Source organism: Schistocerca gregaria, chromosome 1, assembly GCF_023897955.1.
Source record: "Schistocerca gregaria isolate iqSchGreg1 chromosome 1, iqSchGreg1.2, whole genome shotgun sequence".
Taxonomy (NCBI): Eukaryota; Metazoa; Arthropoda; class Insecta; order Orthoptera; family Acrididae; genus Schistocerca; species Schistocerca gregaria.
The window spans coordinates 46,025,165-46,169,343 of NC_064920.1; positions in this window are offsets into that span (position 1 = coordinate 46,025,165).

The window sequence follows — 144,179 nt, forward strand, 5'->3', positions numbered from 1 at the left end:
TGCATCGCGAATGAATACAACAGTCAACATGCGCAGTTTCCTCCATGGGAGTAATGTCTCAAACAGTCTACGCTTTGATCATTCCCTGGAAGACCAGTAGTAGTTTCAATTGCACATCTGGAGGCATTCTGTAATCTGTGGACTATCAGAGTGTTGATGAAACACAGAAATTGCATCGGGATTGAATACAAAAGTCACCATGCGCACTTTCCACCATGGGAGTTATGTCTCTAACAGTCTACGCTTTGATCGTTCCCTGGAAGACCAGTAGTAGTTTGCGATGCACATCTGGAGGCTTTCCGTCATCTGTGGACTATTAGAGTGTTGATGAAACACAGAAATTGCATCGGGATTGAATACAACAGTCACCATGCGCACTTCCCTACATGGGAGTAATGTGCCAAACAGACTATGCATTGATCGTTCCCTGGAAGACGAGTAGTAGTTTCCGATGAACATCTGGAGGCATTCTGTAATCTGTGGACTATCAGAGGGTTGATGAAACACAAAAACTGCATCGGGATTGAGTACAACAGTCACCATGCGCACTTTCCTCCATGGGAGTAATCTCTCAAACTGTCTACGATTTGATCGTTCCCTGAAAGGCCAGCAGTATTCCGATGCACATCTGGTGGCATTCTATAATCTGTGGACTATCAGAGTGTTGATGAAACACAGAAATTGCAATTGGATTGAATACTACAGTCAAAATGCGCACTTTCCTATATGGGAGTAATGTCTCTAACAGTCTACGCTTTGATCGTTGGCTGGAGGACCAGTAGTAGTTTCCGATGCACATCTTGAAACATTCTGTAATCTGTGGACTATCAGAGTGTTGATGAAACACAGAAATTTCATCGGGATTCAATACAGCAGTCAACATGCGCACTTTCCTCCACGTGAGTAATGTCTCAAACAATCTACGCTTTTGATCGTTCCCTGGAAGACCAGTAGTAGTTTGCGATGCACATCTGGTGGCATTCTGTAATGTGTAGACTGTCAGAGTGTTGATGAAACACAGTAATTGCATCGGGATTGAATACAACAGTCAGCATGCGCACTTTTCTATATGGGAGTAATGTCTTTAACAGTCTACGCTTTGATCGTTTCCTGGAAGACCAGTAGGAGTTTCCGGTGCACATCTGGAGGCATTCTGTAATCTGTGGACTATCTGAGTGTTGATGAAACACAGAAATTGCATCGGGATTGAATACAACAGTCTCCATGCGCAGTTTCCTCCATGGGAGTAATGTCTCAAACAGTCTACGCTTTGATCGTTCCCTGGAAGACCAGTAGTAGTTTCAATTGCACATCTGGAGGCATTCTGTAATCCGTGGACTATCAGAGTGTTGATGAAACACAGAAACTGCATCGGGTTTGAATACAACAGTCACCATACGCACTTTCCTCCATGGGAGTAATGTCTCTAACAGTCTACGCTTTGATCGTTCTCTGGAAGACCAGTAGTAGTTTCCGATGCATATCTGGAGGCTTTGCGTCATCTGTGGACTATCAGAGTGTTGATGAAACACAGAAATTGCATCGGGATTGACTACAACAGTCACCATGCGCACTTTCCTCCATGGGAGTAATGTGCCAAACAGTCTATGCATTGATCGTTCCCTGGAAGACGAGTAGTAGTTTCCGATGAACATCTGGAGGCATTCTGTAATCTGTGGACTATCAGTGGGTTGATGAAACACAAAAACGGCATCGGGATTGAATACAACAGTGACCATGCGCACTTTCCTCCATGGGAGTAATCTCTCAGAACCGTCTACGATTTGATCGATCCCTGAAAGACCAGCAGTAGTTTCCGATGCACATCTGGTGGCATTCTGTAATCAGTGGACTATCAGGGTGTTGATGAAACACAGAAATTGCATCGGGATTGAATACAACAGTCACCATGCGCTCTTTCCTCCATGGGAGTAATGTCCCTAACAGTCTATGCTTTGATCGTTCCCTGGAAGACCAGTAGTAGTTTCCGATGCACATCTGGTGGCATTCTGTAATCTGTGGACTATCAGAGTGTTGATGAAACACAGAAATTGCATCGGGAATGAATACAACAGTCAACATGCGCACTTTCCTCCACGGGAGGTATGTCTCTAACAGTCTACGCTTTGATCGTTCCCTGGAAGACCAGTAGTAGTTTCCGATGTACATCTGGAGGCATTCTGTGATCTGTGGACTATCAGAGTGTTGATGAAACACAGAAATTGCATCGGGACTGACTACAAAAGTCACCATGCGCACTTTCCACCATGGGAGTAACCTCTCTAACAGTCTACGCTTTGATCGTTCCCTGGAAGACCAGTAGTAGTTTCCGATGCACATCTGGAGGCTTTCCGTCATCTGTGGACTATTAGAGTGTTGATGAAACACAGAAATTGCATCGGGATTGAATACAACAGTCAGCATGCGCACCTCCCTCCATGGGAGTAATGTGCCAAACAGACTATGCATTGATCGTTCCCTGGAAGACGAGTAGTAGTTTCCGATGAACATCTGGAGGCATTCTGTAATCTGTGGACTATCAGAGGGTTGATGAAACACAAAAACTGCATCGGTATTGAGTACAACAGTCACCATGCGCACTTTCCACCATGGGAGTAACCTCTCTAACAGTGTACGCTTTGATCGTTCCCTGGAAGACCAGTAGTAGTTTCCGATGCACATCTGGAGGCTTTCCGTCATCTGTGGACTATTAGAGTGTTGATGAAACACAGAAATTGCATCGGGATTGAATACAACAGCCAGCATGCGCACCTTCCTCCATGGGAGTAATGTGCCAAACAGACTATGCATTGATCGTTCCCTGGAAGACGAGTAGTAGTTTCCGATGCACATCTGGTGGCATTCTATAATCTGTGGACTATCAGAGTGTTGATGAAACACAGAAATTGCATCGGGATTGAATACAACAGTCACCTTGCGCACTTTCCTTCATGGGAGTAATGTCCCTAACAGTCTACGCTCTGATCGTTCCCTGGAAGACCAGTAGTAGTTTCCGATGCACATCTGGTGGCATTCTGTAATCTGTGGACCAACAGAGTGTTGATGAAACACAGAAATTGCATCGGGATTGAACACAACAGTCACCATCCGCACTTTCCTCCATGGGAGTAATGTCTGAAACAGTCTACGTTTCGATCGTTCCCTGGAAGACCAGTAGTAGTTTCCGATGCACATCTCGTGGCATTCTGTAATCTGCTTACTATCAGAGTGTTGATGAAACACAGAAAATGCATCGGGATTGAATACAACAGTCACCATGCGCACTTTCCTCCATGGGAGTAATGTCTCTAACAGTCTACGATTTGATCGTTCCCTGGAAGACCAGTAGTAGTTTCCGATGCTCGTCTGGGGGCATTCTGTAATCTGTGGACTATCAGAGTGTTGATGAAACACAGAAATTGCATCGGGATTGAATACAACCGTCACCATGCGCACATTCCTCCATAAAAGTAATGTCTCAAAGAGTCCACGCTTTGATTGTTCCCTGGAAGACCAGTAGTAGTCTCCGATGAACATCTTGAGGCATTCTGTAATCTGTGGACTATCAGAGTGTTGATGAAACACAGAAATTGCAATTGGATTGAATACTACAGTCAAAATGCGCACTTTCCTATATGGGAGTAATGTCTCTAACAGTCTACGCTTTGATCGTTAGCTGGAAGACCAGTAGTAGTTTCCGATGCACATCTTGAAACATTCTGTAATCTGTGGACTATCACAGTGTTGATGAAAGACAGAAATTGCATCGGGATTGAATACAACAGTCAACATGCGCACTTTCCTCCACGGGAGTAATGTCTCAAACAATCTACGCTTTTGATCGTTCCCTGGAAGACCAGTAGTAGTTTGCGATGCACATCTAGTGGCATTCTGTAATGTGTAGACTATCAGAGGGTTGATGAAACAAAGTAATTGCATCGGGATTGAATACAACAGTCAGCATGCTCACTTTTCTCCATGGGAGTAATGTCTCCAACAGTCTACGCTTTGATCGTTCCCTGGAAGACCAGTAGTAGTTTCCGGTGCACATCTGGAGGCTTTCTGTAATCTGTGGACTATCAGAGTGTTGATGATACACAAAAATTGCATCGGGATTGAATACAACAGTCTCCATGCGCAGTTTCCTCCATGGGAGTAATGTCTCAAACAGTCTACGCTTTGATCGTTCCCTGGAAGGCCAGTAGTAGTTTCAATTGCACATCTGGAGGCATTCTGTAATCCGTTGACTATCAGAGTGTTGATGAAACACAGAAATTGCATCGGGTTTGAATGCAACAGTCACCATACGCACTTTCCTCCATGGGCGTAATGTCTCTAACAGTCTACGCTTTGATCGTTCCCTGGAAGACCAGTAGTAGTTTCCGATGCACATCTGGAGGCTTTCCGTCATCTGTGGACTATCAGAGTGTTGATGAAACACAGAAATTGCATCGGGATTGACTACAACTGTCACCATGCGCACATTCCTCCATGGGAGTTATGTGCCAAACAGACTATGCATTGATCGTTCCCTGGAAGACGAGTAGTAGTTTCCGATGAACATCTGGAGGCATTCTGTAATCTGTGGACTATCAGAGGGTTGATGAAACACAATAACTGCATCGGGATTGAATATAACAGTCACCATGCCCACTTTCCTCCATGGGAGTAATCTCTCAAACAGTCTACGCTTTGATCGTTCCCTGAAAGACCAGCAGTAGTTTCCGATGCACATCTGGTGGCATTCTGTAATCTGTGGACTATCACAGTGTTGATGAAACACACAAATTGCATCGGGATTGAATACAACAGTCACTATGCGCACTTTCCTCCATGGGAGTAATGTTCCAAACAGTCTATGCATTGATCGTTCCCTGCAAGACGAGTAGTAGTTTCCGATGAACATCTGGAGGCATTCTGTAATCTGTGGACTATCAGAGGGTTGATGAAACACAAAAACTGAATCGGGATTGAATACAACAGTCACCATGCGCACTTTCCTCATGGGAGTAATCTCTCAAACAGTCTACGCTTTGATCGTTCCCTTAAAGACCAGCAGTAGTTTCCGATGCACGCCTGGTGGCATTGTATAATCTGTGGACTATCAGAGTGTAGATGAAACACAGAAACTGCATCGGGATTGAATACAACAGTCACCATGCGCACTTTCCTCCATGGGACTAATATCCCTAACAGTCTACGCTTTGATCGTTCCCTGGAAGACCAGTAGTAGTTTCCGATGCACATCTGGTGGCATTCTGTAATCTGTGGACTATCAGAGTGTTGATGAAACACAGAAATTGCATCGGGAATGAATACGACAGTCAACATGCGCAGTTTCCTCCATGGGAGTAATGTCTCAAACAGTCTACGCTTTGATCGTTCCCTGGAAGACCAGTAGTAGTTTCCGATGCACATCTGGAGTCATTCTGTATGCTGTGGACTATCAGAGTGTTGATGAAACACAGAAATTGCATCGGGATTAAATACAACAGTCACCATGCGCTCTCTCCTCCATGGGAGAAATGTCTCTAACAGTCTACGATTTGATCGTTCCCTGGAAGACCAGTAGAAGTTTCCGATGCTCATCTGGAGGCATTCTGTAATCTGTGGACTATCAGAGTGTTCATGAAACACAGAAATTGCATCGGGTTTGAATACAACCGTCACCATGCGCACATTCCTCCATAAAAGTAATGTCTCAAAGAGTCCACGCTTTAAACGTTCCCTGGAAGACCAGTAGTAGTTTCCGATGAACATCTTGAAACATTCTGTAATCTGTGGACTATCAGAGTGTTGATGAAACACAGAAATTGCATCGGGATTGAATACAACAGTCAACATGCGCACTTTCCTCCACGGGAGTAATGTCTCAAACAATCTACGCTTTTGATCGTTCCCTGGAAGACCAGTAGTAGTTTGCGATGCACATCTGGTGGCATTCTGTAATGTGTAGACTATCAGAGTGTTGATGATACACAGTAATTGCATCGGGATTGAATACAACAGTCAGCATGCGCACTTTTCTCCATGGGAGTAATGTCTCTAACAGTCTACGCTTTGACCGTTCCCTGGAAGACCAGTAGCAGCTTCCGGTGCACATCTGGAGGCTTTCTGTAATCTGTGGACTATCAGAGTGTTGATGAAACACAGAAATTGCATCGGGATTGAATACAACAGTCTCCATGCGCAGTTTCCTCCATGGGAGTAATGTCTCAAACAGTCTACGCTTTGATCGTTCCCTGGAAGACCAGTAGTAGTTTCAATTGCACATCTGGAGGCATTCTGTAATCCGTGGACTATCAGAGTGTTGATGAAACACAGAAATTGCATCGGGTTTGAATACAACAGTCACCATACGCACTTTCCTCCATGGGAGTAATGTCTCTAACAGTCTACGCTTTGATCGTTCCCTGGAAGACCAGTAGTAGTTTCCGTTGCACATCTGGAGGCTTTCCGTCATCTGTGGACTATCAGAGTGTTGATGAAACACAGAAATTGCATCGGGATTGACTACAACAGTCACCATGCGCACTTTCCTCCATGGGAGTAATGTGCCAAACAGTCTATGCATTGATCGTTCCCTGGAAGACCAGTAGTAGTTTCCGATGAACATCTGGAGGCATTCTGTAATCTGTGGACTATCAGAGGGTTGATGAAACACAAAAACTGCATCGGGATTGAATACAACAGTCACTATGCGCACTTTCCTCCATGGGTAGTAATCTCTCAAACAGTCTACGCTTTGATCGTTCCCTGAAAGACCAGCATAAGTTTCCTATTCACATCTGGTGGCATTCTGTAATCTGTGGACTATCAGAGTGTTGATGAAACACAGAAATTGCATCGGGATTGAATACAACAGTCACCATGCGCACTTTCCTCCATGGGAGTAATGTCCCTAAGAGTCTACGCTTTGATCGTTGCCTGGAAGACCAGTAGTAGTTTCCGATGCACATCTGGTGGCATCCTGTAATCTGTGGACTATCAGAGTGTTGATGAAACACAGAAATTGCATCGGGAATGAATACAACAGTCAACATGCGCACTTTCCTCCACGGGAGGTATGTCTCCAACAGTCTACGCTTTGATCGTTCCCTGGAAGACCAGTGGTAGTTTCCGATGTACATCTGGAGGCTTTCTGTGATCTGTGGACTATCAGAGTGTTGATGAAACACAGAAATTGCACCGGGATTGAATACAACAGTCAACATGCGCAGTTTCCTCCATGGGAGTAATGTCTCAAACAGCCTACGCTTTGATCTTTCCCTGGAATACCAGTAGTAGGTTCAATTGCACATCTGGAGGCATTCTGTATTCTGTGGACTATCAGAGTGTTGATGAAACACAGAAATTGCATCGGGATTGAATACAACAGTCACCATGCGCACTTTCCTTTATGGAGTAATGTCTCTAACAGTCTACGCTTTAATCGCTCCCTGGAAGACCAGTAGTAGTTTCCGAGCCTCATCTGGAGGCTTTCCGTCATCTGCGGACTATCAGAGTGTTGATGAAACACAGAAATTGCATCGGGATTGAATACAACAGTCAAAATGCACACTTTCCTCAATGGGAGTAAAGTCCCTAACAGTCTACGCTTTGATCGTTCCCTGGAAGACCAGTAGTAGTTTCCGATGAACATCTGGAGGCATTCTGTAATCTGTGGACTATCAGAGTGTTGATGAAACACAGAAATTGCATCGGGATTAAATACAACAGTCACCATGCGCACTTTCCTCCATGGGAGTAATTCTCAAACAGTCTATGCTTTGATCGTTCCCTGGAAGACCAGTAGTAGGTTGCGATGCACATCTGGTGGCATTCTGTAATGTGTAGACTATCAGAGTGTTGATGAAACACAGTAATTGCATCGGGATTGAATACAACAGTCAGCATGCTCACTTTTCTCCATGGGAGTAATGTCTCAAACAGTCTACGCTTTGATCGTTCCCTGGAAGACCAGTAGTAGTTTCCGATGCACATGTGGATCCTTTGCGTCATCTGTGGACTATCAGAGTGTTGATGAAACACAGAAATTGCATCGGGATTGACTACAACAGTCACCATGCGCACTTTCCTCCATGGGAGTAATGTGCCAAACAGTCTATGCATTGATCGTTCCCTGGAAGACGTGTAGTACTTTCCGATGAACATCTGGAGGCATTCTGTAATCTGTGGACTATCAGAGGGTTGATGAAACACAAACACTGCATCGAGATCGAATACAAGAGTCACCATGCGCACTTTACTCCATGGGAGTAATCTCTCAAACAGTCTACGCTTTGATCGTTCCCTGAAAGACCAGTAGTAGTTTCCGATGCACATCTGGTGGCATTCTGTAATCTGTGGACTATCACAGTGTTGATGAAACACAGAAATTGCATCGGGATTGAATACAACAGTCACCATGCGCACTTTCCTCCATGGGAGTAATGTCCCTAACAGTCTACGCTTTGATCGTTCCCTGGAAGACCAGTAGTAGTTTCCGATGCACATATGGTGGCATTCTGTAATCTGTGGACTATCATAGTGTTGATGAAACACAGAAATTGCATCGGGAATGAATACAACAGTCAACATGCGCACTTTCCTCCACGGGAGGAATGTCTCTAACAGTCTACGCTTTGATCGTTCCCTGGAAGACCAGTAGTAGTTTCCGATGTACATCTGGAGGCTTTCTGTGATCTGTGGACTATCAGAGTGTTGATGAAACACAGAAATTGCATCGGGATTGAATACAACAGTCACCATGCGCACTTTCCTCCATGGGAGTAAAGTCCCTAACAGTCTACGCTTTGATCGTTCCCTGGAAGACCAGTAGTAGTTTCCGATGAACATCTGGAGGCATTCTGTAATCTGTGGACTATCAGAGGGTTGATGAAACACAAAACCTGCATCGGGATTGAATACAACATTCAACATCCGCACTTCCCTCCATGGGAGTAATCTCTCAAACAGTCTACGATTTGATCGTTCCCTGGAAGACCAGCAGTAGCTTCCGATGCACATCTGGTGGCATTCTGTAATCTGTGGACTATCAGAGTGTTGATGAAACACAGAAATTGCATCGGGATTGAATACAAAAGTCACCATGCGCACATTACTCCATGGGAGTAATGTCTCAAACAGTCAACTATTTGATCGTTCCCTGGAAGACCAGTAGTAGTTTCCGATGCACATCTGGAGGCATTCTGTAATCCGAGGACTATCAGAGTGTTGATGAAACACAGAAATTGCATCGAAATTGAATACAACAGTCACCATGCGCACTTTCTTCCATGGGAGTAATGTCTGAAACAGTCTATGCTTTGATCGGTCCCTGGAAGACCATAGTAGTTTCCGATGCACATCTAAAGGCATTCTGTAATCTTTGGACTATCAGAGTGTTGATGAAACACAGAAATTGCATCGGGATTAAATACAACAGCCACCATGCGCACTTTCCTCCATGGGAGTAATTCTCAAACAGTCTATGCTTTGATCGTTCCCTGGAAGACCATAGTAGTTTCCGATGCACATCTCGTGGCATTCTGTAATCTGTGGATTATCAGAGTGTTGATGAAACACAGAAAATGCATCGGGATTGAATACAACAGTCACCATGCGCACTTTCCTCCATGGGAGTTATGTCTCAAAGAGTTCACGCTTTGATCGTTTTCTGGAAGACCAGTAGTAGTTTACGATGCACATCTGGAGGCATTCTGTAATCTGTGGACTATTAGAGTGTTGATGAAACACAGAAATTGCATCGGGATTGAATACAACAGTCGCCATGCGCACATTCCTCCATAAAAGTAAAGTCTCAAAGAGTCCACGCTTTGATCGTTCCCTGGAAGACCAGTAGTAGTTTCCGATGAACATCTTGAGGCATTCTGTAATCTGTGGACTATCAGAGTGTTGATGAAACACAGAAATTGCAATTGGATTGAATACTACTGTCAATATGCAGACTTTCCTATATGGGAGTAATGTCTCTAACAGTCTACGCTTTGATCGTTAGCTGGAAGACCAGTAGTAGTTTCCGATGCACATCTTGAAACATTCTGTAATCTGTGGACGATCAGAGTGTTGATGAAACACAGAAATTGCATCGGGATTTAATACAACAGTCAACATGCGCACTTTCCTAAACGGGAGTAATGTCTCAAACAATCTACGCTTTTGATCGTTCCCTGGACGACCAGTAGTAGTTTGCGATGCACATCTGGTGGCATTCTTTAATGTGTAGACTATCAGAGTGTTGATGAAACACAGTAATTGCATCGTTATTGAATACAACAGTTACAATGCGCACTATTCTCCATGGGAGTAATGTCTCTAACAGTCTACGCTTTGATCGTTCCCTGGAAGACCAGTAGTAGTTTCCGGTGCACATCTGGAGGCTTTCTGTAATCTGTGGACTATCAGAGTGTTGATGAAACACAGAAATTGCATCGGGATTGAATACAACAGTCTCCATGCGCAGTTTTCTCCATGGGAGTTGTGTCTCAAACAGTCTACGCTTTGATCGTTAACTGGAAGACCAGTAGTAGTTTCAATTGCACATCTGGAGGCATTTTGTCATCCGTGGACTATCAGAGTATTGATGAAACACAGAAATTGTATCGGGTTTGAATACAACAGTCACCATGCGCACTTTCCTCCATGGGAGTAATGTCTCTAACAGTCTACACTTTAATCGTTCCCTGGAAGACCAGTAGTAGTTTCCGATGCACATCTGGAGGCTTTCCGTCATCTGTGGACTATCAGAGTGTTAATGAAACACAGAAATTGCTTCGGGATTGACTACAACTGTCACCATGCGCACTTTCCGCTATGAGAGTAATGTGTCAAACAGTCTATGCATTGATCGTTCCCTGGAAGACGAGTAGTAGTTTCTGATGAACATCTGGAAGCATTCTGTGATCTGTGGACTATCAGAGGGTTGATGAAACACAAAAACTGCATCGGGATTGAATACAACAGTCACCGTGCGCACTTTCCTCCATGGGAGTAATGTCTCTAACAGTCTACGCTTTGATCGTTCCCTGAAAGACCAGCAGTAGTTTCCGATGCACATCTGGTGGCATTCTGTAATCTGTGGACTATCAGAGTGTTGATGAAACACAGAAATTGCATCGGGATTGAATACAACAGTCACCATGCGCACATCCTCCATAAAACTAATGTCTCAAAGAGTCCACGCTTTGATCGTTCCCTGGAAGAACAGTAGTAGTTTCCGATGAACATCTTGAGGCATTCTGTAATCTGTGGACTATCAGAGTGTTGATGAAACACAGAAATTGCAATTGGATTGAATACTACAGTCAAAATGTGCACTTTCCTATATGGGTGTAATGTCTCTAACAGTCTACTCTTTGATCGTTAGCTGGAAGACCAGTAGTAGTTTCCGATGCACATCTGGTGGCATTCTGTAATCTGTGGACTATCAGAGTGTTGATGAAACACAGAAATTGCATCGGGATTTAACACAACAGTCACCATCTGCACTTTCCTCCATGGGAGTAGTGTCTGAAACAGTCTACGATTTGATCGTTCCTGGAAGACCAGTAGTAGTTTCCGATGCACATCTCGTGGCATTCTGTAATCTGTGGACTATCAGAGTGTTGATGAAACACAGAAAATGCATCGGGATTGAATACAACAGTCACCATGCGCACTTTCCTCCATTGGAGGAATGTCTCAAAGAGTTTACGCTTTGATCGTATTCTGGAAGACCAGTAGTAGTTTACGATGCACATCTGGATGCATTCTGTAATCTGTGGACTATTAGAGTGTTGATGAAACACAGAAATTGCATCGGGATTGAATACAACAGTCACCATGCGCACATTCCTCCATAAAAGTTATGTCTCAAAGAGTCCACGCTTTGATCGTTCCCTGGAAGACCAGTCGTAGTTTCCGATGAACATCTTGAAGCATTCTGTAATCTGTGGACTATCAGAGTGTTGAAGAAACACAGAAATTGCAATTGGATTGAATACTGCAGTCAAAATGTGCACTTTCCTATATGGGTGTAATGTCTTTAGCAGTCTACGCTTTGATCGTTAGCTGGAAGACCAGTAGTAGTTTCCGATGCACATCTGGTGGCATTCTGTAATATCTGGACTATCAGAGTGTTGATGAAACACAGAAATTGCATCGGGATTGAATACAACAGTCAACATGCGCACTTTCCTCCACGGGAGTAATGTCTCAAACAATCTACGCTTTTGATCGTTCCCTGGAAGAACAGTAGTAGTTTGCGATGCACATCTGGTGGCATTCTGTAATGTGTAGACTATCAGAGTGTTGATGAAACACAGTAATTGCATCGGGATTGAATACAACAGTCAACATGCGCACTTTCCTCCACGGGAGGTATGTCTCTAACAGTCTACGCTTTGATCGTTCCCTGCAGGACCAGTAGTAGTTTCCGATGCACATCTCGTGGCATTCTGTAATCTGTGGGCTATCAGAGTGTTGATGAAACACAGAAAATGCATCGGGATTGAATAAAACAGTCACCATCCGCACTTTCCTCCATAGGAGGAATGTCTCAAAGAGTTTACGCTTTGATCGTTTTCTGGAAGACCAGTAGAAGTTTACGATGCACATCTGGAGGCATTCTGTAATCTGTGGACTATTAGAGTGTTGATGAAACACAGAAATTGCATCGGGATTGAATACAACAGTCACCATGCGCACATTCCTCCATAAAAGTAATGTCTCAAAGAGTCCACGATTTGATCGTTCCCTGGAAGACCAGTAGTAGTTTCCGATGCACATCTGGAGGCATTCTGTAATCTGTGGACTATCAGAGTGTAGATGAAACACAGAAATTGCATCGGGATTGAATACAACAGTTACCATGCGCAATTTCCTCCATCGGAGTAATGTCTCTAACAGTCTACGCTTTGATCATTCCGTGGAAGACCAGTAGTAGTTTCCAATGCACATCTGGAGGCTTTCTGTAATCCTTGGACTATCAGAGTGTTGATGAAACACAGAAATTGCATCGGGATTGAATACAACAGTCACCATGCGCACTTTCCTCCATGGGAGTAATTCTCAAACAGTCTACGCTTTGATTGTTCCCTGGAAGACCAGTAGTAGTTTCCGATGCACATCTGGTGGCATTCTGTAATCTGTGGACTATCAGAGTGTTGATGAAACACAGAAATTGCATCGGGATTGAATACAACAGTCACCATCCGCACTTTCCTGCATGGGAGTAATGTCTGAAACAGTCTACGCTTTGATCGTTCCCGGGAAGACCAGTAGTAGTTTCCGATGCACATCTGGAGGCATTCAGCAATCTGTGGACTATCAGAGTGTTGATGAAACACAGAAAATGCAACGGGATTGAATACAACAGTTACCATGCGCACTTTTCTCCATGGGAGTAATTTCTCAAAGAGTTTACGCTTTGATCGTTCCCTGAAAGACCAGTAGTAGTTTCCGATGTACATCTGGAGGCTTTCTGTAATCTGTGGACTATCAGAGTGTTGATGAAACACAGAAATTGCATCGGGATTGAATACAATAGTCACCATGCGCACATTCCACCATAAAAGTAATATCTCTAACAGTCTACGATTTGATCGTTAGCTGGAAGACCTGTAGTATTTTCCGATGCACATTTTGAAACATTCTGTGATCTGTTGACGATCAGAGTGTTGATGAAACACAGAAATTGCATCGGGATTGAATACAACAGTCAACATGCGCACTTTCCTCCACGGGAGTAATGTCTCAAACAATCTACGCTTTTGATCGTTCCCTGGAAGACCAGTAGTAGTTTGCGATGCACATCTTGTGGCATTCTGTAATGTGTAGACTATCAGAGTGTTGATGAAAAACAGTAATTGCATCGGGATTGAATACAAGTCACCTTGGGCTCTATTCTCCATGGGAGTAATGTCTCTAAAAGTCTACGCTTTGATCGTTCCCTAGAAGACCAGTAGTAGTTTCCGGTGCACATCTGGAGGCTTTCTGTAATCTATGGACTATCGGAGTGTTGATGAAACACAGAAATTGCATCGGGATTGAATACAACAGTCTCCATGCGCAGTTTTCTCCATGGGAGTAATGTCTCAAACAGTCTACGCTTTGATCGTTAACTGGAAGACCAGTAGTAGTTTCAATTGCACATCTGGAGGCATTCTGTAATCTGTGGACTATCAGAGTGTTGATGAAACACAGAAATTGCATCGTGATTGAATACAACAGTCCCCATGCGCACATTCCTCCATAAAAGTAATGTCTCAAAGAGTCCACGATTTGATCGTTCCCTGGAAGACCAGTAGTAGTTTCCAATGAACATCTTGAGGCATTCTGTAATCTGTGGACTATCAGAGTGTTGATAAAACACAGAAATTGCAATTGGAATGAATACTACAGTCAAAATGTTCACTTTCCCATATGGGTGTAATGTCTCTAACAGTCTACGCTTTGATCGTTAGCTGGAAGACCAGTAGTAGTTTCCGATGCACATCTTGAAACATTCTGTAATCTGTGGACTATCAGAGTGTTGATGAAACACAGATATTGCATCGGGGTTGAATACAACAGACAACATGCGCACTTTCCTCCACGGGAGTAATGTCTCAAACAATCTACGCTTTTGATCGTTCCCTGGAAGTCCAGTAGTAGTTTGCGATGCACGTCTGGTGGCATTCTGTAATGTGTAGACTATCAGAGTGTTGATGAAACACAGTAATTGCATCGGGATTGAATACAACTGTCACCATGCGCACATTTCTCCATGGGAGTAACGTCTCTAACAGTCTACGCTTTGATCGTTCCCTGGAAGACCAGTAGTAGTTTCCGGTGCACATCTGGGGGCTTTCTGTAATCTGTGGACTATCAGAGTGTTGATGAAACACAGAAATTGCATCGGGATTGAATACAACAGTCTCCATGCGCAGTTTCCTCCATGGGAGTAATGTCTCAAACAGTCTACGCTTTGATCGTTCCCTGGAAGACCGGTAGTAATTTCAATTGCACATCTGGAGGCATTCTGTAATCCGTGGACTATCAGAGTGTTGATGAAACAAAGAAATTGCATCGGGATTGACTACAACTGTCACCATGCGCACTTTCCTCCATGGGAGTAATGTGCCAAACAGTTTATGCATTGATCGTTCCCTGGATGACGAGTAGTAGTTTCCAATGAACATCTGGAGGCATTCTGTAATCTGTGGACTATCTGAGTGTTGATGAAACACAAAAACTGCATCGGGATTGAATACAACAGTCACCATGCGCACTTTCCTCCATGGGAGTAATCTCTCAAACAGTCTACGATTTGATCGTTCCCTGAAAGACCAGCAGTAGTTTCCGGTGCACATCTGGTGGCATTCTGTAATCTGTGGACTATCAGAGTGTTGATGAAACACAGAAATTGCATCGAGATTTAATACAACAGTCACCATGCGCTCTTTCCTCCATGGGACTAATGTCCCTAACAGTCTACGATTTGATCGTTCTCTGGAAGACCAGTAGTAGTTTCCGATGCACATCTGATGGCATTCTGTAATCTGTGGACTATCAGATTGTTGGTGAAACACAGAAATTGCATCGGGAATGAATACAACAGTCAACATGCGCACTTTCCTCCACGGCAGTAATGTCTCAAACAGTCTATGTTTTGATCGTGCCCTGGAAGACGAGTAGTAGTTTCCGATGAATATCTGGAGGCATTCTGTAATCTGTGGAAGATCAGAGTGTTGATGAAACACAGAAATTGCATCGGGATTGAATACAACAGTCACCATGCGCACATTCCTTCACGGGAGTAATGTCTCAAACAGTCTACGCTTTGATCGTTCCCTGGAAGACCAGAAGTAGTTTCCGATGCACATCTGGTGGCATTCTTTAATCTGTAGACTATAAGAGTGTACATGAACCACAGAATTTGTATCGGAAATGAATTCAACAGTCAACATGCGCACTTTGCTCCACGGGAGGTATGTCTGTAACAGTCTACGCTTTGATCGTTAACTGCAGGACCAGTAGTAGTTTCCGATGCACATCTGGTGGGATTCTGCAATCTGTGGACTATCAGAGTGTTGATGAAACACAGAAATTGCATCGGGATTGAACGCAACAGTCACCATCCGCACTTTCCTCCATGGGAGTAAAGTCTGAAACAGTCTACGCTTTGATCGTTCCCTGGAAGACCACGCTTTGATCGTTCCCTGCAGGACCAGTAATAGTTTCCGATGCACATCTGGTGGCATTCTGTAATCTGTGGACTATCAGAGTGTTGATGAAACACAGAAATTGCAATTGGATTGAATACTACAGTCAAAATGCGCACTTTCCTATATGGGAGTAATGTCTCTAACAGTCTACGCTTTGATCGTTAGCTGATAGAGCAGTAGTAGTTTCCGATGCACATCTTGAAACATTCTGTAATCTGTGGACTATCAGAGTGTTGATGAAACACAGAAATTGCATCGTTATTGAATACAACAGTCAACATGCGCACTTTCCTCCACGGGAGTAATGTCCCAAACAGTCTATGCTTTGATCGTTCCCTGGAAGACGAGTAGTAGTTTCCGATGAACATCTGGAGGCATTCTGTAATCTGTGGACTATCAGAGGGTTGATGAAACACAAAAACTGCATCGGGATTGAATACAACATTCACCATGCGCACTTTCCTCCATAGGAGTAATCTCTCAACAGTCGACGCTTTGATCGTTCCCTGAAAGACCAGCAGTAGCTTCCGATGCACATCTGGTGGCATTCTGTAATCTGTGGACTATCAGAGTGTTGATGAAACACAGAAACTGCATCGGGATTGAATACAACAGTCACCATGCGCACTTTCTTCCATGGGAGTAATGTCTCAAACAGTCTACTCTTTGATCGTTCCCTGGAAGACCAGTAGTAGTTTCCGATGCACATCTGGAGGCATTCTGTAACCCGTGGACTATCAGAGTGTTGACGAAACACAGAAATTGCATCGAAATTGAATACACCAGTCACCATGCGCACTTTCTTCCATGGGAGTAATGTCTGATACAGTCTACGCTTGGATCGTTCCCAGGAAGACCAGTAGTAGTTTCCGATGCACATCTCGCGGCATTCTGTAATCTGTGGACTATCAGAGTGTTGATGAAACACAGAAATTGCATCGGGATTGAACACAACAGTCACTATCCGCACTTTCCACCATGTGAGTTATGTCTGAAACAGTCTACGCTTTGATCGTTCCCTGGAAGACCAGTAGTAGTATCTGATGCACAACTGGAGTCGTTCTGTAATCTGTGGACTATCAGAGTGTTGATGGAACACAGAAATTGCATCGAAATTGAATACAACAGTCACCATGCGCACTTTCCTCCATGGGGGTAATTCTCAAACAGTCTATGCTTTGATCGTTCCCTGCAGGACCAGTAGTAGTTTCCGATGCACATCTGGTGGCATTCTGTAATCTGTGGACTATCAGAGTGTTGATGAAATACAGATATGCATCGGGATTGAACTCAAAAGTCACCATCCGCACTTTCCTCCATGGGAGTAATGTCTGAAACAGTCTACGCTTTGATCGTTCCCTGGAAGACCAGTAGTAGTTTCCGATGCACATCTCGTGGCATGCTGTAATCTGTGGACTATCAGAGTGTTGATGAAACACAGAAAATGCATCGGGATTGAATACAACAGTCACCATGCGCACATTCCTCCACGGGAGTAATGTCTCAAACAGTCTACGCTTTGATCGTTCCCTGGAAGACCAGTAGTAGATTCCGATGCACGTCTGGAGGCATTCTGTAATCTGTGGACTATCAGAGTGTTGACGAAACACAGAAATTGCATCGAAATTGAATGCAACAGTCACCATGCGCACTTTCTTCCATGGGAGTAATGTCTGAAACAGTCTACGCTTTGATCGTTTACTGTAAGACCAGTAGTAGTTTCCGATGCACATCTGGGGGCATTCTGTAATCTGTGGACTATCAGATTGTTGATGAAACACAGAAATTGCATCGAAATTGAGTACAACATTCACCATGCGCATTATCTTCCACGGGAGTAATGTCTGAAACAGTCTACGCTTTGATCGTTCCCTGCAGGACAAGTAGTAGTTTCCGATGCACATCTGGTGGCATTCTGTAATCTGTGGACTATCAGAGTGAGGATGAAACACAGAAAATGCATCGGGATTGAATACAACAGTCACCATGCGCACTTTCCTCCATGGGAGTAATGTCTGAAACAGTCTACGCTTTGATCGTTCCCTGGAAGACCAGTAGTAGTATCTGATGCATATCTGGAGTCGTTCTGTAATCTGTGGACTATCAGAGTGTTGATGGAACACAGAAATTGCATCGAAATTGAATACAACAGTCACCATGCGCACTTTCCTCCATGGGGGTAATTCTCAAACAGTCTATGCTTTGATCGTTCCCTGCAGGACCAGTAGTAGTTTCCGATGCACATCTGGTGGCATTCTGTAATCTGTGGACTATCAGAGTGTTGATGAAATACAGATATGCATCGGGATTGAACTCAAAAGTCACCATCCGCACTTTCCTCCATGGGAGTAATGTCTGAAACAGTCTACGCTTTGATCGTTCCCTGGAAGACCTGTAGTAGTTTCCGATGCACATCTCGTGGCATGCTGTAATCTGTGGACTATCAGAGTGTTGATGAAACACAGAAAATGCATCGGGATTGAATACAACAGTCACCATGCGCACATTCCTCCACGGGAGTAATGTCTCAAACAGTCTACACTTTGATCGTTCCCTGGAATACCAGTAGTAGTATCCGATGCACGTCTGGAGGCATTCTGTAATCTGTGGACCATCAGAGTGTTGACGAAACACAGAAATTGCATCGAAATTGAATGCAACAGTCACCATGCGCACTTTCTTCCATGGGAGTAATGTCTGAAACAGTCTACGCTTTGATCGTTTACTGTAAGACCAGTAGTAGTTTCCGATGCACATCTGGGGGCATTCTGTAATCTGTGGACTATCAGAGTGAGGATGAAACACAGAAAATGCATCGGGATTGAATACAACAGTCACCATGCGCACTTTCCTCCATGGGAGTAATGTCTCAAGGAGTTTACGCTTTGATCGTTCCCTGGAAGTCCAGTAGTAGTTTCTGATGCACATCTGGAGTCATTCTGTAATCCGTGGACTATCAGAGTGTTGATGAAACACAGAAATTGCATCGAAATTGAATACAACAGTCACCATACGCACTTTCCTCCATGGGAGTAATTCTCAAACAGTCTATGCTTTGATCGTTCCCTGGAAGACCAGTAGTAGTTTCCGATGCACATCTGGTGGCATTCTGTAATCTGTGGACTATCAGAGTGTTGATGAACCACAGAAATTGCATCGGGAATGACTACAACAGTCAACATGGGCACTTTCCTCCACGGGAGGTATGTCTCTAACAGTCTACGCTTTGATCGTTCCCTGCAGGACCAGTAGTAGTTTCCGATGCACATCTGGTGGCATTCTGTAATCTGTGCACTATCAGAGTGTTGATGAAACACAGAAATTGCATCGGGATTGAACACAACAGTCACCATCCGCACTTTACTCCATGGGAGTAATGTCTGAAACAGTCTACGCTTTGATCGCTCCCTGGAAGACCAGTAGTAGTTTCCGATGCACATCTCGTGGCATTCTGTAATCTGTGGACTATCAGAGTGTTGACGAAACACAGAAAATGCATCGGGATTGAATATAACAGTCACCATGCGCACTTTCCTCCATGGGAGTAATGTCTCAAAGAGTTTACGCTTTGATCGTTTTCTGGAAGACCAGTAGTAGTTTACGATGCACATCTGGAGGCATTCTGTAATCTGTGGACTATTAGAGTGTTGATGAAACACAGAAATTGCATCGGGATTGAATACAACAGTCACAATGCGCACATTCCTCCACGGGAGTAATGTCTCAAACAGTATACGCTTTGATCGGTCCCTGGAAGACCAGTAGTAGTTTCCGATGCACATCTGGAGGCATTCTGTAATCTGTGGACTATCAGAGTGTTGACGAAACACAGAAATAGCATCGAAATTGAATACAACAGTCACCATGCGCACTTTCTTCCATGGGAGTAATGTCTGAAACAGTCTACGCTTTGATCGTTTACTGGAAGACCAGTAGTAGTTTCCAATGCACATCAGGAGGCATTCTGTAATCTGTGGACTATCAGAGTGTTGATGAAACACAGAAATTGCATCGAAATTGAATATAACAGTCACCATGCGCACTTTCAACCACGGGACTAATGTCTGAAACAGTCTACGATTTGATCGTTCCCTGCAGGACAAGTAGTAGTTTCCGATGAACATCTGGAGGCATTCTGTAATCTGTGGACTATCAGAGTGTTGATGAAACACAGAAATTGCATCGGGATTGAATACAACAGTCACCATGCGCACTTTCCTCCATGGGAGTAATGTCTCTAACAGTTTTCGATTTTATCGTTGCCTGGAAGACCAGTAGTAGTTTCCGATGCACATCTGGAGGCTTTCTGTGATCTGTGGACTATCAGAGTGTTGATGAAACACAGAAATTGCATCGGGATAGAATACAACAGTCACCATTCGCACTTTCCTCCATGGGAGTAATTCTCAAACAGTCTATGCTTTGATCGTTCCCTGGAAGACCAGTAGTAGTTTCCGATGCACATATGGTGGCATTCTGTAATCTGTGGACTATCAGAGTGTTGACGAAAGACAGAAATTGCATCGGGAATGAATACAACAGTCAACATGCGCACTTTCCTCCACGGGAGTAATGTCTGAAACAGTCTACGCTTTGATCGTTCCCTGGAAGACCAGTAGTAGTTTCCGATGCACATCTCGTGGCATTCTGTAATCTGTGGACTATTAGAGTGTTGATGAAACACAGAAAATGCATCGGGATTGAATACAACAGTCACCATGCGCACGTTCCTCCATGGGAGTAATGTCTCAAAGAGTCTACGCTTTGATCGCTTTCTGGAAGACCAGTTGTAGTTTACGACGTACATCTGGCGGCATTCTGTAATCTGTGGACTATTAGAGTGTTGATGAAACACAGAAATTGCATCGGGATTGAATACAACAGACACCATTGGCACATTCGTCCATAAAAGTAATGTCTCAAAGTGTCCACGCTTTGATCGTTCCCTGGAAGACCAGTAGTAGTTTCCGATGAATATCTTGAGGCATTCTGTAATCTGTGGACTATCAGAGTGCTGATGAAACACAGAAATTGCAATTGGACTGAATACTACAGTCAAAATGTGCACTTTCCTATATGGGAGTAATGTCTCTAACAGTCTACGCTTTGATCGTTAGCTGGAAGACAAGTTGTAGTTTCCGATGCACATCTTGAAACATTCAGTAATCTGTGGACTATCAGAGTGTTGATGAAATACAGAAATTGCATCGGGATTGAATACAACAGTCAACATGCGCACATTCCTCCATGGGAGTAATGTCTCAAACAATATACTCCTTTGATCGTTCCCTGGAATACCAGTAGTAGTTTGCGATGCACATCTTGTGGCATTCTGTAATGTGTAGACTATCAGAGTGTTGATGAAACACAGAAATTGCATCGGGTTTGAATACAACAGTCACCATAAGCACTTCCCTCCATGGGAGTAATGTCTCTAACAGTCTACGCTTTGATCGTTCCCTGGAAGACCAGTAGTAGTTTGCGATGCACATCTGGTGGTATTCTGTAATGTGTAGACTATCAGAGTGTTGATGAAACACAGAAATTGCATCGGGTTTGAATACAACAGTCACCATGCGCACTTTCCTCCGTGGGAATAATGTCTCTAACAGTCTACGCTTTGATCGTTCCCTGGAAGACCAGTAGTAGTTTCCGATGCACATCTGGAGGCTTTCCGTCATCTGTGGACTATCAGAGTGTTGATGAAACACAGAAATTGCATCGGGATTGACTACAACAGTCACCATGCGCACTTTCCTCCATGGGAGTAATGTGCCAAACAGTCTATGCATTGCGCGTTCCCTGGAAGACGAGTAGTAGTTTCCGATGAACACCTGGAGGCATTCTGTAATCTGTGGACTATCAGAGGGTTGATGAAACACAAAAACTGCATCGGGATTGAATACAACAGTCACCATGCGCACTTTCCTCCATGGGAGTAATCTCTCAAACAGTCTACGCTTTGATCGTTCCCTGAAAGACCAGCAGTAGTTTCCGATGCACATCTGGTGGCAATCTGTAATCAGTGGACTATCAGAGTGTTGATGAAACACAGAAATTGCATCGGGATTGAATGCAACAGTCACCATGCGCACTTTCCTCCATGGGAGTAATGTATCAAACAGTCTACTCTTTGATCGTTCCCTGGAAGACCAGTAGTAGTTTCAGATGCACATCTGGAGGCATTCTGTAATCCGTGGACTATCAGAGTGTTGACGAAACACAGAAATTGCATCGAAATTGAATACAACAGTCACCATGCGCACTTTCTTCCATGGGAGTAATGTCTGAAACAGTGTACGCTTTGATCGTTCCCTGGAAGACCATAGTAGTTTCCGATGCACATCTGGAGGCATTCTGTAATCTGTGGACTATCAGAGTGTTGATGAAACACAGCAATTGCATCGAAATTGAATACAACAGTCACCATGAGCACTTTCTTCCATGGGAGTAATGTCTGAAAGAGTCTACGCTTGGCTCGTTCCCAGGAAGACCAGTAGTAGTTTCCGATGCACATCTCGTGGCATTCTGTAATCTGTGGACTATCTGAGTGTTGATGAAACACAGAAAATTCATCGGGATTGAACACAACAGTCACCATGCGCACTTTCCTTCATGGGAGTAATGTCTCAAGGAATTTACGCTTTGATCGTTCCCTGGAAGTCCAGTTGTAGTTTCTGATGCACATCTGGAGGCATTCTGTAATCTGTGGACTATCAGAGTTTTGATGAAACACAGAAATTGCATTGGGAATGAATACAACAGTCAGCATGGGTACTTTCCTCCATGGAAGGTATGTCTCTTACAGTCTACGCTTTGATCGTTCCCTGCAAGACCAGTAGTAGTTTCCGATGCACATCTGGCGGCATTCTGTAATCTGTGGACTATCAGAGTGTTGATGAAACACAGAAATTGCATCGGGATTGAACACAACAGTCACCATCCGCACTTTCCTCCATGGGAGTAATGTATCAAACAGTCTACGCTTTGATCATTCCCTGGAAGACCAGTAGTAGTTTCCGATGCACATCTCGTGGCATTCTGTAATCTGTGGACTATCAGAGTGTTGATGAAACACAGAAAATGCATCGGGATTGAATACAACAGTCACCATGCGCACTTTCCTCCATGGGAGTAATGTCTCAAAGAGTCTATGCTTTGATAGTTCCCTCGAAGGCGAGTAGTAGTTTCCGATGAACATCTGGAGGCATTCTGTAATCTGTGGACTATCTATCAGAGAGTTGATGAAACACAAAAACTGCATCGGGATTGAATGCAACATTCACCATGCGCACTTTTCTCCATGGGAGTAATCTCTCAAACAGTCTACGCTTTGATCGCTCCCTGGAAGACCAGTAGAAGTTTGGGATGCACATCTGGTGGCATTCTGTAATGTGTAGACTATCAGAGTGTTGATGAAACACAGTAATTGCATCGGGATTGAATACAACAGTCACCAAGCGCACTTTCCTCCATGGGAGAAATGTCTCTAACAGTCTACGCTTTGATCGTTCCCTGGAAGAGCAGTAGTAGTTTCCGATGCACATCTGGAGGCATTCTGTAATCTGTGGACTATCAGAGGGTTGATGAAACACAAAAACTGCATCGGGATTGAATACAACAGTCACCATGCGCACTTTCCTCCATGGGAGTAATCTCTCAAACAGTCTACGCTTTGATCGTTCCCTGAAAGACCAGCAATAGTTTCCGATGCACATCTGGTGGCATTCTGTAATCTGTGGACTATCAGAGTGTTGATGAAACACAGAAATTGCCTCGGGATTGAATACAACAATCACCATGCGCACTTTCCTCCATGGGACTAATGTCCCTAACAGTCTACGCTTTGATCGTTCCCTGGAAGACCAGTAGTAGTTTCCGATGCACATCTGGTGGCATTCTGTAATCTGTGGACTATCAGAGTGTTGATGAAACACAAATTGCATCGGGATTGAGCACAACAGTCACCATCCGCACTTTCCTCCACGGAAGTAATGTCTCAAACAATCTACGCTTTTGATCGTTCCCTGGAAGACCAGTAGTAGTGTGCGATGCACATCTGGTGGCATTCTGTAATGTGTAGACTATCAGAGTGTTGATGAAACACAGAAATTGCATCGGGTTTGAATACAACAGTCACCATGCGCACTTTCCTCCGTGGGAATAATGTCTCTAACAGTCTACGCTTTGATCGTTCCCTGGAAGACCAGTAGTAGTTTCCGATGAACATCTGGAGGCATTCTGTAATCTGTGGACTATCAGAGGGTTGATGAAACACAAAAACTGCATCGGGATTGAGCACAACAGTCACCATCCGCACTTTCCTCCATGGGAGTAATGTCTGAAACAGTCTACGCTTTGATCGTTCCCTGGAAGACCAGTAGTAGTTTCCGATGCACATCTCGTGGCATCCTGTAATCTGTGGACTATCAGAGTGTTGATGAAATACAGAAAATGCATCGGGATTGAATACAACAGTCACCATGCGCACTTTCCTCCATGGGAGTAATGTCTCAATGAGTTTACGCTTTGATCGTTTTCTGGAAGACCAATAGTAGTTTACGATGCGCATCTGGAGGCATTCTGTAATCTGTGGACTATTAGAGTGTTGATGAAACACAGAAATTGCATCGGGATTGAATACAACAGTCACCATGCGCACATTCCGCCATAAAAGTAATGTCTCAAAGAGTCCACGCTTTGATCGTTCCCTGGAAGACCAGTAGTAGTTTCCGATGAACATCTTGAATCATTCTGTAATCTGTGGACTGTCAGAGTGTTGATGAAACACAGAAATTGCAATTGGACTGAATACTACAGTCAAAATGCGCACTTTCCTATATGGGAGTAATGTCTCTAACAGTCTACGCTTTGATCGATAGCTGGAAGACTAGTAGTAGTTTCCGATGCACATCTGGAGGCTTTCCGTCATCTGTGGACTATCAGAGTGTTGATGAAATACAGAAATTGCATCGGGATTGACTACAACAGTCACCATGCGCACTTTCCTCCATGGGAGTAATGTGCCAAACAGTCTATGCATTGATCGTTCCCTGGAAGACGAGTAGTAGTTTCCGATGAACATCTGGAGGCATTCTGTAATCTGTGGACTATCAGAGGGTTGATGAAACACAAAAACTGCATCGGGATTGAATACAACAGTCACCATGCGCACTTTCCTCCATAGGAGTAATCTCTCAAACAGTCTACGCTTTGATCGTTCCCTGAAAGACCAGCAGTAGTTTCCGATGCACATCTGGTGGCATTCTGTAATCAGTGGACTATCAGGGTGTTGATGAAACACAGAAATTGCATCGGGATTGAATGCAACAGTCACCATGCGCACTTTCCTCCATGGGAGTAATTCTCAAACAGTCTATGCTTTGATCGTTCCCTGGAAGACCAGTAGTAGTTTCCGATGCACAGCTGGTTTCATTTTTTAATCTGTGGACTATCAGAGTGTTGATGAAACACAGAAATTGCATCGGGATTGACTACAACAGTCACCATGCGCACTTTCCTCCATGGGAGTAATTCTCAAACAGTCTATGCTTTGATCGCTCGCTGGAAGACCAGTAGTAGTTTCCGATGCACAGCTGGTGGCATTCTTTAATCAGTGGACTATCAGAGTGTTGATGAAACACAGAAATTGCATCGGGATTGACTAAAACAGTCACAATGCGCACTTTCCACCATGGGAGTAATGTGCCAAACAGTCTATGCATTGATCGTTCCCTGGAAGACGAGTAGTAGTTTCCGATGAACATCTGGAGGCATTCTGTAATCTGTGGACTATCAGAGGGTTGATGAAACACAAAAACTGCATCGGGGTTGAATACAACAGTCACCATGCGCACTTTTCTCCATGGGAGTAATCTCTCAAGCAGTCTACACTTTGATCGTTCCCTGAAAGACAAGCAGTAGTTTCCGATGCACATCTGGTGGCATTCTGTAATCAGTGGACTATCAGAGTGTTGACGAAACACAGAAATTGCATCGGGATTGAATGCAACAGTCACCATGTGCACTTTCCTCCAGGAGAGTAATGTCTCAAACAGTCTACTCTTTGATCGTTCCCTGGAAGACCAGTAGTAGTTTCAGATGCACATCTGGAGGCATTCTGTAATCCGTGGACTATCAGAGTGTTGACGAAACACAGAAATTGCATCGAAATTGAATACAACAGTCACCATGCGCACTTTCTTCCATGGGAGTAATGTCTGAAACAGTGTACGCTTTGATCGTTTCCTGGAAGACCATAGTAGTTTCCGATGCACATCTGGAGGCATTCTGTAATCTGTGGACTATCAGAGTGTTGATGAAACACAGAAATTTCATCGAAATTGAATACAACAGTCACCATGAGCACTTTCTTCCATGGGAGTAATGTCTGAAACAGTCTACGCTTGGCTCGTTCCCAGGAAGACCAGTAGTAGTTTCCGATGCACATCTCGTGGCATTCTGTAATCTGTGGACTATCAGAGTGTTGATGAAACACAGAAAATTCATCGGGATTGAATACAACAGTCACCATGCGCACTTTCCTTCATGGGAGTAATGTCTCAAGGAGTTTACGCTTTGATCGTTCCCTGGAAGTCCAGTGGTAGTTTCTGATGCACAGCTGGAGGCATTCTGTAATCTGTGGACTATCAGAGTGTTGATGAACCACAGAAATTGCATTGGGAATGAATACAACAGTCAACATGGGTACTTTCCTCCATGGGAGGTATGTCTCTAACAGTCTACGCTTTGATCGTTCCCTGCAGGACCAGTAGTAGTTTCCGATGCACATCTGGCGGCATTCTGTAATCTGTGGACTATCAGAGTGTTGATGAAACACAGAAATTGCATCGGGATTGAACACAACAGTCACCATCCGCACTTTCCTCCATGGGAGTAATGTCTGAAACAGTCTACGCTTTGATCGTTCCCTGGAACACCAGTAGTAGTTTCCGATGCACATCTGGTGGCATTCTGTAATCTGTGGACTATCAGAGTGTTGATGAAACACAGAAAATGCATCGGGATTGAATACAACAGTCACCATGCGCACTTTCCTCCATGGGAGTAATCTCTCAAACAGTCTACGCTTTGATCGTTCCCTGGAAGACCAGTAGAAGTTTGGGATGCACATCTGGTGGCATTCTGTAATGTGTAGACTATCAGAGTGTTGATGAAACACAGTAATTGCATCGGGATTGAATACAACAGTCACCAAGCGCACTTTCCTCCATGGGAGTAATGTCTCTAATAGTCTACGCTTTGATCGTTCCCTGGAAGACCAGTAGTAGTTTCCGATGCACATCTGGAGGCCTTCTGTAATCTGTGGACTATCAGAGTGTTGATGAAACACAGAAATTGCATCGGGATTGAATACAACAGTCTCCATGCGCAGTTTCCTCCTTGGGAGTAATGTCTCAAACAGTCTACGCTTTGATCTTTCCCTGGAAGACCAGTAGTAGTTTCAATTGCACATCTGGAGGCATTCTGTAATCTGTGGACTATCAGAGTGTTGATGAAACACAGAAATTGCATCGGGATTGAATACAACACTCACCATGCGCACTTTCCTCCATGGGAGTAATGTCTGTAACATTCTACGCTTTGATCGTTCCCTGGAAGACCAGTAGGAGTTTCCGATGCACATCTGGAGGCTTTCCGTCATCTGTGGACTATCAGAGTGTTGATGAAACACAGAAATTGCATCGGGATTGAATACAACAGTCACCATGCGCACTTTCCTCCATGGGAGTAATGTCCCAAACAGTCTATGTTTTGATCGTTCCCTGGAAGACGTGTAGTAGTTTCAAATGAACATCTGGAGGCATTCTGTAATCTGTGGACTATTAGAGTGTTGATGAAATACAGAAATTGCATCGGGATTGAATACAACAGTCACCATGCGCACATTCCTCCATAAAAGTAATGTCTCAAAGAGTCCACGCTTTGATCGTTCCCTGGAAGACCAGTAGTAGTTTCCGATGAACATCTGGAGGCATTCTGTAATCTGTGGACCATCAGAGTGTTGGTGAATCGCAGAAATTGCAAAGGGATTGAATACAACAGGCACCATGCGGTCTTTTCTATATGGGAGTAATGTCACAAACAGTCTACGCTTTGATCGTTCCCTGGAAGACCAGTAGTAGTTTCCAAGTCGCATCTGGAGGCATTCTGTAATCTGTTTACCATCAGTGCGTTGATGAAACACAGAAATTGCATCGGGATTGAACACAACAGGCATTATGCGGACTTTTCTCCATGGGAGTAATGTCTCAAACTGTATACGATTTGATCGTTCCCTGGAAGACCAGTAGTAATTTCCGAAGCATATCTGGAAGCATTCTGTAATCTGTGGACCTTCAGAGTGTTGGTGAAACACAGAAATTGCAAAGGGATTGAATACAACAGGAAAAATGCGGACTTTTCTCCATGGGAGTAATATCTCAAACTGCGTACGATTTGATAGATTCCTGGGGATTGAATACAACAGGAAAAATGCGGATTTTTCTCCATGGGAGTAATGTCTCAAACAGACTACGCTTAGATCGTTTCCTGGAAGACCAGTTGTACTATCCGAAGCACATCTGGAGGCATTCTGTAATCGGTGGACCTTCAGAGTGTAGATGAAACACAGGAATTGCATCGGGATTAAATACAGCAGATATCATGATGATCTTTCTCCATGGGAGAGATGTCTCAAACTGTCTACGAGTTTTGATCGATTCCTCGAAGACCAGTAGAAGTTTTCAAGCACATCTGGAGGCATTCTGTGATCTGTGGATCTTCAGAGTGTTGATGAAACACAGAAATTGCATCGGGACTGAATACAACAGATACCATGCGGGCTTTTCTCTATGTTAGTATTGTCTCAAACAGTCTATGCTTTGATCGTACCCTGGATGAACAGTATTAGTTTCCGAAGCACATTTGGAGGCATTCTGTAATCTGTGGACCTTCAGAGTGTTAATGAAACACAGAAATTGCATCGGGTTTGAATATAAGAGGCACCATGCGGACTTTTCTCCATTGGAGTAATGTCTCAAACTGTCTACGCTTTGATCGTAACCTGGAAGACCAGTAGTAGTTTCCGAAGAACATCTGGAGGCTTTCTGTAATCTGTGGAGCTTCAGAGTGTTGATGAAATAGAGAAATTGCAACGGGATTAAATACAACAGTCTCCATCCGGACTTTTCCCAATGATAGGAATGTTTAAAACTGTATACGCTTTGGTCGTTTCCTGGAAGACCAGTAGTATTTAAGAGGCACATCAGGAAGTATTCAGTAATCTGTGGACCTTTTGAGTGTACATAAAACACAGAAATTGCATCGGGATTTAATAGAACAGGCACCATACGGACTTTTCTCCATGTTAGTTATGTCTCAAACTGTGTACACTTTCATAGTTCTCTGGAATGGCAGTAGTAGTTTCCGAAGCACGTCTGGACGCATTCTGTAATCTGTGGACCTTCAGAGTTTTGATGAAACATAGAAATTGCTTCAGGATTGAATACAACAGGCACCATGCGGTCTTTTCGCCATGGGAGTTATGTCACAAACAGTCTACGCTTCGAACGTTCCCTGGAAGACCAGTAGTAGTTTCAAAGTCACATCTGGAGGCATTCTGTAATCAGTTCACATTCAGAGTCTTGATGGAACACAGAAATTGCATCGCGATCGAACAAAACACTCACCATGCGTACTTTTCCCCATGGGAGTAATGTCTCAAACTTTCTACGTTTGATCGTTAAATGGAAGACCAGTAGTAATTGCCAAAGCACATCTGGAGGCATTCTGTAATCTGTGGACCTTCAGAGTGTTGATGAAACACAGGAATTGCATCGGGATTGAGTACAAGACGCACCATGAGGACCTTTCGCCATGGGAGAAATGTCTCAAACAGTCTACGAATTTCGATCGATTCCTCGAAGACCAGTAGTAGTTTCCAAGCACATCTGGAGGAATTCTGTGATCTGTGGACCTTCAGAGTGTTGATGAAACACAGCAATTGCATCGGGATTGAATACAACAGGCACCATGCAGACTCTTCTCCATGGGAGTAATGTCTCAAACTGTGAACGATTTGATCGATTCCTGGAAGACCAGTAGTAGTTTGCGATCCACATCTGGAGGCTTTCTGTAATCTGTGGACCATCAGAGTGTTGGTGAAACGCAGAAATTGCAAAGGGATTGAATACAACAGGAAGCATGCGGACTTTTCTCCATAGGCGTAATGACTCAAATTGTCTACGATTTGATCGACTTCTGGGAGACCAGTAGGGGTTTTTGAAGCACATCTGTAGGCATTCTGTGATCTTTGGACCTTCAGAGTGTTGATGAAACACAGACATTGCATCGGGATTGAATACAACAGCCACCATGCGGACTTCTCTCCATGGGAGTAATGTCTCAAACTGTCTACGATTTGATCGTTCCCTGGAAGACCAGTAGTAATTTCCGAAGCATATCTGGAGGCATTGTGTAATCTGTGGACCTTCAGAGTGTTGGTGAAACACAGAAATTGTAAGGGGATTGAATACAACAGGAGAAATGCGGATTTTTCTCAATGGGAGTAATATCTCAAACTGTGTATGATATGATAGATTCCTGGAAGACCAGTAGTTGTTTGCGAAGCACATCTGGAGGCAATCTGTAATCTGTGCACTTTCAGAGTGTTGATGAAACAAAGATATTGCATCGGGATTGAATACAACAGGCTCCATAAGGACTTTTCTCCATGAGAGTAATGTCTCAAACTGTCTACGCTTTGATCGTTCCCTTTAAGACCAGTGGTAGTTTCCGAAGGGCATCTGGAGGCATTCTGCATTCTGTGGACACTCACAGTGTTGATGAAACACAGAAATGGCATCGGGATTGAATACCACAGGCACCATGCGTCCTTTTCTCCATAGGACTAATGTCTCAAACTGTCTACGTTTTGATCGATTCCTGGAAGACCAGTAGTAGATTCCGAAGCACATCTGGAGGCATTCTGTAATCTGTGGACCTTTAGAGTATTGGTGAAACACAGGAATTGCATCGGGATTAAATAGAACAGCCACCATGAGGACCTTACTCCATGGGAGAAATCTCTCAATCTGTCTACGAATTTTGATCGATTCCTCGAAGACCAGTAGTAGTTTCCGAAGCACATCAGGAGGCCTTCCGTAATCTGAGGACCTTCAGAGTGTTGATGAAACACAAAAATTGTATCTGGATTGAATACAACATGCACAATGCGGCCTTTTCTCCATGGGAGTAATGTCTCAAACAGACTACGCTTAGATCGTTTCCTGGAAGACCAGTTGTACTATCCGAAGCACATCTGGAGGCATTCTGTAATCGTTGGACCTTCAGAGTGTAGATGAAACACAGGAATTGCATCGTGATTAAATACAGCAGATACCATGATGATCTTTCTCCATGGGAGAGATGTCTCAAACTGTCTCCGAATTTTGATCGATTCCTCGAAGACCAGTAGTAGTTTTCAAGCACATCTGGAGGCATTCTGTGATCTGTGGACCTTCAGAGTGTTGATGATACACAGAAACTGCATCGGGATTCAATACAACCGGCGCCATGCTGGCTTTTCTCTATGTTAGTATTGTCTCAAACAGTCTATGCTTTGATCGTACCCTGGAAGAACAGTATTAGTTTCCTAAGAACATCGGGAGGCACTCTGTAATCTGTGGACCTTCTGAATGTTAATTAAATACAGAAATTGCATCTGGATTGAATAAAACAAACACCATGCGGACTTTTTTGAATGAGATTAATGTCTTAAAATCTATACGCTTTGATCGTTCCCTGAAAGACCAGTAGAAGTTTCCGAAGCACATCTGGAGGCATTCTGTAATCTGTTTACCTTCAGTGCCTTGATGAATAACAGAAATTGCATCGGGATTGAATACAACAGGCACCATGCGGACTTTTCTCCATGGGAGTAATGTCTCAAACTCTCTACATTTTGAGCGTTCCCTGGAAGACCAGTAGTAGTTTCCGAAGCACATCTGGCAGCATTCTGCAATCTGTGAACCTTCAGAGTGTTCATGAAACACAGAAATTGCATCGGGATTGAATAGAAAGGCACCATGCTAACTTTTCTCCATGTCAGTAATGTCTGAAACTGTCTACGCTTTAATTGTTCCCTGGAAGAACAGTAGTAGTTTCCGAAGCACATCTGGAGTCATTCTGTAATCTGTGTACCTTCAGAGTGTTGATGAAACACAGAAATTGCATCGGGAATGAATACAACAGGCAGCATGCGGACTTTTCTCCATGGGAGTAATGTCTCAAACTGTCTACCCTTTGGTCGCTCCCTGATAGACCAGTAGTAGTTTCCAAAGCACAACTGTAGGCATTCTGTATTCTGTGGACTTTCACAGTGTTGATGAAACACAGAACTTGCATCGGGTTTGAATATAAGAGGCACCATGCGGACTTTTCTCCATTGGAGTAATGTCTCAAACTGTCTACGCTTTAATCGTAACCTGGAAGACCAGTAGTAGTTTCCGAAGAACATCTGGAGGCTTTCTGTAATCTGTGGAGCTTCAGAGTGTTGATGAAACAGAGAAATTGCAACGGGATTAAATACAACAGTCTCCATGCGGACTTTTCCCAAAGATAGCAATGTTTAAAACTGTATACGCTTTGGTCGTTTCCTGGAAGACCAGTAGTATTTATGAAGCACATCAGGAAGTATTCAGTAATCTGTGGACCTTCAGAGTTTTGATGAAACATAGAAATTGCTTCAGGATTGAATACAACAGGCACCATACGGTCTTTTCGCCATGGGAGTAATGTCACAAACAGTCTACGCTTCGAACGTTACCTGGAAGACCAGTAGTAGTTTCAAAGTCACATCTGGAGGCATTCTGTAATCTGTTCACATTCAGAGTCTTGATGGAACACAGAAATTGCATCGCGATCGAACAAAACACTCACCATGCGTACTTTTCCCCATGGGAGTAATGTCTCAAACTTTCTACGTTTGATCGTTAAATGAAAGACCAGTAGTAATTGCCAAAGCACATCTGGAGGCATTCTGTAATCTGTGGACCTTCAGAGTGTTGATGAAACACAGGGATTGCATCGGGATTGAATACAAGAGGCACCATGAGGACCTTTCCCCATGGGAGAAATGTCTCAAACAGTCTACGAATTTCGATCGATTCCTCGAAGACCAGTAGTAGTTTCCAAGCACATCTGGAGGAATTGTGTGATCTGTGGACCTTCAGAGTGTTGATGAAACACAGAAATTGCATCGGGATTGAATACAACAGGCACCATGCAGACTTTTCTCTATGGGAGTCATGTCTCAAACTGTCTACACTTTCATAGTTCCCTGGAAGGGCAGTAGTTGTTTCCGAAGCACATCTGGAGGCATTGTGTAATCATTGGACCTTCAGAGTGTTAATGAAACACAGAAATTACATCGCGATTGAATTAAACAAGCTACATTCGGACATTATTGCATGAGAGAAATGTCCCAAACTTTCTACGCTTTGATCGTTCCCTAGAAGACCAGTAGTAGTTTATAAGGCACATCTGGAGGCATTCTGTAATCTGTGGGCCCTCAGAGTGTTGATGAAACACAAAAATTGCATCGGGATTGAATAAACCAGGCTCCATGCGGACTTTTCTCCATGAGAATAATGTCTCAAACTTTCTACGCTTTGATCGTTTCCTGGAATACCAGTAGTAATTTCCGAAGCACATCTGAAGTTATCCTGTAATCTGTGGACCTTCAGAGTGTTGATGAAACACAGGAATTGCATCGGGATTAAATACAACAGCCACCATGAGGACCTTACTCCATGGGAGAAATGTCTCAAACTGTGTACGAAATTTGATCGATTCGTCGAAGACCAGTAGTAGTTTCCAAGTAGATCTGGAGGCATCCTGTGATCTGTGGACCTTCAGGGTGTTGATGAAACACAGAAATTGCACCGTGATTGAATACAATAGGCACCATGCAGACTTTTCTCCATGGGAGTAATGTCTCAAACTGTGAACGATTTGATCGATTCCTGGAAGACCAGTAGGAGTTTTCGAAGCACATCCGGAGGCACTCCGTAATCTGTGGATCTTCAGAGTGTTGATGAAACACAGGAATTGCGTCAGGATAGAATACAACGGTCACCATGCGGTTTTTTCTATATGGGAGTAATATCACAAACAGTCTACGTTTTGATCGTTCTCTGGAAGATCAGTAGTAGTTTCCGAAGCACATCAGGAGGCATTCAGTAATCTGTCGACCTTCAGAGTGTTGATGAAACAAAGAAATTACATCGGGGTTGAATACAACATGCACCATGCCGGCTTTTCTCTATGTTAGTATTGTCTCAAACTGTCTATCCTTTGATCGTACCCTGAAAGAACAGTATTAGTTTCCGAAGCGCATCTGGAGGCATTCTGTAATCTGTGGACCTTCAGAATGTTAATTAAATACAGAAATTGCATCCGGATTGAATAAAACAAACACCATGCGGTCTCTTTTGAATGAGATTAATGTCACAAAAACTATACGCTTTGATCGTTCCCTGGAAGACCAGTAGAAGTTTCCGAAGCACATCTGGAGGCATTCCGTAATCTGTGGATCTTCAGAGTGTTGATGAAACACAGGAATTGGGCCAGGATAGAATACAACAGTCACCATGAGGTCTTTTCTATATGGGAGTAATATCACAAAGAGTCTACGCTTTTATCGTTCCCTGGAAGACCAGTAGTTGTTTCCAAGTCACATCTGGAGGCATTCTATAATCTGTTTACCTTCAGTGCCTTGATGAATCACAGAAATTGCATCGGGATTGAATACAACAGGAACCCTGAGGACTTTTCTCCATGGGAGAAATGTCTAAAACTGTCTACGCTTTGATCGTTTCCTGGAAGACCAGTAGTAATTTCCGAAGCACATCTGAAGTCATTCTGTAATCTGTGGACCTTCAGAGTGTTGATGAAACGCAGGAATAGCATTGGGATTAAATACAACAGCCAGCATGAGGACCTTACACCATGGGAGAAATGTCTCAAACTGTGTACGAATTTTGATCGATTCCTCGAAGACCAGTAGTAGTTTCCAAGCACATCTGGAGGCATTCTGTAATCTGTGCACATTCAGAGCTTTGATGAAACACAGAAATTGTTTCGGGATTGAATACAATATGTTCCATGCGGACTTTTCTCCATAGGCGTAATGACTCAACTTGTCTACGCTTTGATCGACTTCTTGGAGACCAGCAGGAGTTTTTGAAGCACATCTGTAAGTATTCTGTGATCTTTGGACCTTCAGAGTGTTGATGAAACAGAGAAATTCCATCGGGATAGAATGCAACAGGCACCATGCGGACTTGTCTCCATGGGAGTAATTTCTCAAACTGACTACGATATGATCGATACCTGGAAGACAAGTAGTAGTTTCCAAAGCTCATCTGGAGGCATTCTGTAATCAGTGGACCTTCAGAGTGTTCATGAAACACAGAAATTGCATCTGGATTGAATAGAACAGGCACCATGCGGACTTTTCTCCATGGGAGTAATGTTTCAAAATTGTCTACGCCTTGATCGTTCCCTGGAAATCCAGTAGTAGTTTCGGAAGCACATCTGGAGGCATTCTGTAATCTGTGCACCTTCAGAGTGTTGATGAAACACAGAAATTGCTTCGGGAATGAATACAACAGGCACCATGCAGTCTTTTCTCCATGGGAGTAATGTCTCAAGCAGTCTACGCTTTGTTCGTTCCCTGGAAGACCAGTAGTAGTTTGCGATGCAGATCTGGAGGCATTCTGTGATCTTTGGACCTTCAGAGTGTTGATGAAACACAGAAATTGCATTGGGATTGAATACAACAGGCACCATGTAAACTTTTCTCCATGGGAGAAATGTCTCAAACTGTCTACGAATGTTGATCGATTCCTCGAAGACCAGTAGTAGTTCCTTAAGAACATCAGGAGGCATTCTGTAATCTGTGGACCTTCAGAGTGTTAATAAAACACAGAAATTGCATCGGGATAGAATAAAACAAGCACCATGCGGACTCTTTTGCATGAGAGTAATGTCTCAAACTTTCTACGCTTTGATCGTTCCCTGGAAGACCAGTAGTAGTTTCCTAAGGACATCTGAAGGCATTCTGTATTCTGCGGACGTTCAGAATGTTGATGAAACACAGTAATTGTATCAGGATTAAATACAACAGCCACCACAAGACCTTTCACCGTGGGAGAAATGTCTCTAATTGTCTACGAATTTTGATCGATTCCTCGAAGACCAGTAGTAGTTTCCAAGCACATCTGGAGGCATTCTGTGATCTGTGGACCTTCAGAGTGTTGACGAAACATAGAAATTGCATCGGGATTGAATACAACAGGCACCATGCACACTTTTCTCCATGCGAGTAATGTCTCAAACTGTCTACGATTTCATCGTTCCCTGGAAGGGCAGTAGTTGTTTCCGAAGCACATCTGGAGGCATTCCGTAATCAGTGGACATTCAGAGTGTTCATGAAACACAGAAATTGCATCGGGATTGAATACAACATGCACCATGCGGACTTTTCCCATGGGAGTAATGTCTCCAACTGTCCACGCTTTAATCGTTCCCTGGAAGACCAGTAGTAATTTCCGAAGCTCATCCGGAGGCATTCTGTAATCTTTGGACATTCAGAGTGTTGGTGAAACACAGAAATTGCAAAGGGATTGAATACAACAGGAAAAATGCGGACTTTTCTCCATGAGAGTAATGTCTCAAACTGTCTACGCTTTGATCGTTCCCTGTAAGACCAGTGATAGTTTTTGAAGGGCATCTGGAGGCATTCTGTATTCTGTGGACATTCACAGTGTTCATGATACACAGAAATTGCATCGGGATTGAATACAACATGCACCATGCGGACTTTTTTCAATGATAGCAATATCACAAACAGTCTACGCTTTGCTCGTTCCCTGGAAGACCAGTAGTAGTTTCCAAGTCACATCTGGAAGCATTCTGTAATCTGTTTACCTTCAGTGCGTTGATGAAACACAGAAATTGCATCGGGATTGAATACAACAGGCACCATGCGGACTTCTCTCCATGTGAGTAATGTCCCCAACTGTCTACGTTTTGATCCTTCCCTAACAGACCAGTAGTAATTACTGAAGCACATCTGGAGGCATTCTGTAATCTGTGGACTTTCACAGTGTTGATGAAACATACAATTTGGATCGGCATTGAATACAACAGGTACCATGCGTAATTTTCTCCATGAGAGTAATGTCTCAAACTGTGTACGATTTGATCCATTCCTGGAAGATCAGTAGTAGTTTAAAAGGCACATCTGGAGGCAATCTGTAATCTGTTTACCATCAGTGCGTGTTAATGAAACACTAAAATTGCATCGGGCTTGAATACAACAGGCTCCATGCAAACTTTTCTCCATAGGCGTAATGTCTTAAACTGTCTACGCTTTGATCGACTTCTGGGAGATCTGTAGGAGATTTGAAGCACATCTGGAGGCTTTCTGTAATCTTTGGACTTTAAGAGTGTTGATGAAACACATAAATTGCATCAGTTTTGAATACAACAGGCACCAAGCGGTCTTTTCTCCATGGGAGTAATGTCTCAAACAGTCTACGCTTTGATCGCTTAATATAAGACCAGTAGTAGTTCACGAAGCACATCTGGAGGCATTCTGTAATCTTTGGACTCTCATAGCGTTCATGAAACACAGAAATTGCATCGGGATTAAATACAACAGACACCATGCGGAGTTTTCTCCATTGGAGTAATGTCTCAAACTGTCTACGCTTTGATCGTTCCCTGGAAGACCAGTGGTAGTTTTCGAAGCACGTCTGGAGGCTTTCTGTAATCTGTGGACCTTTAGAGTGTTGATGATACAAAGAAATTGCATCGGGATTGAATACAACAGGCACCATGCGGACTTTTCTCCATGATAGTAATGTCTAAAACTGTCTACGCTTTGATCGTTAACAGAAAGACCAGTAACAGTTTCCGAAGCACATCTGGAGGCATTCTGTAATCTGTTTACTTTCAGAGTGTTGATGGAACACAGAATTTGCATCGGGATTGAATACAACAGGCACCATGCGGACTTTTCTCCATGTTAGTAATGTCTTAAACTGTCTACGTTTTGATCGTTCCCTGGGAGACCAGTGGTAGTTTATAAGGCACATCAGGAGACATTCTGTAATCTGTCTGAATTCAGAGTTTTGATGAAACACTGAAATTCCATAGGGATTGAATAAAGCAGGCACCATGCGGACTTTTCTCCATGGGAGTAATTTCTCAAACTGTCTACGCTTTGATCGTTTCCTGGAAGACCAGTAGAAACATCCGAAGCACATCTGGAGGCATTCTGCAATCTGTGGACCTTCAGAGTGTAGATGAAACACAGGAATTGTATCGGGATTAAATACAACAGATACCACGATGATCTTTCTCCATGGGAGAGATGTCCCAAACTGTCTACTAATTTTGATCGATTCCTCGAATACCAGTAGTAGTTTTCAGGCACATCTGGAGGCATTCTGTGATCTGTGGACCTTTAGAGTGTTGATGAGACACAGAAATTGCATCGGGATTAAATACAACAGGCACCATGCGGACTTTTCTCCATATTAGTAATGTCTTAAACTGTCTACGTTTTCATCGTTCCCTTGAAGACCAGTAGTAGTTTCTGAAGCACATCTGGAGGCATTCCGTAATCTGTGGACCTTCAGAGTGTTGATGAAACACAGAAATTGCATCGGGATTAAATACAACAGGCACCATCGGTCTTTTCTATATGGGAGTAATGTCACAAACAGTCTACGCTTTGATCGTTCCCTGGAAGACCAGTAGTAGTTTCCAAGTCGCATCTGGAGGCAATCTGTAATCTGTTTACCATCAGTGCGTGTTAATGAAACACTAAAATTGCATCGGGCTTGAATACAACAGGGTCCATGCAAACTTTTCTCCATAGGCGTAATGTCTTAAACTGTCTACGCTTTGATCGTCTTCTAAGAGATCTGTAGGAGATTTGAAGCACATCTGGAGGCTTTCTGTAATCTTTGGACTTTAAGAGTGTTGATGAAACACAGAAATTGCATCAGTTTTGAATACAACAGGCACCAAGCGGTCTTTTCTCCATGGGAGTAATGTCTCAAACAGTCTACGCTTTGATCGCTTAATACAAGACCAGTAGTAGTTCACGAAGCACATCTGGAGGCATTCTGTAATCTTTGGACTCTCATAGTGTTCATGAAAGACAGAAATTGCATCGGGATTAAATACAACAGACACCATGCGGACCTCTCTCCTTGGGAGAAATGTCTCAAACAGTCTACGAATTTTGATCGAATCCTAGAAGACCAGTAGTAGTTTCCAAGCACATCTGGAGGCATTTTCTAATCTGTGGGCCTTCAGCGTGTTGATGAAACACAGAAATTGCATCGGGATTGAATAGAACAGACACCATGCGAACATATCTCCATGGGAGTAATGTCTGAAACTGAGTACGATTTGATCGATTCCTGGAAGACCAGTAGTAGTTTAAAAGGCAGATCTGGAGGCATTATGTAATCTGTGGGCCTTCAGAGTGTTGGTGAAACGCAGATATTGCATCGGGATTGAAAACAACAGGAACCATGCGGAATTTTCTCCATAGGAGTAATATCTCACACTGTGTACGATTTGATCGATTCCTGGAAGACTAGTAGTAGATTGCGAAGCACATCTGGAGGCATTCTGTAATCCGTGCACCTTCTGAGTGTTGACGAAGCACATAAAGTGCATCGGGATTCAATACAACAGGCTCCATGCGGACTTTTCTCCATAGACGTAATGTCTAAAAATGTCTACGCTTTGATCGAATTCTGGGAGACCAGTAGTAGATTTTGAAGCACTTCTGGAGGCATTCTGTAATCTGTGGACCTTCAGAGTGTTGATGAAACACAGAAATTGCATCGGTATAGAATACGACAGGCACCATGCGGACTCTTCTCCATAGGAGTAATGTCTCAAGCTGACTACGCTTTGATCGTTACCTGGAAGACAAGTAGAAGTTTCCGAAGCTCATCTGGAGGCATTCTGTAATCTGTGGACCTTCATAGTGTCGATGAAACACAGACAGTGCATCGGGCTTGAATACAACAGTCACCATGTGGACTTTTCTCTATGGGAGTGATGTCTCAGAGTGTCTACGCTTTGATCGTTCCCTTGAAGACCAGTAGTAGTTTCTGAAGCACATCTGGAGGCATTCTGTAATCTGTGGATTTTCAGAGTGTTGATGAAACACAGAAATTGCATCGGTATTCAATACAACAGTCATCATGCGGACATTACTCCATGGGAGTAATGTCTCAAACTGTCTACGTTTTGATTGATTCCTGGAAGACCAGTAGTAGATTCCGAAGCACGTCTAGAGGCATTCTGTTATCTGTGGACTTTCAGAGTGTTGATGAAACACAGGAATCGCTTCAGGATTAAATAGAACAGTCACCATGCGGTCTTTTCTATATGGGAGTAATATCACAAACAGTCTACGCTTTGATCGTTTCCTGGAAGACCAGTAGAAGTTTCCGAAGCACATCTGGAGGCATTCCGTAAACTGTGGACCCTCAGAGTGTTGATGAAACACAGAAATTGCATCAGGATTGAATACGACAGTCATCATGCCTTCTTTTCTATATGGGAGTAATATCACAAACAGTCTACGTTTTGATCGTTCTTTGGAAGACCAGTAGTAGTTTCCAAGTCGCATCTGGAGGCATTCTGTAATTTGTTTACCTTCAGTGCGTTGATGAAACACAAAAATTGCATCGGGGTTGAATACAACAGGCACCATGCAGACTTTTCTCCATGGGAGTAATGTCTCAAACTGTCTACAGTTTCATCGTTCCCTGGAAGGGCTGTAGTTGTTTCCGAAGCACATCTGGAGGCATTCTGTAATCTGTGGACCTTCAGAATGTTAATTAAATACAGAAATTGCATCGGGATTGAATAAAACAAGCACCAGGCCAACTTTGTTGCATGAGAGTAGTGTCTCAAACTTTCTACGATTTGATAGTTCCCTGGAAGACAAGTAGTAGTTTCTGAAGCACATTTGGAGGAATTATGTAACCTGTGGACCTTCAGAGTTTTGATGAAACACAGAAATTGCATCAGGTTTGAATACAACAGGCACCATGCGGACTTTTCTCCACGGGAGTAATGTCTCAAACCGTGTACACTTTAATCGATTCCTGGAAGACCAGTAGTAGTTTTCGACGCACATCTGAAAGCGTTCTGTAATCTGTGGACCTTCAGAGTGTTGATGAAACACAGAAATTGCATCGGGATTGAAAACGACCGGCACCATGCGGACTCTTCTCCATAGGAGTAATGTCTCAAGCTGACTACGCTTTGATCGTTCCCTGGAGGACAAGTAGTAGTTTCCGAAGCTCATCTGGTTGCATTCTGTAATCTGTGGACCTTCAGAGTGTCGAAGAAACACAGACAGTGCATCGGGCTTGAATATAACAGTCACCATGTGGACTTTTTCTTTATGGGAGTGATGTCTCAGAGTGTCTACGCCTTGATCGTTACCTGGAAGACCAGTAGTAGTTTGCGAAGCACATCTGGAGGCATGCTGTAATCCGTGCACCTTCAGAGTGTTGACGAAACACAGAAAGTGCATCGGGATTCAATACAACAGGCTCCATGCGGACTTTTCTCCACAGGCGTAATGTCTAAAAATGTCTACGCTTTGATCGAATTCTGGGAGACCAGTAGTAGATTTTGAAGCACTTATGGAGGCATTCTGTAATCTGTGGATCTTCAGAGTGTTGATGAAACACGGAAATTGCATCGGGATTGAATACATCAGGCACCATGCGGACTTCTCTCCATGGGAGTAATGTCTCAAACTGTCTACACTTTGATCGTTCCCTGGAAGACCAGTAGTAGTTTCCGACGCACATATAGAGGCATTCTGTAATCTGTGGACCTTCAGAGTGTTGATGAAACACAGAAATTGCATCGGTATTGAATACGACAGGCACCATGCGGACTCTTCTCCATAGGAGTAATGTCTCAAGCTGACTACGCTTTGATCGTTACCTGGAAGACAAGTAGTAGTTTCCGAAGCTCATCTGGAGGCATTCTGTAATCTGTGGACCTTCATAGTGTCGATGAAACACAGACAGTGCATCGGGTTTGAATACAACTGTCACCATGTGGACTTTTCTCTATGGGAGTGATGTCTCAGAGTGTCTACGCTTTGATCGTTCCCTTGAAGACCAGTAGTAGTTTCTGAAGCACATCTGGAGGCATTCTGTAATCTGTGGGTCTTCAGAGTGTTGATGAAACACAGAAATTGCATCGGGATTCAATACAACAGGCATCATGCGGACATTACTCCATGGGAGTAATGTCTCAAACTGTATACGTTTTGATTGATTCCTGGAAGACCAGTAGTAGATTCCGAAGCACGTCTGGAGGCATTCCGTAATCTGTGGACCTTCAGAGTGTTGATGAAACACATAAATTGCATCAGGATTGAATACGACAGTCACCATGCGGTCTTTTCTATATGGGAGTAATATCACAAACAGTCTACGCTTTGATCGTTCCCTGGAAGACCACTAGTAGTTTCCAAGTCGCATCTGGAGGCATTCTGTAATTTGTTTACCTTCAGTACGTTGATGAAACACAAAAATTGCATCGGGATTGAATACAACAGGCACCATGCAGACTTTTCTCCATGGGAGTAATGTCTCAAACTGTCTACTGTTTCATCGTTCCCTGGAAGGGCTGTACTTGTTTCCGAAGCACATCTGGAGGCATTCTGTAATCTGTGGACCTTCAGAATGTTAATTAAATACAGAAATTGCATGGGGATTGAATAAAACAAGCACCATGGTAACTTTGTTGCATGATAGTAATGTCTCAAACTTTCTACGCTTCGATAGCTCCCTGGAAGACAAGTAGTAGTTTCTGAAGCACATCTGGAGGCATTCTGTAATCTGTGGACCTTCAGAGTGTTGATGAAACACAGAATTTGCATCAGGATTGAATACAAAAGTCAATATGGGGTCTTTTCTCCATGGGAGTAATGTCTCAAACAGTCTACGCTTTGATCGTTCCCTAGAAGACCAGTAGTAGACTCAAAGGCACAACTGGAGGCATTCTGTGATCTGTCGACCTTCAAAGTGTTGATGAAACACAGAAATGGCATCTGGTTTGAATACAACAACCACCATGCGGACTTGTCTCCATGGGAGTAATGTCTCAAACTGTCTACACTTTGATCGATTCCTGAAAGATCAGTAGTAGTTTCCGAAGCACATTTGGAGGCATTATGTAACCTGTGGACCTTCAGAGTTTTGATGAAACACAGAAATTGCATCAGGTTTGAATACAAAAGGCACCATGCGGACTTTTCTCCACGGGATTAATGTCTCAAACCGTGTACACTTTAATCGATTCCTGGAAGACCAGTAGTAGTTTTCGACGCACATCTGAAAGCATTCTGTAATCTGTGGACCTTCAGAGTGTTGATGAAACACAGAAATTGCATCGGGATTGAAAACGACAGGCACCATGCGGACTCTTCTCCATAGGAGTAATGTCTCAAGCTGGCTACGCTTTGATCGTTCCCTGGAGGACAAGTAGTAGTTTCCGAAGCTCATCTGGTTGCATTCTGTAATCTGTGGACCTTCATAGTGTCGATGAAACACAGACAGTGCATCGGGCTTGAATACAACAGTCACCATGTGGACTTTTCTCTATGGGAGTGATGTCTCAGAGTGTCTACGCTTTGATCGTTACCTGGAAGACCAGTAGTAGTTTCCGAAGCACATCTGTATGCTTTCTGTAATCTGTGGACCTTCAGAGTGTTGATGAAACACAGAAATTGCATCGGGATTGAGTACAACAGTCACCATGCGGACTTTTCTCCATGTTAGTAATGTCTCAAACTGTCTACGTTTTGATCGTTCCCTTGAAGACCAGTAGTAGTTTCCGAAGCACATCTGGAGGCATTCTGTAATCTGTGGGTCTTCAAAGTGTTGATGAAACACAGAAATTGCATCGGGATTCAATACAATAGGCACCATGCGGACTTTTCTCCATGTGAGTAATGTCACAAACTGTCTACGTTTTGATCGTTCAAAAGAAGACCAGTAGTAATTTCCCAAGCACATCTGGAGGCCTTATCTAATCTGTGGTCCTTCACAGTGTTGATGAAACACAGAAATTGGATCGGGATTGAATACAACAGGTGCCATGCGTACTTTTCTCCATGAGAGTAATGTCTCAAACTGTGTACGATTTGATCGACTTCTGGGAGATCAGTAGGAGTTTTTGAAGCACATCTGGAGGCTTTCTGTAATCTTTGGACTTTCAGAGTGTTGATGAAACACAGAAATTGCATCAGTTTTGAATACAACAGGCACCAAGCGGTCTTTTCTCCATGGGAGTAATGTCTCAAACAGTCTACGCTTTGATCGCTTCCTGGAAGACCAGTAGTAGTTCACGAAGCACATCTGGAGGCATTCTGTAATCTTTGGACTCTCATAGTGTTCATGAAACACAGAAATTGCATAGAGATTAAATACAACAGACACCATGCGGACCTCTCTCCATGATAGTAATGTCTCAAACTGTCTACGCTTTGATCGTTAACTGGAAGACAGTAACAGTTTCCGAAGCACATGTGGAGGCATTCTGTAACCTGTTTACGTTCAGAGTGTTGATGGAACACAGAAATTGCATCGGGATTGAATACAACAGGCACCATGCGGACTTTTCTCCATGTGAGTAATGTCCCCAACTGTATACGTTTTTATCCTTCCCTAGCAGACCAGTAGTAATTACTGAAGCACATCTTGAGGCATTCTGTAATCTGTGGACTTTCACAGTGTTGATTAAACATAGAAATTGGATCGGGATTGAATACAACAGGTACCATGCGGACTTTTCTCCGTGGGAGTAATGTCTCAAACTGTGTACGATTTGATCGATTCCTGGAAGTCCAGTAGTAGTTTCCGAACCATATCTGGAAGCAATCTGAATCTGTAGACCTTCCGAGTGTTGATGAAACACAGAAATTGCATTGGGATTCAATACAACAGGCACCAAGCGGTCTTTTCTCCATGGTAGTAATGACTCAAACAGTCTACGCTTTGTTCGCTTCCTGTAGGACCAGTAATAGTTCACGAAGCACATCTGGAGGCATTCTGTAATCTTTGGACTCTCAGAGTGATCATGAAACACTAAAATTGCATCGGGATTGTATAGAACAGGCACCATGCGAACTTTTCTCCATGGGAGTAATGTCTCAAATTGTCTACGCTTTGATCGTTCCCTGGAATACCAGAGTAGTTTCCGAAGCACATCTGGAGGCATTCTGTATTCTGTGGACCTTCACAGTGTTGAAGAAACACAGAAATTGCATCGGGATTCAATACAACAGGCTGCATGCGGACTTTTCTCCACGGGAGTAATGTCTCAATGTGTATACGCTTTGATCGTTCCCTGGAGGACCAGTAGTAGTTTGGGAAGTCTATCTGGAGACATTCAGTAATCTGTGTACATTCAGAGTGCTGATGGAACACAGAAATTGTTTCGGGATTGAATAGAACAGGCACCTTGCGGACTTTTCTCCATGGGAGTAATGTCTCAAAGTGTCTACGCTTTGATCGCTCCCAGGAAGACCAGTAGTGGTTTCCGATGCACATCTCTAGGCATTCTGTAATCTGTGGACCTTCGGAGTGTTCATGAAATATAGAAATTGCTTCGGGATTGAATAGAAGAGGCACTATGCGAACTTTTCTCCATGGGAGTAATGTCTCAAACTGTCTACACTTTGATCGATTCCCTGAAGATCAGTAGTAGTTCCGAAGCACATCTGGAGGCATTCTGCAATCTGTGGACACTCAGAGTGCTGACGAAAAACAGAAACTGCATCGGGATTGAATTGAACAGGCACCATGTGGACTTTTCTCCATGGGAGTAATTTCTCAATTTGTCTCCGCTTTGATAGTTCCCTGGAAGACAAGTAGTAGATTCTGAAGCACATCTGGAGGCATTCTGTAATCTGTGGACCTTCTGAGTGTTGAAGAAACACAGATTTTGCATCGGGATTGAATACAATAGGCAATATGCGGGCTTTTCTCCATGGGAGTAATGTCTCAAACACTCTACGCTTTGATCGTTCCCTGGAAGACCAGTAGTAGATTCAAAGGCACAGCTGGAGGCATTCTGTGATCTGTCGACCTTCAAAGTGTTGATGAAACACAGAAATTGCATCTGGTTTGAATACAACAACCACCATGCGGACTTGTCTCCATGGGAGTAATGTCTTAAAATGTCTACACTTTGATCGATTCCTGGAAGATCAGTAGTAGTTTCCAAAGCACATTTGGAGGCATTCTGTAACCTGTGGACCATCAGAGTGTTGATGAAACACAGAAATTGCATTGGAATTGAATACAACAGGCATCATGTGGACTTATCTCCATGGGAGTAATGTATCAAACTGTCTACGTTTTGATCGTTCCCTTGAAGACCAGTAGTAGTATCTGAAGCACATCTGGAGGCATTCTGTAATCTGTGGGTCTTCAGAGTGTTGATGAAACACAGAAATTGCACCGGAATTCAATACAACAGTCACCATGCGCACATTACTCCATGGGAGTAATGTCTCAAACTGTCTACGTTTTGATCGATTCCTGGAAGACCAGTAGTAGATTCCGAAGCCCGTCTGGAGGCATACTGTATTCTGAGGACCTTCACAGTGTTGATGAAACACAGAAATTGGATCTTGATTGAATACAACAGGCACCATGCGTACTTTTGTCCATAGGAGTAATGTCTCAAAGTGTCTACGATTTAATCGTTACCTGGAAGATCAGTAGTAGTTTCCGAAGCACGTCTGGAGGCTTTCTGTAACCTGTGGACATTCAGATTCTTGATGAAACACAGAAATTCCATCGGGATTGAATACAACAGGCACCATGCGGAGTTTTCACCATTGGAGTAATGTCTCAAACTGCCACGCTTTGATCGTTCCCTGGAAGACCAGTGGTAGTTTTCGAAGCACATCTGGAGGCATTCTGTAATCTGTCGATTTTCAGAGTGTTTATGATACACAGAAATTGCATCGGGATTGAATACAACAGGCACCATGCGGACTTTTCTCCATGATAGTAATGTCTCAAACTGTCTACGCTTTGATCGTTAACTGGAAGACAGTAACAGTTTCCGAAGCACATGTGGAGGCATTCTGTAACCTGTTTACGTTCAGAGTGTTGATGGAACACAGAAATTGCATCGGGATTGAATACAACAGGCACCATGCGGACTTTTCTCCATGTGAGTAATGTCCCCAAATGTATACGTTTTTATCCTTCCCTAGCAGACCAGTAGTAATTACTGAAGCACATCTTGAGGCATTCTGTAATCTGTGGACTTTCACAGTGTTGATTAAACATAGAAATTGGATCGGGATTGAATACAACAGGTACCATGCGGACTTTTCTCCGTGGGAGTAATGTCTCAAACTGTGTACGATTTGATCGATTCCTGGAAGACCAGTAGTAGTTTCCGAACCATATCTGGAAGCATTCTGAATCTGTGGACCTTCCGAGTGTTGATGAAACACAGAAATTGCATTGGGATTCAATACAACAGGCACCAAGCGGTCTTTTCTCCATGGTAGTAATGACTCAAACAGCCTACGCTTTGATCGCTTCCTGTAGGACCAGTAATAGTTAACGAAGCACATCTGGAGGCATTCTGATATCTTTGGACTCTCAGAGTGATCATGAAACACTAAAATTGCATCGGGATTGTATAGAACAGGCACCATGCGAACTTTTCTCCATGGGAGTAATGTCTCAAATTGTCTACGCTTTGATCGTTCCCTGGAATACCAGAGTAGTTTCCGAAGCACATCTGGAGGCATTCTGTATTCTGTGGACCTTCACAGTGTTGAAGAAACACAGAAATTGCATCGGGATTCAATACAACAGGCTGCATGCGGACTTTTCTCCATGGGAGTAATGTCTCAATGTGTATACGCTTTGATCGTTCCCTGGAGGACCAGTAGTAGTTTGGGAAGTCTATCTGGAGACATTCAGTAATCTGTGTACATTCAGAGTGCTGATGGAACACAGAAATTGTTTCGGGATTGAATAGAACAGGCACCATGCGGACTTTTCTCCATGGGAGTAATGTCTCAAAGTGTCTACGCTTTGATCGCTCCCAGGAAGACCAGTAGTGGTTTCCGATGCACATCTCTAGGCATTCTGTAATCTGTGGACCTTCGGAGTGTTCATGAAATACAGAAATTGCTTCGGGATTGAATAGAAGAGGCACTATGCGAACTTTTCTCCATGGGAGTAATGTCTCAAACTGTCTACAATTTGATCGATTCCCTGAAGATCAGTAGTAGTTCCGAAGCACATCTGGAGGCATTCTGCAATCTGTGGACACTCAGAGTGCTGACGAAAAACAGAAACTGCATCGGGATTGAATTGAACAGGCACCATGTGGACTTTTCTCCATGGGAGTAATTTCTCAATTTGTCTCCGCTTTGATAGTTCCCTGGAAGACAAGTAGTAGATTCTGAAGCACATCTGGAGGCATTCTGTAATCTGTGGACCTTCTGAGTGTTGAAGAAACACAGATTTTGCATCGGGATTGAATACAATAGGCAATATGCGGTCTTTTCTCCATGGGAGTAATGTCTCAAACACTCTACGCTTTGATCGTTCCCTGGAAGACCAGTAGTAGATTCAAAGGCACAGCTGGAGGCATTCTGTGATCTGTCGACCTTCAAAGTGTTGATGAAACACAGAAATTGCATCTGGTTTGAATACAACAACCACCATGCGGACTTGTCTCCATGGGAGTAATGTCTTAAACTGTCTACACTTTGATCGATTCCTGGAAGATTAGTAGTAGTTTCCAAAGCACATTTGGAGGCATTCTGTAACCTGTGGACCATCAGAGTGTTGATGAAACACAGAAATTGCATTGGAATTGAATACAACAGGCATCATGTGGACTTATCTCCATGGGAGTAATGTATCAAACTGTCTACGTTTTGATCGTTCCCTTGAAGACCAGTAGTAGTATCTGAAGCACATCTGGAGGCATTCTGTAATCTGTGGGTCTTCAGAGTGTTGATGAAACACAGAAATTGCACCGGAATTCAATACAACAGTCACCATGCGCACATTACTCCATGGGAGTAATGTCTCAAACTGTCTACGTTTTGATCGATTCCTGGAAGACCAGTAGTAGATTCCGAAGCCCGTCTGGAGGCATTCTGTATTCTGAGGACCTTCACAGTGTTGATGAAACACAGAAATTGGATCTTGATTGAATACAACAGGCACCATGCGTACTTTTGTCCATAGGAGTAATGTCTCAAAGTGTCTACGATTTAATCGTTACCTGGAAGATCAGTAGTAGTTTCCGAAGCACGTCTGGAGGCTTTCAGTAACCTGTGGACATTCAGATTCTTGATGAAACACAGAAATTCCATCGGGATTGAATACAACAGGCACCATGCGGAGTTTTCACCATTGGAGTAATGTCTCAAACTGTCTACGCTTTGATCGTTCCCTGTAAGACCAATGGTAGTTTTCGAAGCACATCTGGAGGCATTCTGTAATCTGTGGATTTTCAGAGTGTTGATGAAATACAGAAATTGCTTTCGGGATTGAATACAACAGTCACCATGCGGTCTTTTCTCCGTGTTTGTAATGTCTCAAACTGTCTACGTTTTGATCGTTCCCTTGAAGACTAGTAGTAGTTTCTGAAGCACATCTGGAGGCATTCTGTAATCTGTGGGTCTTCAGAGTGTTGATGAAACACAGAAATTGCATCGGGATTCAATACAACAGGCACCATGCGGACTTTTCTCCACGTGAGTAATGTCCCCAACTGTCTACGTTTTGATCCTTCCCTAGCAGACCAGTAGTAATTACATAAGCACATCTGGAGGCATTCTGTAATCTGTGGACTGTCACAGTGTTGATGAAACACAGAAATTGGGTCGGGATTGAGTACAACAGGTACCATGCGTACTTCTCTCCATGAGAGTAACGTCTCAAACTGTGTACGATTTGATCGATTCCTGGAAGATCAGTAGTAGCTTAAATGGCTCATCTGGAGGCATTCTGTAATCTGTGGGCCTTCAGAGTGTTGGTGAAACATAGAAATTGCATCGCGAATGAGTACAACAGGAACCATGCGGACTTTTCTCCATGGGAGTAATGTCTCAAACTGTGCACGATTTGATCGATTCCTCGAAGACCAGTAGTAGTTTCCGAACCACATCTGGAAGCATTCTGAATCTGTGCACCTTCAGAGTGTTGATGAAACACAGAAATTGCATCGGCATTCAATACAACAGGCACCAAGTGGTCTTTTTTCCATGGTAGTAATGACTCAAAGAGTCTACACTTTGATCGCTTCCTGTAGGACCAGTAATAGTTCACGAAGCACATCTGGAGGCATTCTGTAATCTTTGGAATCTCAGAGTGTTCATGAAACACTAAAACTGCATCGGCATTGTACAGAACAGGCACCATGCGAACTTTTCTCCATGGATGTCTCAAATTGTCTACGCTTTGATCGTTCCCTGGAATACCAGAGTAGTTTCCGAAGCACATCTGGAGCCATTCTGTATTCTGTGGACCTACACAGTGTTGATGAAACACAGAAATTGCATCGGGATTCAGTACAACAGGCTGCATGCTGACTTTTCTCCATGGGAGTAATGTCTCAAAGTGTATACGCTTTGATCGTTCCCTGGAAGACAAGTAGTAGTTTGGGATGTCTATCTGGAGACATTCTGTAATCTGTGGACATTCAGAGTGCTGATGGACCACAGAAATTGTATCGGGATTGAATACAACAGGCACCATGAGGACTTTTCTCCATGGGAGTAATGTCTCAAACTGTCTACGCTTTGATCGCTCCCAGGAAGACCAGTAGTAATTTCCGATGCACATCTCTAGGCATTCTGTAATCTGTGGACCTTCGGAGTGTTTATGAAACACAGAAATTGCTTCGGAATTGAATACAACAGTCACCATGTAGACTTTTCTCTATGGGAGTGATGTCTCAAAGTGTCTACGCTTTGATCGTTACCTGGAAGACCAGTAGTAGTTTCAGAAGCACATCTAGGGGCTTACTGTAATCTGTGGACCTTCCGAGTGTAAATGAAATACGGAAATTGCATCTAGATTGAGTACGTCAGGCACCATGCAGAATTTTCTTTCATGGGAGTAATGTCTCAAACTGTCTACGACTTGATCGTTCCCTGGAAGACCATTAGTAGTTTCCGAAGCACATCTTGAGGCTTTCTGTCATCTGTGGACCTTCAGAGTGTTGATGGAACACAGAAATTGTATCGGGATTCAATACAACAGGCACCATGCGGACTCTTCTCCATAGGAGTAATGTCTCAAGCTGACTACAGTCTACTCTTTGATCGTTACCTGGAAGACAAGTAGTAGTTTCCGAAGCTCATCTGGAGGCATTCTGTAATCTCTGGACCTTCAGAGTGTCGATGAAACACAGACAGTGCATCGGGTTTGAATACAACCGTCACCATGTAGACTTTTCTCTATGGGAGTGATGTCTCAAAGTGTCTACGCTTTTATCGTTACCTGGAAGACCAGTAGTAGTTTCCGTAGCACACCTGGAGGCTTTCTGTAATCTGTGGACCTTCAGAGTGTAGATGAAACACGGAAATTGCATCTGGATTGAATACATCACGCACCATGCAGAAATTTCTCCATGGGAGTAATGTCTCAAACTGTCTACGCTTTGATCGTTCCCTGGAAGACCTGTAGTAGTTTCAGAAGCACATCTGGAGGCTTACTGTAATCTGTGGACCTTCAGAGTGTTGATGAAACACAGAAATTGCATCGGGATTGAATACAACGGGCACCATGCGGACTTTTTGTCATGCGAGTAATGTGTTCAACTATCTACGATTTGATTGTTCCCTGGAAGACCAGTAGTAGTTTCCGAAGCACATCTGGAGGCATTCTGCAATCTGTGGACATTCAGAGTGTTGATGAAACACAGAAACAGCATCGGGATTGAATTGAACAGGCACCACGTGGACTTTTCTCCATGGGAGAAATTTCTCAAATTGTCTACGCTTTGATAGTTTCCTGGAAGACAAGTAGTAGTTTCTGGAGCACATCTGGAGGCATTCTGTGATCTGTCGATTTTCAAAGTGTTCATGAAACACAGAAATTGCATCTGGTTTGAATACAACACCCACCATGCGGACTTGTCTCCATGGGAGTAATGTCTCAAACTGTCTACACTTTGATCGATTCCTGGAAGATCAGTAGTAGTTTCCGAAGCACATTTGGAGGCATTCTGTAACCTGTGGACCTTCAGAGTGTTGATGAAACACAGAAATTGCATTGGAATTGAATACAACAGGCATCATGCGGACTTATCTCCATGGGAGTAATGTCTCAATCTGTCTACGTTTTGATCGTTCCCTGGAAGGCAAATTGTAGTTTCCGAAGCATTTCTGGAGCCATTCTCTAATCTGTGGGCATTCAGAGTGTTGATGAAACACAGAAATTGCATCGGGATTGAATACAACAGGCACCATGCGGCCTTTTCTCCACGGGAGTAATGTCTCAAACCGTGTACACTTTAATCGGTTCCTGGAAGACCAGTAGTAGTTTCCGACGCACATACGGAGGCATTCTGTAATCTGTGGACCTTCAGAGTGTTGATGAAACACAGAAAATGCATCGGGATTGAATACGACAGGCAAAATGCGGACTTTTGTGCATGAGTGTAGTGTCTCAAACTGTCTACGCTTTGATCGTTCCCTGGAAGACCATTAGTAGTTTCCGAAGCACATCTTGAGGCTTTCTGTCATCTGTGGACCTTCAGAGTGTTGATGGAACACAGAAATTGCATCGGGATTGAATACAACAGACACCATGCGGACTTTTCTCCATGGGAGTAATGTCTCAAATTGTCTTCGCTTTGATCGTTCTCTGGAAGTCTAGTAGTAGTTTGCGAAGCACATCTGGAGGCATTCTGTAATCTGTTAACATTCAGGGTGTTGATGGATCGCAGAAATTGCATCGGGATTGAATACAACAGGCACCATGCGGACTTTTCTCCATGTGAGTAATGTCCCCAACTGTCTACGTTTTGATCCTCCCCTAGCAGACCAGTAGTAAATATGGAAGCACATCTGGAATCATTCTGTAATCTGTGGACTTTCACAGTATTGATGAAACACAGAAAAATGATCGGGATTGTATACAACAGGTACCATGCGTACTTTTCTCAATGAGAGTAATGTCTCAAAATGTGTACGATTTGATCGATTCCTGGAAGATCAGTAGTAGTTTAAAAGGCACATCTGGAGGCATTTTGTAACTGTGGGCCTTCAGAGTGATGGTGAAACATAGCAATTGCATCGGGAATGAATACTGCAGGAACCATGCTGACTTTTCTCCATGGGAGTAATGTCTTAAACTGCGTACGATTTGATCGATTCCTGGAAGACCAGTAGTAGTTTCCCAACAATATCTGGAAGCATTCTGAATCTGTGCACCTTCAGAGTGTTGATGAAACACAGAAATTGCATCAGTTTTGAATACAACAGGCACCAAACGGTCTTTTCTTCATGGGAGTAATGTCTCAAACAGTCTACGTTTTGATCGCTTCCTGGAAGACCAGTAGTAGTTCACGAAGCACATCTGGAGGCATTCTGTAATCTTTGGACTCTCATAGTGTTCATGAAACACAGAAATTGCATCGGGATTAAATACAACAGACACCATGCCGACCCCTCTCCATGGGAGAAATGTCTCAAACTGTCTACGAATTTTGATCGAATCCTAGAAGACCAGTAGTAGTTTCCAAGCACATCTGGAGGCATTTTGTAATCTGTGGGCCTTCAGAGTGTTGATGAAACACAGAAATTGAATCGGGATTGAATAGAACAGACACCATGCGAACATTTCTCCATGGGAGTAATGTCTGAAACTGAGTACGATTTGATCGATTCCTGGAAGACCAGTAGTAGTTTAAAAGGCACATCTGGAGGCATTCTGTAATCTGTGGGCCTTCAGAGTGTTGGTGAAACGCAGATATTGCATCGGGATTTAAAACAACAGGAACCATGCGGAATTTTCTCCATGGGAGTAATGTCTCAAACTGTGTACGATTTGAACGATTCCTGGAAGAACAGTAGTAGTTTGCGAAGCACATCTGGAGGCATTCTGTAATCTGTTGCCCTTCAGGGTGTTGATGAAACACAGAAATTGCATCGGGATTGAATACAAGAGGCACCATGCGGACTTTTTTCAATGAGTGTAATGTCTAAAACTGTTTACGCTTTGATCGTTAACTGAAGACCAGTAAGAGTTTCCGAAGCACATCTGGAGGCATTCTGTAATCTGTTGACCTTCAGAGTGTTGATGAAACACAGAAATAGCATCAGGATTGAATACAAGTCACCATGCGGTCTTTCCTATATGGGAGTAATGTCACAAACAGTCTAAGCTTTGATCGTTCCCTGAAAGACCAGTAGTAGATTCCAAGCCACATCTGGAGGCATTCTGTAATCTGTGGACCTTCAGAGTGTTGATGAAACATGGAAATTGCATCGGGATTGATTACATCAGGCATCATGCGGACTTCTCTCCATGGGAGTAATGTCTCGAACTGTCTACACTTTGATCGTTCCCTGGAAGTCCAGTAGTAGTTTCCGTAGCACATGTGGATGCATTCTGTATTCTGAGGACCTTCACAGTGTTGATGAAACACAGAAATTGGATCTTGACGGAATACAACAGGCACCATGCGTACTTTTCTCCATAGGAGTAATGTCTCAAGGTGTCTACGATTTGATCGTAACTTGGAAGGTCAGTAGTAGTTTCCGAAGCACGTCCGGAGGCTTTCTGTCATCTGTGGATCTTCAGATTGTTGATGAAACACAGAAATTCCAACGGGATTGAATACAACAGGCACCATGCGGACTTTTCTCCACGGGAGTAATGTCTCAAATCGTGTACACTTTAATCGGTTCCTGGAAGACCAGTAGTAGTTTCCGACGCACATCTGGAGGCATTCTGTAATCTGTGGACCTTCAGAGTGTTGATGAAACACAGAAACTGCATCGGGTTTGAATACGACAGGCACCATGCGGACTCTTCTCCATAGGAGTAATGTCTCAAGCTGACTACGCTTTGATCGTTACCTGGAAGACAAGTAGTAGTTTCCGAAGCTGATCTGGAGGCATTCTGTAATCTCTGGACCTTCAGAGTGTCGATGAAACACAGACAGTGCATCGGGTTTGAATACAACCGTCACCATTTAGACTTTTCTCTATGGGAGTGATGTCTCAAAGTGTCTACCCTTTGATCGTTACCTGGAAGACCAGTAGTAGTTTCCGAAGCACATCTGGAGGCTTTCTGTAATCTGTGGACCTTCAGAGTGTAGATGAAACACAGAAATTGCATCTGGATTGAATACATCAGGCACCATGCAGAATTTTCTCCATGGGAGTAATGTCTCAAACTGTGTACGATTTGATCGATTCCTGGAAGATCAGTAGTAGTTTAAAAGGCACATCTGGAGGCATTCTGTAATCTGTGGGCCTTCAGAGTGATGGTGAAACATAGTAATTGCATCGGGAATGAATACTACAGGAACCATGCGGACTTTTCTTCATGGGAGTAATGTCTCAAACTGTGTACGATTTGATCGATTCCTGGAAGACCAGTAGTAGTTTCAGAACCACATCTGGAAGCATTCTGAATCTGTGCACCTTCAGAGTGTTGATGAAACACAGAAATGGCATCAGTTTTGAATACAACAGGCACCAAGCGGTCTTTTCTCCATGGGAGTAATGTCTCAAACAGTCTACGCTTTGATCGCTTCCTGGAAGACCAGTAGTAGTTTCCGAAGCAGATCTGTAGGCATTCTGTAATCTGTTGCCCTTCAGAGTGTTGATGAAACACAGAAATTGCATCGGGATTGAATACAAGAGGGACCATGCGGACTTTTCTCGATGATAGTAATGTCTCAAACTGTCTACGCTTTGATCGTCCAGCCGAAAACCATTAGTAGTTTCCGAACCACATCATTAGGCATTCTGTAATCTGTGGACCTTCAGAGTGTTCATTAACAGAGAAAATGCATCGGGATTGAATAGAACAGGCACCATGCGGACTTTTCTCAATGAGAGTAATGTCTAAAACTGTTTACACTTTGATCGTTAATTGGAAGACCAGTGGTAGTTTTCGAAGCACATCTGGAGGCATTCTGTAATCTGTGGATTTTCAGAGTGTTGATGATACACAGAAATTGCATCGGGATTGAATACAACAGGCACCATGCGGACTTTTCTCCATGATAGAAATGTCTCAAACTGTCTACGCTTTGATCGTTAACTGGAAGTCCAGTAACAGTTTCTGAAGCACATCTGGAGGCATTCTGTAATCTGTTTACGTTCAGAGTGTTGATGGAACACAGAAATTGCATCGGGATTGAATACAACAGGCACCATGCGGACTTTTCTCCATGTGAGTAATGTCCCCAACTGTATACGTTTTTATCCTTCCCTAGCAGACCAGTAGTAATTACTGAAGCACATCTGGAGGCATTCTGTAATCTGTGGACTTTCACAGTGTTGATGAAACATAGAAATTGGATCGGGATTGTATAGAACAGGTACCATGCGAACTTTTCTCCATGGGAGTAATGTCTCAAATTGTCTACGCTTTGATCGTGCCCTGGAAGACCAGTAGTGGTTTCCGATGCACATCTCTATACATTCTGTAATCTGTGGACCTTCGGACTGTTCATGAAATACAGAAATTGCTTCGGAACTGAATAGAACAGGCACCATGCGAACTTTTCTCCATGGGAGTAATGTCTCAAACTGTATACACTTTCTTCGATTCCCTGAAGATCAGTAGTAGTCCCGAAGCACATCTGGAGGCATTCTGCAATCTGTGGACACTCAGAGTGTTGACGAAACACAGAAACTGTATCGGGATTGAATTGAACAGGCACCATGTGGACTTTTTTCCATGGGTGAAACTTCTCAAATTGTCTACGCTTTGATAGTTCCCTGGAATACAAGTAGTAGTTTCTGAAGCACATCTGGAGGCATTCTGTAATATGTGGACCTTCAGAGTGTTGATGAAACACAGAAAATGCATCGGGATTGAATACAATGGGCACCATGCGGACTTTTCGTCATGGGAGTAATGTGTTCAACTATCTACGTTTCGATTGTTCCCTGGAAGACCAGTAGTAGTTTCCGAAGCACATCTGGAGGCATTCTGCAATCTGTAGACATTCAGAGTGTTGATGAAACACAGAAACTGCATCGGGATTGAATTGAACAGGCACCATGTGGACTTTTCTCCATGGGAGAAATTTCTCAAATTGTCTACGTTTTGATCGTTCTCTGGAAGACAAATTGTAGTTTCCGAAGCATTTCTGGAGCCATTCTCTAATCTGTGGGCTTTCAGAGTGTTGATGAAACACAGAAATTGCATCGGGATTGAATACAACAGGCACCATGCGGACTTTTCTCCACGGGAGTAATGTCTCAAACCGTGTACACTTTAATCGGTTCCTGGAAGACCAGTAGTAGTTTCCGACGCACATCTGGAGGCATTCTGTGATCTGTCGACCTTCAAAGTGTTAATGAAACACAGAAATTGCATCTGGTTTGAATACAACAACCACCATGCGGACTTGTCGCCATGGGAGTAATGTCTCAAACTGTCTACACTTTGATCGATTCCTGGAAGATCGGTAGTAGTTTCCGAAGCACATTTGGAGGCATTGTGTAACCTTTGGACCTTCAGAGTGTTGATGAAAGACAGAAATTGCATTGGAATTGAATACAACAGGCATCATGCGGACTTATCTCCATGGGAGCAATGTCTCAATCTGTCTACGTTTTGATCGTTCTCTGGAAGACAAATTGTAGTTTCCGAAGCATTTCTGGAGCCATTCTCTAATCTGTGGGCTTTCAGAGTGTTGATGAAACACAGAAATTGCATCGGGATTGAATACAACAGGCACCATGCGGACTTTTCTCCACGGGAGTAATGTCTCAAACCGTGTACACTTTAATCGGTTCCTGGAAGACCAGTAGTAGTTTCCGACGCACATCTGGAGGCATTCTGTAATCTGTGGACCTTCAGAGTGTTGATGAAACACAGAGATTGCATCAGGATTGAATGCAACAGGCACCATGCGGACTTTTCTCCACGGGCGTAATGTCTCAAACTGTGTACACTTTAATCGATCCCTGGAAGACCAGTAGTAGTTTCCGACGCACATACGGAGGCATTCTGTAAACTGTGGACCTTCAGAGTGTTGATGGAACACAGAAATTGCATCGGGATTGAATACAACAGGCACCATGCGGACTTTTGTGCATGAGTGTAGTGTCTCAATCTGTCTACGCTTTGATCGTTCCCTGGAAGACCATTAGTAGTTTCCGAAACACATCTTGAGGCTTTCTGTCATCTGTGGACCTTCAGAGTGTTGATGGAACACAGAAATTGCATCGGTATTGAATACAACAGGCACCATGCGGACTTTTCTCCATGGGAGTAATGTCTCAAATTGTATTCGCTTTGATCGGTCTCTGGAAGAACAGTAGTAGTTTCCAAAGCACATCTGGAGGCATTCTTTAATCTGTATACCATCAGAGTGTTGATGAAACACAGCAATTGTATCAAGATCGAATACAACAGGAACTATGCGGACTTTTCCCCATGGGAGTAATATCTCAAACTGACTACAATTTGATCGTTACCTGGTGGACAAGTAGTAGTTTGCGAAGCACATCTGTAGGCATTCTGTAATCCGTGGACTTTCAGAGTGTTCATGAAACACAGAAATTGCCTCGGGTTTGAATAGAACAGGCACAATGCGAACTTTTCTCCAAGGGAGTAATGTCTCAAACTGTCTACGCTTTGATCGATTCCTGGAAAACCAGTAGTAGTTTCGGAAGAACATCTGGAGGCATTCTGTAATCCGTGGACCTTCAGAGTGTTGATGAAACACAGAAATTGCTTCGGGATTAAATACAACAGGCACCATGGGGTCCTTTCTCCTTGGCAGAAATGTTTTAAACTGTCTCCGAATTTTGATCGCTCCCTCGAAGACCAGTAGTAGTTTCAAAGCATATCCGGAAGCATTCTGTAATCTGTCGACATTCGGAGTGTTGATGAAACACAGAAACTGCATCGGGATTGAATACAACAGGCACCATGCGGACTTTTCCGCATGGGAGTAATATCTCAAACTGACTACACTTTGATGGTTACCTGGTGGACAAGTAGTAGTTTCTGAAGCACATCTGGAGGCATTCTGTAATCAGTGGACCGTTAGAGTAATGATGAAACACAGAAATTGGATCGGGACTAAATACAACAGGTAATATGCGGACATTTTATCATGGGGTAAATGTCTCAAACTGTCTACCGAATTTGATCGATTCCTCGAAGAATAGTAGTAGTTTCCAAACACATCTGGAGGCATTCTGTAATCTGTGGACTTTTAGAGTGTTGATGAAATACAGGAAATGCATCGGGATTGAATACAAAAAGCACCATCCGGACTTTTCTAGATGTGAGTAATGTCTCAAACTGTCTACGATTTGATCGACCCATATAGGACATGTAGTAGTTTCTGAAGCAAATCTGGAGGCATTATATAATCTGTGGAAATTTAGAGTGTCGGTGAAACACAGAAATTGCATCGGGATTGAATACAACAGGCAATATGTGGTCTTTATTCCATGGGAGTAATGTCATTATCAGTCTACGCTTTGATCGTAACCTGTAACATCAGTAGTAGTTTCCAAGGCACATCTGGAGGCATTCTGTAATCTGTGGACCTTCAGAGTGTTGATGAAACACAGAAATTGCACCGGGATTGAATACAACAGGCACCATGCGGACTTCTTTCCATTCGAGTAATGTCTCAAACTGTCTACGCTTTGATCGTTCCCTGTAAGACCAGTAGTAGTTTCCGAAGCACATCTGGAGACATTCCGTAAAAAGTGGACCTTCAGAGTTTAGATGAAACACATAAATTGCATCGGGTTTCAATACAACAACCACCATGCGGAATTTTCTCCATGGGAGCGTTGTCTCAAACTGTCTACGCTTTGATCGATTCATGGAAGACCAGTAGTAGTTTCCGAAGCACATCTGGAGCCATTCCGTAACCTGTGGACGTTCAGAGTGTTGATGAAACACCGAAATTGCATCAGGATTGAATACAACAGTCACCATACGGACTTTTCTCTAAGGGGCATAATGTCTCACACTGTCTATGCTTCGATCGATTCCTGGGAGACAAGTAGTAGTTTTTGAATCACATCTTTAGGCATTCAGTATTCTGTGGACCTTCACAGTGTTGATGAAGCACAGAAATTGCATCGGGATTGTATACAACAGTCACCATGCGGATTTTTCTCCATGGCAGTATATGTCTCAAAGAGTCTACGCTTTGATCGTTACTTGGAAGACCAGTAGCAGTTTCCGAAGCACATCTGGAGGCATTCTGTAATCTGTGGACCTTCAGAGTGTTGATGAAACACAGAAATTGCATCGGGATAGAATACAACAGACACCATGCTGACTTTTCTACATGATAGTAATGTCTCAAACTGTATACGCTTTGATCGTTCCCTGGAAGACCAGTGGTAGTTTTCGAAGCACATGTGGAGGCAATCTGTAATCCGTGGACCTTCAGGGGGTTCATGAAATACAGAAATTGCCTCGGGTTTGAATAGAACAGGCACAATGCGAACTTTTCTCCATGGGGGTAATGTCTTTAACTGTCTACGACTTGATCGTTCCCTGGAAAACCAGGAGTAGTTTCCGATGCACATCTGGAGGCATTCTCTATTCTGTAGACCTTCAGAGTGTTGATGAAACACCGAAATTACATCGGGATTGAATTAAACAGTCACCATGCGAACTTTTCTCTATGGGCATAATGTCTCACACTGTCTACGCTTAGATCGATTCCTGGGGGACAAGTAGTAGTTTTTGAAGCACATCTTTAGGCATTCAGTATTCTGTCCGATCATCACAGTGTTGATGAAGCACAGAAATTGCATCGGGATTGTATACTACAGTCACCATGCGGACTTTGCTCCATGGCAGTATATGTCTCAAAGAGTCTACGCTTTGATCGTTACTTGGAAGACCAGTAGCTGTTTCCGAAGCACATCTGGTGGCTTTCTGTAATCTGTGGACCTTCAGATTGTTGATGAAACACAGAAATTGCATTGGGATAGAATACAACAGACACCATGCGGAATTTTCTCCATGATAGTAATGTCTCAAACTGTATACGCTTTGATCGTTCCCTCGAAGACCAGTAGTTGTTTGCGAAGCACATGTGGAGGCATTCTGTAATCCCTGGACATTCAGAGGGTTAATGAAACACAGAAATTGCCTCGGGTTTGAATAGAACAGGCACAATGCGAACTTTTCTCCATGGGGGTAATGTCTCAAAGTGTCTACGACTTGATCGTTCCCTGGAATACCAGGAGAAGTTTCCGATGCACATCTGGAGGCATTCTGTAATCTGTAGACTTTCAGAGTGTTGATGAAACACAGAAATTACATCGGGATTGAATTAAACAGGCACCATGCGGTCTTTTCTATATAGGGGTAATGTCTCAAACAGTCTACCCGTTGATCGTTCCCTGGAAGACCAGTGGTAGTTACCAAGGCACATCTGGTGGCATTCTGTAATCTGTGGACGTTCACCTGGTTGATGAAGCACAGAAATTGCATCGGGATTGAATACAACAGGCACCACGCGGACTTTTCTGCATGGGAGTAATGTCTCAAACTGTCTACGCTTTGATCGATTCCTGGAACACCAGTAGTAGTTTCCGAAGCACATTTCTAGGCATTCTGTAATCTGTGGACCTTCAGAGTGTTGATGAAACACAGAAAGTGCATTGGGATTGAATACAACAGGCACCATGCGGACTTTTCACCATGAGAGTAATGTCTCAAACTGTCTTCGCTTTGGTCGTTCCCTGGAAAATCAGTAGTAGTTTCCGAAGCACATCTGGAGGCATTCTGTAATCCGTGGACGTTCACAGGGTTGATGAAACACAGAAATTGCATCGGGATTGAATACAACTGGCACCATGCGGACTTTTTTTCATGGGAGTAATGTGTTAAACTGCCTAAGCTTTGATCGTTCCCTGGAAGACCAGTAGTAGATTCCGAAGCACATCTGAAGGCAATCTGAAATCTGTGGACCATCACAGAGTTCATGAAACATAGAAATTGCCTCGGGTTTGAATAGAACCGGCACAATGCGAACTTTTCTCCATGGGGGTGACGTCTCAAACTGTCTACGATTTGATCGTTCCCTGGAATACCAGAAGTAGTTTCCGATGCACATCTGGAGGCACTCTGAATTCTGTATACCTTCAGAGTGTTGATGAAACACAGATATTACATCGGGACTGAATTAGACAGGCACTATGCGGTCTTTTCTATATGGGGGTAATGTCTCAAACAGTCTACGCTTTGATCGTTCCCTGGAAGACCAGTGGTAGTTACCAAGGCAAATCTGGTGGCATTCTGTAATCTGTGGGGCTTCAGAATGTTATGAAACACAGAAATTGCATCGGGATTGAATACAACAGGCACCACGCGGACTTTTCTGCATGGGAGTAATGTCTCAAACTGTCTACGCTTTGCTTGATTCCTGGAACAACAGTAGTAGTTTCCGAAGCACATTTGGAGGCATTCTGTAATCCGTGGACCTTCAGGGTGATGATGAGACACAGATAGTGCATTGGGATTGAATACAACAGGCACCATGCGGACTTTTCTATATGGGGGTAATGTCTCAAACAGTGTACCCTTTGATCGTTCCCAGGAAGACCAGTAGTAGTTACCAAGCCACATATGGTTGCATTCTGTAATCTGTGGGGCGTCAGAGTGTTAATGAAACACAGAAATTGCATCGGGATTGAATATAACAGGCACCATGCGGAATTTTCACCATGAGAGCAATGTCGCTAACTGTCTACGCTTTGATCGTATATGAAAGACCAGTAGTAGTTTCCGCAACACATCTGGAGGCATTCTGTAATCTGTGGACCTTCAGAGTGTTGATGAAACACAGAAATTACATCGGGATTGAATTAAACAGGCACCATGCGGTCTTTTCTATATGGGGGTAATGACTCAAACAGTGTACCCTTTGATCGTTCCCAGGAAGACCAGTAGTAGTTACCAAGCCACATATGGTGGCATTCTGTAATCTATGGGGCTTCAGAGTGTTAATGAAACACAGAAATTGCATCCGGACTGAATACAGCAGGCACCATGCGAACTTTTCTACATATGCGTATTGTCTCAATCTGTCTACGCTTTGATCGATTCCTGGATCACCAGTAGAAGTTTCCGAATCACATCTGGAGGCATTCTGTAATCCGTGGATACTCGGAGTGTTGATGAAACACAGAATCTATATCGGGATTAAATACAACAGGCACCATGCTTACGTTTCTCCATGAGAGTAATGTCTCAAACTGTCTTCGCTTTGGTCGTTCCCTGGATAATCTGTAGTAGTTTTCGAAGCACATCTGGAGGCATTCTGTAATCTGTATACCATCAGAGTGTTGATGAAACACAGCAATTGTATCAGGATAGAATACAACAGGCACTATGCGGACTATTCCCCATGGGAGTAATATCTCAAACTGACTACAATTTGATCGTTACCTGGTGGACAAGTAGTAGTTTGCGAAGCACATCTGTAGGCATTCTGTAATCTGTGGACCTTCAGAGTGTTGATGAAACACAAAATTTGCATCGGGATTGAATACAACAGGCTATATGTGCACTTTATTCCATGGGAGTAATGTCTGAAAAGGACTACGCTTTGACCGTACCCTGGAAGACCAGTAGTAGTGTCCGTAGCACATCTGGAGACATTTTGTAAACAGTGGACCGTCAAATTCTTGAAGAAACACAGAAATTGCATCGGGATTGAATACAACAGGCACCATGCGGACTTTTCTGCGTTGGAGTAATGTCTCAATCTGTATACGATTTGATCGATCCCTGGAAGACCAATAGTAGTTTCCGAAGCACATGTGGAGGCATTCTGTATTCTGTGGACCTTCACAGTGTTGATGAAGCACAGATATTGCATCGGGATTGTATAAAACAGTCACCATGCGGAGTTTTCTCCATGGCAGCATATGTCTCATAGAGTCTACGCTTTGATCGTTACCTCTAAGACCAGTAGCAGTTTCCGAAGCACATCTGGAGGCTTTCTGTAATCTGTAGAACTTCAGAGTGTTGATGAAACACAGAAATTGCATCGGGATTAAATACAACAGGCACCATGGGGTCCTTTCTCCTTGGCAGAAATGTTTTAAACTGCCTCCGAATTTTGATCGCTCCCTCGAAGACCAGTAGTAGTTTCAAAGCATATCCGGAAGCATTCTGTAATCTGTCGACATTCGGAGCGTTGATGAAACACAGAAACTGCATCGGGATTGAATACAACAGGCACCATGCGGACTTTTCCGAATGGGAGTAATATCTCAAACTGACTACACTTTGATGGTTACCTGGTGGACAAGTAGTAGTTTCTGAAGCACTTCTGGAGGCAATCTGTAATCAGTGGACCGTCAGAGTGATGATGAAACACAGAAATTGCATCGGGACTAAATACAACAGGTAATATGCGGACATTTTATCATGGGGTAAATGTCTCAAACTGTCTACCGAATTTGATCGATTCCTCGAAGAATAGTAGTAGTTTCCAAACACATCTGGAGGCATTCTGTAATCTGTGGACTTTTAGAGTGTTGATGAAACACAGAAAATGCATCGGGATTGAATACAAAAGGCACCATCCGGACTTTTCTAGATGTGAGTAATGTCTTCAACTGTCTACGATTTGATCGATCCGTATAGGACATGTAGTAGTTTCTGAAGCACATCTGGAGGCATTCTATAATCTGTGGAAATTCAGAGTGTGGTGAAACACAGAAATTGCATCGGGATTGAATACAACAGGCAATATGTGGTCTTTATTCCATGGGAGTAATGTCATTATCAGTCTACGCTTTGATCGTAACCTGTAACACCAGTAGTAGTTTCCAAGGCACATCTGGAGGCTTTCTGTAATCTGTGGACCTTCAGAGTGTTGATGAAACACAGAAATTGCATCGGGATAGAATACAACAGACACCATGCTGACTTTCCTCCATGATAATAATGTCTCAAACTGTCTACGCTTTGATCGTTCCCTGGAAGACCAGTAGTAGTTTTCGAAGCACATGTGGAGGCATTCTGTAATCCGCAAACCTTCAGGGGGTTCATGAAACACAGAAATTGCCTCGGGTTTGAATAGAACAGGCACTATGCGAACTTTTCTCCATGGGGGTAATGTCTTAAACTGTCTACGACTTGATCGTTCCCTGGAAAACCAGGAGTAGTTTCCGATGCACATCTGGAGGCATTCTGTATTCTGTAGACCTTCAGAGTGTTGATGAAACACAGAAATTACATCGGGATTGAATTAAACAGGCACCATGCGGTCTTTTCTATATGGGGGTAATGTCTCAAACAGTCTACCCTTTGATCGTTCCCTGGAAGACCAGTGGTATTTACCAAGGCACATCTGATGGCATTCTGTAATCTGTGTGGCTTAAGAGTGTTATGAAACACAGAAATTGCATCGGGATTGAATTAAACAGGCACCATGCGGTCTTTTCTATATGGGGGTAATGTCTCAAACAGTGTACCCTTTGATCGTTCCCAGGAAGACCAGTGGTATTTACCAAGCCACATATGGTGGCATTCCGTAATCTGTGGGGCTTCAGAGTGTTAATGAAACACAGAAATTGCATCCGGATTGAATACAGCAGGCACCATGCGGACTTTTCTCCATGGGAGTAATGTCTCAAACTATCTACGCTTTGATCGATTCCTGGAACACCAGTAGAAGTTTCCGAATCACATCTGGAGGCATTCTGTATTCCGTGGACACTCGGAGTGCTGATGAAACACAGAAACTATATCGGGATTGAATACAACAGGCACCATGCTTACGTTTCTCCATGAGAGTAATGTCTCAAACTGTCTTCGCTTTGGTCGTTCCCTGGAAAATCTGTAGTAGTTTGAGAAGCATATCTGGAGGCATTCTGTAATCTGTTTACCATCAGAGTGTTGATGAAACACAGCAATTGCATCAGGATAGTATACAACAGGCACTATACGGACTTTTCCCCATGGGAGTAATATCTCAAACTGACTACAATTTGATCGTTACCTGGTGGACAAGTAGTAGTTTGCGAAGCACATATGTAGGCATTCTGTAATCTGTGGACCTTCAGAGTGTTCATGAAACACAGAAATTGTATCGGGATTGAATTGAACAGGCACCATGCGGACTTTTCTCCATGGAAGAAATTTTTCAAACTGTCTACGCTTTGATCGTTCCCTGAAAGCCCGGTAGTAGTTTCCGAAGCACATCTGGAGGCATTCTGTAATCTGTGGACCTTCAGAGTGTTGAAGAAACACAAAAATTGCATCGGGATTGAATACAACAGGCACCATGTGGACATTTCTGCTTGGGAGTAATGTTTCAAACTGTATACGATTTGATCGTTCCCTGGAAGACCAGTAGTAGTGTCCGAAGCACATCTGGAGACATTCTGTAAACAGTGGACCTTCAAATTATTGAAGAAACACAGAAATTGCATCGGGATTGAATACAACAGGCACCATGCGGACTTTTCTGCGGTGGACTAATGTCTCAATCTGTATACGATTTGATCGTTCCCTGGAAGCCCAGTAGTAGTTTCCGAAGCACATGTGGAGGCATTCTGTATTCTGTGGACCTTCACAGTGTTGATGAAGCACAGAAATTGCATCGGGATTGTATAAAACAGTCACCATGCGGACTTTTCTCTATGGTAGCATATGGCTCATAGCGTCTACGCTTTGATCGTTACCTGGAAGACCAGTAGCAGTTTCCGAAGCACATCTGGAGGCTTTCTGTAATCTGTAGAACATCAGAGTGTTGATGAAACACAGAAATTGCATCGGGATTGAATACAACAGGCACCATGCGGACTTTTCTCCATTCGAGTAATGTTTCAAACTGTCTACGCTTTGATCGTTCCCTGGAAGACCAGTAGTAGTTTCCAAAGCACATCTGGAGACACTCCGTAAACAGTGGACCTTCAGAGTGTTGATGAAACACATAAATAGCATCGGGATAGAATACAACAGACACCATGCGGACTTTGCTCCATGATAGTAATGTCTCAAACTGTCTACGCATTAATCGATTCCTGGAAAACCAGTAGTAGTTTCCGAAGAACATCTGGAGGCATTCCGTAATCCGTGGACCTTCAGAGTGTTGATGAAACACAGAAATTGCATCGGGATTAAATACAACAGGCACCATGCGGTCCTTTCTCCTTGGCAGACATGTTTTAAACTGTCTCCAAATTTTGATCGCTCCCTCGAAGACCAGTAGTAGTTTCAAAGCATATCCGGAGGCATTCTGTAATCTGTCGACATTCGGAGTGTTGATGAAACACAGAAACTGCAACGGGATTGAATACAACAGGCACCATGCGGACTTTTCCGCATGGGAGTAAAATATCAAACTGACTACACTTTGATGGTTACCTGGTGGACAAGTGTAGTTTGTGAAGCACTTCTGGAGGCATTCTGCAATCAGTGGACCGTCAGAGTGATGATGAAACACAGAAATTGCGTCGGGACTAAATACAACAGGTAATATGCGGACCTTTTATCATGGGGTAAATGTCTCAAACTGTCTACCGAATTTGATCGATTCCTCGAAGGATATTAGTAGTTTCCAAACACATCTGGAGGCATTCTGTAATCTGTGGACTTTTAGAGTGTTGATGAAACACAGAAAATGCATCGGGATTGAATACAAAAGGCACCATCCGGACTTTTCTAGATGTGAGTAATGTCTCAAAGTGTCTACGCTTTGATCGACCCATATAGGACAAGTAGTAGTTTCTGAAGCACATCTGGAGGCATTCTATAATCTGTGGAAATTCAGAGTGTCGGTGAAACACAGAAATTGCATCGGGATTGAATACAACAGTCACCATGCGGACTTTTTTCCATTCGAGTAATGTCTCAAAGTGTCTACGCTTTGATCGTTCCCTGGAAGACCAGTAGTAGTTTCCGAAGCACATCTGGAGGCATTCCGTAAACAGTGGACCTTCAGAGATTTGATGAAACACATAAATTGCATCGGGATTGAATACAACAACCACCATGCGGAATTTTCTCCATGGGAGCGATGTGTCAAACTGTCTACGCTTTGATCGATTCCTGGAAGACCAGTAGTAGTTTCCGAAGCACATCTGGAGCCATTCCGTAGTCCGTGGACGTTCAGAGTGTTGATGAAACACCGAAATTGCATCAGGATTGAATACAACAGTCACCATGCGGACTTTTCTCTATGGGCACAATGTCTCACACTGTCTACGCTTCGATCGATTCCAGGGAGACAAGTAGTAGTTTTTGAAGCACATCTTTAGGCATTCGGCATTCTGTGGACCTTCACAGTGTTGATGAAGCACAGAAATTGCATCGGGATTGTATACAACAGTCACCATGCGGACTTTTCTCCATGGCAGTATATGTCTCAAAGAGTCTACGCTTTGATCGTTACTTGGAAGACCAGTAGCAGTTTCCGAAGCACATCTGGAGGCTTTCTGTAATCTGTGGACCTTCAGAGTGTTGATGAAACACAGAAATTGCATCGGGATAGAATACAACAGACACCAGGCTGACTTTTCTCCATGATAGTAATGTCTCATACTGTATACGCTTTGATCGTTCCCTGGACGACCAGTTGTTGTTTGCGAAGCACATGTGGAGGCATTCTGTAATCCCTGGACATTCAGAGGGTTAATGAAACACAGAAATTGCCTCGGGTTTGAATAGAACAGGCACAATGCGAACTTTTCTCCATGGGGGTAATGTCTCAAACTGTCTACGACTTGATCGTTCCCTGGAATACCAGAAGAAGTTTCCGATGCACATCTGGAGGCATTCTGTATTCTGTAGACTTTCAGAGTGTTGATGAAACACAGAAATTACATCGGGATTGAATTAGAGAGGCACCATGCGGTCTTTTCTATATAGGGGTAATGTCTCAAACAATCTACCCTTTGATCGTTCCCTGGAAGACCAGTGGTAGTTACCAAGGCACATCTGGTGGCATTCTGTAATCTGTGGACGTTCACAGGGTTGATGAAACACAGAAATTGCATCGGGATTGAATACAACTGGCACCATGCGGACTTTTTTTCATGGGAGTAATGTGTTAAACTGCCTACGCTTTGATCGTTCCCTGGAAGACCAGTCGTAGATTCCGAAGCACATCTGAAGGCAATCTGAAATCTGTGGACCATCACAGAGTTCATGAAACATAGAAATTGCCTCGGGTTTGAATAGAACCGGCACAATGCGAACTTTTCTCCATGGGGGTGACGTATCAAACTGTCTACCCTTTGATCGTTCCCTGGAAGACCAGTGGTAGTTACCAAGGCAAATCTGGTGGCATTCTGTAATCTGTGGGGCTTCAGAATGTTATGAAACACAGAAATTGCATCGGGATTGAATACAACAGGCACCACGCGGACTTTTCTGCATAGGAGTAATGTCTCAAACTGTCTACGCTTTGCTTGATTCCTGGAACAACAGTAGTAGTTTCCGAAGCACATTTGGAGGCATTCTGTAATCCGTGGACCTTCAGGGTGATGATGAGACACAGATAGTGCATTGGGATTGAATACAACAGGCACCATGCGGACTTTTCTATATGGGGGTAATGTCTCAAACAGTGTACCCTTTGATCGTTCCCAGGAAGACCAGTAGTAGTTACCAAACCACATATGGTTGCATTCTGTAATCTGTGGGGCGTCAGAGTGTTAATGAAACACAGAAATTGCATCGGGATTGAATATAACAGGCACCATGCGGAATTTTCACCATGAGAGCAATGTCGCTAACTGTCTACGCTTTGATCGTATATGAAAGACCAGTAGTAGTTTCCGCAACACATCTGGAGGCATTCTGTAATCTGTGGACCTTCAGAGTGTTGATGAAACACAGAAATTACATCGGGATTGAATTAAACAGGCACCATGCGGTCTTTTCTATATGGAAGTAATGACTCAAACAGTGTACCCTTTGATCGTTCCCAGGAAGACCAGTAGTAGTTACCAAGCCAGATATGGTGGCATTCTGTAATCTATGGGGCTTCAGAGTGTTAATGAAACACAGAAATTGCATCCGGACTGAATACAGCAGGCACCATGCGAACTTTTCTACATATGCGTATTGTCTCAAACTGTCTACGCTTTGATCGATTCCTGGATCACCAGTAGAAGTTTCCGAATCACATCTGGAGGCATTCTGTAATCCGTGGATACTCGGAGTGTTGATGAAACACAGAAACTATATCGGGATTGAATACAACAGGCACCATGCTTACGTTTCTCCATGAGAGTAATGTCTCAAACTGTCTTCGCTTTGGTCGTTCCCTGGATAATCTGTAGTAGTTTTCGAAGCACATCTGGAGGCATTCTGTAATCTGTATACCATCAGAGTGTTGATGAAACACAGCAATTGTATCAGGATAGAATACAACAGGCACTATGCGGACTATTCCCCATGGGAGTAATATCTCAAACTGACTACAATTTGATCGTTACCTGGTGGACAAGTAGTAGTTTGCGAAGCACATCTGTAGGCATTCTGTAATCTGTGGACCTTCAGAGTGTTGATGAAACACAAAATTTGCATCGGGATTGAATACAACAGGCTATATGTGCACTTTATTCCATGGGAGTAATGTCTCAAAAGGACTACGCTTTGACCGTACCCTGGAAGACCAGTAGTAGTGTCCGTAGCACATCTGGAGACATTCTGTAAACAGTGGACCGTCAAATTCTTGAAGAAACACAGAAATTGCATCGGGATTGAATACAACAGGCACCATGCGGACTTTTCTGCGTTGGAGTAATGTCTCAATCTGTATACGATTTGATCGATCCCTGGAAGACCAATAGTAGTTTCCGAAGCACATGTGGAGGCATTCTGTATTCTGTGGACCTTCACAGTGTTGATGAAGCACAGATATTGCATCGGGATTGTATAAAACAGTCACCATGCGGAGTTTTCTCCATGGCAGCATATGTCTCATAGAGTCTACGCTTTGATCGTTACCTCTAAGACCAGTAGCAGTTTCCGAAGCACATCTGGAGGCTTTCTGTAATCTGTAGAACTTCAGAGTGTTGATGAAACACAGAAATTGCATCGGGATTAAATACAACAGGCACCATGGGGTCCTTTCTCCTTGGCAGAAATGTTTTAAACTGCCTCCGAATTTTGATCGCTCCCTCGAAGACCAGTAGTAGTTTCAAAGCATATCCGGAAGCATTCTGTAATCTGTCGACATTCGGAGCGTTGATGAAACACAGAAACTGCATCGGGATTGAATACAACAGACACCATGCGGACTTTTCCGAATGGGAGTAATATCTCAAACTGACTACACTTTGATGGTTACCTGGTGGACAAGTAGTAGTTTCTGAAGCACATCTGGAGGCAATCTGTAATCAGTGGACCGTCAGAGTGATGATGAAACACAGAAATTGCATCGGGACTAAATACAACAGGTAATATGCGGACATTTTATCATGGGGTAAATGTCTCAAACTGTCTACCGAATTTGATCGATTCCTCGAAGAATAGTAGTAGTTTCCAAACACATCTGGAGGCATTCTGTAATCTGTGGACTTTTAGAGTGTTGATGAAACACAGAAAATGCATCGGGATTGAATACAAAAGGCACCATCCGGACTTTTCTAGATGTGAGTAATGTCTTAAACTGTCTACGATTTGATCGATCCATATAGGACATGTAGTAGTTTCTGAAGCACATCTGGAGGCATTCTATAATCTGTGGAAATTCAGAGTGTGGTGAAACACAGAAATTGTATCGGGATTGAATACAACAGGCAATATGTGGTCTTTATTCCATGGGAGTAATGTCATTATCAGTCTACGCTTTGATCGTAACCTGTAACACCAGTAGTAGTTTCCAAGGCACATCTGGAGGCTTTCTGTAATCTGTGGACCTTCAGAGTGTTGATGAAACACAGAAATTGCATCGGGATAGAATACAACAGACACCATGCTGACTTTTCTCCATGATAATAATGTCTCAAACTGTCTACGCTTTGATCGTTCCCTGGAAGACCAGTAGTAGTTTTCGAACCACATGTGGAGGCATTCTGTAATCCGCAAACCTTCAGGGGGTTCATGAAACACAGAAATTGCCTCGGGTTTGAATAGAACAGGCACAATGCGAACTTTTTTCCATGGGGGTAATGTCTTAAACTGTCTACGACTTGATCGTTCCCTGGAAAACCAGGAGTAGTTTCCGATGCACATCTGGAGGCATTCTGTATTCTGTAGACCTTCAGAGTGTTGATGAAACACAGAAATTACATCGGGATTGAATTAAACAGGCACCATGCGGTCTTTTCTATATGGGGGTAATGTCTCAAACAGTCTACCCTTTGATCGTTCCCTGGAAGACCAGTGGTATTTACCAAGGCACATCTGATGGCATTCTGTAATCTGTGTGGCTTAAGAGTGTTATGAAACACAGAAATTGCATCGGGATTGAATTAAACAGGCACCATGCGGTCTTTTCTATATGGGGGTAATGTCTCAAACAGTGTACCCTTTGATCGTTCCCAGGAAGACCAGTGGTATTTACCAAGCCACATATGGTGGCATTCCGTAATCTGTGGGGCTTCAGAGTGTTAATGAAACACAGAAATTGCATCCGGATTGAATACAGCAGGCACCATGCGGACTTTTCTCCATGGGAGTAATGTCTCAAACTGTCTACGCTTTGATCGATTCCTGGAACACCAGTAGAAGTTTCCGAATCACATCTGGAGGCATTCTGTAATCCGTGGACACTCGGAGTGTTGATAAAACACAGAAACTATATCGGGATTGAATACAACAGGCACCATGCTTACGTTTCTCCATGAGAGTAATGTCTCAAACTGTCTTCGCTTTGGTCGTTCCCTGGAAAATCTGTAGTAGGTTGAGAAGCATATCTGGAGGCATTCTGTAATCTGTTTACCATCAGAGTGTTGATGAAACACAGCAATTGCATCAGGATAGTATACAACAGGCACTATACGGACTTTTCCCCATGGGAGTAATATCTCAAACTGACTACAATTTGATCGTTACCTGGTGGACAAGTAGTAGTTTGCGAAGCACATATGCAGGCATTCTGTAATCTGTGGACCTTCAGAGTGTTCATGAAACACAGAAATTGTATCGGGATTGAATTGAACAGGCACCATGCGGACTTTTCTCCATGGAAGATATTTTTCAAACTGTCTACGCTTTGATCGTTCCCTGAAAGCCAGGTAGTAGTTTCCGAAGCACATCTGGAGGCATTCTGTAATCTGTGGACCTTCAGAGTGTTGAAGAAACACAAAAATTGCATCGGGATTGAATACAACAGGCACCATGTGGACATTTCTGCTTGGGAGTAATGTTTCAAACTGTATACGATTTGATCGTTCCCTGGAAGACCAGTAGTAGTGTCCGAAGCACATCTGGAGACATTCTGTAAACAGTGGACCTTCAAATTATTGAAGAAACACAGAAATTGCATCGGGATTGAATACAACAGGCACCATGCGGACTTTTCTGCGGTGGACTAATGTCTCAATCTGTATACGATTTGATCGTTCCCTGGAAGCCCAGTAGTAGTTTCCGAAGCACATGTGGAGGCATTCTGTATTCTGTGGACCTTCACAGTGTTGATGAAGCACAGAAATTGCATCGGGATTGTATAAAACAGTCACCATGCGGACTTTTCTCTATGGTAGCATATGGCTCATAGCGTCTACGCTTTGATCGTTACCTGGAAGACCAGTAGCAGTTTCCGAAGCACATCTGGAGGCTTTCTGTAATCTGTAGAACATCAGAGTGTTGATGAAACACAGAAATTGCATCGGGATTGAATACAACAGGCACCATGCGGACTTTTCTCCATTCGAGTAATGTCTCAAACTGTCTACGCTTTGATCGTTCCCTGGAAGACCAGTAGTAGTTTCCAAAGCACATCTGGAGACACTCCGTAAACAGTGGACCTTCAGAGTGTTGATGAAACACATAAATAGCATCGGGATAGAATACAACAGACACCATGCGGACTTTGCTCCATGATAGTAATGTCTCAAACTGTCTACGCATTAATCGATTCCTGGAAAACCAGTAGTAGTTTCCGAAGAACATCTGGAGGCATTCTGTAATCCGTGGACCTTCAGAGTGTTGATGAAACACAGAAATTGCATCGGGATTAAATACAACAGGCACCATGCGGTCCTTTCTCCTTGGCAGACATGTTTTAAACTGTCTCCAAATTTTGATCGCTCCCTCGAAGACCAGTAGTAGTTTCAAAGCATATCCGGAGGCATTCTGTAATCTGTCGACATTCGGAGTGTTGATGAAACACAGAAACTGCATCGGGATTGAATACAACAGGCACCATGCGGACTTTTCCGCATGGGAGTAAAATATCAAACTGACTACACTTTGATGGTTACCTGGTGGACAAGTGTAGTTTGTGAAGCACATCTGGAGGCATTCTATAATCTGTGGAAATTCAGAGTGTCGGTGAAACACAGAAATTGCATCGGGATTGAATACAACAGTCACCATGCGGACTTTTTTCCATTCGAGTAATGTCTCAAAGTGTCTACGCTTTGATCGTTCCCTGGAAGACCAGTAGTAGTTTCCGAAGCACATCTGGAGGCATTCCGTAAACAGTGGACCTTCAGAGATTTGATGAAACACATAAATTGCATCGGGATTGAATACAACAACCACCATGCGGAATTTTCTCCATGGGAGCGATGTGTCAAACTGTCTACGCTTTGATCGATTCCTGGAAGACCAGTAGTAGTTTCCGAAGCACATCTGGAGCCATTCCGTAGTCCGTGGACGTTCAGAGTGTTGATGAAACACCGAAATTGCATCAGGATTGAATACAACAGTCACCATGCGGACTTTTCTCTATGGGCACAATGTCTCACACTGTCTACGCTTCGATCGATTCCAGGGAGACAAGTAGTAGTTTTTGAAGCACATCTTTAGGCATTCGGCATTCTGTGGACCTTCACAGTGTTGATGAAGCACAGAAATTGCATCGGGATTGTATACAACAGTCACCATGCGGACTTTTCTCCATGGCAGTATATGTCTCAAAGAGTCTACGCTTTGATCGTTACTTGGAAGACCAGTAGCAGTTTCCGAAGCACATCTGGAGGCTTTCTGTAATCTGTGGACCTTCAGAGTGTTGATGAAACACAGAAATTGCATCGGGATAGAATACAACAGACACCAGGCTGACTTTTCTCCATGATAGTAATGTCTCATACTGTATACGCTTTGATCGTTCCCTGGACGACCAGTTGTTGTTTGCGAAGCACATGTGGAGGCATTCTGTAATCCCTGGACATTCAGAGGGTTAATGAAACACAGAAATTGCCTCGGGTTTGAATAGAACAGGCACAATGCGAACTTTTCTCCATGGGGGTAATGTCTCAAACTGTCTACGACTTGATCGTTCCCTGGAATACCAGGAGAAGTTTCCGATGCACATCTGGAGGCATTCTGTAATCTGTAGACTTTCAGAGTGTTGATGAAACACAGAAATTACATCGGGATTGAATTAAACAGGCACCATGCGGTCTTTTCTATATAGGGGTAATGTCTCAAACAGTCTACCCGTTGATCGTTCCCTGGAAGACCAGTGGTAGTTACCAAGGCACATCTGGTGGCATTCTGTAATCTGTGGACGTTCACCTGGTTGATGAAGCACAGAAATTGCATCGGGATTGAATACAACAGGCACCACGCGGACTTTTCTGCATGGGAGTAATGTCTCAAACTGTCTACGCTTTGATCGATTCCTGGAACACCAGTAGTAGTTTCCGAAGCACATTTCTAGGCATTCTGTAATCTGTGGACCTTCAGAGTGTTGATGAAACACAGAAAGTGCATTGGGATTGAATACAACAGGCACCATGCGGACTTTTCACCATGAGAGTAATGTCTCAAACTGTCTTCGCTTTGGTCGTTCCCTGGAAAATCAGTAGTAGTTTCCGAAGCACATCTGGAGGCATTCTGTAATCCGTGGACGTTCACAGGGTTGATGAAACACAGAAATTACATCGGGATTGAATTAAACATGCACTATGCGGTCTTTTCTATATGGTTGTAATGTCTCAAACAGTCTACCCTTTGATCGTTCCCTGGAAGACCAGTGGTAGTTACCAAGGCACATCTGGTGGCATTCTGTAATCTGTGGGGCTTCAGAATGTTATGAAACACAGAAATTGCTTCGGGATTGAATACAACAGGCACCACGCGGACTTTTCTGCATGGGAGTAATGTCTCAAACTGACTACGCTTTGATCGATTCCTGGAACACCAGTAGTAGTTTCCGAAGCACATTTGGAATCATTCTGTAATCCGTGGACCTTCAGGGTGATGATGAGACACAGAAATTGCATCGGGATTGAATACAACAGGCACCATGCGGTCCTTTCTCTTTGGCAGAAATGTCTTAAACTGTCTACGAATTTTCTTCGATCCCTCGAAAACCAGTATTAGTTTCAAAACATATCCGGAGGCATTCTGTAATCTGTCGACATTCGGAGTGTTGATGAAACACAGAAACTGCATCGGGATTGAATACAACAGGCACCATGCGGACTTTTCCCCATGGGAGTAATATCTCAAACTGACTACACTTTGATCGTTACCTGGTTTACAAGTAGTAGCTTGACATGTGGAGGCATTCTGTAATCTGTGGACCTTCAGAGTGTTGATGAAACACAGATAGTGCATTGGGATTGAATACAACAGGCACCATGCGGACTTTTCACCATGAGAGTAATGTCTCAAACTGTCTTCGCTTTGGTCGTTCCCTGGAAGACCAATAGTAGTTTCCGAAGCACATCTGGAGACATACCGTAAACAGTCTACCTTCAGAGTGTTGATGAAACACATAAATAGCATCGGGATTGAATACAACAACCACCATGAGGAATTTTCTCCATGGGAGCGATGTCTCAAACTGTCTACGCTTTGATCGATTTCTGGAAGACCAGTAATAGTTTCCAAAGCACATCTGGAGCCATTCTGTAATCTGTGGACGTTCAGAGTGTTGATGAAACAGCGAAATTGCATCGGGATTGAATACAACAGCCACCATGCGGACTTTTCATCATGATAGTAATGTCTCAAACTGTATACGCTTTGATCGTTCCCTGGAAGACCAGTAGTAATTTGCGAAGCACATCTGGAGACATTCTGTATACAGTGGACATTCAGAGTGTTGATGAAACACAGAAATTGCATCCGGATAGAATACAACAGGCACCATGCGGACTTTTCTCCATGATACACTCCTGGGAATGGGAAAAAGAACACATTGACACCGGTGTGTCAGACCCACCATACTTGCTCCGGACACTGCTAGAGGGCTGTACAAGCAATGATCACACGCACAGCACAGCAGACACACCAGGAACCGCGGTGATGGCCGTCGAATGGCGCTAGCTGCGCAGCATTTGTGCACCGCCGCCGTCTGTGTCAGCCAGTTTTTCGTGGCATACGGAGCTCCATCGCAGTCTTTAACACTGGTAGCATGCCGCGACATCATGGACGTGAACTGTATGTGCAGTTGACGGACTTTGAGCGAGGGCGTATAGTGGGCATGTGGGAGGCCGGGTGGACGTACCGCCGAGTTGCTCAACACGTGGGGCGTGAGATCTCCACAGTACATCGATGATGTCGCCACTGGTCGGCGGATGGTGCACGTGCCCGTCGACCTGGGACCGGGCCGCAGTGACGCACGGATGCACCCCAAGACCGTAGGATCCTACGCAGTGCCGTAGGGGACCGCACTGCCACTTCCCAGCAAATTAGGGACACTGTTGCTGCTGGGGTATCGGCGAGGACCATTCGCAACCGTCTCCATGAAGCTGGGCTACGGTCCCGCACACCGTTAGGCCGTCTTCCGCTCACGCCCCAACATCGTGCAGCCCGCCTCCAGTGGTGTCGCGTCAGGCGTGAATGGAGGGACGAATGGAGACATGTCGTCTTCAGCGATGAGAGTCGCTTCTGCCTTGGTGCCAATGATGGTCGTATGCGTGTTTGGCGCCGTGCAGGTGAGCGCCACAATCAGGACTGCATACGATCGAGGCACACAGGGCCAACACCCGGCATCATGGTGTGGGGAGCGATCTCCTACACTGGCCGTACACCTCTGGTGATCGTCGAGGGGACACTGAATAGTGCACAGTACATCCAAACCGTCATCGAACCCATCGTTCTACCATTCCTAGAACGGCAAGGAAACTTGCTGTTCCAACAGGACAATGCACGCCCCCATGTACCCCGTGCCACCCAACGTGCTCTAGAAGGTGTAAGTCAACTACCCTGCCCAGCAAGATCTCCGGATCTGTCCCCCATTGAGCATGTTTGGGACTGGATGAAGCGTCGTCTCACGCGGTCAGCACGTCCAGCACGAACGCTGGTCCAACTGAGGCTCCAGGTGGAAATGGCATGGCAAGCCGTTTCACAGAACTACATCCAGCATCTCTACGATCGTCTCCATGGGAGAATAGCAGCCTGCATTGCTGCGAAAGTTGGATATACACTGTACTAGTGCCGACATTGTGCATGCTCTGTTGCCTGTGTCTATGTGCCTGTGGTTCTGTCAGTGTGATCATGTGATGTATCTGACCACAGGAATGTGTCAATAAAGTTTCCCCTTTCCTGGGACAATGAATTCACGGTGTTCTTATTTCAATTTTTAGGAGTGTAGTAATGTCTCAAACTGAATTCGCTTTGATCATTCCCTGGAGGACCAGTAGTAGTTTGCGAAGCACATCTGGAGACATTCTGTAATCCGTGGACCTTCAGAGTGTTGATGAAACACATAAATTGCATCGGGATTAAGGCATATCTGGTGGCATTCTGTAATCTGTGGGGCTTCAGAGTGTTATGAAACACAGATATTGCATCGGGATTGAATACAACCGGCACCACGCGGACTTTTCTGCATGGGGTAATGTCTCAAACTGTCTACGCTTTCATCGATTCCTGGAACACCAGTAGTAGTTTCCGAAGCACATCTGGAGGCATTCTGTAATCCGTGGACCTTCAGAGTTATGATGAAACACAGAAATTGCATCGGGATTGAATACAACAGGCAACATGCGGTCATTTCTCCTTGGCCGAAATGTCTTAAACTGTCTACGAATTTTGATCGATGCCTCGCAGACCTGTAGTAGTTTCAAAGCATATCCGGAGGCATTCTGTAATCTGTCGACATTCGGAGTGTTGATGAAACACAGAAACTGCATCGGGATTGAATACAACAGGCACCATGAGGACTTTTCTCCATTCGAGTAATGTCTCAAACTGTCTACGCTTTGATCGTTCCCTGGAAGACCAGTAGTAGCTTGCGAAGCACATGTGGAGACATTTCGTAAACAGTGGACTTTCAGAGTGTTGATGAAACACATAAATTGCATCGGGATTGAATACAACAACCACCATCCGGAATTATCTCCAAGGGGGGCGATGTCTCAAACTCTCTACGCTTTGATCGATTCCTGGAGGACCAGTAGTAGTTTCCAAAGCACATCTGGAGCCATTCTATACTCTGTGGACGTTCAGAGTGTTGATGAAACACCGAAATTGCATCGGGATTGAATACAACAGTCACCATGCGGACTTTTCTCCATGGTCATAATGTCTCACACTGTCTACGCTTCGATCGATTCCTGGGAGACAAGTAGTAGTTTTTGAGTCTACGCTTTGATCGTTACTTGGAAGACCAGTAGCAGTTTCCGAAGCACATCTGGAGGATTTCTGTAATCTGTGGACCTTCAGAGTGTTGACGAAACACAGAAATTGCATCGGGATAGAATACAACAGGCACCATGCGGAATTTTCTCCAAGGGGGGCGATGTCTCAAACTGTCTACGCTTTGATCGATTCCTGGAAGACCAGTAGTAGTTTCCAAAGCACATCTGGAGCCATTCTGTACCCTGTGGACGTTCAGAGTGTTGATGAAACACCGAAATTGCATCGGGATTAAATACAACAGTCACCATGCGTACTTTTCTCCATGGGCATAATGTCTCACACTGTCTACGCATTGATCGTAACCTGTAAGACCAGTAGTAGTTTCCGATGCGGATCTGGAGGCATTCTGTATTCTGTGGACTTTCAGAATGTTTATGAAACACTGAAATTGCCTCGGGTTTGAATAGAACAGGCACCATGCGAACTTTTCACCAAGGGAGTAATGTCTCAAACTGTCTACGCTTTGACCGATTCCTGGAACACCAGTAGTAGTTTCCGAAGCATATCTGGAGGTATTCTGTAATCCGTGGACCATCGGAGTGTTGATGAAACACATAAATTGCATCGGGATTAAATACAACAGGCACCATGCGGACTTTTTTCCGTGGGAGTAATGTCCCAAACTCTATACGCTATGATCGTTCCCTGGAGGACCAGTAGTAGTTTGCGAAGCACATCTGGAGACATACCGTAAACAGTGGACCTTCAGAGTGTTGATGAAACACAGAAATTGCATCGGGATTGAATACAACAAGCACCATGCGGAATTTTCTCCATGGGAGCAATGTCTCAAACTGTCTACGCTTTGATCTATTCCTGGAAGACCAGTAGTAGTTTCCGAAGCACATCTGGAGCCATTCTGTAATCTGTGGACGTTCAGAGTGTTGATGAAACACCGAAATTGCATCGGGATTGAATACAACAGTCACCATGCGTACTTTTCTCCATGGGCATAATGTCTCACACTGTCTACGCTTTGATCGTAACCTGGAAGACCAGTAGTAGTTTCCGATGCACATCTGGAGGCATTCTGTATTCTGTAGACTTTCAGAGTGTTGATGAAATTAAGAAATTACGTTGGGATTGAATTACACAGGCACCATGCGGTCTTTTCTATATGGGGGTAATGTCTCAAACTGTTTACGCTTTGATCGATTCCTGGAAAACCAGTAGTAGTTTCCGAAGCACATTTGGAGGCATCCTGTAATCTGTGGACCTTCAGAGTGTTGAAGAAACACAGAAATTGCATCGGGATTTAATACAACAGGCACCATGCGGTCCTGTCTCCTTAGCAGAAATGTTTTAAACTGTCTACAAATTTTGATCGATCCCTCGAAGACCAGTAGATGTATCAAAGCATATCCGGAGGCATTCTGTAATCTGTCGACATTCGGAGTTTTGATGAAACACAGAAACTGCATCGGGATTGAATACAACATGCACCATGCGCACTTTTCTCCATGATAGTAATGTCTCAAATTGAATTCGCTTTGATCGTTCCCTTGAAGACCAGTAGTAGTTTGCGAAGCACATCTGGAGGCATTCTGTATTCCGTGGACTTTCAGAATGTTTATAAAACACTGAAATAGCCTCGGGTTTGAATAGAACAGGCACCATGCGAACTTTTCTCCATGGGAGTAATGTCTCAAACTGTCTACGCTTTGACCGATTCCTTGAACACCAGTAGTAGTTTCTGAAGCACATCTGGAGGCATTCTGTAGTTCGTGGACCTCCAGAGTGTTCATGAAACACAGAAATTGCATCGGGACTAAATACAACAGGTAACATGCGGCTCTTTTACCATGGGGTAAATGTCTCAAACTGTCTACCGAATTTGATCGGTTCCTCGAAAGATAGTAGTAGTTTCCAAACACATCTTTAGGCATTCTGAAATCTGTGGACTTTCAGAGTGTTGATGAAACACAGATATCGCATCGTGATTGAATACAACAGGCACCATGCGGACTTTTCTCAATGGGAGTAATGTCTCAAACTGTCTACGCTTTGATGCTTCTCTCGAAGACCAGTAGTAGTTTCCGAAGCACATCTGGAGTCATTCTGTAATCTGTGGACCTTCAGAGTGTTGACGAAACACACAAAATGCATCGGGATTGTATACAAAAGGCACTATGCGGACTGTTCTAGATGTGAGTAATGTCTCAAACTGTCTACGCTTTGATCGATCCATGGAAGACAAGTAGTAGTTTCTGAAGCACATCTGGAGGCATTCTATAATCTGTGGAAATTCAGAGTGTCGGTGAAACACAGAAATTTAATCGGGATTGAATACAAAAGGCAATATGTGGTCTTTATTCCATGGGAGTAATGTCATAAACAGTCTACGCTTTGTTCGTAACCTGTAAGACCAGTAGTAGATTCCAAAGCACATCTGGAGACATTCCGTAAACAGTGGACCTTCAGAGTGTTGATGAAACACAGAAACTGCATCGGGATTCAATACAACAGGCACCATGCGGACTTTTCTCCATGGGCATAATGTCTCACACTGTCTACGCTTCGATCGATTCCTGGGAGACAAGTAGTAGTTTTCGAAGCACATCTTTAGGCATTCAGTTTTCTGTGGACCTTCACAGTGTTGATGAAGCACAGAAATTGCATCGGGATTGTATACAACAGTGACCATGCGGACATTTCTCCATGGCAGTATATGTCTCAAAATTCTACGCTTTGATCGTTACTTGGAAGACCAGTAGCAGTTTCCGATGCTCATCTGGAGGCATTCTGTATTCTCTGGATCTTCAGAGTGTTGATGAAACACAGAAATTACATCGGGATTTAATTAAACAGGCACCATGCGGTCTTTTCTATATGGTGGTAATGTCTCAAACAGTCTACCCTTTGATCGTTCCCTGGAAGACCAGTGGTAGTTACTAAGGCACATCTGGTGGCATTCTGTAATCAGTGGGGCTTCAGAGTGTTATGAAACACAGAAATTGCATCGGGATTGAATACAACAGGTACCAAGCGGACTTTTCCCCATGGGAGTAATATCTCAAACTGACTACACTTTGATCGTTAATTGGTGGACAAGTAGTAGTTTGCGAAGCACATGTGCAGGCTTTCTGTAATCTGTGGATCTTGAGAGTGTTGATGAAACACAGAAAGTCCATTGGGATTGAATACATTAGGCACCATGCGGACTTTTCACCATGAGAGTAATGTCTGTCTTCGCTTTGGTGGTTCCCTGGTAAATCTGTAGTAGTTTCCGATGCACATCTGGAGGCATTCTGTAATCTGTGGACGTTCACAGGGTTGATGAAACACAGAAATTGCAACGGGATTGAATCCAACTGGCACCATGCGGACTTTTCTCCATGGGAGAAATTTCTCAAACTGTCTTCACTTTGATCGTGCCCTGGAAGACCAGTAGTAGTTTCCGAAGCACATCTGGAAACATTCTGTAATGTGTGGACCTTAAGAGTGTTGATGGAACACAGAAATTGCATCGGGATTGAATACAAGAGGTAATATGTGGTCTTTATTCCATGGGAGTATTGTCTCAAACAGTCTACGCTTTGATCGTACCCTGGAAAACCAGCAGTAGTTTCCAAGGCACATCTGGACGAATTCTGTAATCTGTGGACCTTCAGAGAGTTGATGAAACACAGAGATTGCGTCGGGATTGAATACAACAGGCACCATGCGGACTTTTCTCCATTCGAGTAATGTCTCAAACTGTCTACGCTTTGGTCGTTCCCTGGAAGACCAGAAGTGGTTTCCGAAGCACGTCTGGAGACATTCCGTAAACAGTTGATGAAACACATAAATTGCATCGGGATTGAATACAACAACCACCATGCGGACTTTTCCCCATGGGAGTAATATCTCAAACAGACTACACATTGATCGTTACCTGGTGGACAAGTAGTAGATTACGAAGCACATGTGGAGGCTTTCTGTAATCTGTGGACCTTAAGAGTGTTGATGATAAACAGAGAGTACATTGGGATTGAATACAACACGCACCATGCGGACTTTTCTCCATGAGAGTAATGTCTCAAACTGTCTTCGCTTTGGTCGTTCCCTGGAAAATCAGTAGTAGTTTCCGAAGCACATCAGGAAACATTCTGTAATGTGAGGACCTTAAGAGTGTTGATGGAACACAGAAATTGCATCGGGATTGAAAACAACAGGTAATATGAGGTCTTTATTCCGTGGGAGTATTGTCTCAAACAGTCTACACTTTGATCGTACAATGGAAGACCAGCAGTAGTTTCCAAGGCACATCTGGAGGAATTCTGTAATCTGTGGACCTTCAGAGTGTTGATGAAACACAGAGATTGCGTCGGGATTGAATACAACAGGCACCATGCGGACTTTTCTCCATGGCAGTATATGTCTCAAAGAGTCTACGCTTTGATCGTTACTTGGAAGACCAGTAGCAGTTTCCGAAGCAGATCTGGAGGCATTCTGTATTCTGTGGACCTTCAGAGTATTGATGAAACACAGAAATTGCATCGGGATTGAATACAACAGACAATATGTGGTCTTTATTCCATGTTAGTATTGTCTCAAACAGTCTACGATTTCATCGTACCCTGGATGACCAATAGTAGTTTCCAAGGCACATCTGGAGGCATTCTGTAATCTTTGGACCTTCAAAGTGTTGATGAAACACAGAGATAGCATCGGGATTGAATACAACAGACACCATGCTGTCCTTCCTCCTTTGGCAGAAATGTCTTAAACTGTCTATGAATTTTGATCGATCCCTCGAAGACCCGTAGTAGTTTCAAAGCATATCCGGAGGCATTCTGTAATCTGTCGTCATTCGGAGTGTTTATGAAACACAGAAACTGCATCGGGATTGAAAACAACAGACACCATGCGGACTTTTCCCCATGGGAGTAATATCTCAAACTGACTACACTTTAATCGTTACTTGGTGGACAACTAGTAGTTAGCGAAGCACATGTGAATGCTTTCTGTAATCTGTGGACCTTCAGAGTGTTGATGAAACACAGAAAGTGCATTGGGATTGAATACAACAGGCACCATGCGGACTTTTCACCATGAGAGTAATGTCTCAAACTGTCTAAGACTTGATCGTTCCCTGGAGTACCAGAAGTAGTTTCCGATGCACATCTGGAGGCATCCTGTAATCTTTGGACCTTCAGAGTGTTGATGAAACACAGAGATTGCATCGGGATTGAATACAAAAGGCACCATGCGGTCCTTTCTCCTTGGCAGAAATGTCTTAAACTCTCTACGAATTTTGATCGCTCCCTCGAAGACCATTAGTAGTTTCAAAGCATATCCGGAGGCATTCTGTAATCTGTCGACATTCGGAGAAACTGCATCGGGATTGAATACAACAGGCACCATGAGGACTTTTCTCCATTCGAATAATGTCTCAAACTGTCTACGCTTTGATCGTTCCCTGGAAGACCAGTAGTAGCTTGCGAAGCACATGTGGAGACATTCCGTAAACAGTGGACTTTCAGAGTGTTGATGAAACACATAAATTGCATCGGGATTGAATACAACAACCACCATCCGGAATTATCTCCAAGGGGGGCGATGTCTCAAACTCTCTACGCTTTGATCGATTCCTGGAGGACCAGTAGTAGTTTCCAAAGCACATCTGGAGCCATTCTGTACTCTGTGGACGTTCAGAGTGTTGATGAAACACCGAAATTGCATCGGGATTGAATACAACAGTCACCATGCGGACTTTTCTCCATGGTCATAATGTCTCACACTGTCTACGCTTCGATCGATTCCTGGGAGACAAGTAGTAGTTTTTGAGTCTACGCTTTGATCGTTACTTGGAAGACCAGTAGCAGTTTCCGAAGCACATCTGGAGGATTTCTGTAATCTGTGGACCTTCAGAGTGTTGACGAAACACAGAAATTGCATCGGGATAGAATACAACAGGCACCATGCGGAATTTTCTCCAAGGGGGGCGATGTCTCAAACTGTCTACGCTTTGATCGATTCCTGGAAGACCAGTAGTAGTTTCCAAAGCACATCTGGAGCCATTCTGTACTCTGTGGACGTTCAGAGTGTTGATGAAACACCGAAATTGCATCGGGATTGAATACAACAGTCACCATGCGTACTTTTCTCCATGGGCATAATGTCTCACACTGTCTACGCATTGATCGTAACCTGTAAGACCAGTAGTAGTTTCCGATGCGGATCTGGAGGCATTCTGTATTCTGTGGACCTTCAGAATGTTTATGAAACACTGAAATTGCCTCGGGTTTGAATAGAACAGGCACCATGCGAACTTTTCACCAAGGGAGTAATGTCTCAAACTGTCTACGCTTTGACCGATTCCTGGAACACCAGTAGTAGTTTCCGAAGCATATCTGGAGGTATTCTGCAATCCGTGGACCATCGGAGTGTTGATGAAACACATAAATTGCATCGGGATTAAATACAACAGGCACCATGCGGACTTTTTTCCGTGGGAGTAATGTCCCAAACTCTATACGCTATGATCGTTCCCTGGAGGACCAGTAGTGGTTTGCGAAGCACATCTGGAGACATACCGTAAACAGTGGACCTTCAGAGTGTTGATGAAACACAGAAATTGCATCGGGATTGAATACAACAAGCACCGTGCGGAATTTTCTCCATGGGAGCAATGTCTCAAACTGTCTACGCTTTGATCTATTCCTGGAAGACCAGTAGTAGTTTCCGAAGCACATCTGGAGCCATTCTGTAATCTGTGGACGTTCAGAGTGTTGATGAAACACCGAAATTGCATCGGGATTGAATACAACAGTCACCATGCGTACTTTTCTCCATGGGCATAATGTCTCACACTGTCTACGCTTTGATCGTAACCTGGAAGACCAGTAGTAGTTTCCGATGCACATCTGGAGGCATTCTGTATTCTGTAGACTTTCAGAGTGTTGATGAAATTAAGAAATTACGTTGGGATTGAATTACACAGGCACCATGCGGTCTTTTCTATATGGGGGTAATGTCTCAAACTGTTTACGCTTTGATCGATTCCTGGAAAACCAGTAGTAGTTTCCGAAGCACATTTGGAGGCATTCTGTAATCTGTGGACCTTCAGAGAGTTGAAGAAACACAGAAATTGCATCGGGATTTAATACAACAGGCACATTGCGGTCCTGTCTCCTTAGCAGAAATGTCTTAAACTGTCTACAAATTTTGATCGATCCCTCGAAGACCAGTAGTAGTATCAAAGCATATCCGGAGGCATTCTGTAATCTGTCGACATTCGGAGTTTTGATGAAACACAGAAACTGCATCGGGATTGAATACAACATGCACCATGCGCACTTTTCTCCATGATAGTAATGTCTCAAATTGAATTCGCTTTGATCGTTCCCTTGAAGACCAGTAGTAGTTTGCGAAGCACATCTGGAGGCATTCTGTATTCCGTGGACTTTCAGAATGTTTATGAAACACTGAAATTGCCTCGGGTTTGAATAGAACAGGCACCATGCGAACTTTTCTCCATGGGAGTAATGTCTCAAACTGTCTACGCTTTGACCGATTCCTTGAGCACCAGTAGTAGTTTCCGAAGCACATCTGGAGTCATTCTGTAATCTGTGGACCTTCAGAGTGTTGACGAAACACACAAAATGCATCGGGATTGTATACAAAAGGCACTATGCGGACTGTTCTAGATGTGAGTAATGTCTCAAACTGTCTACGCTTTGATCGATCCATGGAAGACAAGTAGTAGCTTCTGAAGCACATCTGGAGGCATTCTATAATCTGTGGAAATTCAGAGTGTCGGTGAAACACAGAAATTTAATCGGGATTGAATACAAAAGGCAATATGTGGTCTTTATTCCATGGGAGTAATGTCATAAACAGTCTACGCTTTGTTCGTAACCTGTAAGACCAGTAGTAGATTCCAAAGCACATCTGGAGACATTCCGTAAACAGTGGACCTTCAGAGTGTTGATGAAACACATAAATTGCATCGGGATTGAATACAACAACCACCGTGCGGAATTTTCTCCAAGGGGGGCGATGTCTCAAACTGTCTACGCATTAATCGATTCCTGGAAAACCAGTAGTAGTTTCCGAAGCACATCTGGAGCCATTCTGTACTCTGTGGACGCTCAGAGTGTTGATGAAACACAGAAACTGCATCGGGATTGAATACAACAGGCACCATGCGGACTTTTCTCCATGGGCATAATGTCTCACACTGTCTACGCTTCGATCGATTCCTGGGAGACAAGTAGTAGTTTTCGAAGCACATCTTTAGGCATTCAGTTTTCTGTGGACCTTCACAGTGTTGATGAAGCACAGAAATTGCATTGGGATTGTATACAACAGTGACCATGCGGACATTTCTCCATGGCAGTATATGTCTCAAAATTCTACGCTTTGATCGTTACTTGGAAGACCAGTAGCAGTTTCCGATGCTCATCTGGAGGCATTCTGTATTCTCTGGATCTTCAGAGTGTTGATGAAACACAGAAATTACATCGGGATTGAATTAAACAGGCACCATGCGGTCTTTTCTATATGGTGGTAATGTCTCAAACAGTCTACCCTTTGATCGTTCCCTGGAAGACCAGTGGTAGTTACCAAGGCACATCTGGTGGCATTCTGTAATCAGTGGGGCTTCAGAGTGTTATGAAACACAGAAATTGCATCGGGATTGAATACAACAGGTACCATGCGGACTTTTCCCCATGGGAGTAATATCTCAAACTGACTACACTTTGATCGTTAATTGGTGGACAAGTAGTAGTTTGCGAAGCACATGTGCAGGCTTTCTGTAATCTGTGGATCTTGAGGGTGTTGATGAAACACAGAAAGTCCATTGGGATTGAATACATTAGGCACCATGCGGACTTTTCACCATGAGAGTAATGTCTGTCTTCGCTTTGGTGGTTCCCTGGTAAATCTGTAGTAGTTTCCGATGCACATCTGGAGGCATTCTGTAATCTGTGGACGTTCACAGGGTTGATGAAACACAGAAATTGCAACGGGATTGAATCCAACTGGCACCATGCGGACTTTTCTCCATGGGAGAAATTTCTCAAACTGTCTTCACTTTGATCGTGCCCTGGAAGACCAGTAGTAGTTTCCGAAGCACATAAGGAAACATTCTGTAATGTGGGGACCTTAAGAGTGTTGATGGAACACAGAAATTGCATCGGGATTGAATACAACAGGTAATATGTGGTCTTTATTCCATGGGAGTATTGTCTCAAACAGTCTACGCTTTGATCGTACCCTGGAAAACCAGCAGTAGTTTCCAAGGCACATCTGGACGAATTCTGTAATCTGTGGACCTTCAGAGTGTTGATGAAACACAGAGATTGCGTCGGGATTGAATACAACAGGCACCATGCGGACTTTTCTCCATTCGAGTAATGTCTCAAACTGTCTACGCTTTGGTCGTTCCCTGGAAGACCAGAAGTGGTTTCCGAAGCACGTCTGGAGACATTCCGTAAACAGTTGATGAAACACATAAATTGCATCGGGATTGAATACAACAACCACCATGCGGAATTTTCTAAATGGGAGCGATGTCTCAAACTGTCTACGCATTAATCGATTCCTGGAAAACCAGTAGTAGTTTCCGAAGAACATCTGGAGGCATTCTGTAATCCGTGGACCTTCAGAGTGTTGATGAAACACAGAAATTGCATCGAGATTAAATACAACAGGCACCATGCGGTCCTTTCTCCTTGGCAGACATGTTTTAAACTGTCTCCGAATTTTGATCGCTCCCTCGAAGACCAGTAGTAGTTTCAAAGCATATCCGGCATATCCGGAGGCATTCTGTAATCTGTCGACATTCGGAGTGTTGATGAAACACAGAAACTGCATCGGGATTGAATACAACAATCACCATGCGGACTTTTCCCCATGGGAGTAATATCTCAAACAGACTACACATTGATCGTTACCTGGTGGACAAGTAGTAGTTTACGAAGCACATGTGGAGGCTTTCTGTAATCTGTGGACCTTACGAGTGTTGATGATAAACAGAGAGTACATTGGGATTGAATACAACACGCACCATGCGGACTTTTCTCCATGAGAGTAATGTCTCAAACTGTCTTCGCTTTGGTCGTTCCCTGGAAAATCAGTAGTAGTTTCCGAAGCACATCAGGAAACATTCTGTAATGTGAGGACCTTAAGAGTGTTGATGGAACACAGAAATTGCATCGGGATTGAAAACAACAGGTAATATGAGGTCTTTATTCCATGGGAGTATTGTCTCAAACAGTCTACACTTTGATCGTACAATGGAAGACCAGCAGTAGTTTCCAAGGCACATCTGGAGGAATTCTGTAATCTGTGGACCTTCAGAGTGTTGATGAAACACAGAGATTGCGTCGGGATTGAATACAACAGGCACCATGCGGACTTTTCTCCATGGCAGAATATGTCTCAAAGAGTCTACGCTTTGATCGTTACTTGGAAGACCAGTAGCAGTTTCCGAAGCAGATCTGGAGGCATTCTGTATTCTGTGGACCTTCAGAGTATTGATGAAACACAGAAATTGCATCGGGATTGAATACAACAGACAATATGTGGTCTTTATTCCATGTTAGTATTGTCTCAAACAGTCTACGATTTCATCGTACCCTGGATGACCAATAGTAGTTTCCAAGGCACATCTGGAGGCATTCTGTAATCTTTGGACCTTCAGAGTGTTGATGAAACACAGAGATAGCATCGGGATTGAATACAACAGGCACCATGCGGACTTTTCACCATGAGAGTAATGTCTCAAACTGTCTAAGACTTGATCGTTCCCTGGAGTACCAGAAGTAGTTTCCGATGCACATCTGGAGGCATTCTGTAATCTTTGGACCTTCAGAGTGTTGATGAAACACAGAGATTGCATCGGGATTGAATACAACAGGCACCATGCGGACTTTTCTCCATGATAGTAATGTCTCAACTGTATACGTTTTTATTGATCCCTGGAAGACCAGTGGTAGTTTGCGAAGCACATGTGGAGGCATTCTGTATTCCGCGGACCTTCAGAGCGTTCATGAAACACAGAAATTGCCTCGGGTTTGAATAGAACAGGCACAATGCGACCTTTTCTCCATGGGAGTAATGTTTCAAACTGTCTACGCCTTGATCGTTCCCTGGAATACCAGGAGTCGTTTCCGATGCACATCTGGAGGCATTCTGTATTCTGTGGACCTTCAGAGTGTTGATGAAACACAGAAATTACATCGGGATTGAATTAACCAGGCACCATGCGGCCTTTTCTATATGGGGGTAATGTCTCAAACAGTCTACACTTTGATCGTTCTCTGGAAGAGCAGTGGTAGTTACCAAGGCACATCTGGTGGCATTCTGTAATCTGTGGTGCATCAGAGTGTTAATGAAACACAGAAATTGCATCGGGATTGAATACAACAGGCACCACGCGGATTTTTCTGCATGGGAGTAATGTCTCAAACTGTCTACGTTTTGATCGATTCCTGGAACACCAGTAGTAGTTTCCGAAGCACATTTGGAGGCATTCTGTAATCCGTGGACCTTCATAGTGTTGATGAAACACAGCAATTGCATCGGAATTGAATACAACAGGCACCATGCGGTCCTTTCTCCTTGGCAGAAATGTCTTAAACTGTCTACGAATTTTGATCGATCCCTCGAAGACCAATAGCAGTTTCAAAGAATATCCGGAGGCATTCTGTAATCTGTCGACATTCCGAGTGTTGATGAAACACAGAAACTGCATCGGGAGTGAATACAACCGGCACCATGCGGACTTTTCCCCATCGGAGTAATATCTCAAACTGACTACAATTTGATCGTGACCTGGTGGACAAGTAGTAGTTTGCGAAGCACATGTGGAGGCTTTCTGTAATCTGTGGACCTTCAGAGTGTTGATGAAACACATAAATTGCATCGGTATTGAATACAACAACCACCATGCGGAATTTTCTCCATGGGAGCAATGTCTCAAACAGTCTACGTTTTGATCGTACCCTGGAAGACCAGTAGCAGTTTCCAAGGCACATCTGGAAGAATTCTGTAATCTGTGGACCTTCAGACTGTTGATGAAACACAGAGATTGCATCGGGATTGAATACAACAGGCATCATGCGGTCCTTTCTCCTTTGGCAGAAATGTCTTAAACTGTCTACGAATTTTGATCGATCCCTCGAAGACCTGTAGTAGTTTCAAAGCATATCCGGAGGCATTCTGTAATCTGTCGACATTCGGAGCGTTGATGAAACACAGAAACTGCATCGGGAGTGAATACAACAGGCACCATGCGGACTTTTCTCCACCTGAGTAATGTCTCAAACTGTCTATGCTTTGATCGTTCCCTGGATGACCAGTAGTAGTTTCCGAAGCATTTCTGGAGACATTCCGTAAACAGTGGACCTTCAAAGTGTTGATGAAACACATAAATTGCATCGGGATTGAATACAACAACCACCATGCGGAATTTTCTCCATGGGAGCGATGTCTCAAACTGTCTACGAATTGGTCGTTCCCTGGAATACCAGAAGTAGTTTCCGATGCACATCTGGAGGCATTCTGTATTCTGTGGATTTTCAGAGTGTTGATGAAACACAGAAATTACATCGGGATTGAATTAAACAGGCACTATGCGGTCTTTTCTATATGGGGGTAATGTCTCAAACAGTCTACCCTTTAATCGTTCCCTGGAAGACCAGTGGTAGTTACCAAGGCACATCTGGTGGCATTCTGTAATCTGTGGGGCTTCAGAGTGTTAATGAAACACACAAACTGCATAGGGAGTGAATACAACAGGCACCATGCGGACTTTTCCCCATCGGAGTAATATCTCAAACTGACTACAATTTGATCGTGACCTGGTGGACAAGTAGTAGTTTGCGAAGCACATGTGGAGGCTTTCTGTAATCTGTGGACCTTCAGAGAGTTTATGAAACACAGAAAGATCATTGGTATTCAATACAACAGGCACCATGCGGACTTTTCACCATGAGAGCAACGTCTCAAACTGACTTCGCTTTGGTCGTTCCCTGGAAAATCAGTTGTAGTTTCCGAAGCACATCTGGAGACACTCTGTAATCTGTGGACATTCACAGGGTTGATGAAACACAGAAATTTCATGGGGATTGAATACAACAGGCACCATTCGGTCCTTTCTCCTTTGGCAGAAATGTCTTAACCTGTCTACAAATTTTGATCGATCCCTGGAAGACCTGTAGTAGTTTCAAAGCATATCCGGAGGCATTCTGTAATCTGTCGACATTCGGAGTGTTGATGAAACACAGAAACTGCATCGGGATTGAATACAACAGGCACTATGCGGACTTTTCTCCATTCTAATAATGTCTCAAACTGTCTACGCTTTGATCGTTCCCTGGAAGACCAGTAGTAGTTTCCGAAGCACTTCTGGAGACATTCCGTAAACAGTGGACCTTCAGAGTGTTGATGAAACACATATATTGCATCGGGATTGAATACAACAACCACCATGCGGAATTTTCTCCATGGGAGCAATGTCTCAAACAGTCTACGTTTTGATCGTACCCTGGAAGACCAGTAGCAGTTTCCAAGGCACATCTGGAAGAATTCTGTGATCTGTGGACCTTCAGACTGTTGATGAAACACAGAGATTGCATCGGGATTGAATACAACAGGCATCATGCGGTCCTCTCTCCTTTGGCAGAAATGTCTTAAACTGTCTATGAATTTTGATCGATCCCTCGAAGACCCGTAGTAGTTTCAAAGCATATCCGGAGGCATTCTGTAATCTGTCGTCATTCGGAGTGTTTATGAAACACAGAAACTGCATCGGGATTGAAAACAACAGACACCATGCGGACTTTTCCACATGGGAGTAATATCTGAAACTGACTACACTTTGATCGTTACTTGGTGGACAACTAGTAGTTTGCGAAGCACATGTGGATGCTTTCTGTAATCTGTGGACCTTCAGAGTGTTGATGAAACACAGAAAGTGCATTGGGATTGAATACAACAGGCACCATGCGGACTTTTCACCATGAGAGTAATGTCTCAAACTGTCTACGACTTGATCGTTCCCTGGAATACCAGAAGTAGTTTTCCGATGCACATCTGGAGGCATTCTGTAATCTTTGGACCTTCAGAGTGTTGATGAAACACAGAGATTTCATCGGGATTGAATACAAAAGGCACCATGCGGTCCTTTCTCCTTGGCAGAAATGTCTTAAACTCTCTACGAATTTTGATCGCTCCCTCGAAGACCATTAGTAGTTTCAAAGCATATCCGGAGGCATGCTGTAATCTGTCGACATTCGGAGTGTTGATGAAACACAGAAACTGCATCGGGATTGAATACAACAGGCACCATGCGGACTTTTCCCCATGGGAGTAATATCTCAAACTGACTACACTTTGATCGTTACTTGTTGGACAACTAGTAGTTTGCGAAGCACATGTGGATGCTTTCTGTAAATTGTGGACCTTCAGAGTGTTGATGAAACACAGAAAGTGCATTGGGATTGAATACAACAGGCACCATGCGGACTTTTCACCATGAGAGTAATGTCTCAAACTGTCTTCGCTTTGGTCGTTCCCTGGAAAATCAGTAGTAGTTTCAAAAGCACATCTGGAGGCCTGCTGTAATCTGTGCACGTTCACAGGGTTGATGAAACACAGAAATTGCAACGGGATTGAATACAACTGGCACCATGCGGACTTTTTTTCATGGGAGTAATGTGTTAAACTGCCTACGCTTTGATCGTTCCCTGGAAGAACAGTAGTAGATTCCGAAGCACATCTGGAGGCATTCTGAAATCTGTGGACCTTCAGAGTGTTCATGAAACATAGAAATTGCATCGGGATTGAATACAAAAGGCACCATGCGGTCCTTTCTCCTTTGGCAGAAATGTCTTAACCTGTCTACGAATTTTGAACGATCCCTCGAAGACCTGTAGTAGTTTCTAAGCATATCCGGAGGCATTCTGTAATCTGTCGACATTCGGAGTGTTGATGAAACACAGAAATTGCGTCGGGATTGAAAACAACAGGTAATATGTGGTCTTTATTCCATGGGAGTGTTGTCTCAAACAGTCTACCCTTTGATCGTACCCTGGAAGACCAGTAGTAGTTTCCAAGGCACATCTGGAGGAATTCTGTAATCTGTGGACCTTCAGAGTGTTGATGAAACACAGAGATTGCATCGGGATTGATTACAACAGGCACCATGCGGTCCTTTCTCCTTTGGCAGAAATGTCTTAACCTGTCTACGAATTTTGATCGATCCCTCGAAGACCTGTAGTAGTTTCCGAAGCACTTCTGGAGACATTCCGTAAACAGTGGACCTTCAGAGTGTTGATGAAACACCGAAATTGCATCGGGATCGAATACAACAGTCACCATGCTGACTTTTCTCCATGGGCATAATGTCTCACACTGTCTACGCTTCGATCGATTCCTGGGAGACAAGGAGTAGTTTTTGAAGCACATCTGGATGCATTCTGTATACTGTGGACATTCACAGTGTTGATGAAGCACAGAAATTGCATCGGGATTGAATACAACAGGCACCATGCGGACTTTTCTCCATGATAGTAATGTCTCAAACTGTATACGTTTTTATTGATCCCTGGAAGACCAGTGGTAGTTTGCGAAGCACATGTGGAGGCATTCTGTAATCCGTGGACCTTCAGAGCGTTCTAGAAACACAGAAATTGCCTCGGGTTTCAATAGAACAGGCACAATGCGAACTTTTCTCCATGGGAGTAATGTTTCAAACTGTCTACGCCTTGATCGTTCCCTGGAATACGAGGAGTCGTTTCCGATGCACATCTGGAGGCATTCTGTATTCTGTGGACCTTCAGAGTGTTGATGAAACACAGAAATTACATCGGGATTGAATTAACCAGGCACCATGCGGCCTTTTCTATATGGGGGTTATGTCTCAAACAGTCTACCCTTTGATCGTTCTCTGGAAGAGCAGTGGTAGTTACCAAGGCACATCTGGTGGCATTCTGTAATCTGTGGGGCATCAGAGTGTTAATGAAACACAGAAATTGCATCGGGATTGAATACAACAGGCACCACGCGGATTTTTCTGCATGGGAGTAATGTCTCAAACTGTCTACGTTTTGATCGATTCCTGGAACACCAGTAGTAGTTTCCGAAGCACATTTGGAGGCATTCTGTAATCCGTGGACCTTCATAGTGTTGATGAAACACAGCAATTGCATCGGGATTGAATACAACAGGCACCATGCGGTCCTTTCTCCTTGGCAGAAATGTCTTAAACTGTCTACGAATTTTGATCGATCCCTCGAAGACCAGTAGCAGTTTCAAAGAATATCCGGAGGCATTCTGTAATCTGTCGACATTCCGAGTGTTGATGAAACACAGAAACTGCATCGGGAGTGAATACAACAGGCACAATGCGGACTTTTCCCCATCGGAGTAATATCTCAAACTGACTACAATTTGATCGTGACCTGGTGGACAAGTAGTAGTTTGCGAAGCACATGTGGACTCTTTCTGTAATCTGTGGACCTTCAGAGTGTTGATGAAACACATAAATTGCATCGGTATTGAATACAACAACCACTATGCGGAATTTTCTCCATGGGGGCAATGTCTCAAACAGTCTACGTTTTGATCGTACCCTGGAAGACCAGTAGCAGTTTCCAAGGCACATCTGGAAGAATTCTGTAATCTGTGGACCCTCAGACTGTTGATGAAACACAGAGATTGCATCGGGATTGAATACAACAGGCATCATGCGGTTCTTTCTCCTTTGGCAGAAATGTCTTAAACTGTCTACGAATTTTGATCGATCCCTCGAAGACCTGTAGTAGTTTCAAAGCATATCCGGAGGCATTCTGTAATCTGTCGACATTCGGAGTGTTGATGAAACACAGAAACTGCATCGGGAGTGAATACAACAGGCACCATGCGGACTTTTCTCCACCTGAGTAATGTCTCAAACTCTCTATGCTTTGATCGTTCCCTGGATGACCAGTAGTAGTTTCCGAAGCACTTCTGGAGAGATTCCGTAAACAGTGGACCTTCAAAGTGTTGATGAAACACATAAATTGCATCGGTATTGAATACAACAACCACCATGCGGAATTTTCTCCATGGGAGCGATGTCTCAAACTGTCTACGAATTGATCGTTCCCTGGAATACCACAAGTAGTTTCCGATGCACATCTGGAGGCATTCTGTATTCTGTGGATTTTCAGAGTGTTGATGAAACACAGAAATTACATCGGGATTGAATTAAACAGGCACTATGCGGTCTTTTCTATATGGGGGTAATGTCTCAAACAGTCTACCCTTTGATCGTTCCCTGGAAGACCAGTGGTAGTTACCAAGGCACATCTGGTGGCATTCTGTAATCTGTGGGGCTTCAGAGTGTTAATGAAACACAGAAACTGCATCGGGAGTAAATACAACAGGCACCATGCGGACTTTTCCCCATCGGAGTAATATCTCAAACTGACTACAATTTGATCGTGACCTGGTGGACAAGTAGTAGTTTGCGAAGCACATGTGGAGGCTTTCTGTAATCTGTGGACCTTCAGAGAGTTTATGAAACACAGAAAGATCATTGGGATTCAATACAACAGGCACCATGCGGACTTTTCACCATGAGAGCAACGTCTCAAACTGACTTCGCTTTGGTCGTTCCCTGGAAAATCAGTTGTAGTTTCCGAAGCACATCTGGAGACACTCTGTAATCTGTGGACATTCACAGGGTTGATGAAACACAGAAATTTCATGGGGATTGAATACAACAGGCACCATGCGGTCCTTTCTCCTTTGGCAGAAATGTCTTAACCTGTCTACAAATTTTGATCGATCCCTGGAAGACCTGTAGTAGTTTCAAAGCATATCCGGAGGCATTCTGTAATCTGTCGACATTCGGAGTGTTGATGAAACACAGAAACTGCATCGGGATTGAATACAACAGGCACTATGCGGACTTTTCTCCATTCTAATAATGTCTCAAACTGTCTACGCTTTGATCGTTCCCTGGAAGACCAGTAGTAGTTTCAGAAGCACTTCTGGTGACATTCCGTAAACAGTGGACCTTCAGAGTGTTGATGAAACACATAAATTGCATCGGGATTGAATACAACAACCACCATGCGGCATTTTCTCCATGGGAGCAATGTCTCAAACAGTCTACGTTTTGATCGTACCCTGGAAGACCAGTAGCAGTTTCCAAGGCACATCTGGAAGAATTCTGTAATCTGTGGACCTTCAGACTGTTGATGAAACACAGAGATTACATCCGGATTGAATACAACAGGCATCATGCGGTCCTTTCTCCTTTGGCAGAAATGTCTTAAACTGTCTACGAATTTTGATCGATCCCTCGAAGACCTGTAGTAGTTTCAAAGCATATCCGGAGGCATTCTGTAATCTGTCGACATTCGGAGTGTTGATGAAACACAGAAACTGCATGGGGATTAAAAACCACAGGCACCATGCGGACTTTCCTCCACCTGAGTAATGTCTCAAACTGTCTATGCTTTGATCGTTCCCTGGATGACCAGTAGTAGTTTCCGAAGCACTTCTGGAGACATTCCGTAAACAGTGGACCTTCAAAGTGTTGATGAAACACATAAATTGCATCGGGATTGAATACAACAACCACCATGCGGAATTTTCTCCATGGGAGCGATGTCTCAAACTGTCTACGAATTGATCATTCCCTGGAATACCAGAAGTAGTTTCCGATGCACATCTGGAGGCATTCTGTATTCTGTGGATTTTCAGAGTGTTGATGAAACACAGAAATTACATCGGGATTGAATTAAACAGGCACTATGCGGTCTCTTCTATATGGGGGTAATGTCTCAAACAGTCTACCCTTTGATCGTTCCCTGGAAGACCAGTGGTAGTTACCAAGGCACATCTGGTGGCATTCTGTAATCTGTGGGGGTTCAGAGTGTTAATGAAACACAGAAACTGCATCGGGAGTGAATGCAACAGGCACCATGCGGACTTTTCCCCATCGGAGTAATATCTCAAACTGACTACAATTTGATCGTGACCTGGTGGACAAGTAGTAGTTTGCGAAGCACATGTGGAGGCTTTCTGTAATCTGTGGACCTTCAGAGAGTTTATGAAACACAGACAGATCATTGGGATTCAATACAACAGGCACCATGCGGACTTTTCACCATGAGAGTAACGTCTCAAACTGACTTCGCTTTGGTCGTTCCCTGGAAAATCAGTAGTCGTTTCCGAAGCACATCTGGAGACATTCTGTCATCTGTGGACATTCGCAGGGTTGATGAAACACAGAAATTTCATGGGGATAGAATACAACAGGCACCATGCGGTCGTTTCTCCTTTGGCAGAAATGTCTTAACCTGTCTACGAATTTTGATCGATCCCTGGAAGACCTGTAGTAGTTTCAAAGCATATCCGGAGGCATTCTGTAATCTGTCGACATTCGGAGTGTTGATGAAACACAGAAACTGCATCGGGATTGAATACAACAGGCACTATGCGGACTTTTCTCCATTCTAATAATGTCTCAAACTGTCTACGCTTTGATCGTTCCCTGGAAGACCAGTAGTAGTTTCCGAAGCCCTTCTGGAGACATTCCGTAAACAGTGGACCTTCAGAGTGTTGATGAAACACATAAATTGCATCGGGATTGAATACAACAACCACTATGCGGAATTTTCTCCATGGGAGCAATGTCTCAAACAGTCTACGTTTTGATCGTACCCTGGAAGACCAGTAGCAGTTTCCAAGGCACATCTGGAAGAATTCTGTAATCTGTGGACCTTCAGACTGTTGATGAAACACAGAGATTGCATCGGGATTGAATACAACAGGCATCATGCGGTTCTTTCTCCTTTGGCAGAAATGTCTTAAACTGTCTACGAATTTTGATCGATCCCTCGAAGACCTGTAGTAGTTTCAAAGCATATCCCGAGGCATTCTGTAATCTGTCGACATTCGGAGTGTTGATGAAACATAGAAACTGCATCGGGATTAAATACCACAGGCACCATGCGGACTTTTCTCCACCTGAGTAATGTCTCAAACTGTCTATGCTTTGATCGTTCCCTGGATGACCAGTAGTAGTTTCCGAAGCACTTATGGAGACATTCCGTAAACAGTGGACCTTCAAAGTGTTGATGAAACACATAAATTGCATTGGGATTGAATACAACAACCAACATGCGGAATTTTCTCCATGGGAGCGATGTCTCAAACTGTCTACGAATTGATCGTTCCCTGGAATACCAGAAGTAGTTTCCGATGCACATCTGGAGGCATTCTGTATTCTGTGGATTCTCAGGGTGTTGATGAAACACAGAAATTACATCGGGATTGAATTAAGCAGGCACTATGCGGTCTTTTCTATATGGGGGTAATGTCTCAAACAGTCTACCCTTTGATCGTTCCATGGAAGACCAGTGGTAGTTACCAAGGCACATCTGGTGGCATTCTGTAATCTGTGGGGCTTCAGAGTGTTAATGAAACACAGAAACTGCATCGGGATTGAATACAACAGGCACCATGCGGACTTTTCCCCATGCGAGTATTATCTTAAACTGACTACACTTTATCGTTACCTGGTGGACAAGTAGTAGTTTGCGAAGCACATGTGGAGGCTTTCTGTAATCTGTGGACCTTCAGAGTGTTGATGAAACACAGAAAGTGCATTGGGATTGAATACAACAGGCACCATACGGACTTTTCACCATGAGAGTAATGTCTCAAACTGTCTTCGCTTTGGTCGTTCCCTGGAAAATCAAGTAGTAGTTTCCGAAGCACATCTGGAGGCATTCTGTAATCTGTGGACGTTCACAGGGTTGACGAAACACAGAAATTGAATCGGGATTGAATACAACTGGCACCATGCGGACTTTTTTTCATGGGAGTAATGTGTTAAACTGCCTACGCTTTGATCGTTCTCTGGAAGACCAGTAGTAGTTTCCGAAGCACATCTTTAGGCATTCTCAAATCTGTGGACCTTCAGAGTTTTCATGAAACACAGAAATTGCATTGGGATTGAATTGAACAGGCACCACTCGAACTTTTCTCCATGGGAGAAGTTTCTCAAACTGTCTTCACTTTGATCGTGCCCTGGAAGACCAGTAGTTGTTTCCGAAGCACATCTGGAAACATTCTGTAATCGGTGGACCTTCAGAGTGTTGATGGAACACATAAATTGCAACGGGATTGAATACAACAGGCACCATGCGGACTTTTCTCCATGGGAGTAATGTCTTAAACTGTCTACACTTTGATCGTTTCCTGGAAGATCAGTAGTAGTTTCCGAAGCACATTTGGAGGCATTCTGTAATCCGTGGACCTTCAGAGTGTTGATGAAACACAGAAATTGCATCGGGATTGAATTCAACAGGCACCATGCGGACTTTTCTATATGGGAGTATTGTCTCAAACTTCTTACGTTTTGATCATGCCCTGGAAGGCCAGTAGTAGTTTCCGACGCACACCTGGAGGCATTCTGTAATCTGTGGACCTTCAGAGTGTTGATGAATCACAGAGATTGCATCAGGATTGAATACAGCAGGCACCATGCGGACTTTTCTCCACGGGAGTAGTGTCTCAAACTGTGTACACTTTAATCGATTCCTGGAAGACCAGCAGTAGTTTCCGACGCACATATGGAGGCATTCTGTAATCTGTGAACCTTCAGAGTGTTGATGAAACACAGAAATTGCATCAGGATTGAATACGACAGGCACCATGCGGACTTTTCTCCATAGGAGTAATGTCTCAAGCTGACTACGCTTTGATCGTTACCTGGAAGACACGTAGCAGTTTCCGAAGCACATCTGGAGGCTCTCTGTAATCTGCGGACCTTCAGAGTGTTGATGAAATACAGAAATTGCATCGGGATTGAATACAACAGTCACCATGCGGTCTTTTCTCCATGTTTGTAATGTCTCAAACTGTCTACGTCTTGATCGTTCCCTTGAAGACCAGTAGTAGTTTCCGACGCAAAATCGGAGGCATTCTGTAATCTGTGGACCTTCAGAGTGTTGATGAAACACAGAAGTTGCACTGGGATTGAATACGACAGGCACCTTGCGGACTCTTCTCCATAGGAGTAATGTCTCAAGCTGACTACGCTTTGATCGTTACCTGGAAGACAAGTAGTAGTTTCCGAAGCTCATCTGGAGGCATTCTGCAATCTCTGGACCTTCAGAGTGTCGATGAAATACAGACAGTGCATCGGGTTTGAATACAACCGTCACCATGTAGACTTTACTCTATGGGAATGATGTCTCAAAGTGTCCACGCTTTAATCGTTACCTGGAAGACCAGTAGTAGTTTCCGAAGCACATCTGGAGGGTTTCTGTAATCTGTGGACCTTCAGAGTGTAGATCAAACACGGAAATTGCATCTGGATTGAATACATCAGGCACCATGCAGAGTTTTCTCCATGGGAGTAATGTCTCAAACTGTCTACGCTTTGATCGTTCCCTGCAAGACCTGTAGTAGTTTCAGAAGCACATCTGGCGGCTTACTGTAATCTGTGGACCTTCTGAGTGTTGATGGAACACAGAAATTGCATCGGGATTGAATACAACAGGCACCATGCGGACTTTTGTGCATGAGTGTAGTGTCTCAATCTGTCTACGCTTTGATCGTTCCCTGGAAGACCATTGGTAGTTTCCGAAACACATCTTGAGGCTTTCTGTCATCTGTGGACCTTCAGAGTGTTGATGGAACACAGAAATTGCATCGGTATTGAATACAACAGGCACCATGCGGACTTTTCTCCATGGGAGTAATGTCTCAAATTGTATTCGCTTTGATCGTTCTCTGGAAGAACAGTAGTAGTTTCCAAAGCACATCTGGAGGCATTCTTTAATCTGTATACCATCAGAGTGTTGATGAAACACAGCAATTGTATCAGGATAGAATACAACAGGAACTATGCGGACTTCTCCCCATGGGAGTAATATCTCAAACTGACTACACTTTGATGGTTACCTGGTGGACAAGTAGTAGTTTCTGAAGCACATCTGGAGGCATTGTGTAATCAGTGGACCGTCAGAGTGATGACGAAACACAGAAATTGCATCGGGACTAAATACAACAGGTAATTTGCGGACATTTTATCATGGGGTAAATGTCTCAAACTGTCTACCGAATTTGATCGATTCCTCGAAGTATAGTAGTAGTTTCCAAACACATCTGGAGGCATTCTGTAATCTGTGGACTTTTAGAGTGTTGATGAAATACAAGAAATGCATCGGGATTGAATACAAAAGGCACCATCCGGACTTTTCTAGATGTGAGCAATGTCTCAAACTGTCTACGATTTGATCGACCCATATAGGACATGTAGTAGTTTCTGAAGCACATCTGGAGGCATTATATAATCTGTGGAAATTTAGAGTGTCGGTGAAACACAGAAATTGCATCGGGATTGAATACAACAGGCAATATGTGGTCTTTATTCCATGGGAGTAATGTCATTATCAGTCTACGCTTTGATCGTAACCTGTAACACCAGTAGTAGTTTCCAAGGCACATCTGGAGGCATTCTGTAATCTATGGACCTTCAGAGTGTTGATGAAACACAGAAATTGCACCGGGATTGATTACAACAGGCACCATGCGGACTTCTTTCCATTCGAGTAATGTCTCAAACTGTCTACGCTTTGATCGTTCCCTGTAAGACCAGTAGTAGTTTCCGAAGCACATCTGGAGACATTCCGTAAAAAGTGGACCTTCAGAGTTTAGATGAAACACATAAATTGCATCGGGTTTCAATAAAACAACCACCATGCGGAATTTTCTCCATGGGAGCGATGTCTCAAACTGTCTACGCTTTGATCGATTCCTGGAAGACCAGTTGTAGTTTCCGAAGCACATCTGGAGCCATTCCGTAATCTGTGGACGTTCGGAGTGTTGATGAAACACCGTAATTGCATCAGGATTGAATACAACAGACACCACACGGACTTTTCTCTAAGGGGCATAATGTCTCACACTGTCTACGCTTCGATCGATTCCTGGGAGACAAGTAGTAGTTTTTGAATCACATCTCTAGGCATTCAGTATTCTGTGGACCTTCACAGTGTTGATGAAGCACAGAAATTGCATCGGGATTGTATACAACAGTCACCATGCGGACTTTTCTCCATGGCAGTATATGTCTCAAAGAGTCTACGCTTTGATCGTTACTTGGAAGACCAGTAGCAGTTTCCGAAGCACATCTGGAGGCATTCTGTAATCTGTGGACCTTCAGAGTGTTGATGAAACCCGGAAATTGCATCGGGATAGAATACAACAGACACCATGCTGACTTTTCTCCATGATAGTAATGTCTCAAACTGTATACGATTTGATCGTTCCCTGGAAGACCAGTAGTAGTTTGCGAAGCAAATGTGGAGGCAATCTGTTATCCACGGACTTTCAGGGGGTTCATGAAACACAGAAATTGCCTCGGGTTTGAACAGAACAGGCACAATGCGAACTTTTCTCCATGGGGGTAATGTCTTAAACTGTCTACGACTTGATCGTTCCCTGGAAAACCAGGAGTAGTTTCCGATGCACATCTGGAGGCATTCTGTATTCTGTAGACCTTCAGAGTGTTGATGAAACACCGAAATTACATCGGGATTGAATTAAACAGTCACCATGCGATCTTTTCTCTATGGGCATAATGTCTCACACTGTCTACGCTTCGATCGATTCCTGGGGGACAAGTAGTAGTTTTTGAAGCACATCTTTAGGCATTCAGTATTCTGTCCGACCTTCACAGTGTTGATGAAGCACAGAAATTGCGTCGGGATTGTATACAACAGTCACCATGCGGACTTTTCTCCATGGCAGTATATGTCTCAAAGGGTCTACGCTTTGATCGTTACTTGGAAGACCAGTAGCAGTTTCCGAAGCACATCTGGAGGCTTTCTGCAATCTGTGGACCTACAGAGTGTTGATGAAACACAGAAATTGCATTAGGATAGAATACAACAGACACCATGCGGAATTTTCTCCATGATAGTAATGTCTCAAACTGTATACGCTTTGATCGTTCCCTCGAAGACCAGTAGTTGTTTGCGAAGCACATGTGGAGGCATTCTGTAATCCCTGGACATTCAGAGGGTTAATGAAACACAGAAATTGCCTCGGGTTTGAATTGAACAAGCACAATGCGAACTTTTCTCCATGGGGGTGACGTCTCAAACTGTCTACGACTTGATCGTTCCCTGGAATACCAGAAGTAGTTTCCGATGCACATCTGGAGGCATTCTGTATTCTGTATACCTTCAGAGTGTTGATGAAACACAGAAATTACATCGGGATTGAATTAAACAGGCACTATGCGGTCTTTTCTATATGGGGGTAATGTCTCAAACAGTCTAGCCTTTGGTCGTTCCCCGGAAGACCAGTGGTAGTTACCAAGGCAAATCTGGTCACATTCTGTAATCTGTGGGGCTTCAGAATGTTATGAAACACAGAAATTGCATCGGGATTGAATACAACAGGCACCACGCTGACTTTTCTGCATGGGAGTAATGTCTCAAACTGTCTACGCTTTGATCCCTGGAAACCAGTAGTAGTTTCCGAAGCACATTTGGAGGCATTCTGTAATCCGTGGACCTTCAGGGTGATGATGAGACACAGAAATTGCATCGGGATTGAATACAACAGGCACCATGCAGTCCTTTCTCCTTGGCAGAAATGTCTTAAACTGTCTACGAATTTTCTTCGATCCCTCGAAGACCAGTATTAGTTTCAAAGCATATCCGGAGGCATTCTGTAATTTGTCGACATTCGGAGTGTTGATGAAACACAGAAACTGCATCGGGATTGAATGCAACAGGCACTATGCGGACCTTTCTCCATTCTAATAATGTCTCAAACTGTCTACGCTTTGATCGTTCCCTGGAAGACCAGTAGTAGTTTCCGAAGCACTTCTGGAGACATTCCGTAAACAGTGGACCTTCAGAGTGTTGATGAAACACATAAATTGTATCGGGATTGAATACAACAACCACCATGCGGAATTTTCTGCCATGGGAGCGATGTCTCAAACTGTCTACGAATTGATCGTTCCCTGGAAGACCAGTAGCAGTTTCCAAGGCACATCTGGAAGAATTCTGTAATCTGTGGACCTTCAGACTGTTGATGAAACACAGAGATTGCATCGGGATTGAATACAACTGGCATCATGCGGTCCTTTCTCCTTTGGCAGAAATGTCTTAAACTGTCTACGAATTTTGATCGATCCCTCGAAGACCTGTAGTAGTTTCAAAGCATATCCGGAGGCATTCTGTAATCTGTCGACATTCGGAGTGTTGATGAAACACAGAAACTGCATCGGGATTAAATACCACAGTCACCATGCGGAATTTTCTCCACCTGAGTAATGTCTCAAACTGTCTATGCTTTGATCGTTCCCTGGATGACCAGTAGTAGTTTCCGAAGCACTTCTGGAGACATTCCGTAAACAGTGGACCTTCAAAGTGTTGATGAAACACATAAATTGCATCGGGATTGAATACAACAACCACCATGCGGAATTTTCTGCCATGGGAGCGATGTCTCAAACTGTCTACGAATTGATCGTTCCCTGGAATACCAGAAGTAGTTTCCGATGCACATCTGGAGGCATTCTGTATTCTGTGGATTTTCAGAGTGTTGATGAAACACAAAAATTACATCGGGATTGAATTAAACAGGCACTATGCGGTCTTTTCTATATGCTGGTAATGTCTCAAACAGTCTACCCTTTGATCGTTCCCTGGAAGACCAGTGGTAGTTACCAAGGCACATCTGGTGGCATTCTGTAATCTGTGGGGCTTCAGAGTGTTAATGAAACACAGAAACTGCATCGGGAGTGAATACAACAGGCACCATGCGGACTTTTCCCCATCGGAGTAATATCTCAAACTGACTACAATTTGATCGTGACCTGGTGGACAAGTAGTAGTTTGCGAAGCACATGTGGAGGCTTTCTGTAATCTGTGGACCTTCAGAGAGTTTATGAAACACAGAAAGATCATTGGGATTCAATACAACAGGCACCATGCGGACTTTTCACCATGAGAGTAACGTCTCAAACTGACTTCGCTTTGGTCGTTCCCTGGAAAATCAGTAGTAGTTTTCGAAGCAGATCTGGAGACATTCTGTAGTCTGTGGACATTCACAGGGTTGATGAAACACAGAAATTTCATGGGGATTGAATACAACAGGCACCATGCGGTCCTTTCTCCTTTGGCAGAAATGTCTTAACCTGTCTACGAATTTTGATCGATCCCTGGAAGACCTGTAGTAGTTTCAAAGCGTATCCGGAGGCATTCTGTAATCTGTCGACATTCGGAGTTTTGATGAAACACAGAAACTGCATCGGGATTGAATACAACAGGCACTATGCGGACTTTTCTCCATTCTAATAATGTCTCAAACTGACTACGCTTTGATCGTTCCCTGGAAGACCAGTAGTAGTTTCCGAAGCACTTCTGGAGACATTCCGTAAACAGTGGACCTTCAGAGTGTTGATGAAACACATAAATTGCATCGGGATTGAATACAACAACCACCATGCGGAATTTTCTCCATGGGAGCAATGTCTCAAACAGTCTACGTTTTGATCGTACCCTGGAAGAACAGTAGCAGTTTCCAAGGCACATCTGGAAGAATTCTGTAATCTGTGGACCTTCAGACTGTTGATGAAACACAGAGATTGCATCGGGATTGAATACAACAGGCATCATGCGGTCCTTTCTCCTTTGGCAGAAATGTCTTAAACTGTCTACGAATTTTGATCGATCCCTCGAAGACCTGTAGTAGTTTCAAAGCATATCCGGAGGCATTCTGTAATCTGTCGACATTCGGAGTGTTGATGAAACACAGAAACTGCATCGGGATTAAATACCACAGGCACCATGCGGACTTTTCTCCACCTGAGTAATGTCTCAAACTGTCTATGCTTTGATCGTTCCCTGGATGACCAGTAGTAGTTTCCGAAGCACTTCTGGAGACATTCCGTAAACAGTGGACCTTCAAAGTGTTGATGAAACACATAAATTGCATCGGGATTGAATACAACAACCACCATGCGGAATTTTCTCCATGGGAGCGATGTCTCAAACTGTCTACGAATTGATCGTTCCCTGGAATACCAGTGGTAGTTACCAAGGCACATCTGGTGGCATTCTGTATTCTGTGGGGCTTCAGAGTGTTAATGAAACACAGAAACTGCATCGGGATTGAATACAACAGGCACCATGCGGACTTTTACCCATGGGAGTATTATCTCAAATTGACTACACTTTGATCGTTACCTGGTGGACAAGTAGTAGTTTGCGAAGCACATGTGGAGGCTTTCTGTAATCTGTGGACCTTCAGAGTGTTGATGAAACACAGAAAGTGCATTGGGATTGAATACAACAGGCACCATACGGACTTTTCACCATGAGAGTAATGTCTCAAACTGTCTTCGCTTTGGTCGTGCCCTGGAAGACAAGTACTATATTAAGAAGCACATCTGGAGCAATTCTGTATCTGTGGATTTCGGAGTGTTGATCAAACACAGAATTACATCTGGATTGAATACAACAGGCACCATGCGGACTTTTCTCAATGGGGGTAAAGTGTCAAACTGTCTACGATTTGATCATTCGCTGGAAGACCAGTAGTAGTTTTTGAAGTAAATCTTGAGGCATTCTGTAATCTGTGGACCTTCTGAATTTTGTGAAACACAGAAATTGCATCGGAACTAAATACAACAGGTGACATGCGGACCTTTCGCCATGGGGGAAATGTCTCAAAGTGTCTACGAAATTTGATCGATTCCTCGAAGACTAGTAGTGGTTTCCAAACATATCTGGAGGCATTCTGTAGTCTGTGGACCTTCAGAGTGTTGGTGAAACACAGAAATCGCATCGTGATTGAATACAACAGTCACAATGAGGACTTTTCTCATTGGGAGTAATGTCTCAAACTGTCTACGCTTTGATCCTTCCCTGGAAGACCAGTAGTAGTTTCAGAAGCACATCTGGAGGCCTTCTATAATCTGTGGAAATTCAGAGTGTCGATGAAACACAGATATTGCATCGTGATTCAATACAACAAATCACAATGCGGACTTTTCTCCATAGGAATAATGTCTCAAACTTTAAACGCTTTGATGGTTTCCTGGAAAGACCAGTAGTAGATTCCGAAGCACATCTGGAGGCATTCCGTAATCTGTGGAGCTTCAGAGCGTTGATGAAACACAGAAATTGCATCGGGATTGAATAGAACAGGCTCCATGCTTACTTTTCTCAATCGGAGGAATGTCTCAAACTGTCTAATAATTATGAACGATTCCTCGAACTCCATTAGTAGTTTACAAGCACATCTGGAGGCATTCTGTAATCATTGGACCTTCAGAGTGTTGATGAAACACAGAATTACATCGGGATTGAATACAACTGGCTCCATGCGGACTTTTCCCCATGGGAGTAATGTCTCAAACTGTCTACGCTTCGATCGTTCAGTGGGAGACCAGTAGTAGTTTCCGAAGCACAGCAGGAGGCATTCTGTAAACCGTGGTCCTTCAGAATGTTGAAGAAACACAGAAATTGCATCGGGAATGAATACAACAGGCACCATGTGGACTTTCTCCATGGCAGTGTTGTCTCAAACTGTCCTCATTTTGATCGTTCCCTTCAAGACAAGAAGTAGATTAAGAAGCACATCTGGAGGCATTCCGTAATCTGTGCAGCTTCAGAGTGGTGATGGAACACAAAAATTGCATCGGGATGGAATACAACATTCACCATGCGGACTTTCCTCCATGGGAGTAATGTCTCCAAATGTCTACGCTTTAATCATTCCATGGAAGACCAGTAGTAGTTTCCGAAGCACATCTGGAGACATTCCGTAAACAGTGGACCTTCAGAGTGCTGATGAAACACAGAAATTGCATCGGGATTTAATAGAAAATGCACCATGCGGACTTTTCCCCATGGGAGTAATGCCTCCCAGTGTCTACGCTTAGATCGTTCCCTGGAAGACGATTAGTAGATTCCGAAACACATTAGGACTCATTCTGTAATCTGTGGACCTACAGAGTGTTGACGAAACACTGAAATTGAATCGGGATTGAATACATTTGGCACTATGAGGAATTATCTCCATGGGCATAATGTCTCACACTGTCTACGCTTCGATCGATTCCTGGGAGACAAGAACTAGTTTTTGAAGTACATCTGCAGGCATTCGGTATTCTATAGACCTTCAGAGTGTTGATGAAACACAGAAATTGCATCGGGATTGAATACAACAGGCACCACTCGGTTTTTTCTCCATGGGAGTTAAGTCTCTAACTGTCTACGCTTTGATCGTTCCCTGGAAGATCAGTAGTAGTTTCCGAAGCACATCTGGAGGCATTCCGTAATCTGTGGACCTTCAGAGTGTTGATGAAACATTGAAATTGAATTGGAAATGAATACAACAGGCACCATGCGGACTTTTCTCCATGGGAGAAATGCCGCAAACTATCTACGAACTTTGATCAGTTCCTCGAAGACCAGTTGTACTATCCTAGCACATCTGGAGGCATTCTGTAATCTGTGGACCTTCCGTGTGTTGATGAAACACAGAAATTGCATCGGGATTGAATACAACAGGCACCATGCGGAGTTTTCTCCATGGGAGTAATGTCACAAATTGTGTACGCTTCGATCGTTCAGTGGAAGACCAGTAGCAGTTTCCGAAGCACATCCGGGAGCCATTCTGTAATCTGTGGTCCTTGAGAATGTCGCAGAAACACATACATTTTATCGGGATTGAATACAAGAAGCACCATGCGGACTTTTCTCCATGGGAGTAATGTCTCAAACTGTTTACATTTTGATCGTTCCCTGGGAGACAAGTGGTAGATTAAGAAGCACATCCGGAGGCATTCCGTAATCTGTGGAGCTTCAGAGTGTTGATGGAACACAAAAATTGCATCGGGATTGAATACAACAGGCAACATGCGGACTATGCTCCATGGGAGTAATGTCTCAAACTGTCTACGCTTTAATCATTCCCTGGAAGACCAGTAGTAGTTTCAGAAGAACATCTGGAAGCATTCCTTAATCTGTGGAGATTCAGAGCGTTGATGAAACACAGAAAGTGCTACGGGATTGAATACAACAGGCATAATGCAGACTTTTCTCCACGGGAGCATTGTCTCAAACTGTATACGCTTTGATCGCTCCCTGGAAGACCATTACTAGTTTCCGAAGCACATCTGGAGACATTCCGTAAACAGTGGAACTTCAGAGTGTTGATGAAACACAGAAATTGCATCGTGATATAATACAAAAGGCACTATGCGGACTTTTCTCCATGGGAGTAATGCCTCCCAGTGTCTACGCTTAGATCGTTCGATGGAAGACGAGTAGTAGTTTGCGAAACACATCTGGACTCATTCTGTAATCTATGGCCTTCAGAGTGTTGATGAAACACTGAAATTGAATCGTGATTGAATCCAACAGGCACCATGCGGACTTTTCTCCATGGGAATAATGTCTCACACTGTCTACGCTTCGATCGATTGTTGTTAGACAAGTAGTAGTTTTTGAAGTACATCTGCAGGCATTCGGTATTCTGTAGAACTACAGAGTGTTGATGTAACACAGAAATTGTATCGGGATTGAATACAACATGCAGCATGCGGAGTTTTCTCCGTGGGAGTAATGTCACAAACTGTCTACGCTTCGATCATTCAGTGGAAGACCAGTAGTAGTTTCCGAAGCACATCTGGGGGCATTCTGTAATCTGTGGTCCTTCAGAGTGTTGATGTAACACAGAAATTACATCGGGATTGAATACAACAGGCACCATGCGGACTTTCCTCCATGAGAGTAATGTCTCAGGCTATCTACGCTTCAATCGTTCCCTGGAAGACCAGTAGTAGTTTCCGAAGTACATCTGGAGGCATTCGGTAATCTGTAGACCTTCAGAGTCTTGATGAAATATAGAAATTGCATCGGGATTAAATACAAGAGGCACGGAGCTGACCTTTCTCGATAGGAGAAATGTCTCTAACTGTCTACGAATTTTGATCGATTCCTCGAAGTCCAGTAGTAGTTTCCAAGCATATCTGGAGGCATTTTGTAATCATTGGACCTTCAGAGTGTTAATGAAACACAGAAATTGCATCGGGATTGAATACAACAGGCACTATGGGGACTTTTCTCCATGGGAGTAATGTCTCAAACCGTATACGCTTCGGTCGTTCCCTGGAAGACCAGTAGTTGTTTCCGAAGTACATCTGCAGGCATTCGGTAATCTGTAGACCTTCAGAGTCTTGATGAAATATAGAAATTGCATCGGGATTAAATACAAGAGGCACGATGCTCACTTTTCTCCAAGGGAGTAATGTCACAAAATGTCTACTCTTAGATCGTTCCCTGGAAGACGTGTAGTAGTTTCCGAAACACATTTGGACTCATTCTGTAATCTGTGGACCTACAGAGTGTTGACGAAACACTGAAATTGAATCGGGATTGAATACATTTGGCACTATGAGGAATTATCTCCATGGGCATAATGTCTCACACTGTCTACGCTTCGATCGATTCCTGGGAGACAAGAACTAGTTTTTGAAGTACATCTGCAGGCATTCGGTATTCTATAGACCTTCAGAGTGTTGATGAAACACAGAAATTGCATCGGGATTGAATACAACAGGCACCATGTAGAGTTTTCTCCATGGGAGTAATGTCAGAAACTATCTACGCTTCGATCGTTCAGTGGAAGACCAGTAGTAGCTTCCGAAGCACACCTGGGGGCATTCTGTAATCTGTGGTTCCTCAGAATGTTGTAGAAACACATAAATTGCATCGGGATTGAATACAAAAGGCACCATGCGGACTTTTCTCCATAGGAGTAATGTCTCAAAATGTTAACGCTTTGATGGTTCCCTTGAAGACCAGTAGCAGTTTCCGAAAAACATCTGGAGGCATTTCGTAATCTGTGGAGCTTCAGAGTGTTGATCAAACACCGAAATTGCATCGGGATTGAATAGAACTGGCACCATACGGACTTTTCTCCATGGGAGAAATATCTCAAACTGTCTAATAATTTTGAACGATTCCTCGAAGACCATTAGTGGTTTCCAAGCCCATCTGGAGGCAATCTGTAATCATTGGACGTTCAGAGTGTTGATGAATTACAGAAAATGGATCGGGATTGGATACTACAGGCACCACTCGGTTTTTTCTCCATGGGAGTTATGTCTCTAACTGTCTACGCTTTGATCGTTCCCTGGAAGATCAGTAGTAGTTTCCGAAGCACATCTGGAGGCATTCCGTAATCTGTGGACCTTCAGAGTGTTGATGAAACATTGAAATTGAATTGGAAATGAATACAACAGGCACCATGCGGACTTTTCTCCATGGGAGAAATGCCGCAAACTATCTACGAACTTTGATCAGTTCCTCGAAGACCAGTTGTACTATCCTAGCACATCTGGAGGCATTCTGTAATCTGTGGACCTTCCGTGTGTTGATGAAACACAGAAATTGCATCGGGATTGAATACAACAGGCACCATGCGGAGTTTTCTCCATGGGAGTAATGTCACAAATTGTGTACGCTTCGATCGTTCAGTGGAAGACCAGTAGCAGTTTCCGAAGCACATCCGGGAGCCATTCTGTAATCTGTGGTCCTTGAGAATGTCGCAGAAACACATACTTTTCATCGGGATTGAATACAAGAAGCACCATGCGGACTTTTCTCCATGGGAGTAATGTCTCAAACTGTTTACATTTTGATCGTTCCCTGGGAGACAAGTGGTAGATTAAGAAGCACATCCGGAGGCATTCCGTAATCTGTGGAGCTTCAGAGTGTTGATGGAACACAAAAATTGCATCGGGATTGAATACAACAGGCAACATGCGGACTATGCTCCATGGGAGTAATGTCTCAAACTGTCTACGCTTTAATCATTCCCTGGAAGACCAGTAGTAGTTTCAGAAGAACATCTGGAAGCATTCCTTAATCTGTGGAGATTCAGAGCGTTGATGAAACACAGAAAGTGCTTCGGGATTGAATACAACAGGAATAATGCAGACTTTTCTCCACGGGAGCATTGTCTCAAACTGTATACGCTTTGATCGCTCCCTGGAAGACCATTACTAGTTTCCGAAGCACATCTGGAGACATTCCGTAAACAGTGGACCTTCAGAGTGTTGATGAAACACAGAAATTGCATCGTGATATAATACAAAAGGCACTATGCGGACTTTTCTCCATGGGAGCAATGCCTCCCAGTGTCTACGCTTAGATCGTTCGATGGAAGACGAGTAGTAGTTTGCGAAACACATCTGGACTCATTCTGTAATCTATGGCCTTCAGAGTGTTGATGAAACACTGAAATTGAATCGTGATTGAATCCAACAGGCACCATGCGGACTTTTCTCCATGGGAATAATGTCTCACACTGTCTACGCTTCGATCGATTGTTGTTAGACAAGTAGTAGTTTTTGAAGTACATCTGCAGGCATTCGGTATTCTGTAGAACTTCAGAGTGTTGATGTAACACAGAAATTGTATCGGGATTGAATACAACATGCAGCATGCGAAGTTTTCTCCATGGGAGTAATGTCACAAACTGTCTACGCTTCGATCATTCAGTGGAAGACCAGTAGTAGTTTCCGAAGCATATCTGGGGGCATTCTGTAATCTGTGGTCCTTCAGAGTGTTGATGTAACACAGAAATTACATCGGGACTGAATACAACAGGCACCATGCGGACTTTCCTCCATGAGAGTAATGTCTCAGGCTATCTACGCTTCAATCGTTCCCTGGAAGACCAGTAGTAGTTTCCGAAGTACATCTGGAGGCATTCGGTAATCTGTAGACCTTCAGAGTCTTGATGAAATATAGAAATTGCATCGGGATTAAATACAAGAGGCACGGAGTTGACCTTTCTCGATAGGAGAAATGTCTCTAACTGTCTACGAATTTTGATCGATTCCTCGAAGTCCAGTAGTAGTTTCCAAGCATATCTGGAGGCATTTTGTAATCATTGGACCTTCAGAGTGTTAATGAAACACAGAAATTGCATCGGGATTGAATACAACAGGCACTATGGGGACTTTTCTCCATGGGAGTAATGTCTCAAACCGTATACGCTTCGGTCGTTCCCTGGAAGACCAGTAGTAGTTTCCGAAGTACATCTGCAGGCATTCGGTAATCTGTAGACCTTCAGAGTCTTGATGAAATATAGAAATTGCATCGGGATTAAATACAAGAGGCACGATGCTCACTTTTCTCCAAGGGAGTAATGTCACAAAATGTCTACTCTTAGATCGTTCCCTGGAAGACGTGTAGTAGTTTCCGAAACACATTTGGACTCATTCTTTAATCTGTGGTCCTTCAGAGTGTTGATGAAACACTGAAATTGAATCGGGATTGAATACAACAGGCACCATGCGGACTTTTCTCAATGGGCATAATGTCTCACACTGCCTACGCTTCGATCGATTCCTGGGAGACAAGTAGCACTTTTTGAAGTACATCTGCAGGCATTCGGTATTCTGTAGACCTTCAGAGTGTTGATGAAAGAAAGAAATTGCATCGGGATTGAATACAACAGGCAGCATGCGGAGTTTTCTCCATGGGAGTAATGTCACAAACTGTCTACGCTTCGATCATTCAGTGGAAGACCAGTAGTAGTTTCCGAAGCACATCTGGGGGCATTCTGTAATCTGTGGTCCTTCAGAGTGTTGATGTAACACAGAAATTACATCGGGATTGAATACAACAGGCACCATGCGGACTTTCCTCCATGAGAGTAATGTCTCAGGCTATCTACGCTTCAATCGTTCCCTGGAAGACCAGTAGTAGTTTCCGAAGTACATCTGGAGGCATTCGGTAATCTGTAGACCTTCAGAGTCTTGATGAAATATAGAAATTGCATCGGGATTAAATACAAGAGGCACGGAGCTGACCTTTCTCGATAGGAGAAATGTCTCTAACTGTCTACGAATTTTGATCGATTCCTCGAAGTCCAGTAGTAGTTTCCAAGCATATCTGGAGGCATTTTGTAATCATTGGACCTTCAGAGTGTTAATGAAACACAGAAATTGCATCGGGATTGAATACAACAGGCACTATGGGGACTTTTCTCCATGGGAGTAATGTCTCAAACCGTATACGCTTCGGTCGTTCCCTGGAAGACCAGTAGTTGTTTCCGAAGTACATCTGCAGGCATTCGGTAATCTGTAGACCTTCAGAGTCTTGATGAAATATAGAAATTGCATCGGGATTAAATACAAGAGGCACGATGCTCACTTTTCTCCAAGGGAGTAATGTCACAAACTGTCTACGCTTCGATCATTCAGTGGAAGACCAGTAGTAGTTTCCGAAACACATTTGGACTCATTCTTTAATCTGTGGTCCTTCAGAGTGTTGATGAAACACTGAAATTGAATCGGGATTGAATACAACAGGCACCATGCGGACTTTCCTCCATGGGAGTAATGTCTCCAAATGTCTACGCTTTAATCATTCCATGGAAGACCAGTAGTAGTTTCCGAAGCACATCTGGAGAAATTCCGTAAACAGTGGACCTTCAGAGTGTTGATGAAACACAGAAATTGCATCGGGATTTAATACAAAATGCACCATGCGGACTTTTCACCATGGGAGTAATGCCTCCCAGTGTCTACGCTTAGATCGTTCCCTGGAAGACGATTAGTAGATTCCGAAACACATTAGGACTCATTCTGTAATCTGTGGACCTACAGAGTGTTGACGAAACACTGAAATTGAATCGGGATTGAATACATTGGGCACTATGAGGAATTATCTCCATGGGCATAATGTCTCACACTGTCTACGCTTCGATCGATTCCTGGGAGACAAGAACTAGTTTTTGAAGTACATCTGCAGGCATTCGGTATTCTATAGACCTTGAGAGTGTTGATGAAACACAGAAATTGCATCTGGATTGAGTACAACATGCACCATGTGGACTTTTCTCCATGGGAGTAATGTTTCAAACTGTCTACGCTTTGATCGATTCCTGGAAGACCAGAAGTAGTTTCAGAGGCACATCTGAGGGCATTCTGTAATCTGTGGACCTTCAGAGTGTTGATAATACACAGAAATTGCATCGGGGTTAAATACAACAGGCAACATGCGGACTTTTCCCCATGGGAATAATGTCTCAAAGTGTGTACGCTTTGTTCTATTCCTGGATGATCAGTAGTAGTTTTAGAAGCACATCTGGAGGAATTCAGTAATCTGTCGACCTTGAGAGAGTTGATTAAACAAAGAAATTGCATCGGGATTGAATACAACAGGCACCATGCGGACTTTTCTCCAAGGGAGTAATGTCTCAAACTGTCTACGCTTCGATCGATCCCTGGAAGTCAAGTAGTAGATTAAGAAGCAGATCTGGAGGCTCTCTGTAATCTGTGGACCTTCAGAGTGTCGATGAAACACAGAAATTGCATCGGGATTGAATACAACAGGCACCATGAAGAGTTTTCACCATAGGAGTAGTGTCTCAAACTGTAAACGCTTTGATAGTTCCCTGGAAGACCAGTAGCAGTTTCCGAAGTACATCTCGTGGCGTTACGTAATCTGTGGAGCTTCAGAGTGTTGGTGAAACACAGAAATTTCATCTGGATTGAATAGAACAGGCAGAATGCGGACTTTTCTCCATGGGAAAAATGTCTCAAACTGTCTAATAATTTTGATCGATTCCTCGAAGGCCATTAGTAGTTTCCATTAATATCTGGAGGCATTCTGTAATCATTGGACCTTCAAAGTGTTGATAAAACACAGAAATTGCATCGGGATTGAATACAACAGGCACCATGCGGACTTTTGTCCATGGGAGTAATGTCTCAAACTATGTACGCTGTAATAGATTCCTGGAAGGCCAGTAGTAGTTTCGATACACATCTGGAATCATTCTGTAATCTGTGGACTTTCAGAGTGTTGATGAAACACAAAAATTACATCGTGATTGAATACAAAAGGCACCATGCGGACTTTTCTCCATGGTAGTAATGACTCAAACTGGCTACGCTTTGATCCTTCACTGGAAGACCTGTAGTAGTTTCCGAAGCACATCTGGAGGCATTCTGTAATCTGTGGTCCTTCAGAGTGTTGATGAAACACAGAAATTGCATCGTGATTGAATCCAACAGGCACCATTATGTTTTTTCTCCATCGGAGTCATTTCTCAAACTGTCTCCGACTTCATCGTTCCCTGGAAGACCAGTAGTAGTTTCCGCAGCAAATCTGAAGGAATTCTGTAATCTGGGGACCTTCAGAGTGTTGGTGAAACACAGAAATTGCATCGGGATTGAATACAACAGACACCATGCGGACTTTTCTCCATGAGAGTAATGTCTCAAATTGTCTACGTTCTAATCTTTCCCTGGAAGAACAGTAGTAGTTTCCGAAGTACATCTGGAGGCATTCGGTAATCTGTAGACCTTCCGAGTGTTAATGAAACACAGAAATTGCAACGGGATTGAAGACAAAAAGCACCATGCAAACTTTTCTCCATGGGAGAAATTTCTCAAACTGTCTACGAATTTTGATCGATTCCACGAAGACCAGTAGTGGTTTCCGAAACACATCCGGAGTCATTCTGTAATCTGTGGACCTTGAGAGTGTTGATGAAACACAGAAATTGCATCTGGATTGAGTACAACATGCACCATGTGGACTTTTCTCCATGGGAGTAATGTTTCAAACTGTCTACGCTTTGATCGATTCCTGGAAGACCAGAAGTAGTTTCAGAGGCACATCTGAGGGCATTCTGTAATCTGTGGACCTTCAGAGTGTTGATAATACACAGAAATTGCATCGGGGTTAAATACAACAGGCAACATGCGGACTTTTCCCCATGGGAATAATGTCTCAAAGTGTGTACGCTTTGTTCTATTCCTGGATGATCAGTAGTAGTTTTAGAAGCACATCTGGAGGAATTCAGTAATCTGTCGACCTTGAGAGAGTTGATTAAACAAAGAAATTGCATCGGGATTGAATACAACAGGCACCATGCGGACTTTTCTCCAAGGGAGTAATGTCTCAAACTGTCTACGCTTCGATCGATCCCTGGAAGTCAAGTAGTAGATTAAGAAGCAGATCTGGAGGCTCTCTGTAATCTGTGGACCTTCAGAGTGTCGATGAAACACAGAAATTGCATCGGGATTGAATACAACAGGCACCATGAAGAGTTTTCACCATAGGAGTAGTGTCTCAAACTGTAAACGCTTTGATAGTTCCCTGGAAGACCAGTAGCAGTTTCCGAAGTACATCTCGTGGCGTTACGTAATCTGTGGAGCTTCAGAGTGTTGGTGAAACACAGAAATTTCATCTGGATTGAATAGAACAGGCAGAATGCGGACTTTTCTCCATGGGAAAAATGTCTCAAACTGTCTAATAATTTTGATCGATTCCTCGAAGGCCATTAGTAGTTTCCATTAATATCTGGAGGCATTCTGTAATCATTGGACCTTCAAAGTGTTGATAAAACACAGAAATTGCATCGGGATTGAATACAACAGGCACCATGCGGACTTTTGTCCATGGGAGTAATGTCTCAAACTGTGTTCGCTTTAATCAATTCCAAGAAGACCAGTAGTAGTTTACGACGCACATCTGGAGGCATTCTGAAATCGGTGGACCTTTAGAGTCTTTATGAAACACAGAAATTGCATCGGGATGAAATACAACGGGCACGATGCTTACTTTTCTCCATGGGAGCAATGTCTCTAACTGTCTGCGAATTTTGATCGATTAGTAGAGGACCAGTAGTAGTTTCCAAGAACATCTGGAGGCATTCTGTAATCTGTGGGCCTTCGGAGTGTTGATGAACACAGAAATTGCATCTGGATTGAATACAACAGGCACCATGCGAACTTTTCTCCCTGGGAGTAATGTCTCAAACTGTTTACGATTTGATCGTTCTCTGAAAGACCTGTAGTAGATTCCGAAGCACATCTGGAATCATTCTGCAATCTGTTGACCTTCAGTGTGTTGATGAAACACAGAAATAGCATCGGGATTGAATACAACAGGCACTTTGCCGACTTTTCTCCGTCTGAGTAATGTCTCAAATTGTCTACGCTTTTATCGTTCGATGAAAGACAAGTAGTAGTTTTCGAAACTAATCAGGATTCATTCTCCAATCTGTGTATATTCAGAGTGTTGATGAAACACAGAAATTGCATCGGGATTAAATACAACAGGCACCATGCGGACTTTTCTCCATGGGAGTAAAGTCTCAAACTGTCTACGGTTTGTTCGTTCGCTTTAAGACCAGTAGCAGTTTTTGAAGTACATCTGAAATCATTATGTAATCTGTGGACTTTCAGGGTGTTGATGAAACACAGAAATTGCATCGGGATTGAATACAACAGACACCATGCGGACTTTTCTCTATGAGAGTAATGTCTCAAATTGTCTACGTTTTAATCTTTCCCTGGAAGACCAGTAGTAGTTTCCGAAGTACATCTGGAGGCATTCTATAATCTGTGGACCTTCACAGTGTTGATGAAACACAGAAATCGCATCGTGATTGAATACAACAGGCACCATGCGGACTTCTCTCCATGGGAGTAATGTCTCAAACTGTTTACAGTTTGATCCTTCCCTGGAAGACCAGTAGTAGTTTCAGAAGAACATCTGGAAGCATTCCTTAATCTGTGGAGATTCAGAGCGTTGATGAAACCCAAAAATTGCACCGGGATTGAATACAACAGGCACCATGCGGACTTTTCTCCGTGGGAGTAATGTCTCAAACTGTCTACACTTTAATCATTCCCTGGAAGACCAGTAGTTGTTTCCCAAGCACATCTGGAGGCATTCCGTAATCTGTGGAGCTTCAGAGTGTTGATGAAAGACAGAAATAGCAACGGGATTCAATACAACAGGCACCATGCGCACTTTTCTCCATGGGAGTAATGTCTCAAACTGTGTACTCTTTAATCGATTCCAGGAAGACCATTAGTAGTTTCCGACGCACATATGGAGGCATTCTGTAATCGGTGGACCTTCAGAGTGTTGACGAAACACAGAAATTGCAACGAGATTGAATACAAGCACCATTCGGACTTTTCCCCTTGGCGTTAATGTCTCAAACTGTCTACGCTTTAATCTTTCCCTGGAAGACCAGTGGTAGTTTCCGAAGTACTTCTGGAGGCATTCGGTAATCTGTAGACCTTCCGAGTGTTGATGAAACACAGAAATTGCATCGTGATTGAATACAACAGTCACCATTATGTTTTTTCTCCATGGGAGTAATATCTCAAACTGTCTCCGATTTGATCGTTCCCTGCAAGACCAGTAGTAGTTTCCGAAGCACATCTGGAGAAATTCTGTAATCTGTGGACCTTCCGAGTGTTGATGAAACACAGAAATTGCATCGGGATTGAAGACAAAACGCACCATGCAAACTTTTCTCCATGGGAGAAATTTCGTTAATTGTCTACGAATTTTGATCGATTCCTCGAAGTCCAGTAGTCGTTTCCGAAGCACATCCTGAGTCTTTCTGTAATCTGTGGACCTCGAGGGTGTTGATGAAACACAGAAATTGCATCTGGATTGAATACAACATGCACCATGCGGACTTTTCGCCATGGGAGTAATGTCTCAAAGTGAGTACGCGTTGATCGATTCCTGGAAGACCAGGAGTAGGTTCAGAGGCACATCTGAAGGCATTCTGTAATCTGTGGACCTTCAGAGTGTTGATAATACACACAAATTGCATCGGGGTTAAATACAACAGGCACCATGCGGACTTTTCTCCATGGGAGTAACGTCTCAAAGTGTGTACGTTTAGTTCGATTCCTGGAAGACCAGTAGTAGTTTCAGAAGCACATCTGGAGGCATTCTGTAATCTGTGGACCTTCAGAGAGTTGATTAAACACAGAAATTGCATCGGGATTGAATACAACAGGCACCATGCGGACTTTCTCAATGGGAGTAATGTCTCAAACTGTCTACATTTTGATCGTTACCTGGAAGACAAGTAGTAGATTAAGAAGCACATCTGGAGGCATTCCATAATCTGTGGAGCTTCAGAGTGTATATGGAACACATAAATTGCATCGGGATGGAATACAACAGGCACCATGCGGACTTTTCTCCATGGGAGTAATGTCTCCAAATGTCTACGCTTTAATTATTCCCTGGTAGACCAGTAGTAGTTTACGAAGCACATCTCGAGGAATTGTGTAATCTGTGGAACTTCAGAGTGTTGATAAAGTACAGAAATTGCATCGCTATTGAATACAACAGGCACCATGCGGTCTTTTCTCCATGGGTGTAATGTCTCAAACTGTAAAGGCTTTGTTGGTTCCCTGGGAGACCAGTAGTAGTTTCAGAGAACACCAGGAGGCATTCTGTAATCTGTGGACCTTCAGAGTGTTAATGAAACACAGAAATTGCATCGGGATTGATTACAACAGACACTACGCGGACTTTTCTAAATGAGAGTAATGTCTCAAATTGTCTACGTTTTAATCTTTAGCTGGAAGAACAGTAGTAGTTTCCGATGCTCATCTGAAGGCATTCGGTAATCGGTAGACCTTCCGAGTGTTGATGAAACACAGACATTGCATCGGGATTGAAGACAAAAGGCACCATGCAAACCTTTCTCCATGGGAGAAATTTCTCAAACTGTCTACGAAATTTGATCGATTCCTCGAAGACCAGTAGTGGTTTCCGAAGCACATCCTGAGTCATTCTGTAATCTGTGGACCTTGAGAGTGTTGATGAAACACAGAAATTGCATCTGCCTTGAATACAACATGCACCATGCGGACTTTTCCCCATGGGAGTAATGTTTCAAACTGTCTACGTTTTGGTCGATTCCTGGAAGACCAGTAGTAGTTTCAGAGGAACATCTGAGGGCATTCTGTAAACTGTGGGCCTTCAGAGTTTTGATAAGACACAGAACTTGCATCGTGGTTAAATACAACAGGCAACATGCGGACTTTTCTCCATGGGAGTAATGTCTCAAATTGAGTACGCTTTAATCGTTCTCTGGAAGACCAGTAGTAGTTTCATTAGAACATCTGGAGGCATTCTGTAATCTGTGGACCTTCAGAGTGTTGATGAAACACAGAAATCGCATCGGAATTGAATTCAACAGGCACCATGAGGACTTTTCTCCATGGGAGTAATGTCTCAAACTGAGTACGCGTTGATCGATTCCTGGAAGACCAGGAGTAGTTTCCGAAGCACATCTGGCGGCATTCTGTAATCTGCGGACCTTCAGAGTGTTGATGAAACACAGAAAATTCATTTGGATTGAATACAACAGGCACCATGAGGGCTTTTCTCAGTGGGCGTAATTTCTCAAACTGTCTACGCTTTGGTCGTTCCCTGGAAGACCAGTAGAAGTTTCCGAAGCACATCTAGAGGCATTCTGTAATCTGTGGACCTTCAGATTCTTGACGAAACACAGTAATTGCATCGTGAAGGAATATCAAAGCACCATGCGGACTTTACTCCATGGGAGTAATATCTCAAACTGTCTACGCTTTGATGGTTGCCTGCTGGACCAGTAATAGTTTCGGAAGCACATCTGGAGGCATTCCGTAATCTGTGGACTTTCAGAGTGTTGATAAAGCACAGAAATTGCACAAGGATTGCATACAACAGGCACCATGCGGACATTTCTCCATGCGAGTAATGTCTCAAACTATGTACGTTTTGATCGATTCCTCGAAGCCCAGTAGTAGCTTCCGAAGCACATCAGGCGGCATTCTGTAATCTGTTGACCTTCAGAGTGTTGTTGAGACTAACAAATTGCATCAGGATTGAATACAACATGCACCATGTGGACTTGTTTCCACGGGCGTGATGTCTCAAACTGTCTACGATTTGATCGATTCCTGGGAGGCCAATAGTAGTTTTTGAAGCACATCTGTAGGCATTCTGTAAATTGTGGACCTTAAGAGTGTTGATGAAACACAGAAATTGCATCGGGATAGAATACAACAGGCACCATGTGGACTTTTTTCAATGGGAGTAATGTCTCAAACTGACTATGCTTTGATAGTTACCTGGAAGACCAGTAGTAGTTTCCGAGCACATCTGGAGGCATTCTGTAATCTGTGGACCTTCAGAGTGTGGATAAAACACAGAAATTACATCGGGATTAAATAGAAGAGTCACCAAGCGGTCTTTTCACCATGGTAGTAATTTCTCAAATCGCCTACGCTTTGATCGTTCCCTGGAAGAGCAGTAGTAGTTGCCGAAACACATCTGGAGGCATTATGTAATATGTGGACCTTCAGAATTCTGATAAAACACAGAAATTGCATCGGGAACGAAGACCACAGCCGCCATGTGGACTATTCCAAATGGGATTTAAGTCTCAAACTGTATATGCTTTGATCGTTCTCTGGAAGACCAGTAGTAGTTTCCGAAGCACGTCTGTAGGCATTCTGTAATCTATGGACCTTCACAGTGTTGTTGAAACACAGAAATAGCATCGGGATAGAATACAACGGGCACCATGCGGAATTTTTTTCATAAGGGTAAAGTCTCTGTCTACTATTTGATAGCTCCATGGAAGTTCAGTTGTGGTTTCCGAAACACATCTGGTGGCATTCTGTAGTCTGTGGCCCATCAGAGTGTTAATGAAACACAGAAATTGCATCGGTATTGATTACAACATGCCCAATGCGGACTTTTCTCCATGGGAGTAATGTCTCAAACTGAGTACGATTTGATCGTTCCCTGGAAGATCAGTAGCAGTTTCCGAACGACATCTGGATGAATTCTGTAATCTGTGGATTTTCAGAGTGTTAAAGATGCACAGAATTTGCATATTGATTGAATAGAACATGCACCATTCGAACTTTTCTCGATGGGAGTAATGTCCCGAACTGTCTACGGTTTGATCGTTCCCTGGAAAACCAGTACTAGTTCCTGAAGCACATCTGGAGGCATTCTGTAATCTGTGGAATTTCAGAGTGTTGATGAAACACTGGATTTGCAGCGAGATTGAATACAACAGGCACCACACGGACTTTTCTCTATGGGAGTAATGTCTAAAACTGTCTACACTTTGATCGTTCCCTGGAAGACCAGTAGTCATTTCAGAAGCACATCTGGAGGTATTCTGTAATATGTGGATGTTCAGAGTGTTGATGAAACACAGAAATTGCATCGGGAAAGAAGACAACGGCAACATGGGAATTTTTCTCCATGGGAGTAATGTCTCAAACTGTCTACGCTTTGATCGTTCTCTGGAAGACAAGTAGTACATTAAAAAGCACATCTTGAAGCATTCTGTAATCTATGGACCTTCAGAGTGTTTATGAAACACATAAACTCCATCAGAATTTAATACAACAGGCACCATGCGGACATTTCTCCATGTGAGTAATGTCTCAAACTGTGTACGCATTCATCGATTCCTGGAAGACCAGTAATAGTTTTCTAAGCACATCTGGAGGCATTCTGTAATCTGTGGAACTTCAGAGTGTTGTTGAAACACAGAAATTGCATCAGGATTGAATACAACAGGCACCATGCGGACTTTTCTCAATGGGAGTAATGTTTCAAACTGTCAACGTTTTGATCGTTCCCTGGAAGATAAGTAATAGTTTCCGAAACACATCTGGAGGCTTTCTTTAATCTGTGGAAATTCAGACTGTTGATGAAACACAGAAATTGCATCGGGATTTAATACGACAGGCACCACGCAGACTTTTCTCCATGCGAGTAATGTCTCAAACTGTAAACTCTTTGATCGTTCCCTGGATGACCAGTAGTAGTTTCCGAAGCACATCTTGAGTCATTCTGTAATCTGGAAACTACTACTGGTCTTCGAGGAATCGATCAAAGGGTAGACACTTTGAGACATTACCCCCATGGACAAAAGTCGGCATGGTGCCTGTTCTATTCAATCCCGATGCAATATCTGTGTTTTATCAACAATCTGAAGGTCCACAGATTACAGAATGCCTTTATATGTGCTTCGGTAACTCCTACTGGCCTTCCAGGGAACGATCAATGCGAATGCAGTTTGAGACAGTACTGACATGGATAAAAGTCCGCATGGAGTCTGTTGTATTCAATTCCGATGCAATTTCTGTGTTCCATCAACACTCTGAAGGTCCACAGATTACAGAATGCCTCCAGATGCTCTTCCGAAACTATTACTGGTCCAGCAGGCAACCATCAAAGCGTAGACAGCTTGAAGCATTACTCCCATGGAGTAAAGTCCGTATCGTGCCTTTGGTATTCCTTCACGATGCAATTTCTGTGTTTCATCAAGAATCTGAAGGTCCACAGGTTACAGAACGCCTCTAGATGTGCTATGGAAACTGCTACTGGTCATCCAGGGAACGATCAAAGCGTAGTCAGTATGAGGCATTACGCCCATGGAGAAAAGTCTGCATTTTGCCAGTTGTATTCTATCCCGATGAATTTTTTCTGTGTTTCATCAACACTCTGAAGGTCCACAGATTACAGAACGCCTCCAGATGTCCTTCGGGATCTGTACTAGGCTTCCGGGGAACGATTAATGCGTAGACAGTTTGAGACATTACTCTCACGGAGAAAAGTCCGAATGGTGCCTGTTGTAAACAATCGCGATGCAATTTCTGTGTTTCATCAACACTCTGAAGGTCCACAGACTACAGAACGCCTCCAGATGTGCGTCGGAAACTACTACTGGTCGTACAGATATCGATTGAAGGGGACGCAGTACGTGACATTACTCGCATGGTGAAAAGTGTCTACCCTTTGATCGATTCCTCGAAGACCAGTAGTAGTTTCCAAGCACATCTGGAGGCATTCTGTAAACATTGCACCTTCAGAGTGTTGATGAAACACAGAAATTGCATCATGCTTGAATACAATAGGCACCATGCAGACTTTTCTCCATGGGAGTAATGTTTGAAACTGTCAACGCTTTGATCGTATAAGTAATAGTTTCCGAAACACATCTGGAGGCATTCTCTAATCTGTGGAAATTCAGAGTGTTGATGAAACACCGAGATTGCATCAGGAGTGAATACAACAGGCACCATGCGGGCTTTTCTCCACGAGAGTAATGTCTCAAACTGTCACGATTTAATAGATTCCCGGAAGACCAGTAGTAGTTTCTGACGCACATCTCGAGGCATTCTGTAATCTGATGACCTTCAGAGTTTTGATGAAACACAGGAATTGCAACGGGATTGAATACAACAGGCACCATGCGGACTTTTATCCATGTCAGTACTGTCTCAAACTGTCAACTATTTGATCGTTCCCTGGAAGACCAGTAGCAGTTTCCGAAGCACACCTGGAGGCATTCTGTAATCTGTGAACCTTCAGAGTGTTGATGAAACACAGAAAATTCATTTGGATTGAATACAACAGGCACCATGAGGGCTTTTCTCCAAGGGCGTAATGTCTCAAACTGTCTACGCATTGTTCGATTCCTGGGAGACCAGTAGTAGTGTCCGAAGAATATCTTTAGGCATTCTATAATCTGTGGACCTTCAGAGTGATGTTGAAACACAGAAATTGCATTGGGATAGAATACAACAGGCACCATGCGGATTTTTCTCCATGGGAGTAAGGTCTCAAACTGACTACTCTTTGATCGTTCCCTTGAAGGCCAGCAGTAGCTTCCGAAGCACATCTGGAGGCGTTCTGTAATCTGTGGCCCTAAAGAGTATTGATGAAACACATAAATTGCAACGAGATTAAATACAACAGGCACCATGCGGTCTTTTCTCCATGGGAGTAATGTCTCAAACTGTCTACGCTTTGGTCGTTCCCTGGAAGACAAGTGGTAGTTTCAGAAAAACATCAGCGACGCATTCTGTAATCTGTGGACCTTCAGAGTGTTGATGAAACACAGAGATTGCATCAGGATTGAATATAACAGGCACCGTGCGGACATTTCTCCATGCGAGTAATGTCTCAATCTGTGTACGTTTTGATCGATACCTCGAAGACCAGTAGTAGTTTCCGAAGCACATCAGGAGGCATTCTGTAATCTGTGGATCTTCAGAGTGTTGATGAAACACAGAAATTGCATCGTGATTGAATACAACAGGCACCATGTGGACATTAACCATGTGAGTAATGTCTCAAACTGTCTACGCTTCGATGGTTGCCTGCTGGACAAGTAGTATTTTCGGAAGCACATCTGGAGGCATTCTGTAATATGTGGACCTTCAGAATGCTGATGAAACACAGAAATTGCATCGGGATAGAATACAACGGGCACCATGCGGAATTTTTTCCATAGGGGTTAGGTCTCAAAATGTTTATGATTTGATAGCTCCCTGGAAGACTAGTAGTGGTTTCCGAAGCACATCTGGAGGCATTCTGTAATCTGTGGCCCATCAGAGTGTTAATGAAACACAGAAATTGCATCGGTATTGATTACATAATGCCCATTCGGACTTTTCTCCATGGGAGTAATGTCTCTAACTGAGTACGATTTGATCGTTCCCTGTAAGATCAGTAGCAGTTTCCGAAGCACATCTGGAGGCAATCTGCAATCTGAGGATATTCAGAGTGTTAAAGAAACACAGAATTTGCATATTGATTGATACAACATGCACCATGCGCACTTTTCACGATGGGAGTAAAGTCTCGAACTCTCTATGGTTTGATCGGTCCCTGGAGAAATAGTAGTAGTTCCTGAAGGACATCTGGAGGCCTTCTGTAATATGTGGACTTTCAGAGTGATGATGAAACACAGAAATTGCATCCCGATTGAATAGAACAGGCACCATGCCGACTTTTGTCCATGGTAGTCATGTCTCAAACTGTCTACGCTTTGATCGTTCCCTGGAAGACCAATAGTAGATTTCGAAGCACATCTCAAGGCATTCTGTAATCTCTGGACCTTCAGAGTGTTGTTGAAACACTGAATTTGCAGCTAGATTTAATACAACAGGCACCATGCGGACTTACTCCATGGGAGTAATGTCTCAATCTGTCTACGCTTTGATCGTTCCCTGGAAGACCAGTAGTAATTTCCGAAGTACATATGGATGCATTCTGTAATCTGTGGACCTTCAGAGTGATGATGAAACACAGAAATTGCATCGGGATTGAGAGAACAGGCACCATGCGGACTTTTCTCCATGGGAGTAATGTCTCAAACTCTCTACGCTTTTGATCGATTCCTGGAAGACCAGTAGTAGCTTCCGAAGCACATCACGAGGTGTTCTGTAATCTGCGGACCTTCAGAGTGTTAATGAAACACTGAATTGGCAGCGAGATTGAGTTCAACAGGCACCATGCGAACTTTTCTCCATGGGAGAAATGTCTCAAACTGTCTACGCTTTGATGGATTCCTGGAAGACCAGTAGTAGTTTCCGAAGCACATCAAGAGGCATTCCTTTATCTGTGGACCTTCAGAGTGTTGATGAAACACAGAAAATTCATTGGGATTCAATACACCAGTCACCATGCGGACCTTTCTCCATGGGAGAAATTTCGCAAACTATGTACGAATTTTATTACATTCCTCGATGACTAGTATTAGTTTATGAAGCACATCTGCAGGCATTCTGTAATATTTGGACCTTCAGAGTGTTGATGACACACAGAAATTGCATCGGGATAGAATATAACAGCCACCATGCGGACTTTTCTCCACGGGAGTTATGTCTCAAACTGTCCACGCTTTGATCGTTCCCTGGTAGAAAAGTAGCAGTTTCCGAAGCACCTCTGGAGGCATTCTGTAATCTGTAGACGTCCAGAGTGTTGAAGAAAGACAGAATTTGCATATTGATTGAATACAACAAAACAATGCGAACCTTTCTCCATGCGAGGAATGTCTCAAACTGTCTACGTTTTGATCGTTCCCTGGGACACCAGTAGTCGTTTCCGAAGCACATCTGGTATCATTCTATAATCAGTGGAGCTTCAGAGTGTTGATGAAACACAGAAATTGCATCGGGATTGAATAGAACAGGCACCATGCGAACTTTTCTCCATATGAGTAATGTCTCAAACTGTCTACGTTTTAATCGTTCTCTGGAAGACCAGTAGTAGTTTCCGAAGCACATCTGGAGGCAGTCTGTAATCAGTGGACCTTCAGAGTGTTGATGAAACACATAAATTGCATCGGGATTGAATAGAACAGGCACCATTCGGACTTTTGTCCATGGGAGTAATGTCTCAAACTGTCCATGCATTTATCGATTCCTGGAAGACCAGTAGTAGTTTCCGAAGCACTTCTGGAGGCATTCTTTAATGTGCGGACCTTCAGAGTGTTAATGAAACACTGATTTTGCAGCGACATTGAGTACAACAGACACCATGCGGACTTTTCTCCATGGGAGTAATGTCTCAAATTGTCTACGCTTTGATGGATTCCTGGAAGACTAGTAGTAGTTTCCGAAGCACATCAGGAGGCATTCTGTTATCTGTGGACCTTCAGAGTGTTGATGAAACACAGAAAATGCATCGGGATTCAATACACCAGTCACCATGCGGACTTTTCTCCATGGGAGAAATGTCGCAAACTCTCTACGAATTTTGATATATTCCTCGAAGACAAGTATTAGTTTTCGAAGCACATCTGGAGGCATTCTGTAACATGTGGACCTTCAGAGTGTTGATGACACACAGAAATTGAATCGGGAAAGATGATAACAGGCACCATGCGGACTTTTCTCCATATGAGTAATGTCCCAAATTGTCTACGTTTTGATCGTTCCCTGGAAGACCAATAGTAGTTTTCGAAGCACATCTGGAGGCATTCTGTAATCTGTGGACCTTCAGAGTGTTGACGAAACACAGATTTTGCATCGCATATGAATACAACCGGCACCATGCTGACTTTTCTCCATGCGAGTAATGAATCAAACTGTATACCCTTTGATCGTTCCCTGGGAGACCAGTAGTCGTTTCCGAAGCATATCTGGTATCATTCTATAACCAGTGGACCTTCAGAGTGTTGATGAAACACAGAAATTGCATCGGGATTGAATAGAACAGGCACAATGCCGACTTTTCTCCATGGTAGTAATGTCTCAAACTGTCTACGATTTTGATCGTTCCCTGGAAGACCAATAGTAGTTTCCGAAGCACATCTGGAGGCTTCCTGTAATCTGTGGAACTTCAGAGTGTTGATGAACCACAGATATTACATCGGGATTGAATACAATAGGTACCATGCGGACTTCTCTCCATGCGAGTATTGTCTCAAATTGTATAACCTTGGATCTTTCCCTGGAATACCGGTAGTACTTACCGATGCACATATAGAGGCATTCTCTTATCTATGGACCTTGAGAGTGTGAGGAAACACAGAAATTGCATCGGGATTGAATAGAACAGGCACAATGCCGACTTTTCTCCATGGTAGTAATGTCTCAAACTGTCTACGATTTTGATCGTTCCCTGGAAGACCAATAGTAGTTCCCGAAGCACATCTGGAGGCTTCCTGTAATCTGTGGAACTTCAGAGTGTTGATGAACCACAGATATTACATCGGGATTGAATACAATAGATACCATGCGGACTTTTCCCCATGGTAGTAACGTCTCAAACCATCGACGCGTCGGTAGTTCTCTGGAATACCAGTAGTAGTTACCGAAGCACATATGGAGGCATTCTGTAACAATCAGGAGTTTTCTCAGTGAGAGCAATGTCTCAAACTGTCTACGCTTTGATCGCTCCCTGTAAGACCAGTAGTGGTTTCTGCTGCACATATGGAGGCATTCTGTTATCTGTGGACCTTCAGAGTGTTGATGAAACACAGAATTTGCATCGCATATGAATACAACCGGCACCATGCTGACTTCTCTCCATGCGACTAATGAATCAAACTGTATACCCTTTGATCGTTCCCTGGGAGACCAGTAGTCGTTTCCGAAGCATATCTGGTATCATTCTATAACCAGTGGACCTTCAGAGTGTTGATGAAACACAGAAATTGCATCGTGATTGAATAGAACAGGCACCATGCGGATATTTCTCCACATGAGTAATGTCTCAAACTGTCTGCGCTTTGATCTTTCCCTGGAAAACCAATAGTAGTTTCCAAAACACATCTGGAAGCATTCTGTAATCTGTGGAACTTCAGAGTGTTGATGAACCACAGATATTACATCGGGATTGAATACAATAGATACCATGCGGACTTTTCGCCATGGTAGTAACGTCTCAAACCATCGACGCGTCGGTAGTTCTCTGGAATACCAGTAGTAGTTACCGAAGCACATATGGAGGCATTCTGTAACAATCAGGAGTTTTCTCAGTGAGAGCAATGTCTCAAACTGTCTACGCTTTGATCGCTCCCTGTAAGACCAGTAGTGGTTTCCGCTGCACATATGGAGGCATTCTGTTATCTGTGGACCTTCAGTGTGTTGATGAAACACAGAAATATCTACGGGATTGAATACAACAGGCACCATGCGGACTTTTCTCCATGGAACTATTGTCTCAATCTCTCTACGGTTTGATCGTTCCCTGGAAGACCAGTAGTAGATTTCGAAGCACATCTGGAGGCATTCTGTAATCTGTGGAGCTTAAGAGTGTTGATGAAACACAGAAATTGCATCGGGATTGAATAGAACAGGCACCATGCCGACTTTTGTCCATGGGAGTAATGTCACAAACTGTCTATGGGTTTATCGATTCCTGGAAACCCAGTAGTAGTATCCGATGCATATCTGGAGGCATTCTGTAATCTGCGGACCTTCAGAGTGTTAATGAAACACTGAATTTGCAGCGAGATTCAGTACAACAGGCAGCATGCGGCCTTTTTCCATGGGAGTAATGTCTCAAACTGTCTACGCTTTTGATCGATTCCTGGAGGCATAGTAGTAGCTTCCGAAGCACATCACAAGGCATTCTGTAATCTGTGGACCGTCAGAGTGTTAATGAAACACTGAATTTGCAGCTACATTTAATACAACAGGCACCATGCGGACTTACTCCATGGGAGTAATGTCTCAAACTGTCTACGCTTTGTTCGTTCCCTGGAAGACCAGTAGTAATTTCAGAAGCACATATGGAGGCATTCTGTAATCTGTGGACCTTCAGAGTGATGATGAAACACAGAAATTGCATCGTGATTGAAGAGAACAGGCACCATGCGGTCTTTTTTCCATGGGAGTAATGTCTCAAACTGTCTACGCTTTTGATCGATTCCTGGAAGACCAGTAGTAGTTTCCGAAGCACATCTGGAGGCATTCTGTAATCTGTGGACCTTCAGAGTGTCGATGAAACACTGAATTTGCAGCAAGATTGAATACAACAGGCACCATGTGTGCTTTTCTCCAAGGGAGTAATGTCTCATACTGTCTACGCTTTGATCGATCCCTGGAAGACAAGTAGTAGTTTCCAAAACACATCTGGAGGCATTCTGTAATCTGTGGACCTTCAGGCTGTTGATGAAACACAGAATTTGCATCGCATATGAATACAATCGGCACCGTGCGGATTTCTCTCCATGCGAGTAATGCCTCAAACTGTATACCCTTTGATCGTTCCCTGGGAGACCAGTAGTCGTTTCCGAAGCACATCTGGTATCATTCTATAATCAGTGGAACTTCAGAGTGTTGATGAAACACAGAAATTGTATCGGGATTGAATAGAACAGGCACCATGCGAACTTTTCTTCATATGAGTAATGTCTCAAACAGTCTACGTTTTAATCGTTCTCTGGAAGACCAGTAGTAGTTTCCGAAACACATCTGGAGGCATTCTGTAATCAGTGGACCTTCAGAGTGTTGATGAAACACATAAATTGCATCGGGTTTGAATAGAACAGGCACCATGCGAACTTTTGTCCATCGGAGTAATATATCAAACTGTCTATGCATTTATCGATTCCTGGAAGACCAGTAGTAGTTTCCGAAGAACATCTGGAGGCATTCTTTAATCTGCGGACCTTCAGAGTGTTAATGAAACACTGAATTTGCAGCGACATTGAGTACAACAGACACCATGCGGACTTTTCTACATGGGAGTAATGTCTCAAATTGTCTACGCTTTGATGGATTCGTGGAAGACTAGTAGTAGTTTCCCAAGCACATCAGGAGGAATTCTGTTATCTGTGGACCTTCAGAGTGTTGAGGAAACACAGAAATTGCATCGAGATTGAATAGAACAGGCACCATGCCGACTTTTCTCCATGGTAGTAATGTCTCAAACTGTCGACGCTTTGATCGTTTCCTGTAAGACCAGTAGTAGTTTCCGAAGCACATGTGGAGGTATTCTGTAACCATGCGGACTTTTCTCAGTGGGAGCAATGTCTCAAACTGTCTACGTTTTTAGCGCTCCATGTAAGACAAGTAGTAGTTGCCGCTGCACACATGAAGCTATTCTGTTATCTGTGGACTTTCAGAGTGTTGACGAAACACAGATATTGCATCGGGATTGAATACAACGGTCACCATGCGTACTTTTCTCCATATCAGAAATGTATCAAACTGTCTACGCCTTGATCGTTCCCTGGAGGACCAATGGTAGATTTCGAAGCACATCTGGAGGCATTCTGTAATCTGTGGACTTTCAGAGGGATGATGAATCACAGAAATTGCATCTGGATTGAAGAGAACAGTCACCAAGCGGACTTTTCTCCATGGGAGAAATGTCTCAAACTCTCTACCCAATTTTGATCGATTCATCGAAGGCAAGTAATAGTTTCCGAAGCACGTCTGGAAGCATTCTGTAATCTGTGGAACTTCAGAGTGTTGACGAACCACAGATATTACATCGGGATTGAATACAATAGATACCATGCGGAGTTTTCTCTATGGTAGTAATGTCTCAAACCATCGACGCTTCGGTAGTTCTCTGGAAGACCAGTAGTAGTTACCGAAGCACATATGGAGGCATTCTGTAACAATCAGGTGTTTTCTCAGTGAGAGCAATGTCTCAAACTGTCTACGCTTTGATCTCACCCTGTAAGACCAGTAGTGGTTTCCGCTGCACATATGGAGGCATTCTGTTATCTGTGGACCTTCAGAGTGTTGATGAAACTCAGAAATATCTACGGGATTGAATACAACAGGCACCATGGGGACTTTTCTCCATGGAACTATTGTCTCCATCTCTCTAAGGTTTGAGCGTTCCCTGGAAGACCAATAGTAGATTTCGTAATGTCTCGAACTGTATACGCTTTGACCGTTCCCTGGACGACAAGTTGTAGTTTCCGAACCACATCTGGAGGCATTCTATAATCTGTGGACCTTCGGAGTGTTGATGAAACACAGAAATTGCATCGGGATTGAGTATAAAACGCACCATGCCCACTTATCTCAATGGGAGTAATGTCTCAATCTGTCTACGCTTTGATCGTTCCCTTGAAGACCAGTAGTAGTTTCCGAAGCACATCTGGAGGCATTCTGTTGTCTGTGGACCTTAAGAGTGTTGATGAGCACAGAAATTGCATCGGGATTGAATAAAACTGTCACAATGCGGACTTTTTTCAATGAGAGTAATGTCTCAAACTGTGTACGCTTTAATCGATACCTGGAAGACCAGTAGTAGTTACCCAAGCACATCTGGGGTCATTCTGTAATCTGCGGACCTTCCAAGTGTTGATGAAACACAGTTATTGCATCGGGATTGAATACAACAGGCACCATGCGGACTTTTCACCATGTGAGTAATGTCTCGAACTGTATACGCTTTGACCGTTCCCTGGACGACAAGTTGTAGTTTCCGAAGCACATCTGGAGGCATTCTATAATCTGTGGACCTTCAGAGTGTTGATGAAACACAGAAATTGCATCGGGATTGAGTACAAAACGCACCATGCGGTCTTTTCTCAATGGGAGTAATGTCTCAAACTGTCTACGCTTTGATCGTTCCCTGGAAGACCAGTAGTACCTACCGCTGCACATATTGAGGCATTCTGTAATCTGTGGACCTTCAGGGTGTTGATAAAACACAGATATTGCATTGGGATTGAATACAACAGGCACCATGCGGCCTTTTCTCAATGGGATTAATGTCTTTAACTGTCTACAGGTTTGATCAATTCTTGGAAGACCAGTAGTAGTTTCCGAAGCATATCTGGAGACATTCTGTAAAATGTGGATCTTCTGAGTATTGATGAAACACAGAAACTTCATCGGGATTGAATACAACAGCACCAAGCATCCTATTCTCCATGGGAGTAATGTCTTTAACTGTCTACGGTTTGATCGATTCCTGGAAGACCAGTAGTAGTTTCCGAAGAACATCTGGAGGCATTCTGTTATCTGTGGACCTTCAGAGTGTTGATGAAACACAGAAATTGCATAGGGATTGAATACAACTATCACCAAGTAGATTGCGAAGCACATCTGGAGACATTCTGTAACCTGTGGACCTTCAGAGTTTAGATGAAACACAGAAATTGTATCGGGATTGAATATAACCGGCACCATGCGGCCTCTTTTCCATTGTGTAATGTCTCGAACTGTCTACGCTTTAATCGTTCCCTTGAAGACCAGTAGTAGTTCCCGAAGCACATCTGGATGCATTCAGTTGTCTGTGGACCTTAAGAGTGTTGATGAGCACAGAAATTGCATCGGGATTGAATATAACAGTCACCATGCGGACTTTTCTCAATGAGAGTAATGTCTCAAACTGTGTACGCTTTAATCGATACCTGGAAGACCAGTAGTAGTTACCCAAGCACATCTGGGGTCATTCTGTAATCTGTGGACCTTCACAGTGTTGATGAAACACAGTTATTGCATCGGGACTGAATACAACAGGCACCATGCCGACATTTCTCCATGGGAGTAATGTCTCAAACTGTCTCCGCTTTGATCGTTCCCTGGAAGACCAGAAGTAGTTCCCGAAGCAGATCTGGAAGCATTCTGTAATCTTTGAACCTTCAGAGTGATGATGAAACACAGAAATTGCATCGGGATTGAATACAACTGGTACCATGTAGACTTTGCTTCATTGGAGTAATGTCTCAAACTGTCTATGCCTTGATGGTCGCCTGCAGGACCAGTAGTAGTATCGGCAGCACATCTGGAGGCATTCTGTAATCTGAGGACCTTCAGAATGTTGATAAAACACAGAAATTTCATCGGGATTAAATACAACAGGCACCATGCGGTCTTTTCTCCATGGGTGTAGTGTCTCAAACTGCCTAACTGCCTACGCTTTGATCGCTCCCTGGAAGACCAGTAGTAGTTACCGAAGCACATCTGGAGACATTCTGTAATCTGTGGACTTTCAGAGAGTTGATGAAACACAGAAATGGCAATTCGATTGAATACAACATGCACCATGCGAACTTATATCCATGGGAGTAATGTCTCAAACTCTCTACGCTTTGTTCGTTCCTTGGAAGACCAGTAGTGGTTTCCGAAGCACATCTGGCGGCATTCTGTAATCTGTGGACCTTCAGATTGTTGTTGAAACACAAAAATTCCAACGGGATTGAATAGAACAGGCACCATGCGGACTTTTCTCCATGGTATTAATATCTCAAACTGCCTACGCTTTGATCGATTCCTGAAAGACCGGTACTTGTTTCAAAAGCACATCAGGAGGAAATCTGTAATCTGTGGACGTTCAAAGGGTTGATGAAGCACAGAAATTGCATCGGGATTGAATACAACTGTCACCATGCGGACTTTTCTCCATCGAGTAATGTCACAAATTGTCTACGCTTTGATCGCTCCCTGGAAGACCAGTAGTAGTTTCCGAAGCACATCTGGACGCACTCTGTAATTTGTGGACCTTCAGAGTGTTGATGACACACAGAAATTGCATCGGAATTGAATACTACAGAATCATGCAAAGTTTTCGCCATGGAACTAATGTCTCAAACTGTCTCCGCTTTGATCGTTCCCTTGAAGACCAGTAGTTGTTTCCAAAGCACATCTGGAGGCACTCTGTAATATGTGGACTTTCAGATGGTTGATGAAACACAGAAATTGTATCGGGATTGAATACAATAGTCACCATGCGGACTTTTCTCCATGGGAGTAATGTCTTAAACTGCCTACGCTTTGATCGTTCCCTGTAAGACCAGTAGTAGTTGCCGAAGTACATTTGGAGACATTCTGTAATCTATGGACTTTCAGAGAGTTGATGAAACACAGAAATGGCATTGCGATTGAATACAACATGCACCATGCGAACTTTTATCCATGGGAGTAATGTCTTAAACTGTATACGCATTGTTCGTTACTTGGAAGTCCAGTAGTTGTTCCCGAAGCTCATCTGGAGGCGTTCTGTAATCTGAGGACCTTCAGAGTGTTGACAAAAAACAGAAATTGCATCGGGATTAAATACAACATGCACCATGCGAACTTTTATCCATGGGAGTAATGTCTCAAACTGTCTACGCTTTGTTCGTTTCTTGGAAGACCAGTAGTAGTTTCGGCTGCACATCTGGAGGCATCTGTAATCTGTGGACCTTCAGAGTGTTGATGAAACACAGACATTGCATCGAAAGTGGATACAACAGGCACCATGCGGACTTATCTCCATGAGATTGATGTCTCAAACTGTCTACGCTTTCATCATTCCCTGGACGACAAGTAGTAGTTTATGAAGCACATCTGGAGGCATTCTGTAATCTGTGGACCTTCAGAGTGTTGATGAAACACAGAAATGGCATTGCGATTGAATACAACATGCACCATGCGAACTTTTATCCATGGGAGTAATGTCTTAAACTGTATACGCATTGTTCGTTACTTGGAAGTCCAGTAGTTGTTCCCGAAGCACATCTGGAGGCATTCTGTAATCTGTGGACTATCCGAGTGTTGATGAAACACGAAAATTGCATCGGGATTGAATACAACAGGCACCATGCGGACTTTTCTCCAAGGGAGTAATGTCTCAAACTGTCTACGTTTTGATCGATACCTGGAAGACCAGTAGATTGTTTCCGAAGCACGTCTCGAGCCATACTGTAATCTGTGGACTTTCAGAGTGTTGATGAAACACAGAAATTGCATCGGGATTTAATACAACAGGCACCATGCGGATTTTTCTCCATGGGAGTAATGTCTCAAATTGTCTACGCTTTGATGGATTCGTGGAAGACTAGTAGTAGTTTCCCAAGCACATCAGGAGGCATTCTGTTATCTGTGGACCTTCAGAGTGTTGAGGAAACACAGAAATTGCATCGAGATTGAATAGAACAGGCACCATGCCGACTTTTCTCCATGGTAGTAATGTCTCAAACTGTCGACGCTTTGATCGTTTCCTGTAAGACCAGTAGTAGTTTCCGAAGCACATGTGGAGGTATTCTGTAACCATGCGGACTTTTCTCAGTGGGAGCAATGTCTCAAACTGTCTACGTTTTTAGCGCTCCATGTAAGACAAGTAGTAGTTGCCGCTGCACACATGAAGCTATTCCGTTATCTGTGGACTTTCAGAGTGTTGACGAAACACAGATATTGCATCGGGATTGAATACAACGGTCACCATGCGTACTTTTCTCCATATCAGAAATGTATCAAACTGTCTACGCTTTGATCGTTCCCTGGAGGACCAATAGTAGATTTCGAAGCACATCTGGAGGCATTCTGTAATCTGTGGACTTTCAGAGGGATGATGAATCACAGAAATAGCATCTGGATTGAAGAGAACAGTCACCAAGCGGACTTTTCTCCATGGGAGAAATGTCTCAAACTCTCTACCCAATTTTGATCGATTCAACGAAGGCAAGTAATAGTTTCCGAAGCACGTCTGGAAGCATTCTGTAATCTGTGGAACTTCAGAGTGTTGACGAACCACAGATATTACATCGGGATTGAATACAATAGATACCATGCGGAGTTTTCTCTATGCTAGTAATGTCTCAAACCATCGACGCTTCGGTAGTTCTCTGGAAGACCAGTAGTAGTTACCGAAGCACATATGGAGGCATTCTGTAACAATCAGGTGTTTTCTCAGTGAGAGCAATGTCTCAAACTGTCTACGCTTTGATCTCACCCTGTAAGACCAGTAGTGGTTTCCGCTGCACATATGGAGGCATTCTGTTATCTGTGGACCTTCAGAGTGTTGATGAAACTCAGAAATATCTACGGGATTGATTACAACAGGCACCATGGGGACTTTTCTCCATGGAACTATTGTCTCCATCTCTCTAAGGTGTGATCGTTCCCTGGAGGACCAATAGTAGATTTCGAAGCACATCTGGAGGCATTCTGTAATCTGAGGAGCTTCAGAGTGTTGATGAAACACAGAAATAGCATCGGGATTGAATAGAACAGGCACCATGCGGACTTTTCCTCATGGGAGTAATGTCTCAAACTGTCTACGCTTCTGATCGATTCCTGGAAGCATAGTAGTAGTTTCCGAAGCACGTCTCAAGGCATTCTGTAATCTCTGTACCATCAGAGTGTTGATGAAACACTGAATTTGCCGCTAGATTTAATACAACAGGCACCATGCGGACTTACTCCATGGGAGTAATGTCTCAATCTGTCTACGCCTTGAACGTTCCCTGGAAGACCAGTAGTAATTTCCGAAGCACATATGGAGGCATTCTGTAATCTGTGGACCTTCAGAGTGGTGATGAAACACAGAAATTGCATGGGGATTGAATACAACAGGCACCATGCGGACTTTTTTCCATGGGAGTAATTTCTCAAACTGTCAAAGCTTTGATCGTTCCCTGGAAAGCCAGGAATAGGTTCAGAAGCACATCTGGAGGCATTTATTAAACTGTGGACCTTCAGAGTGTTGAAGAAACACAGAAATTGCATCGGGATTGAATATAACAGGCACCATGCGGACTTTTTTCCATGGGAGTAATGTCTGAAACTGTCTAAGCTTTGATCGTTAACTGGGAGACAAGTAGTAGTTTAAGAAGCACATCTGGAGGCATTCTGTAATCTGTGGACCTTCAGTGTTTTGATGAAAGACAGAAATTGCATCGGGATTGAATACAACAGGCACCATGCGGACTTTTCTCCATGTGAGTAATGTCTCGAACTGTATACGCTTTGACCGTTCCCTGGACGACAAGTTGTAGTTTCCGAACCACATCTGGAGGCATTCTATAATCTGTGGACCTTCGGAGTGTTGATGAAACACAGAAATTGCATCGGGATTGAGTATAAAACGCACCATGCCCACTTATCTCAATGGGAGTAATGTCTCAATCTGTCTACGCTTTGATCGTTCCCTTGAAGACCAGTAGTAGTTTCCGAAGCACATCTGGAGGCATTCTGTTGTCTGTGGACCTTAAGAGTGTTGATGAGCACAGAAATTGCATCGGGATTGAATAAAACTGTCACAATGCGGACTTTTTTCAATGAGAGTAATGTCTCAAACTGTGTACGCTTTAATCGATACCTGGAAGACCAGTAGTAGTTACCCAAGCACATCTGGGGTCATTCTGTAATCTGCGGACCTTCCAAGTGTTGATGAAACACAGTTATTGCATCGGGATTGAATACAACAGGCACCATGCGGACTTTTCACCATGTGAGTAATGTCTCGAACTGTATACGCTTTGACCGTTCCCTGGACGACAAGTTGTAGTTTCCGAAGCACATCTGGAGGCATTCTATAATCTGTGGACCTTCAGAGTGTTGATGAAACACAGAAATTGCATCGGGATTGAGTACAAAACGCACCATGCGGTCTTTTCTCAATGGGAGTAATGTCTCAAACTGTCTACGCTTTGATCGTTCCCTGGAAGACCAGTAGTACCTACCGCTGCACATATTGAGGCATTCTGTAATCTGTGGACCTTCAGGGTGTTGATAAAACACAGATATTGCATTGGGATTGAATACAACAGGCACCATGCGGCCTTTTCTCAATGGGATTAATGTCTTTAACTGTCTACAGGTTTGATCAATTCTTGGAAGACCAGTAGTAGTTTCCGAAGCATATCTGGAGACATTCTGTAAAATGTGGATCTTCTGAGTATTGATGAAACACAGAAACTTCATCGGGATTGAATACAACAGCACCAAGCATCCTATTCTCCATGGGAGTAATGTCTTTAACTGTCTACGGTTTGATCGATTCCTGGAAGACCAGTAGTAGTTTCCGAAGAACATCTGGAGGCATTCTGTTATCTGTGGACCTTCAGAGTGTTGATGAAACACAGAAATTGCATAGGGATTGAATACAACTATCACCAAGTAGATTGCGAAGCACATCTGGAGACATTCTGTAACCTGTGGACCTTCAGAGTTTAGATGAAACACAGAAATTGTATCGGGATTGAATATAACCGGCACCATGCGGCCTCTTTTCCATTGTGTAATGTCTCGAACTGTCTACGCTTTAATCGTTCCCTTGAAGACCAGTAGTAGTTCCCGAAGCACATCTGGATGCATTCAGTTGTCTGTGGACCTTAAGAGTGTTGATGAGCACAGAAATTGCATCGGGATTGAATATAACAGTCACCATGCGGACTTTTCTCAATGAGAGTAATGTCTCAAACTGTGTACGCTTTAATCGATACCTGGAAGACCAGTAGTAGTTACCCAAGCACATCTGGGGTCATTCTGTAATCTGTGGACCTTCACAGTGTTGATGAAACACAGTTATTGCATCGGGACTGAATACAACAGGCACCATGCCGACATTTCTCCATGGGAGTAATGTCTCAAACTGTCTCCGCTTTGATCGTTCCCTGGAAGACCAGAAGTAGTTCCCGAAGCAGATCTGGAAGCATTCTGTAATCTTTGAACCTTCAGAGTGATGATGAAACACAGAAATTGCATCGGGATTGAATACAACTGGTACCATGTAGACTTTGCTTCATTGGAGTAATGTCTCAAACTGTCTATGCCTTGATGGTCGCCTGCAGGACCAGTAGTAGTATCGGCAGCACATCTGGAGGCATTCTGTAATCTGAGGACCTTCAGAATGTTGATAAAACACAGAAATTTCATCGGGATTAAATACAACAGGCACCATGCGGTCTTTTCTCCATGGGTGTAGTGTCTCAAACTGCCTAACTGCCTACGCTTTGATCGCTCCCTGGAAGACCAGTAGTAGTTACCGAAGCACATCTGGAGACATTCTGTAATCTGTGGACTTTCAGAGAGTTGATGAAACACAGAAATGGCAATTCGATTGAATACAACATGCACCATGCGAACTTATATCCATGGGAGTAATGTCTCAAACTCTCTACGCTTTGTTCGTTCCTTGGAAGACCAGTAGTGGTTTCCGAAGCACATCTGGCGGCATTCTGTAATCTGTGGACCTTCAGATTGTTGTTGAAACACAAAAATTCCAACGGGATTGAATAGAACAGGCACCATGCGGACTTTTCTCCATGGTATTAATATCTCAAACTGCCTACGCTTTGATCGATTCCTGAAAGACCGGTACTTGTTTCAAAAGCACATCAGGAGGAAATCTGTAATCTGTGGACGTTCAAAGGGTTGATGAAGCACAGAAATTGCATCGGGATTGAATACAACTGTCACCATGCGGACTTTTCTCCATGGGAGTAATGTCACAAATTGTCTACGCTTTGATCGCTCCCTGGAAGACCAGTAGTAGTTTCCGAAGCACATCTGGACGCACTCTGTAATTTGTGGACCTTCAGAGTGTTGATGACACACAGAAATTGCATCGGAATTGAATACTACAGAATCATGCAAAGTTTTCGCCATGGAACTAATGTCTCAAACTGTCTCCGCTTTGATCGTTCCCTTGAAGACCAGTAGTTGTTTCCAAAGCACATCTGGAGGCACTCTGTAATATGTGGACTTTCAGATGGTTGATGAAACACAGAAATTGTATCGGGATTGAATACAATAGTCACCATGCGGACTTTTCTCCATGGGAGTAATGTCTTAAACTGCCTACGCTTTGATCGTTCCCTGTAAGACCAGTAGTAGTTGCCGAAGTACATTTGGAGACATTCTGTAATCTATGGACTTTCAGAGAGTTGATGAAACACAGAAATGGCATTGCGATTGAATACAACATGCACCATGCGAACTTTTATCCATGGGAGTAATGTCTTAAACTGTATACGCATTGTTCGTTACTTGGAAGTCCAGTAGTTGTTCCCGAAGCTCATCTGGAGGCATTCTGTAATCTGAGGACCTTCAGAGTGTTGACAAAAAACAGAAATTGCATCGGGATTAAATACAACATGC